Source organism: Poecilia reticulata, chromosome 21, assembly GCF_904066995.2.
Source record: "Poecilia reticulata chromosome 21, P_reticulata-male-v2, whole genome shotgun sequence".
NCBI lineage: Eukaryota > Metazoa > Chordata > Actinopteri > Cyprinodontiformes > Poeciliidae > Poecilia > Poecilia reticulata.
This window is the reverse complement of record NC_088850.1, coordinates 23,552,236-23,696,414: the sequence shown is the minus strand read 5'-3', so window position 1 is coordinate 23,696,414 and position 144,179 is coordinate 23,552,236. Positions and strand designations below refer to the sequence as shown.

Below are 144,179 nucleotides of genomic sequence, written 5' to 3'. Positions count from 1 at the left end.
TTTCCTGTCTGACCTCTGATAAATAAAGTTCACTAGAGATGGAGAAAACCTTAAAACAATTTGTATGTCTTAGAGAAGAGTAACTTATAACTGCCATTTTTGTACAGTCACACCACAGAACAAAGCATTGATAAAGGTTGGTAATGTTAAGAATACGCATGTTATTCTGACATTTTTATTTGGAAATACAGCTTGTGGAACATTGGTATAACTAACTCCTGCTACCAGTGTGTGACCGAGCTTCTCTATGAACCTCCTTCTCTTACTTTGATGACACAACTGTGAAAGTCTGGATTTATTACTATAAATATAAGACATGCTAAGAAGATTTTAGAAAATGAAAAATGCTGTTTGTTCTAAGTGTGGTGGGATGGTGTTCCACTCTGCCCCACTCTGTGCACCGGGCACCGTTGATTGGTGGGCGGGGCGAATGGCTTTATAGTTGGGCGGACCGCTGCAGGGTGCCTGCGGCTTTGTTTCTCTCACTGTTGCTACGGTCGGCGGCTACATGTCGGCTTGTGGGTTTGGTCGACTCGTCTGCGATAGTAAGTGGCAGTTTTGCTATCCGTGGCTAAGATCATGGTTGGTTTTTGGGTGCTACACCTGTCGTGCGTTTCTGCAGTGTTGCTCTGATGGCGTTGCCTGCTGTGGCGGGCGGCTTCCGTCCTGTCCTCACCTGCTGACCCGCTTCCTCCCGGGTTAGGCTGTGTTTCCACCCCTGGGTAAGCTACCTGCTATTTAGCTTTTGATTTCTTTTATCTGGATCCACCGTTAATGGGGTTTCTGTTTCAGGCACCTGATTGTGTTTGGAGCTGCAGCGCTTTGGACGCTCTGCTGTCTTGTCTTGTCTTACTGTTTGTTTGGCCCGCTCTCAACTAAACCTGTTGCTGTGTGGGCGGGGCGTTACTCCTCTGGCCCCATAGAAGGGCATTTGGAAGCGGATGACAACGATTTGTTCCATTGTTTGAAGTGTTTTCTTAATTTTTTTGCATTGCATGGTTTCTTTTTGTTTTACTAATTTATTTTGCATGTTTGTTCATTTCGTTTGGAATAATTGAACTTGTCTGTTCTTTTCCTCATGTGTTCCAGGGGACCGAGTAGTAACTGAAGCCTCATTTTTAAAAAGGATCGTTTTAAGAAATTGTTAAATAAAATATTGTGCACTGCTAAGTCTGTGTTTGGGTGCATCTTGTCACTTTTAAAAAAGATCTACACCTGCTGGTCACATAAGAATAAATTTGTACTGTTTGGTTAGTCGCATTCTGTTTTTAATGTCAAAGTATTTATCAATGAAACCAAAGGCAGATGTAAAGGGTGATCAGTATGTTGGTTTCCACAAGGAAACGAATGGAAAGAATTTAATCCGGCAATCTATAGAATGGGTTAGTTAACGCTGTAGCAGACCTACAAATTAGTCAGGTGGCTTTTAAAAAAAAAAAAAAAATGTATTTTCTTCGGTCAATAGGGCAGTGCAAATAAAACTATTACCTTGGTCATAACGGAGCACTTGACAATGAACTATTCCGCCACATTCCATTTTCCCATTAACTGAGGAAACAAAGATGGAGGAATCCACTTGCACATATGTACATGAGTGGATCTAATGAATCTGGGTTGTCCATAACTCTACGAGAAATTAAAGCATTACAGCAGTGTCATGGTTTTAGGTAGCTGCCTGGGCCACATACAGACACCCTCAGGAGACCACAGAGTGTTAAGATGCTTATTTACAATGTTGTAAATAAATGGATGATTGGTCTGGGGTGGTGCAGGAGGCACGGGAAGTTGGGAACACTGGAAGACGAGCAAGAACAGGTGAGACTCGTACTGACTTTAGAGATGAAGAATATGGATCTTACAAAGATCTGCCGAGGACAGACGAGTGGGAACCGAGACATTGGACTGGAGAAAGTGAAGCTGAGGAGCAATGAGTTGGTTGGAGGGCAGATAGGTTAGGTGGAGGAGGACCCACAACTGGCCTTGTGATGTAGAGGAAACCCAGAGTCTTCACGGAGAGTTTGGAGGTGACGGTGCGAAGCTGGTGAGTTGCAAAAATCTGATCCAGGATGTCGACCGTGGTAACGTTTAAAGAGTACACAAGGAGGGAAGTGATCAAGAGGTTAACACTTGGGGTCCAAATGACTGGCAACTGATTCCTCTTATCGTCCTCTTGAGAGTTGAACACCTGCTAAGCTTCATAAAGAACAGTGGAGACGTTGGACAGTAGTGTAACATTGCATTGTCACAAACCGCAGAGCAGGAGAGGGGCCTGGTCCTTTACAAGCCTTCTTACCACATTGTGTGTTTCATAAGCCATACATGATTTACAGTATTTTCTGCAAAACTGCCAATATGTGTTAATTTCATAAAATATGTAAAGAAATGGTTAAACAAACACATTGTGCCATCAGGGCCTCTCCACACCGTGGGAGAGGCCTGTGCCTGCAATCTGACAGACACTTCTCACCTGAGGAAACAAAAGACTAAGGAACACAAATCAGCATGAGGCTTGAGTGTGGTATGAGAGTAAGTTCAAGATGGGAAGCAGGGGTGGGGGGTCGGCTGCATCTTGTGCAGCAGAATCTCTTCCATTTCCCAGAGTTTCCAAACAGCACCAAGACATGTACAACATATATCTGTTAACTGTCAATGTTGTGGCCAATCAAATCATTTTGAGAGAAAAAGACACAATTCTAAAAACTCAACTACAAAATATTAGATCCACCACCTGTTGTCAATGTGTTCCCCACAGCTTTCTCTCAGGAACTTTTGCAGCATCTGATTTTATTCAAATAATAATCTCATCCTTTTTATCAGGTGTTTTCCCACAGGCCTCAAGCTACCAAACCACTGTTCAGTGGTTTGACAACTGCAGTTAAAAACCTTAACAATGACCAGCATGTCTGTCTATTGTTTTTTTGTTTAAAGGAAGGACTTGTTTTTCTGCAGACACTCATGAAAAGGACTTTTTGCATGAGGCTTTCCTTAGATCACATTTGACATTTTGTCATCTAATATTGATGTCACCATTACAAACTGTTGATTAGGAAATGTTGTCATCCAGTGAAGATTTTTATTTTCCATCATATTTAGGTGATTATTGTTATCAGACATGATAAAGATACACGTTAAAATAAAAGGAATGTTATTGGTCATGTAACTGACAGTTGTAGGATCACACTGTATTCAACTTTTGGATAGTAATCTACCAAGACAATGTGAAAGGTCAACTAGAAACACACAAATCTTGAATCCTTAAAAGCACAAAAATAAGTCTTGCACTGCTTTGTAAATGCAGTTGATTCCTGCTGTTCTGAGAAACAACAGATAAGTAGAAGACAGATACATCAGAAAACATTGAATCATTCCCGAACAACGGCTTTTAGTATAAGAAGTAAACATTTCAGTTGTCTCATAACTGAGTGCAAAATATTCAGTAATGGTTGGTACTCTCCAGCCTCAGTTTATCAAACAGACTTAATTACTACTGTCTGTCTGTTTTACTAAGCCTTGAAAAAGGATCTCTCATTTTACACAGAAGTCATGACCACCTACAGAGTTTTCTCAGTCTTTCTGAGCTCCATCTATAAACTGGCTGTGCAGCCAGAGAATCTGTATCACAGATGTGAATAACAGTATGATACCCCTTGGGCCACTAATGCAGTGTGTATTATACCTAGATGACAATGAGTAGATGTATAAATATGTCCTGTCTGGCAGTTTAGTGTGACACTATGAACTGTTCTTCCATTTCAGGTTTCTGCTGTTAGGACGTCACACAGGTATGTGTTTCAGATACCCGGTTTGGCCAGGTCTGTCTTATTGAGATCATTAGAGCTGAGTAACTGTGGGCGAAGCTCACAGCCCAGAAAGATGCTGTTTATTGTCTTAATCATTAATGCTTTTTGACTGGCTAAAATCACTTTGTTCCTTCTTTATGGTGAGTTCTTCTAGCATTTGGTCTTCCTCAGACCTTCACTTCCTCTTACAGTGTAAGTTGTGAACTTTTGATCATTTGCAAACCATATGAAACTGAAATGATCATTTGGGTTTCCCCCACTCTTATCATAAAGAAGAATAATCATAAAGAAGAATATGTCAAGTACATGCCATTAAGTATACTCAAGTATAGAGAAAAAGTATATTTCCCAACGTTTCTAGCAAAATACTAGCAAATGTACTTTTTTGTGACTAAATTGACCCACTTGAAGTTCATAAAAGTATACTTTAAAGTGTACTTCCATGTAACTGTAAGCTTACTTTCCCTCTTAGAAAATACAGTTTCAAGTATTCTGATAGTAATCTTCTAAGTATACTGTTAATTTTCTAAAAGTAAACTTCTAGTGCTCTCTTTAGTTAAAAAAAGTACATAGAAAATGACCTTTTATGTTTGCTATAAATTTACTAATAATGCACTTAAATGAAATGACGTCAGACCTATTTAGGAGATGCAGGAGAGTCAGAGATGCTTTACAATGAAATCACTCATTTCCATTCATGGACACATTGCCATGCTGTTGATGGTGAAGACACTGGACTGTAGTCACATGTCCAAGGACACCACAACAAAGACAAGCAGGGTGAGAATCAATCTGGCAACCAACTGATAGAAGCAACCACATCATTTTATGTCTACTCCACCTTTAATACTTGGCAAAAAAAAAAGGCAAGATTTGTGATTTGGAGTAACCACAGGTGAAGGTGTTGATAGTGGTGGTGATGTCTCTGTCTCTGCAGCTCTGACTCATTCTTGACTGTTCTATTGCTCTGAGTTATTGAGGCAGAAAACATGGACCTAAGCAACAAATAGGTTGTTTCCAGGAGTCGAAGCACCACAGGGAGTTGCTATGGTAACTTGCACATATCTCTTGTTTTTTTTCTTCTTCTTCTTGCTTTTTTACATTTGATATGATGAGTCTATAATTCAGATCTGATTGTGACCAAATTTTCAAAGTTGGCCCTGCGTTGTGTTTTTGTTTAGTTTTCTGCATTTTGCATTCAATTTTCATTCAGTGGATATTCAAAATTGTTTAACTTTTTCCAACTGTAGCATTGAAGAAATATAATTGATAATTTGTCAACTATAACATTATTTGTGGTTTCAGATTTTTCAGGAGTTCAGCAGAGTAGTGCAGTCTCAGAGACGGCCTCTGAAATGCCGTTGATCATTTCTCACCCAGTTTGATGATAAAGAATGTTGGCCTCACTAGCCAGCGTTTTGCAGCACTTTTATTTCAGACAAAGGTAATAGTTGTAAACATCAGATAGCCTGAATCTTCATAGAAAGTGTCAAAAATTCTACTTTTCATTCTTGTTTTTTCTTCTTTTCTCAGAAGAATTTGGGACAGAATTTTCCAAGTTTATGAAAAACCTTTTCTTCTTGTCCAGCAGGTGATTGTCATCCTGGATTAAAATTCATGCTGGAAAGTCAGCTCTCTGACTGAAAAGGGGTCCCAGGTTACTTGAATAAGGGCTTAACCAGATAAAGAAGACCACATACTGTTAGTTCTACAGAGTCAAGATGTAGCTATGAAGTTTCTTTTCTGCAATGTTACTATACAACACTGGATATTAGAACATCCTGTCATGACTAGTGCACATACCAACATTTTAGAGATTTTTTTGTTATTATTAATGTTCCAATATCCTGTCTAGTATTCTATCCTGTCTGGTTTACACATTGAAAGTATGAATAATTTCACCAAAATGTAGAATTTTGATCAGTGGGTATTGAAATGTTTTGTACTGTCAAAAACAGGAAACAACTTGACCTATTCAGTCTATCTGGTACAAACATCAAAATGTGTGTATTCATAAAGAAATGTAGATTTAGAATTTTTTAAAAAATTTTATAGTTCTCATTTTATTCACACTTATTGGCTACTGTGTTGCATGTATGAGTTAATGGAAAATTTTAAACCATTTCTTCATCTGACGTCCATGTTCAGCAGACCTAGTGGTTGTCTGAGTCATTTGAACCTGAATGTCAGAGGTAGACATTATGTAGGTCACCAGACAAGTGGTAAGATCATTTGCAATGGTGGTGGAGGAAATCTAAAAAGGCAAGTAAAATATAAATGTACAACTAAAAGATATATCAACTTAGGATACAGAATACTGTAATTTATATTTCAAGTATGTTACTTATGCAGAAAAGCTGATATTGTGAAAGATTTTGCTTTAAATCAACATTGAAATAATTACACTGGACTTAAAATATTAATTATATTAGATTTCCAATGAAATTGTCATTGCAAAAGATTTTAAGTTGACTCAACTTGTAATGGAGTGAGTTGTACTTATAGTTATTATTCTTTATTACTTACCGTACATCTTTTAAGATGAGCAGATCACCAGTTTTTTAAAATTAATCTCAACTTGTCTTTAGAGTGTAGAACAGTGGAGGCACTGTTCTGCTTCACAAGATGTGAGATTAAAATATTAGTAATAGTTACTAATAGTACTAATACTTCAATCTAATTTATCATTGAGAGCAAAGTTTTGCTAATTGTGGAAAACCTTTAATATGCAAGGTCTTTAAAACTAACAGCAATCTAAATGTAAGTTTTGGGAGGATGTTTTCACTCTTGTTTAGGTCACAAATCCCAGTGAACCAAAACTGAACTAGTGCTTCAGTTTTGCACATTGTCAGAGCATTTTGAGGCACAGTCAAAGGAAATTTTGTTTCTCCTATTCTGTGAATTCAAAGAAGAACAGTGTTTCCTGACATGTTATTGTGCCAAAGTTAGAATTAATTTATTGGTTAAAGGTACAAAGTAGCCTGGTAAAAACCAGACCCCAATTTTAGGCTGCGGTGTTTTCCTTCTTTAGAGGATCTGGGCTCCTGGAGTCATGGACTGTGTTGTTCTTAAATGTTACCCAATGTTTGACCGTGACGTATGTAATGTGCCAGTTTGACGCCAGGAAGCTTACCGGATATAGACTGCGCTGTAAGCAGCCGTACTCCACTGCAAAGAAAGAAGTGCTGATGTTGTTAATGTTAATTTGATATTTAAAAGTGTGATTGACACGAACTGAACGGATTAATTCACTTCCTGCAATTGCTAAAACTACAGGCAGACAATTCTAAAATAGCACAGAAAACCAATGTCCTCCTCCTGTTTGCTGATTGGCCCGGTAGAAAATCGATCGGAGACAATCCGAGTCGATTGACTGTGCTGTAAGAAAAATTTACTTTGAGCAGAGTTGCACAGGAAGGCAGTGGCTAGGGTAGGGGGGGGTCACTGTTTGCAGTTGTAAGTGGTGAGGGAGACAGATGGACCCAGGTTGTAGTAAGAAAAATTATAATTTAAAGATGACAAAAGTTACAGAAAGTCCAGGCAGCAGAGGTGAGCATAAAGGCTAGGAAACTCGTAGCACTGGTTGACAGCAACACAACGACAGACAGCTTAACAGTGTAGACAATGACACGACACAACAAGGAGCAGGGTGCACAGGTGGGATTAAATACACAAGGGGTAATCAGGGAACATGACACACAGCTGGGAGCAGTCAAGGGTAGACAGACAACACAGGAACTAAATAGACACAGAAAAACCAAATCCTCACAAGACGCCCAGTTTGTATGACTGAATATCTAACATTTAAGACATAATACAATAATTGTCATCATGAAGAGTTGCTGTGCATATCAAGTGCATAACATTTCTCTACAAAACAAGCAAACAAAAAAAACCCAAAACCAAAACAAAAAGTAAGCAAATAGTAAGTGCATGTTGTTTATTAAACACCTTTCTCACACAGTTGTCACAAAATGCTTCACAGTATAAATAGTAAAAAAAAAAAAAAGTAAATGCAAAGAAAGCAACATTTAGAAAATACATCATAATGTATTTTGTAAACACATTATGATGTATTTACATAATAGATCATGTTTGCATGGCAGTGGCACAAACATAAAGCCCACAACCCATAGGGGGAGCCGTCGGTCACGGGTTCGAATCCCATCCCATTGATCTTTTCCACATGTCTTCCCCTCTCTTGTAACCCACTTTCCTGTCAATTCTCTGGCAATAAAGCCACTAGAGCCGCAAAAATCTCCCAAAATGAAAAAAGAAAATAAATTAACCCTCTATGGCATGACTTTGTTTTTTTGGGCAAAAAATATTTTCATGCATTCTTTGGGAGCTTGTTGGCCCTTAATTACATATCAATCATAAAATTGGACCCTGACACCCTGGCAACATTGCGCTACAAGAGGTCTAAAACGCCAAGTGTGCTACAGTGATTATAAGAAGTGAAATACAAATAAAAAAAACAACTATATTCTTAAAAAAACTTTTTTTGACAAAAATAAATCAGACATGGCTCCAACTCACCAAATATAAAATAAACAACTAACTTTCATTAATGAGTTGTACATTTGAGCAAATTACTAAAACAAGCATTTGTGTGTTTGTACATGTGTAATGTTTAACAGAGTTAGAATCACTGAGGATGTTGAAATCAGTCTTTTTCCCTATTATATGTTAAACATCAGGAAGGAATTGCTTGCTGATGTGAAAAAGAGTGTATATCACATTTTTGGCCCTTGATTATTGGCATACCTGAGACTCACCATCTGTTTACCTGATTATCTCTGGGTTATAGCGACCAGATTCACATCAGTGACAGGAGTTAGGGCTGCAGGTTCTTTTTATAAGAGTTTGTAGTTTTTATTCTTTGTTAGAATTTGAGCCAAGCAAAGGATAACATTTCCCCCAGCTCCCATATCTGGTAGATTTGGTAGTTGCACGGCTCGCCCTGTATAGGTTGAAAGGAACACCATCTACACCAGTCACACAAAGTTCCCTGCAGACCCATATTTTTGGGTTTGGCAGGTATTGCTTCAGTCTTTGCCTGCCTTGGAATAAGAACATTAGTTCATTGATGACCAACTTAACACTCTTTGGGACTGAAGTCAGTTTTGAGGATAAACAAACAATGAAATAATGGTTGTACAGTGGATCCTCATGTTTTCATCAGAAATGACCCCAACTTATGAACCATGCACATTTTGTCCATGAAATGACCTTGCATCCATCTCCTGTTGCTGTTAGTCAATAATAAAGTAAAAATATTGGCTGTGATAATTATTTTGTAATCAATTGCATATCGTCGCATTAGAATAATATTGTCTGAGCAGAAGGGCCCAATGCGCAATGTTGCCCTGAGGCAACTAACAAAAAAACACAGTTTTAGCATATAAATAAAAAAGAAAATTCTCTTGAAATGATCTACAATGATTCTCTACATACTCACAGAAAGGAAAATATTTTTAGTTAGAGTGACCCAAATTTAAACATGAAGAAAAGTGATGTATAACTTACAAGTAGGAGACAAGGTGTAGATGCACCTCTGCTTTGTAAAAAGGACTGCTCCTCTTCTACGTAAAAGGTCACATGAGCCTCAATACGTCTTTTATTTGGACAAAAATATGTCTGGAAGTATTTTAAATCATCAACCCCCAAAAATAAAATAAAGGAGCAACGTGAGGTACAGAAATGTGGTTTGTTGCCTCAGGGCAACGACATGCCATAGAGGGTTAAGAAATACATCATGACAACATAAAATTGTCAAGGCAGCCCAGGTACCAGTCATGCTTGTTTAAAAAAGGATATGTTAAGTCACTTTTTAAAAGCATTAATGGAGTAAAATGATCACAAGTAATTTGGGTGATTATTCCACAGTCTTGGTCCAACAGTTTGGAAGGATCCGTCTGTTCTAGTGCTGTAATGAGTGTGAGGGACCATCAGCAGGATGTCAAACTATGAGCTGAAGAGGCTGAATCAGGTCACAGATATAGAGACGGATGGATATATATATATATAAAAAACCCAAGGGTGTTTTGACCTGAGCAATTAATATAAATTAGTGTCAGCAATTAATGTAAATTAAATTCATATAAATTAATGTCAGACATGCACACGTGTGCAGTCCAATCACCCGTTCTGTGTGCTGGCCAGAGCTGGGCTGTAAAGCCTGCACGTGATGATTTGCACATCCACAGGTCTCTTTTAGTTTTGTGCCCAAGTCAGACTGTCTTGCTGCTTGTTTATCTTTATCTTGCAGTCAGCAGTGACACAGTGTAATCAGCTCTGTAGTGTATCATCTCCTAACTCAAAGGTAGTCATTTCCTCAGTACCTCAATCTCATCACAAACATGAAACCTTCTTTTAGTGTCAGCCTTGGATGCTGAGATCATCGTAAATGATGATTATCTCATTTTATATCGTTTCTTGCTTATGCTGTGGCTCAATGTCTTATTCTTCAGTCAGGGGGGATTCTTGCATCATTGAGATAATTACTATAATCTCATGCAGGCTTTAAACTGTATTTAAAAGTCAGGTCTTCTAGATGTAACTTGAGTTGCTGTGTTTTGTGTAGGCCTGGGTTGGGTGGAGTGCTTCTGGTCATGGGCTCCGTTGGAGATATTTGTTGTTGGGTAACTTTCTATGCTGTTTATGACAGCACTCGTGATATGTTTCCCAATTCAAAACAAATAAATAATGCAGCACAAAACAAATTTTTTTAAAATAAATGTGACTGGCCACAGCAAAAGTAGGAACAGGTCTACTGAGGGGCATTTAGAGTGTCTGACTTAATATTTTAAAATGATGGCAGACAGACAAAAAGCATTTCAAAGACTTTAATCAAAAAATGAAATCAAATAAATTACATTTTCCTTTTTCCAAATATTTTTTCAATGTAACACATAAGTGTTACAAGCTAATAAAGAAAGTATGTAATTTAGAGCAGAGTAAAATACCTCCATTGACAATAGATAGTGTTTACTGTGTGTAACACTATTGGTTACAAGCAGAATTTTTACACATACCAAGCTCCTCAACAGAATTTCTTTTATGACTTTGTGGCAGTTCTAGACTAAATTTGATGATCAACCCACTCCAGGTTCCCTGCTGTCTGACTGGGACATTTTCCGTGCTCCTCCTGAACGCCATGTGTAAGGGTTACAGTAAAACCATGAAGGGATGGATTCTAGAATTGCCCATGGTCCCTGCAGCCTAAAATTGGGTTCTTGTATTGTAACTTATACAGTATAAATGTGGGATGGGTGGTGGCCACGGGCGGGGACCTCGGCAATCTGATCCTCAGCAGCAGAAGCTGGCTCTCGAGACGTAGAATGTCACCTGGGGGAAGAGAAAAAGATTGAGCTGATGTGTGAGATTGAGAGGTTCCGGCTAGAAACAGTCGTTCTCAACTCAATAATTGGCTCTGGAACCAGTCTCCTTGAGAGGGGTTGGACACTTCTTTCACTCTGGAGTTACCCCTGTTGAGGGGGGCTGTGCAGGAACCCCCCATCTTGGTGCCTGTACATTGAGGTTTATCCTGGTAGTCTCCCTCCACCTATGAGTAGAGGGACGGGATCTGACTGTTGTTCCCAGTTCAGATTACCCTTCCTTTTTGGAGTTGTTGGAGGGGGTACTGGAGAGTGCCCCTCCCTTGTTCGGCTGATAAGCTTATTTATTAAGCTTATTTGAAGCTTACTATGATATTTGCACTAGAAATGAGACCAAAAATACTTGTTAAGATTTTGTGTTTTTGCAAAACTGCAAAACAGCTGAAACACTGAGTGCCTTTAAATCTAGACTAAAACCCACTTTTGTGTTTTTGGAGTGTGGAAGTTTGTTCCAGATTTGTGATGCATAGAAGCTGAATGCTGCTTCTCTATGTTTGGTTCTGGTTCTGGGGATGCAGAGGAGAACCAGAACCAGAAGAACAGAGAGGTCTGGAAGGTTGATACAACAACAGCAGATCTTTAATTTGCTCTGTCCAGACTTCCATCTATTTGATTTTTCTCTTGCTTGAAGCCTGTAATCTTCTTCATCCCCGACTAAACATCTCCAACGTTCCTTTGCTCTTCAGCTTGTTCCTGTACGCCTCCTTGCTGTCTCAAATCTCAACAGTGAGTTGCTTCTGTATATTCCTCAATAACACCCTCTCTGAAGGCTCATTTTTTCCTGTTTGTTTTTTCTCGTGTGTTGTCCACACAGAAATTTATATAGTGGTATTATGTACAGTATATATAGGAATATTAGGTAATGTCAATCAAGCTTTTGCTCGCTCTACTATACTACAGCTCCTTCATCACAATGAAGCCTGCTATGATGCTATGAATGCTCAGTTTGTCTGTAATCCATCAGGATGGCCACTAAATGTGGCGGATAAAAAATTTCCCTGGAATGGCAAGTTCTTTCTCCGACATTAGCACATTTAGCAGCACATACATGGGCATCATTGACAGAGCCAAGAGCTTCCTCCTGGCTCTAATTGGTTGCTTTGTGACTGATTTGCAGATATCAATAAAAGCACTAAAAACTGAATAGTTGAACCGGATTAGTTGAAATGAAATAACATTGCTGTCTGCGTGCATTTCTGCGTAAAGCACAGCAATAAACTTCTGAACAATCAGACACTTCACACAGAGCGCTGCTGAAGTAGTTTGACCCAGACCTGGTGAGTTTGGCAGGCGGATAGCTCTGCAAAGAGAGACATCCGAAATAGACCTACCCTTCTAGTCTGCTCTGCATTCCCAGAACCAGAAGACACAAGAGGTCTGGATGGTTGATAGCAACAGGTCTTTATTCTTGTACCTTCCTGATGAAGCCCCTGACCTGCCAGAATAAAAAATGCAGTTAACAAAACACCAACTAAAAATACATCACACAGAACCAGGAACCTCCCACATAACGTCTTACAAAATGTATTCTACATGTTGTGAACAGAGGGAATGCTATCTGCCTTGTTTAGCTACTGATGTTACTAGTCATTTTAACCGGCATAATAACCGATTGCAAAGGGTTAATTTAACCCAGTATCAACCAGTATCGTATACTATACGATACTGATAATCTGTGAAAAATTGACCAGAAATACACTGTTCAGTGAGAAGCAACCTATCATTTCTGCACTGTCAATCACTCATGTGCACATGCTGCTCACTCTTTCCCCATTGCTCTCTGCTACATAAGCTGAGAGGAGGCGGAGGAGCTTCACTCTTTACAGATTATCTGTCTCATGCCATACTGTAATGGCATGGTGTCCGTTTTAACAAATTTGGAAAAAAAACATCTTTTTTTGGTAATAGTTACATGTAGCTTTAAAACCTTTGTATGTGAAGAGAATCTTAAATTGTATTCAGGATTAAACAGGGAGCTAAAACAGAATAAATATGATCTCTTGTCATCAGAACGCAGAACTTCTGTTTTTGAATCAGCTGCAGTTTTAATGAGTTGAACTTCTTTTAACTACATTTTATGGACCTTCTGATATTATGCAATTACAGTAGTCCAGTCTTGAAGTAACAAATGCATAGAATAGTTTTTCACTGTCACTCCTGGACAGGATATTTCTATTTTTGTCAATATTCCAGAGATTTAAAAAGGAAATCCTAGAAACCTGTTTAATATGGGATTTAACGGACATATTCTGGTCAAAAATATAACCAGGGTTCTTTACCTTACCGTTGCAGGTCATTGTATCCAGATCAAGTGATGAATGCTTTTTCAGAGTTTCAGATCCAAACACAAAACCTTCTGTCTTGTCAGATTTTAAAAGAAGAAAGTTTAATGTCATGCAGGTTTTTATGTCTTTAAGACATCCCTGTAGTCTGAATGTCCTGGATTCATCAGGTCGTATGGATGGATACAGCTGAGTATTATCACAGCAAATCCAGGAGGCCCAGATTAACTCTGTCAGATTTGATTCCAACACTTTTAAAGTGTCTATATGGGTCCACACCAGAAAGTGTTAATTTAACTCTTTTTGGAGAGTTAGTACCTTAACTCTTATAAAGTGTCAGATATCAAATCTGCTGGAGTTAATCATTTAACACTTACTAACACTAATTCAGTGTTAGATCTTCATATTAACTCTCACAGAGTACTTCTTTAACTTAACTCTTAAGAGTTATTTGTAATTAATATTAAATAGGTACTTTGTTTTGAACTTTTAAAAATTCTTTGGAAAATAAACATTTAATAAAGAGGCAATGATTTTCTCAAATGCCTTTATTTCAAAACATGCACCATAATTACAAAACATTACAATGTGGAATAATGTGCATGTTTCGCTTTCATTCACATATTGGTTATCAAATGTTCTGACATATCAGCTGTGCAATACAAACTGCAGTATGCTTAATTCATTTTTATTCAATACCATATGCATGAAATTGTTCAAAGTACAAGGTGGATAAAGTAAAGCAACACTTTTCTTTTAACAGATTGCCAGATATGTACATTACATAACAAACCAACCTGATATTCAGATCCATCTTTTCTTATCCAGTTTATGTTTCCGTTGATAAGAGTCAGTTCCTCTCTGACTCCACCAGAGATGTCCACTCACTAACAGATTGTCTTCAGGTTGTTGGGCTGATTGTGACGTTTGGCCGGAGACACCAACATTCTCCTCTACTGCATCAGACAGTCTTCAGTCTCTGAGTAGGACAGTCAGTGTCGGTCTCTGGATCATAAACAAAAACATAACAATGAGGAATGGAGCGAAGGAATACATTTTTACTACAACAAGTCTCAATTACAGAAATGTAGAGTTTCAGAGATATTAACACTTACATAATCATTTTTGGAGCTTGAATCTTCGAAGAATCCATGGAGGGATCAGGAGGGAGAGGTTAGGCTGACGACTGGAGATTCATCCTCAATCAGACTGGATCTAATATACAAAGGCAATAAAAGGATTAAAACATGCTGCAAAACGTATATAAGAAGACACAACAGCGGGAATAATGCTCTCATCGTGAAAACGCCTTTTACATTTTTTCAAAGGAAAAAAATCGATCAGAAAGGTTGATAAATCTGACCAATATGCATGTAAACGTTCAACGTCAAGAAAAAACACACTCCAGATTATTACGAATCTGTTCAAGTTAGCCAATAATTTGATTGAATGTTCACCGGCTTGATATTTTTCAACACTTATACTGAGCTAACATTCGGCATGCTAAGCTAAATGACTTACATAGTAAACACCTCAGACAGGTGGACAGTAAATAGTCCAGAAATAACTTGGCTTCTGTCGCTTCGCTTCGGTGGGAATCTGTGATTCTGGGGCGGAGTCAGTGAATTAACTCCTTCAGTGTTAGAGCCGCTGGTGGAGTTCAGAGTTAAGAAGTCAAGAGTTATTGATTCAATTTTTAAACCTCTAGATTTGATACGGAAACACTCTGTTTTAACACTGGATTTTAACTACTAATAATATACACCCCAGAGTTACATAAACAGAATGTGACTGTTTATGTAACAGTCAGGTTATGTGTAAAGTGTAAAATTAACTCTGCTTTTGCACAAAGTCTACTAACACCAAAACATTTAACACTTTTGAATTTGCTGTGATCAGCACAACAGGAACTGAGCCCTGTGGTACTCCACGAGTAACTTGAGTATGAAGAAGATTTATCATTCACACTAGCAAACTTGAATTTGTTGGACAGATAGGATTTAAATCAACCTAGTGCCGTTCCTTGGTTACCTACAACATGATTGTATGTTGTGATCAAAAGCAGCTATGAGGTCTAACAATACAAAAACAGGCACAAGTCCATCATCTGAGGTCAAAACAATATCATTTGAAACTTTCCCAAGTTTTCTTCAGGTTTATGGTGAGCTCTGAAACCCGACTAAACTCTTCAGTAGTATTTAGACTCTCACACACTTCACTAGCAACTATTTTCTCAAGGATTTTAGATTAGAAAGGAAAATTAGTTATAGGTCTGTAATTTATTAAGTCGTCTTGATTGAGAAAAGGCTTCTCAAATAAAGGTTTAATTACCCAACAGTATTTCCTGCATTACTGCTTCCTACATTTGGGTTCTCAGTAAAGACCATCTTATGAACTTCAAAAAGCTTAACATAAAAGCACAAAGAACAATAAAGGCTTTGCTGTGAGAGGCAACAAAGTGTTAGAGGAATCAAAAGCTGGTGAGATGTAAGACGTTTAACAAGAATAGATGATTCAATTCTCTTTTTACCACAAGTTGCAGCGATCAGAGGGTTTTCTGCAGACAAAAAAAAAAACTAGGCTTTTCTTAGCTCTTTCATATAAGTTGAACTAGTAATGCTCTGTTTGAATCCCAGATAACAGCATCCATTCACTCAGGCTAATCAGTTTACTGCTTAAGAAACTCACTGACTCAGTCTTGTTAGGAGAAGTCAAGCAAGGCCATGAACAGAAAGGGCTTCAACTTTCTCATGTAAAACCACTGGATACTGCTGAGGGTGTGTGTGTGCGTGTGTGTGTGTGTGTGCGAGTGTGTCTGTTGAGCATATGGCAAAGCATTTTCTGCCGAGTCAGTGCTGTTCTCAAACATGCAATTGATTGTGCTGCGGTTTTACCAGCCAAGAGCAGTTAAAAATACTCCACCTAACCAAATGAGGTGCAATTTGTTTGTTTCTCTTTAAGGCTCTAAAGTGGAACCATGTGAGGCAAAGACTTTTATTTCCTGAAGGCTTTTCTTTCTTAGCTTCTTTGAAAATAATTAGAAATCTCAATATTATTGCTACCACATTTCAAACGTAATTAAAAGCTGTGGGAATTGTTCTCTTTTCTGATGTGGTCTGATGGATTTTTTTCCCTATAGCTTAGAAAAGCTAAACAAGCATGATGTTTCAAAATGAGCCTTTCAAAAAAAGTGCTGTAGGCCAGGAAATGTTGAACCATCTCCAGATGCGGAGGTTGAATAGCTATTACCAAAAATAAAGAGGCAACAAATTTATATCTACGTGTGGTGATCATGTCATTGTATACTAAACACATGTTTTTTGCCTACCAGAACTGTTAATGAAACAATGTGAGAACAGATCCAGAACCTCCAAATCTCCCAGCCACAGTGTGATGCGGAGGTTGAAGAAGATTGGAACCTGTAATTCCAGACAAACATTTTAAGCATATTGTGTGTTTCTTTCTTCCAATTTTCCAGCAGTTACATTAAGGTTGCTGTTACCAAACACATGAGAGGACATGAGCCTTTTCTGGCTCCAAAACATGTTTTTGATATTTGAGGTTTACAGCTGTGGTCAGAATTGTTGGACTCCCTATTGAAATCAGACAACACTGTTAATGTGTCCATGGAAATGACCTTAGTAAAACTGTTCATACTTGTAAGGCTTCCAAAAGAACAAAAACAAAATCTTCACAAAGTTTGAACTGTATGTTTTTTTCCCCTAACAATTTGGGACATCAATAAAAGTGAAACATTTTGTGTTCTCTGCTTCCAAGATAAATCTGGTCATTCAATTAGTTTTAAAACCACACCTGAACTCTATTTGCTTTCACATTTCTCCTGAGTAATCAAAAGTTAACCTTAAGGAACTCTGGCTAGCAGGACTGTGGCACTTGAACTGTGGAACTACTCTCATTCATCTCATCAAGCACATTCATCGACAATATAAAGAACAAATAAATAGTCTGAACCTCAGAAAGACGATGGTAGACGCACACTTATTGTGAGGGTGAAGGTTACAATGTCATTTCCAAATGTTTCATGGTGTGTAACACAGCTGTATGATGCATCATTGCAAGGCATCAGGAGACAAATTCTGTTGGAAACAACCCTGGGCGTGGCTATGTGTGCAAGATTTAAAAAAACTTTGAGGGCAAAAAAAAAAAAGAAAAAAGAAAGAAAAGAAAAAGTAAATATCAACAAGGACCTTGGATTTCTCTCAAGAAGGTTGTTGCTCAGCTTGACTCTACTGGAGATGATGTGTTGTCCACTGTGGAGGACTCTGAGGTCAGAGTAGGAAAAACTCCTTTGCTGAAACAATGGCACATCAATAAAGTTCACTCAAACATTTGAAACATGGTGATGTGTTTTGGACGTTTGTTCCAAGTTTGATCTGACGAGGCTGAACTGGAGCTCTTTGGCCAGAGAGATGTTGCTTTTGCATGGAGAAGGAAGGAAACCATCAAAACACAGACCTGTGTTCCACATGGTGGTATGAACAGGGGTGAAAGTAAAGGGGTACGGCAGGGTACTGCATACCCCTAAAAGATTTAGAGGGGGTACGCAGTACCTGCAAGAAAGAGGAGCAGCTGTCTGCTGTAAAAAATCAGTGTGTTCACTAATTAGCCGTGACTGATTCGTTTTTCAAGAACAATCTAAAACAGACTTAATCAGTTAATAAATAACTTTTTTCCCATTTCATATTGTTTCTGAACTGTTTGTGCTTTGCTAGAGCAGCGGAGCAATATGTCGATCGCGAAAGGTTTTGAGTCGATCTCGACATTAGGTGACAAACTGAACGCAGCCAGGACGCTGAGACCAGCACGTCCTCCTCTGACTCCTTATCAAAACGTTCATAACTTTATTAAAGAACAACAAAAAAATCAACAAAACGTGTTCAAATTAATGACCCAACAACAATAATAATCTCAGTGATTATTGTTTCAACAAGGTGTTGCGCAATTCTGTGCGTTTCGGTTCCATTACCAAAATAACGAGCAGAGCAGGAGTTTAAAATGAACTAATCAACCACAGCTGTGTTCATGAGGCTTATTAATGATCGCAAAATAAATATCAAGCCTGAAAACCTGATATCGTAACGGACTGAATGTTATGTTTTTAATGTAATCTCTGGTCGGCTTGTGGAGCGCAGGAGGTTGCCATGGCAACGGGTGTGCTTAAATGACAGAGAGACGGAGAGTAAAAATGTGCGAGTGGTTTAGAGTTGATCACCTGTTCGGGTTGTTTTACCTTTGTATTGGTGCATCTCAGCCGCTGTAGTTTCTGAACATTCAATAAACGACAAACTTGGACTAATTACCTCGTTCTTTGTGAGTATACGTCATTTACAACAAACATCAAACACGGTAAATATGTTTCATTAAGTATTTAACAAACAAATGGCTTCTACCACAATAATTATGTGAAATTAAATTGTCTAATATAAAAAGTAGTTTGGTGCTGTTGGGCACAGAGTCTGAGAGGCTTTTCTTTTATCAAACAATTATTTTTTTGCCTCTTATTTAGTGGAAATAATGATGTTGATGAGACTTTCTCCAAAATAAGAACCTTTTTCAACCTTTATAGCTCCACTGTTGAAAATGAGAAGCTAACATTCACAAATAACATTGAAATAAAATCCAGTCCAACATCTCGTTTGAGGTGATTCCTCTGGAACCTGTTGGAGGAAAAATATCCCAACTTCAGAAGATGAGCTTTTAACTTAACAGAGCTCTGTGTCTCCTCCTATCAGTATGAGAGTCAGGGTGAGGAGGCGCCATGTTAGGAAGAGAAGTGGAAGCTGCAGGATCTTCAGAACAAACAGGTCATGATTCTAGACTACTGATTATCCCTCTGTCTGGACACAGGATCAATATAACCTGTTTAAAAGCTAAAACAAATGGTTATATGGCAAACATGGAAAACTGGGATGCACTCCATGCCATGATGTTCAGGATTTAGGTCTCATGGCATCTCACAGTGTTAACAATGCAGCCAGAGGGCTGAAGGAAATACAACTTTACCATATATATATATATATATATATATATATATATATATATATATATATATATATATATATATATATATATATATATCTCCCCTGGGTATAAGCATCATATGCTGACTCAGGCTCTAGGAACCTTCATGTTCACAGAATGTTTACTAGAAAAGCATACCTGAAATTTGGTCTCAAACCTTAAATTAATATCATATATATGTGTGTGCGTGTGGGCATGTAAGTGTACATGCGTGTGTAAATTAATGTGTATTAACTATTAAACTGTATTAATAATGCAGCCACATTTTTAAAAGTGGGGATTTTAAATTTGTCAGGGAGAACATCTGGCATGAAACATTTGCCAAATCTAACATGCGGGTCAAGAACATCTCCAGTGCACTGGATCGGTCAAGGCCTGGGTTGACAATGACCGCCATTAGAGCTGGTGATCAACAGCACTCAAGGTACGCACTGTGTGAAGCAAAGGGAAAAAAATATATGTTATTGGATTTTTTAGTATCTAACCTTTACCATTAACAAAATTGCCAGAAAAAAATCGTTTTGTATTGGAACATCCTGTATGTGGCCCACATGAGTGTATTGGGGTGACCTGAATAGAAATTTCATACCACAAACATACAAATGTGAGTTGGTATGACAATAAAAACCTTGAAAATATTCATCTCCTTGGCAACTATGGGGATGTAGTGAGGTAACTGCACTGTTAACGAGCCTCACAGCACGTTATTCAGGCACCCAACTGTGGAGTTATTCGTCAAACTCTGGCCATCTTCCTTTCAGCCCACATTTAGCCTTCCTCATGGCTTCAAACAGTATCGCTTGAAGCCATGATTCAAAAGATTGGATTTAAAGGGTGTGTGCGAGTGAGGTGGCCTGACTCGGTTACCGTCATGATATGTGCTAGAGAGGATGGACTCAATAGCAGAACACAAAAAATAGAAGACCACAGAGCAACAAAACAAGGACAAGGTTGCATGAAGGTATTAAAGGATCCAGTAAGGAGCGAATGAGGGAGAGGTGGTTAAATACTCGGCCTTTGAATGCTGGAACAATGGGCCAGTGCTAATTAGAAAACAAGGTGCAGCTGTGAGGGGAGAGAAGAAACCAGGCTGGAGAGAGAGAGAGAGAGAGAGAGAGAGAGAGAGAGAGAGAGGTGGCACAGCAAGGAGAAGGAAACTCTTACAGGGGAGCTAGGAAAACATGAATATAACTGTTGCAAGATCAGCCAACACAACAAATAAATAAACATCATCTAACTAAACAAAATAAGAACAGACTGATCTAAAGTAAGACCAAAACCAGACTGATCTAATCAAAACAAGAATAACGAAGGCAAAACACAGATAACAAATAAAAAAACAGCCAAACCCAGAAAACTCCCAAAAACAACCCAAGATCCTAACAGTTCCACCAGATCTGCCTGGAGGAATGGGCCACAATACAGGCAAACTAATGTGAGATGCTAGTATGCAATGTTTACCAAAAATTATGCAGTTCAAAGGCAAACAAATTCTCAAGAAATGTTTGCAAACTTCTGATTCTGAAGACATTTCTCTTATTATTGTGGCATTTAGCCAATATGAATAATTTTGGTAATTCTAACTGAATGAGTTAAAACAGGATAGGTTTGGTCTGATTTAACTTCAGACCAAGTTAAATCAGAAGAGAACGTGTGCTTTTATTCAGTGTAGTTAAGGTTCAGGTTTAAAGGGATTGTGCCAATAGTTAGGTTTGTAGGGGAGCCTGAGGTAAGGAGTGCAGTGCAGAGGAATGACTGAAGTCACAGGTTAGTCTTAAACCTGTAGATTTATTGTTAACAGTTGCTACACTGTTCAAAACAAGAGTAAACAAGAGAAAGTCAACATGAAAATAAAATAAAATACAATAACAGTACCCGAGCTCAGATAAATGTTAGGCCAGGTGGCGAGAATAGTTAGGGTTCAAGTCAGGTCAACCCAAAGAGTCATAGTTTGTGAGTACTGCAGGTCGTCCTGCTGCACAGCTGAAGAGGTTCGTGATGGAAGAACACGCTGTTCTCCCAGGCCACTCAGAATGACTCTGAGTCTGTTCAGAGGGAAGGCTCTCCATCTTCTTCCTTAGCTGGAAGAAATCCAGGTCCAGAGATCCCACAAAATAAAACCTTAGCCTTTAAACAACAAGGCTATTACTCAGTAAGGTCACATTTCTATCTCATTACATGGCCATAAATAAATGAATGGAAATGCTTTAATTTATAAGATAGCACAACCTTTAAATCCAAATTTTTAATATTTTTACAGTACAGCTTAATCGTGGATTCCGTTTTTTAATCCCAAGCAGCTCATTTATTCATCAACAGTTTATATAGTCAAGAAATTCATGACACATGACTTTAATTCATGGCTTAAAGGCATGAATTAAAGTGTGAATAAAAACACACACATTTATATCTCCCATCTGAACTTAAGTCCGACCAAATTATTCTTGTTTTTGGTAAATTAGAAATTATACTGAAATTATTCAAATCTCCTAAATGCCAGCAAACTTAGTAATCAAATTTTTAGAGCTTTTATTTTTATTTTTTATAACTTTGCTCCAATTCAAAAGTTTACACATATTTGGTCATTATCAGAGATATTGACCAAATTTTACATGTTAAACTTGAGTTTAACATTTTGGGCTTCCTTCTACAAACTTCTGATAGGTTACCTGTCACATTGGAGTTAACTGGAGTCACACTTGTGGATGTGTTTTAAGGTCAACTGAAACACTCTTTTTCTTTGTTTGACATGACAGAAAAGTCAAAAGAAATCAACTATGATATCAGGAAGAGAATTGTGGAGCTGCATGTCTGGTTCATCCCTGGGAACAATTGACTGATGCTTGAAGTTGCCATCATCCACTCAAATTATTTTATTCAAGGATAGACATGATGGGGATGTTCAACCATCATGGTGCTCAAGAAGGAGACGGGTTCTTTTGCCAGAGATGAACGGGTTCTGGTCCAAAATGTGCAGATTAACCCCAGAGCTTGTGGAGATGCTGCTGAAGCTGGTCAGACAGAGTCAAACTGTCCATTACCACATGGGCTGAAAGCAACAAACACTCACTTCAAAAGAAACATAAAATGTCAGATTGCAGCTCGCAGATGTCCACTGGGACAAATATCTTCATTTTTGGAGACATGTCCTGTGTTCTGATGAAACTAAAGTTGAACTGTTTGGGCATAATGCCTAAATTAGGGGACAAAGTGGAGATGCTTGTCCCACCCTAACTGTTAAGTGTGAAGGTTGCAGCATCATGTCATGTTGATGTTTTGCTGCAGGAAGAACTGGTGCACTCCATAAAGTATGCACTCTTATCAGTATATGAGGAAAGAACATTATGTAGAAATATTGAAGCAATATTTGAAGATATCACCCAGGAAATAAAAGCTTGGGGACAGATTGGTCTTCCAAATGGACAACAACCCTCAGCATGCAGCCAAAGTGAAGACAAAGTGGCTTAAGTACAACAAAGTCAAGGTTTTAAAATGATCTAAATTGAGCTTTAAATTTATAAACTGCACACAGAGTACTACAATAATATCTAACACACATTGAACCAAAAATATAAAGTTTGATAAAGAAAAAATAGGTACATTCCAAAACCTTAACATATGAAAGACTATAAACTGCATCATTATAAAGGTGGTGTACTCTTTTTAGACCAGCCACTACAATTTTCACAAACAATAACGTTCTACCCAAGTAGAAGCAAAAAGCCTAAAAAACAGGGAAAACAAGAGTAATAGTTTGAAGGGACTGCATTTTAAACAAACATAGACACTATAATTACACCTTAGCATTCCTCACACATTTTCTCACGCAGCCTGTGAGATGTAAACCATCTTAAGATGAGCTTAAGCTCTTTAGTAAGAAACATGGCATTAGCTACAGCAGCAACCACAGTAATTATATCCTTGGGACCTGAGTGAGTAAAAAATATTTAAAACTATTATTCATGCGGATAGGGGTAACCTAGGTAAATAAAATCTTAATTCTGAATTTGAATAGAATTTGAAGCCACTAAGGTGAATTCACAGCAGCTCTGTTTAGTCTGTTTAGTCAAACTCTAGATTGTTTGGAGAGATGTGAATGTGTAATTGAACCAAAAAAGCAAACTCATTAACCTCAGTCTTAGTTTGGTTGAAGTGAACTCTGGTGTGTTTCGAATGCAGTGTGAATGCAAGCAGACTGGAAAAAATTCCAAAAGAAGGAAGCAAACAATAGCGTAGGGCATTCTGGGTAAATTCTACCAAAACAAACATGAGAGTCCAGCACCAGCAGAACTTTTGCTAAAGGACAAAAGAGAAATCCTACAACCACAAACGTTTGACGCCATTACATTTTTTTTTTTTTACATTTTGCAAAGTTAAGCTCACGTTTTCATCAGAGGTGTTTTCTTTCCTTCAGTGATTCAGAGATGAGAAGGTGAACAAGTTTGTCAAAGGGTTTGATTTGTGCATGAAATTGACCGGCACCAGCTGGAAGTGTATCAGATTTTGCTTCCCAATTGAACTGAGTCTGCTGGACTATCAGCTGAAAACACCCTAAAAGTTAATGTCGTCACTTTATGTAATTTAGCAGGACAGCTCAAGTTTGAAACCATGTATTTACAAATATTTTGTAAATTAGGTTGTGTACCATGAAAGGAAATCCTTGAGAAATTAATTATTATTATTATTATTTTAGGTTTTATATGTATCTCAAAGAGAAATGTGAATGTAAAACTACCCTCTACATGAGAAAATCAACAAGTGCAAACACATAGTTTTGGTGCCTTCAGAGTTTTAGATATAGAGATTTGTCATTCAACTGTGCACTTAAAGATATACATATTGAAAGAAATTTTCTTGCAAGGCTCCAATAATAATAAAATAAATAAGTAATAATAAAAGCATCAATATTTTATCATATAACATTTCCAGAAATTGTAGCAGGACAAACAGGAAAAAATATTTTATTGCGTGTTTACATAAGAATATAAAAGTTGAGAGGAAATATTTGTTGACAGTTTTTGAAGAGTTGACTTTTAAATTAACTATTTTCTGCATAGCAGAGCCCCACAAGCTCTGCTATGCAGAGCTGGTGACTTGACATCCTGGTCAAGTCACCAGGATGTTTGGTCATGTATTAATATTGACTACAGAATTTAACTTTATGTAACAAGATGTAGTTTAGGGAAGTATACAAGAAGAAAATTGATTTTGAGATGAACAATATGTTACAGAGTATAGGTGAAGTATAGTATATTTTGTGTTAATAATGATAGAAGAATGTAAACATGAAGTCATTTCAAAACCTAATTAAGTTCTGATCATTACATTTTAATTAATGTATATTTTTTATTTAAACACTGTCAAATGTGCCTTCATTTGAACACTTCTGCCTTGAATTACCTTGTTTTCATTTGATCACTTAATGACTAGAACTCATCGTGTTCATTATAATTTGTATTACATGCCTGGCGGTGTCTGTTTTCTTGACCCTCTACTTTCATTAAGTATGGAGGACAGAATGACAACTTCAGGAACTCCAGCTCTGACTCCCACTCTCTGCCTCCTCTCTCCTATATTATATCTCCTTGAAAAGAGTTTCTGGGGGACATAATGAATGAGGTAAGCTTGGGATACCCTGTATCTATATTTATTCTATTATAAATAATAAATAATTATGTTAAACCATTATGGTGTTTTTAGATTTGGGTTGGTTGTCTTTTAGTGCTTTCATCAGAGCTAAAGAAAGTCCAGGGTTTAGCCTGGATGGGCCGAAGTCAAAGAGTCAATGCGCTCACATGGTTACAAGAGATTCATTTTCACACACAAGCGTCACGTTCAACAGGATACCCTGAGCTGGACTACTGTGAAGCCCCTTCCGCTAAAGTATACATCTTGATGTTTTGTCATGTTTGTAGTTACAGTAAACACAACAATCATGGCAGAGAGGAATGACTATTATAAGTTCACAAGTTAGAAAGAAGAGGAAATCGTGACTGATGAACTGGAAAGCCTCATTTTATTTCCCATGTTATCAGAAGTCAAAATAAAAAAAAAAAGAAAAGAAAAACATTTGGCATCAGAGTTGCATCAGAGGGTCATTTAATGGTTCATTGAACCAGAAATGAGCAGGGGCAGTTCATCAGAGGAAGTCCAAGGCCATGTATTATACTTCCTCATGGCCTCGAACAATTGTTTCTCAAAAATATCCAACCTGCTCTCCAGAACTGTATTCTGGAAGCTGAGTAGTTGAGGCTGTTTTCTGCATAAACAAACACACCCACAAACGTCTGACCAATCACCAATTCTCTAGAGGAGTTGAGACAAGAATAACAAGGATGGCATGAGAACAAAATGATGCGATTTTCATTACTTTCATTACTTCACTGTGGCAATAAGAACCAATTTTCCATTTCTGTTTTGTTTTACTCCTTTACTTTATTTGTCACATTGTTTTGGTCCCTTTTTTCCATATTTTGTAGAGTAAAATATATCTATTGAATTGAATTAATTCAACTCAGTAACTCTGGTGTGTGCAACAAAAATTTATCATTGACATGTAACTAAAATCTCAACATGGAGTGACGTGCTTGATTTCTGGGACAGTCCCAGTTTTATCCGTGCCAATCATTTCACTGCATGGTCAGCTACTACTAACATTTTGATCCCAACTATTTTGCTATTGCCAGAACACTCTTTGATATGCTTTCTAGTGGAAAAACAGAAACAGAAACTAAAGATAACCACCAAGCAAAAACTCCAGTTCCGCAAACGGACTCCAGCTGATTGGACAGATGAAAATCTTTTAGCATTCATGGAGCTTAAAGCAGTTTTGGTTGATCCAGTAGTCCAGGCCCACCAAGACTTTGACTGCTTATTTGTCCTCTCTATTGATGCTTCACTGGACAGTTTGGGTGCAGTCGTTTTGCAAGTTCAGGAGGGTAAGAGTGTGATTTGCCGGTAGCATTTGCCAGCAACTTTCTCACACCTGCTCAAAAGAAACACCCAACCCTTCATCTTCAGTTTTTGGCACTCAGACGGTCTGTGTGTGTCAAATTTAACCAATGGTTGAAAGGACATATATTTACAGTGTGGACAGACATCAACCCACTTAGCCACATTCTCACAAAGCCATGTCTGGACGACTGTGAACAGCAATGACAAAGCAAAGCTGGCTTCTTTTGTTTTTGATATAAGATACATCTCTGGTTCAAAGAATGTGTTTGTGACTTCATTATAGTTGCACCTGGTTTTGCTTTTGAAGAAAGCAACACGCCTGGTTTACACAATGCAACAGTTGGTTCACCACAACACTGCCTGCCACTATTGCTAAGGCAAGTTAGCATGATGGCAAATAAACAATTTTCCTGGAATGGTAAGTTGTTTCTCTGCCATTATCACAATGAGCAGCAATGCTAAGAAGCTCCTCCTGACGCTGATTGTGTTTTTTTTGGACCATTAACGGTGCATTTCTTCAGACGGCAACAGTAGTTCAGGGAAGATGTGGAGGAGCTCAATTTTTTTGACAGATTATCTGTCTCATATTACACTGTCACAGGGTGACAGTTTTAACAAATGTATTAATTTTTGTGAACTTTACTACGTACTGCAGTTTTAAGCCCTGTCTCGATCTTCAGCTCTCTTAAGTTCTGCCTCTCTTCAGTGTCTTCTGTTGCGTTCATTCAGTAGATTAGCATTCTCACAGATGTTTTTCAAGGAGCAACAATTTTTCTACTTCCACTATGTGTGCTGGCACAGATGTAATATGAAACATAGACAAAAAAAATATTTTTATGCAATTATTAATTTTTCCTTTCAATTTACTTTGCTATTAAATTAATTGAGGTGTTTTTCAGTACCTTTCAAATATCAAAATACTTTGCCTTTCTCATTTGGACTCTATAACATAATCATAATAAAAACATAAAAATGTATGTTTTCAACATTTTTAAAACATACATTTACGTCTTAAAATGTATGTTTTGAAAATGTATAGTAGATATTTGTAGAGCAAGCACACATGCACTGCACTTTTTTCTCCGACATTAATTTTTTATCTTGGTCTATAAGGAGCTTAGTACCATATAATGTTTGAAAATACAAATTGTAGGCTGCAGTCAAATACGGGAATCAGAGTGTCCCTTACAGGACACTTCAGTTTGGCTTAAAATACAAGACGTCCCGGTTAATAAGGAACAGTTGGCAACCCTAGTTTATGCCATTCTACACAGATTGAATAATTGAGTTTACAGACAGAGTTGCAGTTTTTAAGAGTGCACTTGTAAGACAACACACTAAAGTGCTTTATTTCAGTTTTTGTTCAGTTTATTTCAGATTCTGTGGAATAAAGTAATGCAAGTAAGCTCTTTACTGTCTGTCTAGCAAGATACACATGCAGTCAGCTTCACAGAATACTAAGATTATACTGGAATGAACCCAACTTATAAATTATATATATTTTTCAGCATCCCAGAATTTCTTGGTTTAAAGAAAGCGGAGGGTTGCCAAGCCTCATCCACCCACTGTTCACAAACTGCCCCAACTACATAATCAGAGTTAGAGTCACATGAGGTGCTGGAGATGGATTTAACAAAAATACAGCATTAGACAAGGCTTTTTTGGCATCATTGGATGGCCATACCCTCTTGGGGGTTCACTCTATATGTTTGTCCCCTTTTTTGCTTCTAAGTGCTTTTTACAAAGGGTGCATATTGACCTGCATAAATATATGTTTTAATAAGAAATAAAAGCATAAACATATTTTTAGTTTTTAATTTTCCTTACACATGAGTTTCCGTCAAGTAAAGTATATATTTTCTTTCTCATATCCCCTTACACAAGTTTTCTTCAAGTACTGTATTTATTTTCTTTTTTATTTCCCCTAAACATGCGTTTTGTCAAGAAAAATAAATATTTTGCTTTGTCTTTTGTTTTTGCTTCTCCCATTTCTGCTTGCAGTATTTCTGCTGCATTGTTATGTTAATGAGGAGCTGCCTTCTATGTCTCCTATTGGCCAATAGAGCTTTGGAACCAATGTCACTGCGTCAGACGTTGTGGGGCGTTTAGGTGCAGTCACTCGGTGCCATCTTTGCAGGCCACAGACCAAAACAAACTTCATCCTGGTGGTTTTGCTTTGTTACTGACTGCAGTGAAGTTAGTTTCGAGTTGGAATTGGATTTTTCAATATCCGCTGAACAAGCGGCGTTTAGCTCAAGGTTGATCCGATTTATGAACGCTAATTTTGGCCAGCTGTTCTCCAGCTCCCTCCTCAAGAAACGCAAGCTTTGTGGGCATTATCAGAAATCAGGAAGCCATGGAGGTCTACAAGCCAGGCTCAGTAAACATTCTCACAAGCAACCACTCCCCAGCCTACTCCTCACAAACACATAAGCCATGTCCAGCAAGCTTGATGAAGTGGAACATCTTATTTCCACAAACAAATACGCCCAAGACTGTTGTGTTTTCATTGTCACAGAGTGTGCCCAAATGTCCCAGACAACCCTGTACATCTTCCAAATAGATCCTTATGACAGAAACGCAAACTCTGGAAAGAGCAGAGGAGGAGGAGGTATGTGTGTCTACATTTAGAAAAACTGAAGCACAGATAAGATTATAGACACCAACTAGACACCAACAGATCTAGATCTGATGTCAGTTAAGTGTAGGCCATTCCATCTGCCAGGAGAGCTAGTAGTAGTCATTATTAATGCTGTTTACATTCCGCCTAATGCCAATAACAGCACAGCTCTCACACAGATACTTGCTTCTTCCACCAGTAGGGGGCAGAGATGCGCAGTTCCCTCATCTGTTTGCTAATTGATGCTAGCTAGTCCAATGGAGCTGAGTGGTGGAGCCACAGGAGATGGGCGAAACTGCAGCTCTGAGGAGGAGCTGCACCTAGAAGGAAGCACTTGGTCCACCCAGACGCTTTGCACAGCTGAATGGTTGCCACTGGAGATAAAAGGCAACACTTCAGGAATGGTTTTGATGAGGGAATAACATTCTAACATGCAGTGGTGAATCTAGAAAAATATCTATTTGGTGCCAAGTGAGAAGCAAGGATTTTTCAGGGGTGGCAGCATTTTGCCAGAATTTTATATCATTGTATTTTTCCATTATGAAGCAAACATAGTTATTGCTAAATATTTATTTGAAACAAAACAATATCTCTTGTGCAGTCTGTATTAAATTAGAAATACAGTTTATTGTCCCGTAGAGAGAAGCTGGAGAAAAAAGTCTAGCAAAATTGCCCATTGATTACTGGAGTGGACGTCACCTATTAGTCACTTTGGTTGTGACATTCTCCTGCACCCGTCATTAGAATGCATTGAGTCATGTCCACAAAACCTGTTTCAATGAGGGATGGAATTGTTCACCAAAATATTTCTATTTGTTTAGCATATTAAGCCATATGCAATTTCTATTGCATATGGCTTAAATTAAAGCTGAGAAAAATTCTGTATTTTAATGGGTACAATGTATAATCCCCCCTTGTGTGCATGCGTCTTTTTACTTTAAAATTTTGTTAGACTTTTTTGAATGTTACAATAAGTTAATTTTTCAACAATGTTGGTTAAGAGAGTCTTGACCTATTTTTTCGCGAGATTTTTACTTTGCCAGGCACAACAACTTGGCCGCATTGTTTACAGCAGGGATCAGCTGATTGCGTTTAAGCCCACCTGCATAGTGTCCAGACCCACAGGAATCCCTTAAGAGATCTGGAGAAGAACACAAAGGGGATGCAGAGGAGGAAACAAACAGCTGAGGAGAGAAAAAAGGCAGAAACAACAGAGGTTTATGGAGAAGAAGAGATAGAAACCGTTTCTCCCCTCTGTTTCTGTGGGCAACGTAAGATTGCTGGCTAACAAGATGAAGGAATTAACAGCGCTGGCCAGGAGCCAGAGGGAGAATGTAGCTTAATGTGTTTTACGGAGACATAGCTGGACCGGGACATTCCTGATGCCAATGTCTCCATCAAGGACTACCGTCTGGTAGTTTGGGCCGACAGGGATTTAACCGAGAGTGTTCAGTGGAACAGAGGGGGGCTTATTGTTCTACTAAAAACAATCATTGGTGCAGTCTTGCTCGTATCACGGTCAAGGATCATATCACGAATATGTTTCCCGGACGTTGAAAGGTTTTACTTGCCCTGTGAATATTTCCATGTTATCATGGTGACTGTTTATGTTGCTGCTAATGCTGAGCCTGGTTCTGGTGCAAGTCATCTGTTAAAATACAGTTGTGACTTTCTTAGTGAGCCCTACCCACTTACATGCATTAGCAGAAAGCATGGATTTGAGATCTTCTTTCTTTTAAGGTTTTATTGGCTCTAGAGGCCTTTATTTGAAAGTGGTTAGTCAGAAAAGTGGGTAATAAGACAGGAGGAAGACATGCAGCAAATGTCACCAGGCTGGGAGTTGAACCTGTGACAGCTGCATTGAGGACGAAGGCCTCCATACATGGGTTGTGCTTTAACCCTGTACCCCCAAGATTTGATGTCTTGTTTTAAGATAAGACAAATGTAATGCATTTTTTGTTAGCATCTTCGAATACAACACTTTCTATGTAATGTAATCTAAAATAAACAAAGCGTGTGCTTATGTGCAGGGAAAGTGTGTGACTGTGTGCATGCTCTGTGGCAAAAGACACAATCAGCAGCCAAAAACACTTAGCTATAATTGGGGGTAATTTCTTTGTTTCTACTTCGTGCTGACAGCACTGCCTGGAAACTCGAAAGAATTTCAGAACGTCTTTAAGATCAAGCAACGTGATTACTACAAAACCATTCTCTTTTGAAATTTCTTAGTCATTTCAAAGTAGGCACATTTTCTTTTATACAGTTTTATCAGAATCATTGTACCACATATCTTTATTTCACAACAAATTATTTCACTCCACTATTACATTTGCCAGTATTTCTTTGTATTGTGGTGAAAGAAAAAGGAACAAAGCAGCAGAAGAACTAAAAAAAATGCTTTGCCAGAATTAGAAGTATTTCTAGGATGTATAAGTTCCATCCTTTAAGAACGAACATTTAGTCATATAGGACAAGATTCCATCTACTTGTTTTTGAGAATTGACATTTATGAATTTAGATGAGGTAAGGCAATTTTATTTATATAGCACATTTTCAGCAACAAGGCAATTCAAAGTGCTTTACATGAATTAAAAGGAAATACAAAAAGAACTAACCAGAGGAAAGAAGAAGAAGAAAAACAAGCAAAAGAAGAAAAATAATCTAATGTTGATCTAAAGTATGTAAACTAGATGCTCCTGTTCAGGGTTACTAAGTATCCTCTGATCTAATTCCATTTCTGGGTTGGGAGAACAGGAGTCTGAAAAATAGTCTGACAATGTTGATCCACAAGTTTCCTCTGGGCTTCTGGTCTCTTCATATAAATAGTGAGTTCTCTACAGTTTCTGGTAAAATAAGCTAAAGAGTGACTGATCTAATTCCTTTTCTGGGTTAAAAGTGAGTACTCCACAGTTTCTCAATAATAATTATGCAGTATTGGTTTAAATTCTAAGTTTGTTCTAAATCCTTTTCTGGGTTAAAAGTAAATAGTCACAGTTTCTAAAAAGTAGTAATATAAAAGTATTACTTTTATTACTATTAAAAGTAAACTCTTCCTGTTAAGTTTACTGGATTCTAAGTTATTCTAATTCTAATTCTGATTCCATTTCTGGGCTGTATAATATTGATCTAAATAGTGCAAATTCCACAATTTCTAATATTACTAATAAACTAAAAATAATCCTGGGTTCTGGGTTAAATTCTGGGTTAAATAGGGAGTACTCCATAGTTTCAAACAAAATAAAACAAAAAAGATTAAAGGACACAAATGGCAACATTCAGACTAAACAAAGGGCAAAACAAAGACATGAGTGAAGGCGGTGACGTCACAGGGCCATGAAACCAAGTTGCTCAGCCTCCCGGCAGAAGTCCGAACAAGGTGTTGTTATCAAGGCATGTCCTTGGGAGCGCTCAGCTCCACAGCTGCATTGATAGCAGAAGGTGGTGAGGTGGGAAGGAGCGTTATGTTTACATATCTTCAAGGAGATTGGAAATATGCAGCCCTTCCTAGGTGACACAGGGAAAGCCAATTCAGGAACAGAATGTCTTAGGTCAAGAAGATTATAAATGTCAATCTTCCCTAAAGTCTCTCCGATACATCTCAGTTCCCAACTATCCAAATTAGTTTGCTCGTTCCACTGAACCGAAACTAGCAACTTCTCCATGATCGATTTCATCCCGTTACTGAGTTATAGAGTCCTCAGCTGGGCTGCGAGTCTCAGCAAGACTCACATCCAACCTGCGTGTCTGTCCACACCAACAGTCTGAGTGTTCGCTAGTTCGGCCAAGTCCGTCACAAATTTGTTGATAAGTCAGGTATCCGCAAGCTCCAAACATCAGAAATCCTGTTATCATGAATAAATCCAGGGTGAATCCTGCCAGGTGTGTCCCCGCAGGACAAGAGGGCTCTCCTGTGCCCAGTCTTCTCGTTGAAAATTTGATCAATTGGATTGAGAGATCAGTTGACCAGATCCATAATTTGTAGATTTGGATGATGTGCAAAGAAAGGCTCCAAAAAGATAGAAAAAGACAGGACAAAAACAGAGCAAGCAGGGCAGGCATGGGCAGGGAGGGAGCAGAGGAAAAAAACGTCCGCCTTCATCGAGAGCAAGAGAAAGATCCTTAGTGTTATCAGTTTTAACTTCAAGCAGTCAGAACAAAGTGACAACATTGACATTGCATTAATGTTTGAAATAATATATCATGCTTGTTATGTCTTGTTAATTCCCCAAATCATGTTGCAGATATTTAGCTCTTTTTTATAAAAGGGGTTGGTTAGTTCTTTTGGGATTTTCTAAATATTTGCATGTAGGATCCATGATGTTCTCGTCCTGTTGCCTGATTGTCCATTATGGTCACACTAATGAAGCTGGCCTGTTAATTATGTATATAAAAGAAAAAAAGAAATTCTGAAACACTGATATGTCCTTCCATAAAGTCTCACATGTAGATGCACCATTGATACTTATGCTGGCTTCTCAAGCTCTCAAGCTTCTTTCTACAAATGCACAATAATTATCAGCCTGATAATTATTATTGGACTAATAATTTATTGCTATTGGTCCAATAACAAGAAATTATGACATCATTCATGTCAGTCTGATATAAAAACAACTAGCATGTAACATGTTCGATGGTGCAGGTGTTTTGTGTATTTTAATCAAGCGCTCCCACTCCCACATGAGAAAGGCATTGGTATAATTGGAGAAAACAACTTTTTGACTGAAAATAAATCATTTTAAAATTATCTCCTGTGTGCGGACATTGGTGCAGGGGTAAGGGATGACCCATGCCCTCGACACCACTGTCACGGGTACAAGTCCTGGCTCAATGACCTTTGCTGCATCTTCCCCTTCTCTCACAACCCATTTCCTGTCTTTCATATCTCTGCATCCCTAATAATTACTTTTTTGTGGTTTAGAAAATTAATCTGTAACAAAAATGACTCATTTTTGAGTCGACCTGGACAAAAATTACACAAAAATCTGAACACCCACTGTGCACTTTTCCGCCATTTTCTCTGAATCAGCCACCAGGCAGACGCTCTGCAGTATTCCAGGCATCGTTCCAGTCAATTTAAAGATGCTTATTGGTTCTCCGAAAAACTTTGATAACCCAGACATATCCAGGGAAAAGAGGACGTTTGGTGCTAATAGCACTTAGTGTTTGTCAACAACTCACTGGCAGAAGTGAGAGAGCAGCGCAACACAAATAATTATCTGGCCAGCATACATGGCACTAAATAGTAAAACATAATGAAGCTTAGAGGCAGATAATTTGAATATTCAAGGTGCTTGAATCATTCATTGAATAGTTACAGCCCTACTTGTGTTTAACTGTGGTTTTTAAATTATAATATTTTTAATATTTAGTAAAATAAAGTTGTTTAATACAGATGACAAGCTCATTCACATAGTGAAACTCCTACCCTTGCTGCTGGATTTGAAAGTAGGTTAATGCAGTGCATTTTGGGATGAATAGTTCTTATACCAACCTCCTCTAGTTCAGTTCTTCATGGCTGGAAACCCAACAACAGAAAAACCAAAGGGGGTAATCAGGGAAAAATGAAAGCAACTAAGGGGAAACGCAAGCAGAGGAAAGATGAGAAAACAGAAAACAGCTGGGAAGAGGAGAGGGCTGGCAGGCTGAGGGAAGAGGAAGGATGGATAGGAGGGGAAACAAAAGACAGAACCTAAGACTAACATAAATACTAAACAGATAGATAGCAGGGATGATAAGAAAGGAACTACCAAAAATAATAAACTAAAATGGTTTTTGCAGATAAACAAATCAAAAGCATAAATGAAAACACATAACTAAAGCAGAGTTCACACAACCAAGTGATCAAGAAAATACAAAACATTAGTGAAACCAGAAACATCCCCAAATCGTTATAACAGTGGGCATCTCCAAGACAACAGGTCCCCAGTTATTCTCAGGAATTATATTTGGAAGGGGAAATGAGTCGTACAGACTGATACTTAGAGAGCAAAACCCTAGACCAAACTACGGCCCGCGGGCCGGATCCGGCCCACCTCCACATTTGGTCCGGCCCCCTGAACAATACCATAGAGCATTCAGATTTTTTTTCATATACCGTATTTTCCGGACTATAAGCCGTTTATATGTGGATTTTTCTTCAACCACCAGGGGGCTCTTTAGCAGGCAGTGAATCATTGGAAGTCAAAATTAGAAATATAAGAAGAAAGCACCCATTAAAACGGAATTAGGTTTTAATAGGGAATTGAAATTTGAGAATGTTGTTGATCAGTTAAATAGCATTGAGGGGAAAAAGAAGATTTTTCGTTTTTTTTAAATACTACTGGGATCATTATGAGAATTTGAGGTATAGATATTAGGATTCAGTAGATGGCAGTAGTGCAACAATAATGGATGCAAGCTGCTGTTGAAATCTAAAGAAGAAGAAGAAGAAAACGCCCATTTTCATTTAGCACATGCTAGTAGCAAACACGAAGGATCAGCACTTTTACTGTTACAGTTACCGTTCAGAAACTACCGTAATCAGTTCAGTTAAATCTAACCTTGGCAACTTTTTCTTTTTCAACCATAAAAAATGTGATATTCAATTGACCTTTTATTACTCAAATTTTGGGTGACCGCCCCCCTCTGCTGCTGCATCATTGTGGGAAACCTGGAGCGGCAGAGATATCTGTGGCTTATAGCCCGGTGCCGCTTATATGTGTATGTTTACTGGTTTTTTAAAAAAAGCTTTGGGGGTTCGGCTTATATTCCAGAAAATACGATATTTATTTAATAAATAGTGTTATTTCCTGGATTTTTTCTGTGAAGATCCCAGAGAAGGTTATTTGATTGTGCTTTCTGGAAAACAATACATTTTTACATTTAGGCACTCCTACAATCGTCACACTTTTTCTGTTACAAACTGACTCCGGCCCCCACCAGAGAAGAGAAAAGTTATGTGGCCCTCACAGGAAAAGGTTTGGGGACCCCTGCCCTAGACTTTGCCTGCTCCCTAAGGTCCACTGCTTCCAAATGCCAAGAGTGACACCACTGCTGCTGCCCCTCCAGGGCCTCTCTTTTGCTACAAGTCCTCTACTGTTGCTCCCCCCTCCCTGCTGGTTCTCTTTTAGCCCATTCTGCAGACTCTCCTCTGGTTCTGATCCTGGCCCTCTGTACATGACCTGCTGCTGCTACTTTTCTCCTGGTCTCTCCCCCTTTTTCAGAAGAAGGAATCCTCTCCTTGGTTTCTTGCAGTCCTAGGTGTAGATCACAACCACAGTAAATTAACAAAAAAAACCCACTGCAACATAATAACATCATGCTAAATAAACACCTTGCTAAAATTCTGAAAAAGCATGCATTAAAGAGTGTTCACCCCCTGACATTTAACAGCTCCAACCTGATTTGCAGTTTAAGGATGCCTGTTGCCTGAATAGCGGTTCAGTTGGTAGCACTGTTGCTTTGCAGCAAGAAGATAAGAAGGTCCTAGGCTCGGCTCATAGCTCGGGATCTTTCTGCATGTTCTCCCTGTGCATGCATGGTTTCTCTCCAGGCACTCTGGCTTCCTCCCACCATTCAAAAACATGACTGTCAGGTTGATTGGTCTCTAAATTCTCCTAAGATTTGTGTGTGTGCATGAATTCCTCTGTATTTCTCTGTGTTGCCCATGGACTGGCCATCTTTCATATCTTCTTAGGCTTCTTTCTGAGAAGAAAGATATATGTGAAAATTATTGTCATGCTGTGACAGTATAAGACAGATCATCTGAAAAATAAAAATAAAAATAAATAAATAAATAAATAAATAAATAAATAAATAAATAAATAAATAAATAAATAAATAAATAAATAAATAAATAAATAAATAAATATGACATACTTCTGCCAGCACTACCAGTATTAACTGCAGCGATATATGAAACACCCAATCACATCCTTCCCCTTGCTCTCTGCTACGCTACAGCTGCTTCACCACAACTTAGCGTTTCACGAATCCTAATTCTAGTTATAATGGACACTGAATGCAGAGGATAAACCGTTTTCCTGTAATGGACACCTTCACCTCACCCTGGCAAATGCAGCACATGGTGCAGTCTCAAACGTCATCTTCTCCCTGGACAGTATAGAGGAAATGTTTTTAGGAACAGTGCTGGAGCTCCGCCCACGCACACAAAGCACAACGCTTTAAAGCACTTTAGCTTTAATAACATAAAGCTGCATAATTTTTAAAGTTTAATCAGTAATACTATTTAAACAAATTTATGTCAGGTCATGATTTCTTGGTTAATGTCAAGTTGTCATAACAAAGACATTTTGAATAATGTCAACTTTGTATTAAAAATGTCATGATTTACCGAATGACGCTTTATGACAACAGTCATAAATATTCATGAAGGCTTATTCATGTTCATGACATGAGTTATGTCATGTTTATGACGGTGTCATGACAGTCTTATTCACAACACGTCAAATAAAGTGTTACCCCCTTTAATACCTTTATTTATTCATCAATATTTCCAACAGCTCACACGTTGCAAAGAAGTTTCAAAGTGTTAAATTTTACTCTGTTAAATTTAACAGAATAAATGTAACTAGATAATACCCATGTGTATTTGGTTAGATCTCTTTATGAAGTGAAACCAATTTGGTGATTTTAGGGGTTAGCATCAAGCAAGTCAAAACAAGTCTTATTCTAACAAACCTATTGTGTATACACATTTATAGGATGAGTCCTAGTTCTTTACACTTCACATTGTTACATTTAATTAATTTTTGTGATTTATTTTACTTATCCACATTGTCATTGTGACCCTTTCCATACCAGATTTTGAGAAATGCACTGAAAAACACTGAATCATTCCCATTCAGGGAGAGCTCTACAAAGCATCTGTGCTTAAGGCACCCAGATGGCTAGCAACTGACTTGATTAGAAACACTGTTTCTTATTGGGAAATCTATCATTCTTTAAACTTCTTTCCTGCAGGAGCTGAAATGAGCTGGCTATAGGCCAGTCTACAAAGGAGTGTTCGTGTTCCAAACGCAGTCTCAGAAGACTACTGGTAAACAGAGGTCGAGAACTACTGTGCTCAAGTTTTATTGTTCAATGATGTTACAGAGATTCTGCTGACGTCTATTCACATTGCAGTGCATTCTGGGGTTCAGAGTTTTTTTGTTCACCATATAGTTAATTTCTTTTTTTTAAACAGCAATCAGTGAAGTACAAACAAGACCTTTTCATCTTGAAGGAGGCGTTGGGAGGGGTGACCCCTGTAGTTATCAAACCACTGGCATCGTTCTGATGCTTACTCTTACTTCCTTCTGTTGTTTTAGACATCTGTGCTCTTTTTTCATTAAGCACATTTTGCAATTTCCAACTGCTTGGGTCTTGAGAAGTTTTTATTTATATATATATTTATATTTTTTTTTACCTATTCAGCCTTTTAGCAGACAAAAAATATTAAATTTATTTTCTCTCTGATTTTAACTTTTGTAAAATGCTTTGTGTTATGCTGAAAAGTGTTCTCCAAATATAGCCTGATTAATCTTTTTTCTAAAAAGTATGTAGGGTGACTTTGGCAGTCCTGTGTTTGTCAGGCATGCAGAAATGCAATATTTAGAAGGTGAATGTGATAGGAGGTTAACTTAACAGTGAGATAAACAGTCCCCCATTCATTCTCTGAGCTGCAATATTTGCTAATACTTCATCTATAATCACTAAGAAACAGTGTGATGCAACAAGAACACAGACTTTAGAATAATGTACCAAACTGGAGTTTGACATCATGTATAAATGTAACTACAATTTTTAGTTTTATGGGTTTGAAGTCTTTGTATTAAACCATAAGAGATAATGTAAATACAACCACAATTTTCTTTTTCCTGTTGCATCTGCCTCTGCTGTTGTATCCTTGGGCAAGGCACTTCACCTGCATTGCCTGCTGGCGGTGGTCAGAGGGCCATGGTGCCGGTGCATGACAGCCTTGCATCTGACAGCATGGACGTGTGCTATCAAGTAGCTTGACACCATGAATGTGTGAATGTGTGTGTGACTGGCTTCATGTATTATGAAGTGCTTTGGGAGCTATATGTGTACGTGTTTTATCATTTAAAACAAGATGTGTTGTCTGATTTACTTCTAGACAGTGAGAAAAGGAATGTAAACTTCTGCTTTGATGGACTGACAACCTGTCCAAGGTCTATCCTTTCTCTTGCCCAATGAATGCTGGAGCTCTAGTCGCCCTGTAACCTTGCAAGAATAAGCGGGTTTAGATCATTGTTGGACATACTTACACAAAAATTCCTGTAAAAACATCAAATTTTTATATTTTGCATAGAAGTTGTCTGTGCTGTTTGAGAATGTCTGTGTGCACATATTTAGGAAGAAACTCAATTAATTGAAAGCAGTCCATATAGTATAGTTTATTTTATTCACTGAGTAGGTCATGAAAACATTTTGCACATATACTTGTTGGACAGAACTGTATGGTATATGATAATGCAATCAAACTGGAATGCTCAAATAATCATATCAGTGCATGTTGTAAAATAAATAATATGTTGATGTAGGTATAATCTTACAATTCACTACAAGTACAAAGTAAAGTAGCATATGTGCCTTTGTTGGACACTTCAGATTTGTTTCTTATTTGATAAAAGTTAATTATTCAAATAACCAGGCAGGTACCAAAATGGCTGTGTTACGGGTTAAGGCATTTTTTGACCCACAGAAATCGGTAATGGCAAGTGGCAGCTGGCATGTGTGGAATGTTGGCTGAAAGCTGTGGCCAGTGGAGACGTCAAACAAGGATGGAAATAGTTGAGCTCAGCAGACCGTCCAATAGGATTTTTTAAGGTAAAATTTACCATTTACCATTTTTTTTTACCATAATTATTTAGTAAGATAACCATATACCTACATTGGTTACATGAGTAGACTGCACAGTGGCGCAGTTGGTAGTACTGTTGCAAGAAGGTCCTGGTTCGATTCCCAGCCCGGCGTCTTTCTGCTTGGAGTTTGCATGTTCTCCCTGTGGATGTGTGGGTTTTTTCCGAGTGCTTCGGCTTTCTCCCACTGTCTAAAATCATGACTGTCAGATTATGTATATGTGTATTTTGTATATATGGATATTTTTATATTTGTGTTTTATGGTACTTTTTCTACAATGTATTGTATTTTTATTCTGGTTTTTTTTTCATTACTGTACTCTTGATCTGTCAAGACAGCTTCAATTTCCTTCTCGTGGGACTAACAAAGTATTATCTTACACTGCACTTTTACTTATACCTGCAGTCAATTTAGATTGACTAGGGTGCAATTATTTTGGATAGTGTGAATGTTCTCTCTGGAGTTGCCAGGGAAATGCCTCATACCAGGAACATACTTTCTGTGTAACAAAGCTTCTATAATGCAGCCCACCCAAGTATTAAAGTAAAAAAAAAATCCCTTTTTTACTTTGTTCTCATGTGTTAGATAATTTTTTCTAACTCTGCTGAATATGTGACAAGGCACAGGCAAATGTCTCAAAAGGTTGTTAATTATTATCACACATGGAACTGAAATTAAAGTACTACATTAAAAGTGAGTGCTAATAAAAGCTATCCACATTGTAGATGTTACCGTAGAAACTAGACAAATACACAATTCTCAGGTATTCCTAATATTTCTATCAAAGACACAACTTGAAATGACACTCATCAAATTACATTTGTTGTGAATAAGTAAAATTACTAAGCTAAAAGGTAAGCATGCTCTGAAAAAGGGACAGCATAGAACTCATCCATCCATCCATCCATCCATCCATCCATCCATCCATCCATCCATCCATCCATCCATCCATCCATCCATCCATCCATCCATCCATCCGCTTATCCGGAGTTGGGTCATGGGGGTAGAAGCTTAAGTAGGGAGACCCACACGTCCCTCTCAGCCACTTGGGCCAGATGCTCTGGGGGATCCCAGGGAATTTCCAGGGAAACATCGTCTTTCCAGCGTGTCCTGGGTCTTCCCTGGGGCCTCCTCCTGGGGTGGAGAGGAAGGCGTCCAGGAGGAAACCTAACCAGATGCCCGAGTCACCTCAACTGACTTCTCTCGACGTGAAGGAGCAGCGGCTCTACTCTGAGTTCCTCCCAGATGACTGAGCTTCTCACCCTGGCTCTAAGGGAGAGCCCAGCCACCCTACGGAGAAAACTCGTTTTGGCTGCTTGTATCCGTGACCTCGTTCTTTTGGACATGACCCAAAGAGAAATGAGCTAAAATTATTAAAATAAAAAAATGATTTTATTATAATCAAATGCATATTATAGTGGGACAAACAAGCATTTCTGATGGAAACTAAAAACTCTTTGATGACTGATGGCCACAAAGTCCAAACAATGATTTCAACCCTGATAAGCATCTCATAAAAAAAGCAGTTCAACCAAAGATGAGAACTGAGAACATTTATTGGTTAAGATAGCATTTCACAGGTGCAGTTAATAAGAAGAATTTTTTACTACCAGTTTTACTTTGTACAATAGCAGATCCCCTGGGTAAACATGTCTAATGCTTGCTTCTGTTCAGTCAGAGTGGAAGACATATCTCGCAAATCAATTAACTAAAAATGGTCAGTTGTCTGTTATATTGAATAGAATTGAGCTTTGTGTTGTAAAATAAATTAGTAACATTTATCAGAAAACTCTTCACATACAATTTGCATCAAGTTACATCTTTTAACAGCAAGATCTCAGTGCAAATGCCTTTGTAAATGAAAAGATCCTTGTCAGTACCGACAAAATTATTGACATAAAGTTGCAAAAAACTCCCCAAATAAAGTTTCATCTAGTTTTGACAGTTGTGGAACTAAAATGATTTGGATTTAAGGTAAGAGAAGACTAAATATTAGTCCAGATCCATGACCAGCCTTCCAAACACTTCACATTTTTATTGTGACACAGTTAGCTTGATATACAGTACTAAATATCTATTTCTCAAGCAGCAATGAGTTAAACAAGGAAAAAAAAACATTCACTCAAGTATCTAAAACACATTTTTAAATACTACTGACAAAGAAATGAAAAAAAAAGAAGAACAATGGTCATTAAATAAATGATGTTAATAAAATCTAATAAAGTCTTTCTTTAAGGAACCCACAAACAAGCAGTGATATGTCTGTTTGCAATTCCTGCCACTTTCATGTGTACCTCGAAAAGAAGAGACTACAAAATGAAATGTATAACACCAAAATTATTCAAAGTTTATCAGGAGTTACCACTTCTGGTGAATGAGAATGTTGGAATTTAACACAAAAAAAGAAAGAAAAAAATAGTTTTTACTCTCAATAAATCTGCCTATTTGGAGTTGATGGAGTATTGTTTTGAGATGATACACAGCAGTAGCGTGTTGAAAGGTGCTTTCCTTTCCAGGTTCCCCTTTCCTCATGAACACCGCAGCATGTCTACTGACACAACATAGTCATAAAACCATCCAACTGAAGTTTTCCATGTGAGAAGGAGACAATGACTGGAACAAATGTTCAGCCCTGAATGTGGACAAAATCAGTTTGGCAATACAGGGTAAGCATGGCTATTAATTATATTGAATGATCTCGGTAAAAGGCAAAGTATAAGAACAAATCTGCGTTGGTAAGTAAAAACCCCATATTTCTACCACAGCATTCCAAACCATCATCCTACCGGTTCATTCATGATCATGTTCCAATCACTTAATGGCATGCAAATGTAATGCATCAAAGTATAGGAGCGTTCTTACCTGAAAATGAACAGCAATGACCAAACAAATCCAGAAAACCAGTGTCACCTGTCCGCTTCTTTGTCTTCAAACTAATCAGTGACAGTTTAAAAGAAAAAAACCCTGCATAATACTATGCTACGAGTCATCCGATTGTTCCCTTGTGTACACTACCTGACCTTTTAGTGCACATCCTATATTCAATGTGTTAAAGGTACAGTGTTTTAACAATGCTGTGCTATCTGAAAACATCCAAGAAGTACTGTGTCAGTATTCCTGCCTCCAAGCACATCACTTCTATTCCCTGTGTTTGTTGTGGCTGCAATTTTTTTCCTTTTCTTCTCATGTGATTGTTGCAGCCATTTTCCCTCACAGGCCATAGCGGCTTGGTGACCCCTCCCTACATGCTCCTTCTTCATTAACTACTTAGAATTATCTGACACACCAGGTATTTGGTTAGTGCCTGGGACCTGTCAGTGAGTCTAATAAAGCACAAGCATGAAATAATCACACATTGCTATTGGTGACAAACCATTTTTGCCCCCACTCTGTGGCTTTTGTCAGTAGTGTTTAAAATTTGCTATGGGCTTTAAAATTAGGCTTTGATCTGTTTAATGTGAGCGTGGTTTAGACTCCTAAAACTTCCTATGGCTGTTTCATATCATGAAAAGTTACAGAAATACTCCAAAATAAAATGGATGAAACTCCTTTAAAAGGTCTTACAAAAATTTTAATTTCAATTAGATTTGCTATTTCTCTGAAGGAGTGTCTAAACTAAGCACTGCGACTGTGTTAGTCCCAGCTATGAAATGAATATGCACTCAATCGTTGCCTGATTTTCTGCTTGCAGAGTGTAAATCTTGTCAGTTGGACAGACATGGAAATAGGCAAAACCTTGCTTTACACGTCCAGGTCATCTGGCCTTGCTCTGCTCATCCTGCTACTGGCACGGCTACAAGGCCTGGCATCAATTAAAGCCAAAGGTTGGAGATCATGTCCTACTGATGACGGAAGTTTCTTTTGCTCATGTGTATCGTCAGGAAAGTCAAAGGCTTGCACATGGGAGTTTGAAATAGTGCTTCCAGCACCATTTTGGCCAAGCCGGTTCTGCTCTGTAGAGTAATTCGCCCAGTTCTGCTCATTGGCCTGTTTATTATAATTTCGGCATGAACTGGTTCCCCGCTCCCCAGTGGCCAGCTTGTAGCCTGGGGGGGACAGAGGTGATAGGGGAGCAGTTGGGGAGGAACAGCCATTATAGTAAGCATACTTTGTGGTGGACAGTTCTTTAGGGGTGGGACTCAAAGTGCCTCCACTGGCATAGAGTGCGGGCTGTTGTTTCCCCTTTACACGATCTTTAATTCTCTTAAAAAAAACATAGAAAAGCTCAATGATATTAAGCAACAGAGAAACTAGAGAGACAACCAGCATGAAGATGATGAAAACGGTCTTCTCCGTTGGACGGGACAGAAAACAGTCCACCCTGTGTGGGCATGGAGACCGTTCACATGTGTAGACCGCAGACAACGTGAAGCCATACATATACCACTGGATCACCAAGAAGCCCACCTCAAACAGAGATTTAAAAAAAATGCTGACTATGTAGGTTCTAAGTAGGGCACCCTTCATCTTCACTTTGCCGTGCTCTTCAATCCCATACTTCATTTTTTTCATCTCAATTTTCTTCAGTGGTATGTCAACATCGCCTCCATCATTTTGTACGGCTTTAAGTTCTTCTTCCTTTCTGTTGAGTTTCTGCTCTTTCCTGTGCAGATAGAAAACATGAGCCAGATACAGGAGCGTCGGTGTTGACACAAAGATGATCTGAAGGACCCAGAAACGAACATGGGAGATGGGGAAAGATTTGTCGTAGCAGACATTTTCACAACCAGGTTGCTGGGTGTTGCATTTGAAAGCAGACTGTTCATCTCCCCAGGCTGATTCCACCGCAGTACCCAGCACCAGGATCCTGAAGATGAAGAGAACCGACAGCCAGACCTTTCCTCCAGCGGTAGAGTAGGCCTGAACCTTGTCCAGAAGACGACCCAATGCACTCCAATCACCCATTCTTCGGGAGAGTGAGCTGGAACAAAAGCAGTTGTGAATGTGTTACTGTAAAGATAATGATATATGTGTCTGCAACAAATGATTGGATTAATCATACTGAATCATGATTGATCCGATCGTGATTCATCGTGAACTCTACCCAGAATTCTTCAAATGTCAGTTTTATTATTACCTGTTAAAAAAATTACTAAGCATCTTTTGCAATCAAATTTGTAACCGGTCAATTAAAAAATAGTCAATACATCAGCCCTACACTGATGTATTGATGTTAAGTCAAGATGAAAGGGCTTAGAGTTTCACATTTTGACATTAGAAATATTGCATCCTTTGTTACACATAATCAAATACACACTAAAGGAATACTATTTTATTGCATTTTAGGCAGTAAAATGTTTATTTTAGTTTATTTATTTATTTATTGGCTATTGGCCTTTTTATTTGACAGTGGTCATACAGGAAAGTGGGCTATGAGAGGGGGGACATGCAGCAAAGGTCAACAGGACTTTGTGACGGCCGCGTAACGGACCGAGGCCTATGTAGGTCACGCAGCACTGCAGCAACTCATGTGTTTTTAATATTTTGTAAAATAAGTTTAATCTTGTTTTTTTGTTATTATTTTAACTGATCACTTGATTACTAAAAGAATTGTTAGCTGCAGCCCTAATGGTACATGAACAGTACGATGCAAGAGAATTCTGTGGTTAAACAATTTTGACAGCTTACAGGGAAAACCTTATACCTAGTTTATTTTTTTACCTAATTTGTATTTTATGTTTTTCTTCTTTTCTGTGGAGCAAAACATACATGTTTGATGCAATGCACAAAATAATTCAATTGCTTAGAGAAGGAGCAAGAAGCACTTCTGTCCTTCTCTGCAACACTTTACATGTACAGGCAGGGTGCTAAAATCCTTGAAACTTCTAAACTCCTTAAATCTTTTTTCTAAACCCCAAAAATCTAAATGTTTGCAGTATTAGTAAGAATCTTCTCAGACAGAATACTACGCTAAATAACATTCCTGAGATTTGAAAAACTTAAACTTACTATGGGGAGTTTTTTTTTTCCCCAAGCTTTTCAAACCCGTCATGTGAGCGGTTTAGACTTGCTTTAGTATGTGTGCCAAAGTTTAACTCCCTGTCCTTAGATGCATTGGGCAAGAAGGTCTCCACTTCAGATGCCAAAGCAAAAACTCGGCAAACCCAAGAGCCATTAAGGTTCAACAGTTTTTCCTTATGGGAAGGGAGGTTAAATGGACAAAAATGACAAAGCTGGAAACACAAATAAATAGCATCAAAGAGCAAAAGAAAAGCTTATTTATACCATTTTATTAGACAAGTTCTACAGGATGATTAAATCTAAAAAAAGAAATGGTGATGTGTGCCCAAAGCAGGCAGGGCAGGGCAGTTAAATTGCTCACAGTGTGAAAGCAGTAAATCAACTTCCTGCTTACACAGAACTTTTGCATACATGTTTTTCCTTTGGAAAAAAATACCAGACTTTATTCTATAATTATGCTTTTGTCTCTCTGAAATAAAAAAAACGGTTTGAAATTAATTATTGTGTCTTAAACACTTGATTTTAATCCTAAGTGAGCTTCTCACTAAGTCCTGAAAAGATAGCAGGTTTTCACATCTGTTGGACTTTAAGAAAAATTACATATATTTTCTTTTACTCTTAACCCCTTGAAAGAGAAAATCTATCCACCCTGCAATAACACCTAAAAGACAATCCTGTTTTTAAAATAACTATGTAATAAATGTTACAGTTTATTACAGGTTTTTCCATTACACTTTTATCAACTGAAACCATGTTTGTCCACTCCACAGCCTGGAGTAAAAAGAACAAATCCAATTCCTTAATTAGAAAATGACCTGTAGTCTAATCCTCATGCAGCAAGATGAAATGCATGTGCTCTCACTTACTGCACATTAAGCCACATGAAGTTTCCCCCAGTGCTCTAAAAACTGGCATTTCAGCTTCAAACAAGTCAAAAAGTAATGAGGAGCTGAGGACAATAACGTCTATGTGATAATTATCCCGCCACTTTCTACATGGCTGAGTCTGTCATGCAGAAATAAGCAGAACAATAGGCTGCAGTCCACAGAACAGTACTGGAAAAACTGAACCTCTTTGCTGCTCCTCTGCAGCCTTTCTACTGCGGCTGGAGTCCCAAATGGTCAAGTCCTGGGCAAAGCCCTCCATCTCATTTGGTAACTGATAAACCTCTTTAATAAACGAGGAGAGAGCCCTTTTAAATGTCCAACAGACACTTCTTTACATGGGGGTTCAGTTCTATTTCAAGACGTATTCTAGGGTTAAACATAAATACTAAAGAAATACAAGCCTTTCTGTGAAATGATTTTGTTTAAGTCGGAAAGTTTTAACAGGAACCTGGAAAAAATTGTCCATCTATTTCTAACGCCTGCTCTCATAGTTTTCTGTTTGTTTTTCCAAACCAGCGGCTTTGGTTCCACTTGAGCTTACCTGCAGGGTTACAGAAGGCGGCCCAGCGGGACTTTCTTCGCCTATGGAAAAACTTCCTTTTCACGATCGGAATCCGGAGTAAAAAGTGAGCCGAACTCCTCAAACTTCCCTTATAAGAGTCAGTCAGAAAAGTTCTAGTCACCTGATCTCTACGTCAAAACGCGAAGTCCCTGGAAGCTGGAAGTGGAGGGGCCAAAACTCCCCCCCCAAAATTTCAGGGCAGCTCCTCTCTGTCTTCACGGATCCCACTGCACCAACATCCCTTCCAAAGCCCCGTTTAATTTGCTGTCACAAATAAGCCGCATGCTGTAAGAACAACTCTCTCTAAAAATGACATTTTATCAGAGTGAACAATAAAGAATAAATGTGGACAGTAACAAAATGAGTGAAAATCTTCACTCAAAATGAGTGAAAATCTGTCTCTACTGTTTGGAAACAAATCTATCTTTTTCTCAGTGTTGCACAATTTAGAGTTAACTAAAGTTATGAGCCTTATTCGTAGAACAGTTTTACTCGAACATCCTTTGAAAAAGTACAACTACAGGCGGTGAACTGTGCACTTTAGTAGTGCACATCGCCACCTTGTGATGGTCCTTCAATATAGAAATCGCATTAAACGGTGTTTTTTGAGCAGTTTTTTAAACACTAGGTTAACTAGTAGCTAACTAGCTATAGGTTAACAGACTTTTGTATTGACAAAAATACAAACTTTTGTAGATCAAATTCAATTCAAAAATACTTCTTAATACTTATAAAAAAAATAATGAAATAAAAAAAGGCAAAATTTCCCACTCTTAAGAATCAAACATTTTGTTGATCTTTCCTTGGCCTCAAATATGAAATTTTGAGGCCAATATTCCTCTTGTATAGAGGAATATTGATTCCTCTATACAAGAGGGAATCAATATTGATTCCTTAACTTTGTCTTGATGTCATACCCACACATTGTCTTAAGAAAGTCCTGCCTGTCATTGCATCTGATGTGGTTCCCGTGGTAAACTGATCCCTCTCATCAGATGTTTTCCTCCTGGCTTTGAAAACAGCAGTTGTCAAACCACTGATAAAGAACAATCTGAAGAAATCACTACTGCAGAATTATAGGCCAACCTTCCATTCATCAGCAAAATTATTCAAAAGTCTGTTTAAAAAGTTAAATAGCTTTCTAACTATAACCAACTGTTTTGATGTCTTTCAGGCTGATTTTTGTGTTCACTGCAAAACAGAGACTATTCACCACAGAACAGAGACTGTTCACCACAGAACAGAGACTGGCCTGGTCAAAGGGTTCAGTGACATCCACATAAATACAAACTGTAGGAGAGCCACAGTGAAGGTTCTGTTGGACCTCAGTGCAGCTTTTGACACTGTTGACCATGACATATTACTGAAATAACTGGAAAGCTGGTAAGATTATCTGGTTCAGAACTCAACTGGTTCAATCTTACATAAAGAACAGAGATTTCTTTGTTTCAATAGGTAACTTCTCATCGAAGCGGATAGAAGTCACATACGGGGTACCCCTAGGATCAGTGTTAGGATTGCTCTTATTCAATATATATATGCTCCCGATAGCTACTAGATTATAACAGTACGTAAGATTAGCTATCATAACTATGTGGACGATGCCACCAGGTGACTCTGAACCCATCCAATCACTGAACAGATGCTTAGAACAGATACATGTGTGGACGTGCCAAAATGTTTTCCAGATGAACAGAAACAAAACTGAAGTTATTATCTTTGGATCTAAAGATGAAAAATCTAGAGATAACACACAGCTTCGGTTATTACAGCTAGAAACTAGAAATCAGGACTGAAATCTAAGAATAGTGATGGACTCTGACCTGAACCTTCAGAGTCACATAAAGACAGTAAAAAGTTGTCCTTCTATCACCTGAAGAACATTTGCAGAATTAGAGGCCTAATGTCTCAACAAGATCTAGAGAAGCTCATCAATTTATGTTTAGTCGCATTGATTACTGCAACAACGTCTTCACAGGTCTGTCTAAAAAACCCTCCAGCTGCAGCTGATCCAGAACACTGCTGCTGGTGTTCTGACTAAAACCAGGACATCTTCCAGGCTAGAATCCTTACACTGGCTCAGAGAATAGACTGTAAAATACTGTTGTTAGTTTATAAATCAACGAACGGCTTAACACCACAGTGCATTAAAAATCTGCTGTTGTTGTATCAACTTTCCAGACCTTTCAGGTCTTCTGGTTCTGCTCTGCATCCCCAGAACCAAACAACCAGCATTCAGCTTCCAAGCACCACAAATCTGGAACAAACTTCCAGAAAACTGCAAAATAGCAGTGTTTCTGCTATTTACATCTGGATTAGAAACCCAGATTTGCTTTTGAAACATAATCAATGAAACATTAATCAGCATTTTGATGTGCAATGATGGCACTTGACAAAATGTTCTGTTTCAGTTGTTGACTGTGTTTTATGACTTTTATGAGTTTTTTACCAATGAGTTTCTGCTGATAGGTCTACATCATAACACACCATTAAAAGTTTCTTCACCATTCTGTTGGCACATGATGGGCATTATGTCTTTAAAAATTATCTTACATTACCATATTTCCAAAAATGTGTGCGCACAAACTTAAAAATGACAACATGGCGTTATATTACATTTTATTTAGGAAAACAGGGATAGATCTGTAAACACAATTGACAAATTTTTAAAAGTCTATTGTCCATGGAAAAACAGTATCCATGAGGTTAAGCCTCATACCGTGTGAACAGGGAAACAGCATGAGTTGGGGTAACCCAAGTTTGATTCTAGTTGGCATCACTTTGGTTCCTTGATGCCTTCCTCTTGATCTGGTACTTAACAAAGCCACTTCTTGACAGTTTTGCTGCAGTCTTTGTTAGTCATCTTTGGTCAAACTCCTGAGGAGAAGCTGAAAAACACAAAAATGAAACACATTGAAATATTAAGTAATTTACTGTTATAGATTTGAGAACAAACACAGACACCATATGGTTCCCTTTGTACATTCACAATTAAATTAATAAGGATGGACCAATGGATATTGGCGTGTCCTAATTATATGTCAACTAACATTTAACTTAATGTTAGATGACATAAATAATCACACATTAACCTATCAAGCTGCTGCATAGGCAGAAAACAGTGCAGTTATTTTTCAATAAACAGTTAAATTAAAAGTAATATCGCCAAACTAACTGTAAAAATGTTCAGAGTAGAATTAAATTCGGAAGCTGGTTGCAAACAAGCCAGCAGCAAAGTGGCTGTTTGGGAAATACCAATAGTGTAAAAAAGGGGAGGTGAACCGCTCCATTGCTTATAGTGATTTGAGATATTTTTGTGTGAACACATTATGCAGTCAGTATTTACAATATTTACAAGTAAGAAAAATAAGTAAGAAAATGTACAGAAATGCTATTGAGTACAAATCACTGTCCTCAACATGTAGCGCTTAATTTAAAGCTTGACAAACCCCCAATTAATAATAAAATGCTCCCACCCAGAGATTGAAAAGGGGGGTGAGAGCTCCCTCTCCTCCCACAAACAAGGGTGGGACAAACCGTTTAGATTGATGCCAACATTGTTGGCATGTGAGTTATTAGAATTCAACCACAAAACAACATTGATTCAATGACATATTTTCAACATGAGTTAACTGGCTAGAATTGGATGATTGTTTGGTTTATTCACCATAAATTGTCGACCTTAACCAAAAATCAACCTTTTTGACCATAATTCAACATTTAATTAATCTGGGTTGACTTCCTCCTTTCATATAATCCGGACATTGTTTTCTTTCCAAAAGTAACTTAAGTTTTTCTTTTGAGTGACCCGGGTTTAAGCCACCTATCCATTATAATTTTTAAACACAATCTCTGATAAGCTAACTATATGTCGCACTTTGAGCTCACATCACGGCAAATAAACAATCGTTTACATGCAGTACCTTGCGGACCACTCGGGGGCGCCTGTGGACCACTGGAGGTCTGGAGACCACAGTTTGAAAGACTGATGTCGACCAAACTTTGCCTTCCACAAAGAACTGTGCCTTTTCTTTTCGTCACTAAAACAGAAAGAAATAAACAAAAAAGAGACCGTTGTGAATCTTTTCAAGATGACACATGACCTTAAACTAATGGAAAACCCTTTACACTGCTTTTATGAGAACTGCACTGAACTATTAACTTAATTTTATTTATGTGTGTTATTTTTCCTTAATCCTTCAATCATCTTATTCCTTTCTTTAAGCTTATAGTTGTTCTGTTTTCAACGACAAATAAAGTTCTGAAAAAAGGATCTCTGTGTTGTCTACATGTTGCAGCTCAATAAAGATTGATTTAAAAAAAATAAGTCCGAAGTAGTCGATTTATTATCGTCAGTTTAATGTGGGACTTCCTGGTTACGCGGTATATTTCTCATTCCGGTTTCTTATAAATACATAGTAGTACGAGGTGTACTCCAGACGTTAAAAGGATTTTTAATTAACTTTTTTTTTTTAATCTTCAGCCCCATCAGGGTTTCCTGAGACTGCTGATCAAAGTTAGCTGCTGAGCTAACTTGTCCGACAGACTGACCATGTCCGCCTCAACGGGCAGCTCTCCGCCGGGCCACAGCTCAGGCCTTGGCCCGAGTATGTCTATGTTCCGATGGCTGGAGGTGCTGGAGAAGGAATTTGACAAAGCATTTGTGGACGTAGATCTATTGCTCGGAGAAATAGACCCCGATCAAGTGGATATAACTTACGAAGGAAGACAGAAAATGACGAGTCTGAGCTCTTGTTTTGCTCAGCTCTGCCACAAAACCCAGACGGTTTTCCAGCTCAACCACAAATTAGAGGTTAGTTGACATGTCTTAGCATGTTTTTTTTAATAAGTGAATATTAAATTGTGTTTACAGCTGAGCGAGAGCAGTTCTCCTGAAGGCAGAGCACGTCTGACTGGCTTGTTCCTGTTCCTGATTTCTTGGACTTAATGGTCGGTGGTTGGCACAGTGAAGAACCTAAAGCTTTTCCAAGCCTGAAGCTTCCGATCCCGGGCCAGTTCAGTGGACTCAAGTCTCCAGCCGAGGCATAGTCATCTGGACGTAAGATAGATGGTGTTTCCGGAGGCTGCTGCTTTCACAGACAACAAAACAGATCTTCTTGCACCAAGTTCCGCCTCTTTTCAGAGCCAGGAGCAAATTAATCTAAACCCTGTTTAAAATTTGGATTGATAGGACAACTTTGTGAAAGTATAAGAGAATATTCAGAAAATGGACTGAAATAAACCAATAATGACTTGATTTCCCATCTGACCGGTCTTAGATAATCTTGTTATCATAGTGGCTGTTTCCTCTATTCTTTGTTTAAGGTTTAAGGAGTAAAGTTGTACCACTGTTGTCCTTCAGTAATTGTTAATATCTTTTTTTGAGTGTTAGTCCGTTAGCTGATAGATTGCATTTTAGAATTTGAACTCCAGCATTCTTTTTAATTTGGAAGTGCAAAAAAAATGGACAGATTAGACATTTCTACTCTTAAACACACATTGGAATTATTTAGTTTTTTTCCAAATCACAGTTGACCAGACTGGAATTTATCTGTGCATTTATCATGTACCTCAATGTGCTGCTATTGGTGGAGAAACAACAAATTCTTGACATGTGGGGAACCAGGTGTAGTATAGCAGAGAGTGAGGTGAGCAGCGTATGCATAAAAGTGATTGTCAGCGCTGGCTCTGATTGTTTCTGACCGGGAGTGTTATATTTCTGCAGATGGCTGTAGGAACACAGGGGGATGCAGAGGACCATATCAAAATACATATTTTTTATATAAAAGTTGCCTTTAACAAAATCTTTTTCAGATTATTTATTTTTTTTGCCCCAATCCAGTTTTTGATCTGACTTGTCTTCATTTTGTACCTTTCCTCCACTCTTCCTCTCTTCTACATATCTACTCCTTCATTCATACTTTGTCTGATGTAGGCCCAGCTAGTTGACCTGCGCTCTGAGCTGACTGAAGCTAAGTCTGAGCGGGCAGTTGTGGAAAAGGAGGTCCACGATCTGCTGCTGCAGCTCCATTCTCTGCAGCTCCAGCTCAGTGCCAAGCAGGGCCAAGTGGAGGACTCTGACATCATCAAAGACAGGCTGGTAGGTAGGATAAAAAATGAGTAGCATTGGTTCGTCTGCCAGAGATGCAGCAAGAGTCTGTCAGGAAAAGACTGACTTTCATGTGTTATTGGTGAAGGACTGTTGCTTTCATTAAAAAAATAAGGATTACTGATGTGTATTGGTTATGTATTCTAATGTGGTTCAGCAGAGAGAGAGCTTCCATACTGCTGGCCGCCCTGTAAGCTCACATGTCACACCTTCCTATTAGCTGAGGTTTGTTTGTCAGGGAGACGGCAACAGCAAAATACTGGGAATCAGGTTTAATTCAGTGGTCATGTGAGCGTCAGTGTTTCTTTTCTTTGGAAACCAAAGTTTCTGTGCACACTTGACTTTCCACTCCTCGTATGATGGACTTGCTGGTACACAGCATGTGTCTCCTCTTTCCCATCTACGCTGCTGTTTCCACTGTTACCAACTCCTGAGAAAGAAAAGTACTGGCTGTCCTTAAAGTCGCTAGATAATGTCATCACCTAATTTGCATATTTGTTCAGATCCAGACTCTAGTGGGAAAGAGAAATATCAAAAAGTATAAAACCATTCTAAATATGTTTAGAACTACAAGTGAACTTTCTGAAGTAATTTCGTATCTCTAATTCTCTATATAGCAACAGAGTTGCTGAGTTTTCAACTGTGACTGTTTCTCCACCTTTACTGCTGTTGCTAACACAGTTCTGTGTGTTACCCCTCATGTTGCAGACTATTCTCTAACCTCCACCTTCTTTCTTTTCTTCTTCTTTCTTTGCTCTAAAGCTTGCAACATCCTTGGAAGAGATGGTGAGTTTTTATTGGCACATGCTTTTGCAAAGGTAAAATCTTTGAGATGTTTGAAGTGATTGTTGTTGTTAGACTAGTTACTGATCGCTGTTCACAACGTTTCGTCCTGACATGGGTCTGCCTGGAGGTTTGTTGTTTTGGTTTTCTTAGTTAATGGATCTGGGTCTGTCAGGTATGGAACATATTGTGTGCATGTATTTATAGTCATTTTATAGAAATTGTAGACTGGTCTGAGGTGGAAATTATGCTTCTTTCTATAATAAGCTATCAGACATCACTTGACAATTAGACAAACAGCAGAAAGTCTATCTTTCTTTTAGAAGGCCTCTTGAATCTTTTGTGCATCATCTTCATTGATTTCATTTTTAAACACTCCTATGATACAATAAGTATTGAATTTTGAGAAATCTTCACTTTCATGCCACTTTCTGTTGTCAAAGCAAAAAGATGGAGAAAAAGAAGATTAATGGTGCTTTTTTCCTCAGATGAAACTCTGGCCTATAAGTTATTCAAACATAAATTGGCACCTAATGCTTTTAAAAAATTTAAAACATAATGTTAGAATCTATCTTTGGACAAAACAAGGGGATTCCTGAACACCGTGAGCTAAAATTTGCTGACAAATTTATAGTTGGACTGGGAGAAAGTTGTCATCACAATGTTATTTTCCACAATTTTAGTTTTTATCTTTAACTTTGTTTACCTTGTTTTTGGTGTGTGTACAGTAATGAAAAATTACTAACTTCAATCTTAGCAAGTCCAGTTTTTATGGGATTTTATTTTCATGTGGAGAGAATATCAGCCAAAGTTCCTGAAAGAAATATAAAAAAGGTATTTTTATGCCAGTGGGCAGAAAGAAAATTCCTACAACTCAAATCACATAACCAATCTAGGGACAAGCATGACAGGTGTTTTGAATAAAAAAAAAGAAAGGTACAATGTATACAAGATGAGCACACAAAGTTTTAAGAGTCTTGTTCTTTGTTCAAATTCTTTACTTATGCAAACAAACCTGTTTCAAAAGAAGCAACATGGAGCACTTTTAAAAACTCCACATCCAAAATTCAATAAGTTATTCACCTGGTAAGAAACACCAGAAAGAGAAACTCCACACAGCAGCAGTTTTATCAACGGAATAATACTGTGAAACTGTTAAAGTCCACCTGAACAGAAGCAACTTTTAAAATGGCCTGTATTTTTTTAAGGTTTTATTGGGTCTGGATCTTGTGACATCTGTATGAAGAACTCAGGCCTGTGCCACCGCAGCTCCTCAAAAACAACATGGGTTTTGACATGTTAAGGTCTCCAAAAATCCACACCAAATGTGGTGGAATAATAAGAAAAAGAAGAAATCTTCTGACTACAGCAGACCTTTGCTACGCTTTTGCTGCTGAGGCCCAATATCTGCCCTGGGGATATCTGATCACTCCCAAAACTCCAAGCAACAACCAAAAGTTATCCAACTCTTGAATAGCATTCAGGCACACAGAGTTAGTTAAAGTTTTGTAGGAGGTGATGGATGAGCTTGACTGCAGTCTGATGTGAATGGACATAAGGATATTTAATATTTTATTGAAAAGCCCTTCCATGTGGATGTATCCTCCCTTACAGCGCCCATTGCACAACTCTGTCCTGTGAGGGGCCAGGTTTGAAAGTCAAATTAAGCTACACTCAAATTACATCTTATGATAATTTATTTGTCTCTTATGGGAGAAATTAGTTTTAGAAGAAGGGATAAGACTGCAGTGCAACAAACAATAGACTTCCGGTTATGACCGCAAGCTAGATGGTTCCACTGAAATCCTGAGAAAAAGCTGAGATTTCCAATGTGTGTGATCCGCAACTGGTGGAGAGCAAAGATGTGAAATCATGGTAAAGCAAATGAAGATAAAGGAAGATTGCTGACGCAAGTAAAGTTAACACATGTTGCAACTTAGAGAATGGAAGACAGCGCTAGCATGGAGGCCTGTATTAGCTTTGATGCTAGCGCTAGCAGTGCAGCCCTAGATAACGAGAACAGGACTGTTGGTGCTAAAGAAATATTAGTGGAAATAAACAATCTAGAATCAGAGTTGGCTGGATGGTATTTTGAATGTTTTTGAGGAGACAAAGAAAACAATAACTGATAAAGCTAATTACCTGTCTTGATAATTTTGTTATCAATTGCCTTTGGTATTTATTAGTAATTCATAGCTAAACCAAACATATTGTTGCCAAGACCATCAGCAAGACGGTTTGTGAGAGGATGGCAGCTATTGGTGAGATTATTTAGAAAGGGAAGAAAAAGGAAATGAAAATTAGTCACGAGGATAATTAGGAGAAAGAAAAGTGACAGACCACAACTATACAGGAAGATATTTTTAATGTTCTGGAGAGCATTAGAACCATAGTCACAGAAACACCAGGGGTAGAACACAAATGACTGAAATGTGAAGGTTCCTACAGGCTCCTCTTCTGGTCTCCAGTGGGAGAAAAATGCTACGGTCTCTAGACCACCTGTCCCACATTCAAACATGGAGGTGAATTATGTTTAGGGAATGTTTTCCTGCTAAGATTATTAAACTGAGAGACCAGTGGATCAGACCATGTAATGTGAAATCTTGGAATATCCTCTCTGAGCCAAAACACTGAAGACGGGTTACTGACTGGTCTTCCAGAATGGCAGTCAAATCCATTTGTTGTTTTATTCTGAAATGTTAGTTGATGCTGTTTCTTCCCCATTAAACTAAAACTACATTTAAAATGAGAACCTGGCAGATTGACTGTTCCTGTTGTTTTTATGCTACTTATTCATGGTCTGTGTTCATTCTAGGAGCAGGAACTTGAAGCTAGCAAGAAGGAGAAATTAACTGAGGCAAGGCTGGACGCAGAAGTCCGACTTTTTAAGAAAGAAAACGAGGCTCTTCGCAGACACATTGCAGTTCTGCAGGCTGAGGTGTACGGAGCCAGACTAGCAGCTAAATACTTGGACAAGGAACTGGCTGGCAGGTAAGATTGTGCTCACCATACTGAATTCTATTAGGACCCATGGTAACGGATATTTCCAGAGGTGATGTTGGTTGGACAGACAACAGTTTTCTGACTGAAGAATGGGACATCATTTGTTGCTGCTCTTCTTCCTTACAAATGTTCAGGCTGGTAGTTTTTTTCATAAATGTTTTTCTGCTGAAGCATGGCACACACAGGTAAATACAGAAAAAGGTCCTTCCAGTTTGGAATTGGTGTTAAATTTTAAGCAGCCCTTAGACTTTAATGTCGACACAGTCAGGAAACATGTCGGAGGATCTTTTAAAGTTTGGAATCTAGGTACCAAATAATGAGGCTGCAGTCATTAGGGCTGTTGAGGTTCCTCACACAGAACATATCTGGTTTTGGTTCTGTTTAGTCCAACCTAAACCAAGCTCATCCTCTGTTTTACATGGACTGTTGTTTTGTCCTGCAGCATACTTCACACATCCTGGGAGGAGCTACAGTTCCATTCTGATACCTGGTTTCAAAAAGCACCAGTGTGAGACTCTCCAGTCACTGGTGTCGCGTAAACTGGATTGCAACAAAAACGTTTCAACTTAACTGAAGAGCAGTTCCTTAATGCTCAGGCTTTAGATGGCCTCCAGCATTAAGAACCTCTTCTTGCTGTTACACTGCTGCAGAAGTCTGAGAGCAGCTGACCAGCCTTATGGTCAGATCATTCAGAAACAAAGAGCGGTGAGGAGCACATCATAAGATTTTCCATTACGTTCCCTTCTTTTGATTACCAAAACCATTGTTTACATTAAACACACAAAAAATAACAATTTTGTTGATACATAAAAAAAGCCAATAAACAATCAGATGTACCACAAAGCAGAGTCGGAAATACCAAGCCATATTTGTAGGTTGAGAATCAGTCATCATAATATGTGAGCATGGAATAAAGAAAATACAAATAGACAGGTAATTGTTTGTTTTTTTGGGTAGGGCTCAGGAAAGCAGCTGACAAGTTTTTTCCATTCTCAGAAATGTGAGCGTCTCTGTTTTATGTGTTTTAAGTGGAGCATGTCACTGGCAGCAGCAACCTCCACCCTCATGGAAGGAGGATGATGCTGAAGCATGTGCAGGCCTTGCACATGGGCTCCTGCACAAAACTCATTTTATCTGAAGTTTGTCCTGGGAAAAAGTTCAGCCATTTGCAAAGAGCAGTAAGAAGCCAGAGGATCAGAGTCTGGAATGTCATGGGGAGCAAAACCAAAATCAACCTGTTTATTTAATTTAATGCTATTTTATTTTATTGCAGTACCATTGTCACACTGGGCAGAAACATCCTCAAACTAAACAACATGTGTTTGTGGGTGGTGAGTTGGTGTCCTCTGAAGCCCCTGCTTCATTAAATTCTTTAAATATGTCATTATCATTTTAAAAATTGACAAGTAAAAATAGATGGACAGGGATTATTTTGACTGCATGAGTCAAAATGGCAGAAGACAAAAAAAAGTTGTGTGATCTCTGATTTCCACACTATATAACTCTAAACAGTGAACAGAGGTGGGTAGACTGGTGAACTGGACTGGGTGTCAGAGCTGGAGGAGGAATGTCAAAGATGGTGGACTCTGTTAATCCTACACCACAGATCTGGAGGGGTTGTTATGTTTTTGGAGGGCCCAGCAGAAAACATTTGTGTAATCCTGCTGTAGATGTTGGAAAGCGAGTGCTCTGCAGTAAACTCGGGTGAAAAAGAGAGACATCAGATGTCTTAACATTTCTGTCTCACATTTTTGAGCGCTGCAGTTTTTTTTTTTGCTACAGTCAATAATTTATCACAATAAAACTTCAGCCTGCATATTGATCATATAACACAAAGACAAATAATTTTTTGTTGTTGTAATGTTACTGTACCTCAGATCTGTCCATCAGGATAAACTCCAGGTTGATTTCAAAGGGTGAGAGTCAGATTCACCCCGTTAGAGAGGTGGGGGTCCCTGCTCGTAGCAGTGTTGTATAAAGTTATTTTATTTCTCTTTTATGTTAAAATCCAACTTAAACAAAACTATTTGTGTTTGATGAATATAACATAAAATGTGACTTTTTAGACAGGAGCCCCTCCTACTTTAATTAATCTTACTTTGCCTTTTTGCTGACCATACAGTATAATATTAAATTTCATTCATCCTGGGTTTTATTCTTCTTTAGTAAAAACTCTGACTTCTGTTTTTCCCGATTGGTTCCTGCAGCTTTGGGTCTGGTGACATTTTGTATGGTTAGTGAATCTGCTGGATACTTTCACTGACTTTCACAAAAGAAAAGACAATAAAAGCATCAGAGCCAGGAACCTAAAAAGGCTCAAGAACCTGATGAAGAAGGCTGGTTCTGGTTCTGGTTCTGGCTCTGGTTCTGCTCTGGTTCTGTCCGGGGGACGTCTGTGGAACCTCTAGACATGAGGATGTACAGAAGGATTCTTCATTAAAACAACCAGACCGTCCTCTTCATCACTGTCTTGGGAAAATAGCATCTTCAGTCAGAGGCTTCTTCAGATGTACTTTAACACAGACTGCAACTTCCTGCCTACAGCCATCACCATCCACAACAACTCTTTGATGTTACAACATTTTATTGTATTAATTTTAGTATTTTTGAGTTTAATTAGAATATGAATGTGGTTTGTTAGCAGCCAGGTGAAACCAGCTCATCAGGGTGAGAATCAGCAGGTTTTTTAACAATCTGAATTCTGTACAACAGGCTGTGAAACAACAGTCAGTTGGTAACAGTGAAGTGTTTAAGCCTATTAAATGTTACACCCCAGCAGTCCGTTGTGCAAACTGAAATTTGTACGATGACTGAGATTTGATGCATCTCTGTTCATAGATCACCAAGTTAATCTGAACTCGCACCAATTAATCACAGCTGAGAGAAGCATATCTTAACAGATGACAGTAAATGATGATGTGATCACACTTTCAGGGTGCAGCAGATCCAGTTACTTGGTCGTGACATGAAAGGACCGGCCCATGACAAGCTGTGGAACCAGCTGGAGGCAGAGATTCACCTCCACCGCCATAAAACAGTCATCCGTGCATGTCGAGGCCGCAGCGACCCAAAGAAGTCTCTTCCCTCTCCTGTGGGACACGTATGTTTAAACTCACACAGAGACTGAAAGCACTTGCACTTGTCCTTTCTAAAAACATTTGAATGTTCATGTTTTTTTGTATAACAGGACCCTGACTCGCTGAAGAAAACCCAGGGAGTGGGTCCCATCAGAAAGGTGGCGCTCCTGAAGGAGGATCATGAAGGCCTAGGAATCTCCATCACAGTAAATAGAACTTTTTCTGCCTTGAGGAGGAACAAACTCCAATTTTGCCCTATTTTACAAACTTTATCACTTGGGTAAAATAAAAAAAACTTCAACACAGTTCACGCCTCCAGCAAGCAATCGTGTCTCAACATCTGAAGGTCCATCAGCATGAAGCAACGTGTAGAACAAGAAGCTGGTTTTCACCAGGCTGGGATTCCAACCGACGACTGTGGCTAGTTAAAAAAAAATAAAAAAACAACTTTATTTATATTATAATACACATACCTGTATTCAAATTAACATGACTTAAGACAAAGGGATACTTTAACCCCAATCTCCTCTGACAGCCCTCAGAAAAAAGTCAGCATGACAATAAGTACAAAACTGAGAAAGAAACATACTAACTGTTTGGAACAAGAGGCGTGTCTGGATAAAGTTGCTTGTCAACAGAGGAATCTGAAGTGACTCAATTTATGCCAAAATAAATACCTTATTGTTTGGTGAGGACTTGATGTCATGTGTCTGTTCTTCAGGGTGGGAAGGAGCATGGCGTTCCCATTCTGATTTCAGAGATCCATCCTAACCAGCCTGCAGACAGATGTGGAGGTCTGCATGTTGGAGACGCCATCCTTGCTGTCAACAGCATCAACCTGCGAGACGCAAAACACAAGGAAGCCGTCACCATTCTCTCTCAGCAGGTAGCACCTCTGTTAGTCTGGATTTCTCTAACTGTATTTATTCTGCTTTAAAGAAGACCAGGAGGCATAAAGGGTTAAAGAGTTACTTCTTTATGAGCAGCTTATTTGTTTTAATATGCTCACTGTGGATGTTTGTGGCAGCGAGGACAAATTGAGTTCGAGGTGGTATACGTGGCCCCAGAAGTGGACAGTGATGATGAGAATGTGGAGTATGAGGATGACAGTGGCCACCGGTACCGACTCTACTTGGATGAACTGGAGGACAGCAGCACAACAGCGCCACCAGGCAGCAGCTCAGCATCACTTCAGGGTGAAAGAAATCTCTTTTTTTAAATACACTGTGAAGGAAAAGTGAGGAAAGTCAGGAAAGTGTCTCCCCAAGTCTGATGCGTGTGAAAGAGTGAGACATTGTATAATTCACACAAGTAAATCACATATGAAACCTGCAAATCCGTTCATGGAGCAGTGACAAGTCCTGCCTAGTTTTCAATGTTTTCCTGCTAGATGTGAGAACAGAAACGGATTAAATCAACCGAATACTAATGTCCAATATGACTGATTGTGAAAATAGAGCTAAGATATTCAGATAGCTGTTAAAGTATCCAAATTTAAATAGTTAAGGCAACTTTCATTTCCTTAAATGTACTAGTAATCTTAGGCTTAATTTGGTATAATACTTTCTTTACTTTTGAAAACAGACGTGCAGAAAGTCAAAAATGATCCATGGGTATTTTATTCATCCTTATATGAATAAATACCCATGGATCATCATATCTGATCCATTAGATTAAAAAAATTGAGGAACATGATTATCTGAACCAGCTGAATTAACAAAGTGCATTACATGAAACCTTAAGGAAGAAAAGGTCAACACGTTATATGAATCAGTATTCATGTTGAAAAATACTAAATGAACATTAATCTTTAGTCAAATAATGTAATGTAACATTACCTCTAATTTCCAAAGAAATTAGAGGTAATTTCAACAAGAAATTCTTCATTTCTTGTTGAAGCAGGTGTGAGCGTTCTGTTTCTTTCTGTAAAGCTGGTTTCATTCACATGTTGAGTGACATTAGATAGCTTTACCTGCCAGTTCCTTGACAGGTTTTCTGTGAAGAGAGGCCGTCTGTAGGAGAAACAGCAGCATGTTTGTCAGAAAGTATTTAATTATTTTTGAATTATAAGGAGGAATCATTTTTAATTCAGTCAGACTAAGAGTTTTTTGTTCTTTATGAATCTTTTGTCTCCATTCTGCAGCTCTGGAGAAGATGACACTGAACAATGGACCGGAGAACGGAAACCCTGGAATCCCCTCTCAGAAAAATCCGCAGGAAACTCCGTCAAAGCCATCAGACACGGACTACGCTTCATAAAATGCCAAACTGACCTCTGGGATTTTTGGACAAGAACTGAAACAATTCAGTGACAATCTGAGAAACTTGGGGAAACCGACTTTTACTGTCCATTTTCCCATTTTTCTCTTTTGGTCTAGATGAAGTGCAGTTTGTGGCTTGTGGCGCTTGATCTCAGTGATTTTTATGTGAAAGTTTGATGCCATGTTAATGTTACTGGGGAAATTTGAGAATGTTTTTAGCAATGGGAGCTGATAGGAATACACTATAGGAGAGAAATATGCACGCTGACATGGAAGTGGAATAATTTCATCTCTTCATTGATAAAATGCTTCAGAGCTTCTGTCTGGGGAGACGGAGTGTTTTGGTTCATTATCTGGTCTTTTAAATATGGAAGCCTTTTCAGGAAAAGATTCTGAAAGAAAAATAAGTGAGTTAGAAACGTAGAACACCTTTCACAATGAACTCATTTAGGCGTCAAATATTTTAGACAGGGTCTGTGTGTGTTTTCTTTTTTTAACAGTGACTATAGTTATGTTTTAATGTGTAAACTCCTATTTGTGTAATCAGAAGATTAAGATGCAATGTGCTGTTTGGTGAGCCACCTCGTCTTTCCGTAGCTCTTAGGCTAACAACTGACCCTTTTCAGTTTGCTGATGTTACTTTTGATTTTTTTTTATTATTATTTGTTCTTGTGAACTTCTTGGCTTTTCTTGAGTTTTTTTTTGACTAAATAATTTCAAAAACAGCATGATGAATTGTTTTAATCACTACTATCCCTGAAATTTCATAAAAATGAATGAATCCTTGTCTCCACATATTTAGTTGGTAGTTCAACAGGATCGTAGGTCAGTGTTGTCATTGGCAACAGTATCACACGTCCTAAATCTGTTTAGAGGAGACTACTGTACCCATCTCTGTTATGAATAGACAATCCTGTTTATTTACTGATATTTGGTATGTGTGCTCTTTAAATTGCTGCATTTCCTTGTTCTTTAAAAACTGTTGGTTCAGTGGGAACGCCTCGCAGTATAACTGTAGAGAAAGTTTGACTACACCGGTTTTTCCAGGCTTCCACCTCTGCATTCCATGTATTCAGCTGAATCGTTTATTATCCACCTGCTTGTTTTTGAACTTGAATAAACCATTTATTTGTCATAACTCATAAATTTCTTAAACCTCACTATGTTTTTGTCAGTTTAACTTTTTTGGACTTTGTTTATAAATTCTTCAAGATGCTCTTTAATCATTTGAGGAACTTTTAAATGATTAAATGCTCTTTAATTATTTAAGTATTCAAGTTATTGAATGGCCGTTAATAAATATTGAAGTGCTACACATGCAAACAAGTTGATAACTCTTAATGTTCAGAAAGACCACAGGGGTCACTGAAATGACGTGAAACTGACTAAAGTAACAAATAGAAATGCGCTTAAAATTAACCGATGACTATTAGACCATACTTTTAAACTGCAGTTCAACTGAATTATTAAAAAAAATCTAATTACATTTGTCAAATTTAAAAATTCTAATGATTTAATGTTGGTGTAGAATGGTGCAGAACACTGATAAATACTGCATGTGTTTTTGGAAAACAACATGAATGTCTTTCAGTATTTTAATGTAACTTATTCTCTGAATACTGTCGGACTCTCCTCTGTGATGTTTTTAAACTTCTGACAGCCAGCACTGAGTTATTAAATGCAGTAGAACCAGACTGCTACACAGCTGTCTAAAGCTGCACAAGGTTTAAGAGCCATCAGTTGATCATGAAGTTATTTTATATCTGTTGTCTATTTTGTTTTCCTGCATGCCTTTAGCTTTAGTCACATCGATAGATCAGTCTGAAACGTCAGCTGTTCTGGAACGGTCCTGCTCATGTTTTCACCAAATCCAGGAAACTGAAGCTCATCATCCAGTTCTGAAGGCCTCACAGAATAATGATAAGATACTCGTTAGTTTTAGCTTCAAGATGCACCAAAATATAATTAAGATCTGCTTTATCAACCTTCCAGACCTCTCAGGTCTTCTGACTCAAGTCCTCTCATTCAGTTTCTACGCTCCTCTCATCTAGAACAAATGTCCAGAAGACAAAATAGCTGAAACACCAAGTTTCAGCTATTTCCTTTAACTTCTAGTCTAGATTACTACTTTTTATTACTTCTGTTTTCAGTGTAATGTTTTTGATGAGATGTGCTATATAAATAAACGACTTATTTCTGTTTTATTAATATTTGGGCTTTTCTTTTTTGATTGTTATTTTTTAATTCTATTTCATAGAAAAGCATTTTGAAGTTGGGGGAAAAAAAAGACAAACGGAAGCTAAAAACCCCTGAAAAAGGCACACACACAAAATTTCAGTAAATATTTTAATGTAAATTAAGATGTTTGATGGTTTATTTTATAAAAAACAGCTTAGTGAAGTGGGCCGTGTGGTGAGCAGCACCAAGACCGAGTCTGAGCCCAGATCGACCCACTGCTGTTACTAACCTGCAGCAGATCTTCCACAGTGAGCCATGCTCTGCAGCAGGAAGGACAGCACATCGCAAACTAAGTGTGGTTACAACATTACTGTCCATAGTATCAACAGGCACAAAGTTCTGCTTGAACTTTGAATTTATTCTGATATGACCTTATGTAATATCCTAATTTCCAAGCAAAGTTAGTGTCACCATCCTCAACATTTTATTATCAGCATAAAATCCTATTTGTCAGAGGAGTAGAGTGATGGACGGTGCTGCTCTGCTCGCATCCAGTGCTGAAGTGGATTAGAGGCAACAGTTGTTACAAAACTTCAAACATGTTCAAACCTTTCAGAGCTGTGACAGATAGGATTCATTTTCCAAACATCCTCGTTGTATAGTGTTAGAGATTCGATAAATGAAATGTTTAAGAATTCACTGCGTGGCACAGCCTGGAGCCACATACTGAGGACAGTATTCTGCTACAGTTCTCCTCAGATCATCTATTCCTCTCTTCAGCAGGCCGACTTGGAGCAGCTTAGAGCTCGGTTCCTCTTCTCCTTCAGCCAGCTGGTGCTCCTGTTCCTCTGCTGAGACGCTGAATGCTGGACGGACACAACAGAGTAGCAGAGGACATTTGGTCACCATCTCAGTAACACATCCATACCCTCTACATTCAGAGAAATAGAAAATACTGTTTGTTCATTTTACATGAATGAAATATGATTCAAACATGTCAACCATGTACTTCACTCTTCAACATTTCTTCCTTCCTTTCTACATAAACTGTCAAAAGCTCTGCTCACTGCTGTTCCTGCTCTCCTGCTGTATTTCTCTGGCATATATTAAGCTCTTACTCTGATTAACCATATGAAGATGTGACGTTGAAGTGTTTGTGTTTAGCGCATTACATTTCATTCCCAGAAGCAGAGAGAGGTTGGGCTCTTTTCCCTGCGCTCTTTGGGCCAGGATGCTGCAGAAACCTCGCAGGTCAAGCAGACACAAAGACATCTCTTTCAAAAGCTCGTCCACTTCTGACATGCTTCCTGCAGATGACAGATGCACCAACTTGTCTTTGTCCTGGTTAACAGAGAGAATAAAATGTTAATGTTTCAATGTGAGCATAACCGGGTCAATGACAACAGAGAACATGTTTGGCAGACTGCCACCCCCTGTACAGCAAAATAAATAAATACATAAAATCTGATTTATGAAACCATGACTACGCACAACAGAAATTTTCCTTGATAAATAACAGCTGAACCTAAAGGTTTGTGCAGAAGGTCCCACCTTAGATTTTGCCCAATCACATCCAACCACAAATGGTCGTTGCAAAGCATCTCATGAATGTCGGTGTTTAATGAGCCAGATGATAATCATATGACTTCATGATAACCACGCTGAAAAGAGGGAACTAAAAGCGACTTCCCCAGTGGAGAGTTCTCCTCTGCACTCTGGTGGTTTGCATAAAGAGTATTGGGAGCCACTGCCCCCTTCAGGTTACAGTGGAGTACTGCGCCTACCATCACCCACAGCGCCGGCCTGCAGGTTCTACCCTGACCTGCTTTGTGACTATAAAAAAGTCCAGGCTTGAGCCAGCAGGTCACTAAATTTATCACATGGCTTATACATAAATAGAATGTAAATGCTTTCTATTTACATACACAGCTTCATTGTCCATAGCAATATGGGTGCAGACAACTGCACTGATCACATTTGAAAAGAAAAACGGACATGGCTGCAAACTACCTTGTAATGTTGACCTGTTTACTTCCAGCAGCCAACTCTGACCTGATAACAGAACATCTGAGCTGAACAATAGAACTCAAGTAGTAATCAACAGCTCAGCCATTTTTTATAAAATAGATTGTTTATGAACAAAACAAAACAAAATCAGATAAGAGGAAATATAATTTAAAAAAAAAAAGAAAAATGATCTGATTTTATTTGTTTTAGTAAACTGCCCTTTACGGTGTAATCTGCCTCTCACCCAATGATCACTGAAACAGCAACTCTACAAGAAAAATGTTTAATGCAGAGTTTAATTACTTAAGGTTCAATTGTCCTAAATAAAAAAATACATATTTTCCCAATTATGAAACTATCAGGTTGTGCCACATTCCTGTTTCCTATTTTGCTGCATTAACTGTTTATCCATGGTGTATCATCAAATCAGTTATCCTGATCCACTGTTTGTTGGATATATTTGTGCTAATTTCTACTTTATAGAATAAGCACATCAGTTATCAGTTTAGTCTACACTGTACTGCATTCAGTCCCAGTGGATTCATTTGTAAAAGAATGATTCACCTTTTGACTTTGTCAGTTAGAAGGAGGAACCCCTCACTCTTAAGTATACCCATACTGAAGATCACGTTTCGATTCTGTCCTCCCTGAGCAGTAGACCAACAGTGGACAGTTGGTTTACCGTTCTCCCCGTCATTTATGGGAACTTAGGCAAGCGTGTGACTTTTTAGTCTTGGTTCTGAGTCTTTAGAAAAAATTAAGCTATTTTGTCTCAACAAACCCAGAATGCTGGCGGTGACCATGTGCATGTCCTGAGTGTGTAAACATGTCTTGGGAATCCACTTGAAAAAGGATTGAACAGTGTAGACTAGAGTATAGAGTTACAGCCTGAGCCAGACTCAGAACTCAGGCCGGGTCATGGCCCGGTCGGACTTGGGCTACTGTGGCATATTTTCAATAATATAACCAGCAGAGGTTAGTTGGCTCTGCCTCAGACACAATGTCTATGGGTTGGACTGGGTCAGGTTGGAATTTCTAGACTCTTTCTAAACTAAGTCAAGCAGCTTTGAAATGATTTTGAACATAAAACTTGTCTCTGTGGTTTGGCTTGTTTGACTACAAGCTAAGCTAAGCTAAAGTTTCTTACACTGACCAATACCCAAACGCAAAGAGTTTGACATTCCAGAGAGTGATACCTGTGAGAATGTTCCAAGCATGCTGACCAAGTTCTCCTCCTTTTGCAGAGAACAAGCCACTGGTGGATGAGCAGCATCTCTTTTTTTTAGCAGTCTTCCACTAGTGGCCTATCAAAAAAGAAAATACAAACAAATGAGAACTTTTGGGACAAATAAGCTGGATGTTCTGTTTCATACAGGAAGATCACCAAACCAACTAATTCTGCTGGTCTTTTGTAGTTGAAACGGTTATAAAATAGCATTCACATGAGCCCTTACAACATCTTAGAAACTCTATTTTAACGTAGAAATTCACTAATTCTGAACTGGGTTCACAGGACACACTATAAACCACAACCTCACTTCATAACATTCAAACTAAGACCTTGCTGGCTTGGCATCAGATTCCCCAGCAGACTTCTGAGGTTGAGAGAAATCCCAAACTTATCAGGTTTAGGGAAAAAGGGAGAGCTGTGGTATATCATAAAAACAGTCAGAATGTTATGAGTAATAGTAATAAATGAATCTAACATGCATATTTTAAATATCCCTACCATTAGTTGTGAAGTTAGTCTCTCAATTTCATCCTTCTGTATCCTTAATACCTGGGGAAGGTGGTGGATTAATATATTTTTGAATTTAGCGAAAGCGTTTCTATTCAGTTGTATGTGATGCTACCATGTTGCTGTTATCTTGCTGCTGCAGGAGCTGAGAATTTTCTCCCAAAAGGTTTTTTAGATCTTGCACCGGCAGCCTGGCCCCGTCATCCAGACACTGCTGCACTTTCTTACGCAACCTGTCCAATAAGAAAAAACAAACAAAAAACAACAATAAACAAAGTGAGACAGCAAGATAAGCAAATACAAAATAAAACAGGAACTATGATCTCACACCATACCTTTGTACAGATGTCATCATCTCATCCTCTGTCTTGGCCTGCATCTCAATCATGACATCTTTCTTCTTAATCAATGCACATCCATCCTCTATGCTCTTCTGTAACTGGAACACTGTATTCTCAAGATGCCTGTTTTTTTCCTCTAACTTCTCCTGCTGAGCATATAAACAGAGGTTAGTTACCTAAGGTTTATGTACTGGGAGTATGTGGATAGGAACCAATGTGTTGGTGCATGTCCACAGGGACTCATGAGCTTGGTGCACCATTATATACATGTACATGCTAAGAGGCAGCGTCAGTAAAGCTAGATATAAAGATCTACAAGAGTCTCTTTAAGTCTAAACATCTATATTTAGACATATTAAATATAGATGTTCTGGTAGGCAGCTGTGTGTTGTGGTTGCCATCTGACCTCAATAAATTCATTTATTGAGGTCAGATGAAGTCAAATTAGTTAGGTTTGATTGAGGTCAAACCTAACTAATTGACATTAGTTGTGCCAATTTACAACTAATGTCTCAAAGCACTTCTCTTATGAAGTAGCTCCAGATTGGCTGTGTGTGTGTGTGTGTGTGTGTGTGTGTGGGGGGGTGCGTGTGTGTGAACCAAGTTTTTATATCCTTAAGGGAACCCATTTCTGTGTGTGTTGTGGGGTTGTGGGGACCACCACTTCTTATGTGGACAAATTCTCATCCCCATGAGGGGAAATGCTGTTTGTGTGTGTGTGTGTGTGTGTATGTTTATACCTGTTTGGACTGGACTTGAACTTCATTTAATGTGGGGAGATCAGAGAGGTATTTTTCCAGTATCTCAATGCGTTGCTGTTTGTCTTGGTTCTGCTCACTCTCTCTCTGGTATTTCTTCTTCAGACTGGTAATGTAACGATCCCTTGTCTTCATCTGTTCACAAATTACATTGATAGATCAGTCAGGTTGCAGAGACAAACACAAGTCAAACTGAAAGTAAAAAAAAAGACATAAATTGTGAATCATACCTTCTCTTCCAGTTTTCTGATCTCCTCTGTATATTTTAGAGTGACCTGCTTAAAAAACAGGTTCAGATGGAGCACTTCAAGCTCGGCGGCTGCTAATTTCTTACTAAGTTCTTCATCACAACATTGCCTATCAGACTGCAGCTTGCAGGATGTTGTCATTGCTGACTCCTAAATAACAAGAATTGTTTGTGAGTTTTGTAATCACGTATCTAACTTTGAATTCTTCACCGTATCTCACCTCAGTATTTGGGATTATGGAGGTATGAAACTGTCCTCTCTGGCTGCCCAGGACCTGCTGGGCTCTGTGCTCGTTCTCTCTGATCCACACATGCAGCTGCATGATTTGTTGCTTTTGGCTGAAACACAAAATCATTTTGTTTCAGCAACAGATTATCATCAATGGTTCTGTTTTAATTGTAAAGTTTTAGATTACAATTTTTTGACAACATCATAACAATAATATAATAATAATAGTTATGCTTCACCAAGTTGGGGGAACAGGCCTGTTATAGACAGTACTGCAAGGAAATGTTAAAACTGAGCACTGAATGTACTGAAACAACACATAAGGTTTGTCAGTATTTATATATATATATATATATATATATATATATATATATATATATATATATATATATATATATATATATATATATATATATATATATATATAGGTAAAAATAAGGTGAAGTGCGTTAGATGAAAGCTGTGTGCCAGAGGAGACTTCAGTGGGTTCTGCATTACCTTTGTATCTCCAGTTCTCTTTCCCTCAGCAGTTTCTCCTTAACCTTCAGCAGAGTGTTAGCAGGAATGGAAGTTTCCATTAGCGTCTGTTAGCACACAAACATATGAAACATGTTGGTAGAGCGGTCAGCTACATTGTATCATGCTCAGAAAATTAACAAACACTATAAATAAAAAGATAACTTAATAAGAAAAAGCAGAAAAAAAGGATACATTAGAGGATTTTAGAGTTAGACATGTGGGAAAAAACACGGCATAATGCTCAATGTGTGTTGGGTCATATTTTTCCTTTATTCCAGTAGAGAATAATGTAGAAATTTTAACTGATGATTCTCAGTTAAAATTCAACATTTCCATTAACACAAATATAAATCACCAATAGAAGTCATCTAATTCTTTCAAATGCATTTTTGTAAAATATTCTGTTCTTAACCAACCAGTAAATGATTTTGCAGCAGAACGGTTCTTTTGACCAATAAACTTTCAGATTCCTGATTAACAGTTTCGCAACACCTGCTCGAAAGCCTACAGTGATGTCAGATGTTTTCAGTCCACTGATTGGATGGTCAGAGTGAATCTCTCACCCGGAAACTTTTGCTAGCAAAGCAATCTGCTATGGTCATACTAATATGTATTTTTATTTTATACAGAACGGATGATGAAGACAACTGATCTGGTCTCAGGGATAATAATAATAAAAAATCTATTTTCATGGTGGACTTTTTCTGAACAACTAGACATCATAATTACTCTAATTCAGCCATGAGGGCTACACTTACAGCCTCTTGGAGCACTGGAGTGCAAGGAGTATCAAGAATACAACAAAGAACAGGCCACAGAGAAGGACTTGATACAACAGAATATACAGCCATGTGTCAGTGAAATACAGGACTTGAAGTTCATCCAACTTGTTAGCTAATGATCTCATGTTGAAAGAAATGGTTTGAACGTCCTCCCTCTCTTTCTTCTTGGTTTCTGCTCTGCATTCACAAGACCTCCTTTTCAACTCCCCTGGGATTTCAAATTTCAGTTGTGCAGCTTTTCCAAACCACCCTGTTCTATGGCTACCCATCATAACAAAATAGCAAAGTATGAAAAGTACTGCCAAAAATCAATCCAACTACACACCATCTAAAACAAGAAGGAACTGTTGTCCAAAAAAGCGATTTCCCCCCTGAAAGGCATAAATGAAAGTTTGACAAAGGAAAGACCTCGATGAAAGTAACAGTAAATGAAAGTAACTACAACATGCAGCCACTTTGAGCAGCACAAACAATTAAATTTCCAAGGTCTTACTGAAGATCCAAGAGAATGTCCATTTGCATTCTCCCCAAAGACTAGAGAGCAGAGCAACCTTTGGATTCTTCACCTGAAAAAACACAGGACAGTCTGCACCGAGATCTACTACAGAGTCACATTTCACACATTATTAATGTCAAAGGGTAGAGAAATATAACATCACCACAATAGTTCAATAGAGCTGTGATTACATGCTACTTTTATGTTTCAGCATTGAAGCTGAACAGTCATAGAGAGGGAAAAAGTTGAGGAGAAGGCTCCAATTTAGCCTGCTTTGCTGGAGGGCCTAAAGATAAAGAAAAGTATGCTGGACATAACAGAGTGGTCAAACAGAAAGGCTTGCAAAAACTTGCAACAAATTAACAGAAACATATCACATCATTGTGACTTCCCAGGAGAGTCCATTTCTTACCATTTCTTTTATTACAGCAGTAACATAACTCTCCTCTTACCTGGTTAAGTCCCGATTCCTGATGAGACAACGTGAGGCCGTTTACGCCATAGTCTTCTGTCCCTGGTGAACTGGCCTGGCCAGGTTCATTTCCACTCTCCAGTTTGGGTCGGTACTCCATCTGCTCAGTCAGCCACATCTGGGTTCGAACAGCTGGCCGAATGGGCATGCCTCTGTCAGGGTTTTCAGCCACCGGCCAGTCACCCCAGCTGGATGAATGAAGACCACATATTTGCTGACCTTTCCCAGAATCTTTCGTCTCATGAAAACTGGAGCAGCTTAAGCTGTATTTAACTGGAGAAGAATGAGACGAGGAAGGGGACAGGTCTGTTTTCAAGTCAGTAGATCTATTACTGTGTTTGTAGCGATAGCTGGGCTCGGCACCAGGAGACCTCAGCAGAAAATTGCTGCAGTTCATAGTAGAAGACAATGGTAGGTAAAGGTTGATATTTGAATCCCGTCTTTTCTTTCTATAACCATGAAGTACACCTCTATCCAGCGAGCCCTCAGCACCTGGGCTGTAACAGTAACTGGATGTCTTTGTCGAACTCTTATCAACCCCTGATGACAGCTTGGTAAAAGAGGATGACCTTCTGATGGGCTGATGCACTTTCATGTCCAAACTGCTTGGTGCTTCTACAGAAGATGTGGCTTGCTTACTAATGTGGCGAGACATATTCCAGCAGCCGGGGCTGTGGGAAGGAGAAGCCATTTTTAAAAGGATTCTTGGTGAGGACGAGGCAGATGACATGGCAAGAGCTGAAGGGACGCCATCCTCTTCCTGGTTTAAGTTATGCTGTGACAGAAGAAGGGAAGACAGAGGAGTTGCACTGGAACAGGAGTCATCTGTAGACACAAAAAAACATAACGTTTTTTTTTTTACCAAAAAAACTTGAATTAGATGACAAGTTGAAGAACGTTAATATAAATGTGTAGTGAGCATGACGATATAAAAAACCTTGAGCTGTTAACAATGTGCATTGCAAGCTCTGATATTGAGTTAGGTCGAGGAAAAGATTACCCTCTGACAGATTAGGTTTTTAAAACTGCATTTGTGATCCTGCTGTTACAAACATGAAGAAGAATTTGCATGAAAAAAGTTATACTCCTATGTTCAAACCCTAAGGTATTAGCTTAAAGTCTCTTACTGCTTTTACATCTGTGAAAATCCTACCTTCCAAACTGTCAGAGCAGTAGGTACCGATTCCTGTGTCACCGCTGTCAGACACAGAGCTTTGTCGTCGTCCATCACAGATCCTGCCTCCAGAGTAAGGCAGATTGCTGTGCCAGTTTGATTCATGTCCTGGAAACCATCCAGAGCCACAACTAGGCCCTGAAAATTCAAACCAAAAAGGTCAGAGATTCACACACATATAATGGTGGGCTAACTTAAAATGGGCTATACATTATGTGATGTCCAGACTGTACAAATAATAGTTTGTTAAATACAACTTGCATTTATGCTGTCATAAAAATATGTCTCTGCCATGGGTTGACATGCTTATTCAACCCATAAAAATGGGTTGAATAAGCATTATAAGCAATTATTGTTATTTCGTTAAATAAGAAGATTTTCTGTAGAGTTGCATGGTGGAATGTTGAGTTCTTCTGGTGAATACAGAGGTTTTCCCTGGGTTCTCCAGCTTCATTCAGAAACAACATTAAAAGCTAACTGGTCACTGTGCATTAGTGGAAAGAGACCAAAGTTTCAAGTTCCTGGAAGTACAGATCACTGAATACCTGACCTTGAAGTAACACATTAGACCCTTAAACACTACAAGATCCTCAGGAAGCTACTGAATAGTTTCTACTGGTGCAGTACTGAAAGCTTTCTTACTGTTGTACTGTGTGGTACTATCTCTGACTGCACTGCTGCAGAAAACAAGGACACCAAACATGCTGGTAGTAGACCTGACATAACAAATTTTGCTGGATGATAAATTGTCCCAGAAGTTATTGTGATAAACAATAATATTGCTATTTTGAGACCATTTTCAAGTTTATGGTAATAATGCAAGAACATATTCTCAGAGATCATCCATCCATTTTCTTACACCCTTGTCCCTAGTGGGGCCGGGAGGGTTGCTGGTGCCTCTCCAGCTAATGTTCCGTGCGAGAGGTGGGTTCACCCTGGACAGGTCACCAGTCTGTCGTAGGGCAACAGAGACACACAGCCATGCACACACACTCACACCTAGGGGCAATTTGGAGAGGCCAATTAACCTGACAGTCATGTTTTTGGACTGTGGGAGGAAACCAGAGTACCCAGAGAAAACCCACCATGCACAGGGAGAACATGCAAACTCCATGCAGAAAGACCGGGGCCAGGAATCGAACCCAGAACCTTCTTGCTGCAAGGCAACAGCTCTACCAACTGCGCCACTGTGCAGCCCTCTCAGAGATCAATAGACATTTTAAATATCCAAAATAAATAAAACAAGAGAAACAACAAATAAAATGAATCATGAAGTCTCTGTAAAAAAAATAAAAATAGATGTCCCTGCAAAAAAGGGCTACTTGAGGCTAATGCACCAGACTGAAGATGTTTGTCATCCAGTTATTGGTAGAAAGAGTTTACTTAACATGTTAGATTAGATGATTTTTATAATAATAGGCTATTAAGTAGACCAGTTAAAAATAAATCCCACTTCGGCCCTGGTGCTGCATCAACTGGAAGAGTTGCTAGAAAAAACATATTGATGTACTTATGGGACAAGTTTATCTTTAAGGATGAGAAAGGAAAACAGCTTTAGCTGCAGAGTAAACATAGTTTGGTTTATGTTCAACACTATGACCATGTAAACATTATGAATAATGTTTTAGCAACAAAAGCAAATAATAGTTTTATGGGGTATTATTTACTCGATAGAACTGGTGATGATGCCAGTTTTATCTGGCTGAAACTGAAAACAGAGGGTCAGGAGCTTAGTTCAGAGAGAGTAACCTCCTTAAAATAACTGATCATGTAGGAGGGCCAGCAGGTTTGTTGGACAGAGGATGGATAAAGATTAAAACCAGTGGAGGTTTCTGATATAGGCGACATGGACAACAACCCAGGGCGGCATTTTGTGTGTGTGTGGGTTTCTTCCTATCACTGTCACTCATTCTGTGCCAATGACTAGCCTGGCATTTCTGTTTCAAATATATTTTATTGAGATAAAAGATTCAGAAATGACAATTTTTTTTTTACATTATTTTACAAATACATCTAAAAAAAGTGTTTTTAGATGCATCTGTAGAGCAGAATTCAAACTTTGAGTGCCTAAGGCGGATATCATCATGTTTTATAGAATCCACACATAATGTAAAATAAGTCTGTTCAGGAGATGAAGTTCGCCTCATGTCAGAGAGCCAGAGCTCACCCCTTCATCATTTCATGAAAACAACACAGGTTTCACAAATCAAAACAAATATTTTTGTAATCGTTTAATGATATAAAACAAACCACTTCAAATCTGACCATCCCAAGTGTTTTAGATTTCGCATTTAAACGGATTAAAGGTCCTAAACAAATGCAGCGGAATAGCTCTTCAGTCAAGGGCCGAATCGGAAGCAGTAAGTCGGATGCTAACTTCATCGTCGTCCTTAAATCCCAGCAACAGGTGTTATGCCCAGAAAAGCCCCCCTGCCCAAATTTGCATCCCCTGTCGCGGGAGCGCGCATCGCTCTAAGCTCTCGCATATTGACGAGGAAACGGATAAAAATATGACCGAAGTTGACCCCTGTGCCAACTTTGAGAAATAAAGAGATAAAAGTAAAATAACTATTTCTACATAATGAGAGTAGCTCCAAGAACTGCTGTTATAAGTTTTAAATCAATTGGATAATATTTGAGGGGAATAGATATGGGATGCATATTTTGGCAGGCTGGAAATCCATATTGTCCAAAAATGCATCCCTGTGCTAATTTAAAGAATTCAAGAGTTAATAGTGAAATATTTTTTTCTACATAATCTGAGTAGTTCCAAGAACTGCTGGTACATGTTTTATATCGATAGGATAATATTTGTGGGGAATAAAGAAGGGATGCATATTGTGGCAGGCTCAAAATCTATATTGCCAAAACATGCATCCCTGTGCTAATTGGGGGAAATAAAGAGTTGAAATGATTTAATCTCTTCTACGTAATTACACTTGTTCTCTGAGCTAATGCTATAAGTTTCATATCAACAAGACGGATGCCAATATTTTCAGGCTCATAAATTAAGTTGCATTTCCTCCTACATTAACAGACTAGAAGTGAAGCATGATATAAAATGTTCTACATAATGGGTCTCTGTTGTAATGCTTTTGAGCTATTATGATATCAAAAGACAAAGCAGAGAATTTCAAACCATTTGCGGAGAACGTTTACAACAGACACGGACTGAAAAAAAGTTCGACTCATATGTGTCAATAAAAGTGTAAAAACCGTATTTATTTCAAATAATTTGCGAAATAAAACCCACCGTATTAGGGATTACATGGTTAGGAAACGTGATAATGTTACAAATATCTTAAAAATTTCCTCTTCGGTCATATTTTTATCCGTTTCCTCGTCAATATGCGAGAGCTTAGAGCGATGCGCGCTCCCGCGACGGGATGCAAATTTGGGCAGGGGGCTTTTCTGGGCATAACACCGGGCTCTTCTGTTGGTAGCATGCATCAATACAGTACATGCTTACAAGCCTCTCACCTGCTTTATTAGCTTCAAATCCGGCTTTAAAGTCGCTTCTGTCCCACATTGTGTTTGATGTCGGGCAGCATGAAACCCGAAATCCGATCAGAAGACAAAAGAGAAATTACAGCTTCCGGAAAAAAACATGAATACCGACTCAAACATGACTTCTTGTAGAACAAATAAAACCATCGTCTGGATTGTTCTTTAAGAAGTAATATATCAAAAAAACAACCTCCTGTTTTTGTGTTGGTCTGCAGCTTTTTAGCTGAACGTCCTCTACAAACCGTAGGCATGAAACTCCTCCTTCTCCTCGGCAGCTAGCACCAGCCTCTGCACGGAACACCTTCCCCCAATTAACTCCTAAGGGTTGTTTCACAAAAATTGCATTACAAATCCCAAGATAAAAGACAAAGCCAGGTTTGGCATAACGCTGTCTGTCATCATCCTGGCTGTATCCAGACCAAACCAGGTTCAGAAGGGCTCACTACAGCCAGGCTTTCATCCAGGTGAATGCGCGTCCACAGATTTCTCCAGCAGACCATGAGATCGATCACAGATTCCCTGATGCTACGCTACATATATGGCGTACGTCATATCTCACACCAAACTAACAACGTCTTTTTATTGAGGATCAGTGGCGGTTTCCGACATGGGCAATGGCTCAGGGCAGCATTCTGAGGGGGCGGCAGAATGCTTTGGGGGGATCCCTCGCCCTCAGAAAAACGGGCTTAAATCTAACATGTTCTTCCAGAAATGTTGCAGTCCTCCGCCACAACTCGCACCTTGGTGACTGAAGCTGGTCTCGCCCAGGTTAAGTCAGAATTCTGACAAAAACGTCAGGATTACTTTCTTCAGTGGCCTAATCCTCTTAATTATTATACAGTTTTTAAAAGACAAAAAACTAAAGTTGCACTTGTGATAACTGGGAAGGATGAAATAATAGATTATGTTACATTAGAATGTCAAAAATATTAAGAAAAGAGCATAGATTTTTAAAGACAACTAAACTGTTTAATATAATTTGATTTTATACACACACACACACACACACACACACACACACACACACACACACACACACACACACACACACACACACACACACACACACACACCTCTCTCTCTCTCTCTCTCTCTCTCTATATATATATATATATATATATATATATATAGTTTGTGCATTGACAAACACAATCATCACGAACCACACTCCCTACCAGTGGGTGGCTGTAATGCACACCCTCGGTTTTCTTGTCAACCGCCAAAAACACAGGACAAAGAAGAAGAAGAAGAAGAAGAAGAAGAAGAGGAAGAAATCGACAACAAACCCCGGGATGTTAACCTGCTGATGCTCAGTGGCTGTCTGTGAAACTGGTAAGTCTCCAGCAGTATGATTCTAAAAGCAGGGTTGAGCCTCTTACTCTGTGATGCGAACAATTTTCAATAAACCACATGCTATCCACTTAGGTCTACAAGACCTGTCTCACTGCATCCATGAACTAAACGGGGCAAGAAAAAATAGTTTTGACAGGTTATAAAAGGTGCATAACCGCGTAGTACGGCTGTTTTTATGGAGTTAATTTTCCTCAACGTACTACCAGTAAGTACGCATCATGTCGAACCAGGTGTCGTACTCAGGTACTGAGTACTGAGGTACCTCAGAATCCACGACCTAATTTCGTGCCTCGCGAGCGCGCACGGAGTAGGAAGGTTCAGAATGTTGTAGTCACAGAACATTTGACAATGTGAAACAATGAGAGCAAATAGTATTTTAATCGTTGAAACGAACTCAAAGCAGTTTGCTTGTTGATTGCGGCATATTGAATGTTGGTCTTTATATGCATCAAGTTTACACCCACGTGATCATCCTCTTATGAAGCAAACGTTCTCATGCAGGGGAGCTCAAGTCCAGTCACTGAGGGCTGCCATCCTGCACCTGCTCCAACACACCTGAATCAAATGAATGGCTCGTTAGCAGGTCTGTTCAGAGCTGATCCCGGTCTGTTGGAGTAAAGATGCATCTAAAAGTTGCAGGACGGTAGCTCTCGAGGACTGGACTTAAGTGAAGGATAAAGTAACAAAACTCACGTTTCTCAAAGTTAAAACATCACAAGAGTAGATAGACTATAAGATACCTTATAACCTTAATAATACATAATATACCTTATTAATCAGAATTCTAGCTACTGATTGCTTAATGCAGAGGTTCCCAAACTGTGGTGCGCGCCCCCTAGGGGGGCGCCGTGCCATTGCAGGGGGGGGGCGCGGGAAGCCGTCTGGATGAAAAAAAAAAAAACATGAACGCTGTATGCGCTGGGTTTTTACCTTAGAATTGCCAACTCTGTTATTCCTATGTCAATTTGATACAGTGGGGGCTTTCACACTTCCCATATCTGTGTCCTCTGTCACTTTTATCAGCAGTTAAAACTGTTTAATCCATTGTTAACATGTGGTAACCTGTTTTTCCGAGCCGCCTTTAAAGGCAACATGAACGCTACGACTTTCGCGCTGGGTTTACACCTGTGCGGCAGTGAAGGAGACCAGCTGCTGCTGCGCAGAGCTTCGGAGGTGTGTGTTAGAATCATGGCAGCAAACCAGCAAAACGCAAAGAACTTTTCACAGTTTTCCCCCCAAACTAACCGACTGAGTTGAGTAAAGTTGCTGGATGCAGGTAAAGTTAGCTAAAAGATGACTAGCTAATATCAATACAGCACCTTAAGCTTAACAAGTAGCCTGTAGGCTACCGATGTTGTTGTCTATGTCCAGCTACGTACATTCATTTTGCTCCCAAAAAAGTTGTCCCCCCAACCCCCTCCAGGGGCAGGGACAGGGAGTCTCCAAGAATCCTCTCTCCCCCCTCACACACCCTCCCACACGTCGTTCAACCAGATAGCCATTTGTAATCCATAGGGGAGGCCTACAAAATATTTGGAAACCACTGGGGGGGCGCAGGAGAAAAAGTTTGGGAACCACATGGCAAACGGACATCTGCTTGACTTTCAGAACTCAGCCAACACTATGTTTATAAGCCCTGAGGAGGAGGCCCTGATTGGCCGAGTGTTTGAAAACTACCTGACCGAGCATCATCATGGTGACATTCTTCAGCTCAGTACTGATGTAAATGAAGATACTCATCGCTCTGTTGTGGTTAACGCCATGACACTTTTTGAAGCCAACATGGAGGTACTGTTGACATGATTTACTGTTTTTTGATTAAAGCAGAGGTAATGGCCTTTAGATGTTGGATATGAGTTTTGTTCGTAACAGAAGGACACGTTGAGTGACCAGTTTTGTCCAACGCGAATGTAATGCAGTTGACTCTTATGATCCGCTGTGATTTTTGGGATGATCTGATGCATTGGTCTTAGCCACTTTCTGTCACCTGTTGATAGCTACTACTTATGCTTATGTTTGATTTTTCTGCACAGAAAGAACAGAAGTTTGTGATTAAAAGAAATCTCAAAATGTTACAATGTTCTGTTTTCAGTAGCTTTTGAGTAAATTAACTAAAGCTACTGAAGAGACCTGTCTACACTGCAAAAACGGCACCAGTATTAGTCTGAGAAACACCTTCCTGAGTCTGTAATGTTGAATTGGGTTAACATTCTTGTGATGTTTGTGGTATCCATGGAAACTGCACCTGAAATCTTAGTCCATCCTTCAGTGTCAGGACTGATTTTGGTTTCAAAAAGAGACCAAGTACAAGCTGTGTGTCACATAGCTGACTAGTGCAAACAAGTACATCTGTCTTACCACGCTGCACTGCACTAATGTTAATCTGCCTTTTTTTTAGGTTGGGGATTATTTCAATGCATATCCAAAAGATGTCTTGGCTGTATTTGATAAAGTATTACAGAAAAAAGCCTTGGAGTTAACGGATGAGGCTTCTCTCAAAGACAAAGGACAGGGAGCAGGTCAGAGAGGCCTGAGGCAGATATATCACACCCGCATCACAGGTAAGACATCCAGCTGCCCACCGAGCTCTGTTTGTTTTATGCTGTTTTGTTTTACACTATTGTATGCATTTTTTTTTATCATTTTGATCAGTTGTGACAACATAAATGCTATTCATTAATTTTCTTATTGTTGGATTTATATTTCTGCATATTCAAGGGTAGATTTCTAACGCACTAGAAGTAGTGTAATGGAGAAGTTTAGGATTAAATATTACTGATTCTTATTTATGACAGTTTATAAAAACATGTAGTGTATTTGTCCCAAATGCACTCATGAAAATTAGGATGTTCTTTGTTCTATTATGGTTTTCTTGTCTTTTTGAATCCGTTTAATCCCAGGTCTGCCAGTGTGTCCAGAACTAACCAGACATACCATTCCAAGGTCCAGAGATGTGGGTCACTTTCTATCTGTTACTGGTACGGTCATACGTACCAGTGTGGCTAAGGTAAGAAATCACATGTTAACTGTTAAGACATACAGTCCATCTAATGATCCTCTGTTCTGGAATCAGGATATCTGGTTTCTGTTTATGATTTAGTTCAGTAAACTGAGCTGCTGGTGCAAAAATTCATGAGCTGTCATTTCGTCTCCTAATCCAATCCAAAGTGGTCTTGATTTTGGTAACCGGTTGAATCAGGCCTGGACAGAAATACCAACAGTTTTGTCCATGTGTGTGAAACGATTCTTATAAGTAACGCATCCAGGACTGAAAGTATACCAATCAGTGTTAAATGTCAATAAACAAAAAATGCAGAAATAAGCTGAGCTTTGTCCTGCAATAATAGGAAAAAGTCGTTGTTGTTCATAGACGAATCATCTCTCTTTGTCATCTCCTGATTGAAGCAATGTCTGACATATCTCCAACTCTAAAACATTTGCAGGATTTACAAATATAGTAAGCAGAGTCATAGATAAATGCTGGGATGTTCTTTTTGTGTTTCTGCTGTTCTGTATTTATTAGGTTCTGGAGTATGAGCGTGATTACATGTGCACAAAGTGCCGACATGTTTTCAAGGCGCAGGCTGATTTTGACCAGTTCTACACCTTCGTCCAGCCGGTGGGCTGCCCAAATCCTGCTGCCTGCAATTCCTTTAAATTCAGCTGCCTGTCTGGAGGGTCGGAGCCTGCTGCCTGCAGGGACTACCAGGAAATTAAGATACAAGAGCAAGTGTGGAACATTTTCATATAACTCCTTCTCTTTATTTCTATAAAATGAAGTTTAAAGTTTGTTAAAATAATAAGTTCGAAGTTTCTTTTAAATCTCCATTAGAAAATGAAATGACCCTCCCTTATAACAGGTTCAGAGGCTGTCAGTGGGCAGTATTCCTCGTTCCTTAGTGGTAGTGCTGGAGGATGACCTGGTTGACAGCTGTAAATCAGGTATGAATCAGCAGCCAAAGTATTTGTAAAATACATGTAATAAAAAACTGACATTTTCTCCTAACGGCTTTTGAAATTCTCAGATTCAGTGCAAGAAACTGTTGAAATCTGCAGTGTAGCTACATTACTTAGTGCTTTTGACCCTTTAATAAACCAAGAAAAATATCTCTTCATTACTTTTTGTTTAATCTAGCGTTGGGTTCTTGGAGTAGCAGCCTTAAGAGAGGCTCAGATTCTCTTTCTGGCCCCAGCCGGTTGGTCCTGCTCCTCCAGGGGAATCCCAAATCATTCTCAAGCCAGCTGAGAAACAGTCCCTCCAGTGTGTCCTGGGTCTTCCTCTGACTTTCCTTCCTTTGGGATGTTGTCCCAGACACCTGACCAGGAAGGCTCCCAACTGGCATCCTAACCAGTGTCTGAGCCACCTCAGCTGGCTCCTTTTAGTGTGGAGGAGCAGCGGCTCTACTCTGAGCCCCTCCTGCATAGTTCACTAGTGTTATCTGAGCAGTAGTAGCACACACTCCCCTTCACTGGTGCTGACTGTGTGATGACAGTCAGATGTAAGCCAGTTGCCCAAACCCCCAATGCTGTTATGAGGATACCCAGACATCTGAACCTCTCTGTCTTCTGCACTACAGGTGGTTCAAATGCATGTCAACTTTGCAACCAAAATAACCCAATAAATGTATGGATTATTAAATTCAAGAAGAGAGTGAAGCATTTTTTTCATAAAAATAAAATATGTTTTCAGGTGATGACGTAACGATTTATGGTGTAATGTATCTCCGCTGGAAGCCCCTTTATGATGGTTCCCCCTGTGATGTGGAGTTGGTCCTCAGAGCTAACAACATAGAAGCAAATAATCAGCAGGCTGCTGCTGCTATGATGGTAAAAGATGTTCAGAAAGAATTTGAAGAGTTCTGGGACAGCTACAAGCAGAATCCACTGGCTGGTTAGTGTTTTTGCCCTTTGACAAAATATCTTTGCATTTCTTGTGTTAACTTGCATTTTGTAATTTGATTTTCTCATCTCTTTCTGTAGGTAGGAATGAGATCTTGTTGAGCCTGTGTCCACAGGTTTTTGGCATGTATGTAATTAAGCTGGCTGTGGCGATGGTGCTGGCGGGTGGAGTCCAGAGAATAGACTCTTCTGGGACCAAAGTTAGAGGTATTTGTCTCCTTTGTTTGTCATAATCAGCATGTGAGTGTGAATCGGAATGATTGATTTCATTGTAAAATGTCTGAGTTTCCCTATAAAGCTATATTTAAGTATGATTTCACTTGATTTCTATTGAAAACAATTTAAACTAAAAATCAATCAAGTTTATTTGTATGTCACATTTCAGTGACAATGCAGTTCAAAGCGCTTTACATCATAAAAACACAAAAATAGCTAAATGTGATCTTGTGATGTCTCTTGTAATTTGTAGGAGAATGCCATTTGTTGTTGGTTGGTGATCCTGGTACAGGAAAATCTCAGTTTCTGAAATATGCAGCCAAGGTAATATCTCGATCCGTACTTACTGCTGGAATTGGATCAACCAGTGCTGGTGAGTATTTTTCCAATCATAACCAGTGTTTTCTATCAGCAGTGTTTTCTATCAGCAGTGTTTTCTATCAGCAGTGTTTTCTATAAGTAGTGTTTTCTATAAGTAGTGTTTTCTATGAGCAGTGTTTTCTATAGGAGCTTTAGGAAGGTTGGAGCACCTGAGGATTATTCAACACCAGCACTGAAACAAGTCTTTTTTTTTTCTGCTGTAGTGCCATGATGATGGTGGTGGTTGTAAGAGTTTGTCCCGCAATGTTTGGGCTGCTGGTTCAGTTCCCGCTTTATCTGCCTCTGTCGTTGTGTCTTTGGGCAAGACACTTCACCTGCCTTCCTGCTGCTGGTCAGATGCCCTGGTGGTGCCGGTGTGTGGCAGTCTGGCCTGATTTGAGTTCATATTTAGTTTCACTTTGGCATAAATAAAGTATTTCTGAATGCTGAAAATGATAAAGTCTTACCTAATGACAGAGCCTGGGTGATCACAGAAGGTCTGCAAATACCTGTGAGTATTTGTGAAGTTAAATGACACCTGCCAATTTCCACCCCTGATTATGACCCGTTGGATCTTGTAGAAGAAAATTGGGATTTCTCAAGATGTTTGTAGGAATTCCTCACAAAGTTTCATTGTTGAAATGAAGAGGCTATAATTTACCAATAACACAGTGGCTGACCAAGTAGAACTTATTCAACTTTGTGGCTTTTTGAAAGCAAGCTTGTTCCTTTTGGTTGTAGGGAACCATTTTCCATTCGTCAGTGGAAAATGAATGCTGACTTCCAGTCACAGTAGACTGTGAAGCATGGTGATTCATCTATTATTGCATGGGAATATTTCTCATACTTTTTATTACATGCTAGAGGTTATAGATCAGTTAGACTACATGACCAGCTAGATTTCAGGATGTTAATCCAACCATGAAGTTTCAGAGTTCCCACCATTCCCTGAAATCCTCCAAAGTTTGTACATTTTAAAAATAAAGGTTAGAGGTGATGAAAAGTTGCCTGGCCTTTGTCAGCTGTGGCTACTATCCAGTAACAGGCCACCATCAGTGTATGAATGTGTGTGAGCTCACAATGCAATGGCATGTCTGAACATTAAGGTGGTTGTAAGGACTTTGACTTTTTTTAAACATACTTTTGAACACTGCTGTTTCTCAGAGCTTTTATTTTTCTAATGGAACATTTTCTACTTTGCCAATCTAAAAATCTCCTGACGTCTTCCTGTTCTCTGTCTTATTGAAGGCCTGACGGTTGCTGCAGTAAAAGATGGAGGTGACTGGCACCTGGAAGCTGGAGCACTGGTCCTGTCTGATGGTGGTTTGTGCTGCATTGATGAATTCAGCAGCATCAAAGAACATGATCGAATCAGCATTCATGAAGCCATGGAGCAGCAGTCAATCAGTGTAGCCAAAGCTGGGTTTGTATATTTACACTCACTCACTCTGCCCTCCTCCCTGCATGAACATTTCCACTCTTCCTCACTGGGCTAACAGCAGCTACTCTGACCTCTTCCTCTCTCTGTCCCTGGTCACGTCTCTTATTATGTCCCATCAATGACGACAAATCCCCTGTAGTGCTAATTCTCCCTCCTTCTCTGCCCCTGAATCTGCTCTAGCGGTTGAAGTTTGTGTGGAACGCGTATCTGCTACACATTTTTCTGCAGCACAAGCCACCTGTTACAGTGTCTTTGTCAATTTCATACATTTACCCTCATTTGGTCAATGCCAGGTGCCAATTTCCACCTTCATTTTGTCCCGTTGGATCTTGCAGAAGAAAAAATTGGGATTTCTCAAAACTTTTGCAGGACCTTGAGAAGCTTTTTCAGAATCTAGCAAAAGTAAATCATGATTCATTTTTTTTCTTTTCTCCACGTGGGCCCCATACAATTAGGATAGCTGTATTAATTAAACTGGAGTATAAATTAAGGTTGAATACAAATGATGCTATCATAGGATATGTGTAGATAAAATCTATTTACATTTTTTGTTTTGATCTCTTGACTCTATACAGCATAGTGTGCAAGCTAAATACTCGAACCACCATATTGGCAGCTACCAACCCCAAAGGACAGTATGATCCCAGTCAGCCTCTCTCTGTGAACGTGGCTCTGGCCAGTCCTTTGCTCAGCCGGTTCGACCTGGTTCTGGTTCTGCTGGACACCAGAAACGTAGAGTGGGACTGTATCATCTCTTCTTTTATTCTTGAGGACCGAGGTAGGACTAAGGTTTTTTTTTTCCCCATCTAGTTTTGAATTCATTTTTAGTTATCATTGATGATGTTCATGCTACATTTCTCCTTCTACTCTGACACACTCTACGGGCAGCATCAGTACATGTCTCCCCATGATTTCTCAGGAACTCCAGCTGATGCCAGTGGGCTCTGGTCCATGGAGAAAATGAAAACTTATTTCAGGGTGATTAAACAGCTGCAGCCTCAGGTGTCCGAAGAAGCCAACTGCATCCTGACTCGTTATTACCAGCTGCAGCGTCAACAAGACGGCCACAGTGCCGCCCGCACAACTATCCGCATGCTGGAGAGTCTGAGCAGACTTGCTGAAGGTGAGAACAGACTGAAGTCCAAAACAATTTCACCTTACATTATAATGATCAAAAGTTCAAACTCAGTGGACTGAGTTTGCACCTTTAGCTACTGAAATATGTGACATAATTAAAGATGCTTGCTGTGCCTCAGAAATGTAGCTGAACATAAAAAAAAGGGAAATCTGAAAAAATCTTTAAAAATATGCATGTTTCCAGTCATCATAGTGCCAGTAAAAGGGAAAATGATTTGATAAACATCTGCACATATTGACAGAGACCTGCTCCTTTCTTAAACTTTGCACAGCACATGCCCGGCTCATGTACAGAGAGACTGTTACTATCGAAGATGCTGTTACGGCCGTGTCAGTCATGGAGTGCTCCATGCAGGTAAGGAGAAAACAGATTGACCCATTTTACTATGCAAGTGATGATCCTTTGGATGTTAATGTCTTTAATGTTCTTATCTTTAGATATATTTTGGTTTGCTCCAAAATCCTTAATCAGTGTTTTCCGTTACATGGCCGTAGCATCTTCAGTTTATATACTTTGCTGTCCACATGAGGCTGCGTGAAAAACTAAAACGCTACACTGTTATACCATACCAACTTTATTTATAAAGCACTTAAAAACAACCACAGCTGATACAAAGTAATGTACATTAAAACACAACATAACAATAAAACAAATATAAAAAAAAAATTAAAGCATCTCTTTGCATCTCTTCTTTGTTATATAGTTCATCTATAGATGCTTCTCAATTACTTCATGTCATAATGAAAGTGAGTTGTAGATATCAATGTGTGTATTTTTATTTATGTATTGGAGTTTGTTTTAGTTTTTGGACAGGTGTCTTTATACACATAAGTTCAAACAAGTGACTTTAAGACGAGTAGTAAGATGAGGGTTTAAAGAAAAACTAACAGGCCTGTGAGACCTGGAGTTCATATTGGTTCGTAGTTTATCAAATACTGATGTCATTCAATAAAATGCTAATTAATTACTTAAAAGTCATGTGATTTTATGGATTTCAGTTTCAGATTCCATCACTCACATTTGAAAAGTAGCTGATAAATATGACAGACCTGCTTTGCAAGTGGAAAACCTGAAAAATTGTCACAGTATCAAATACTTGTTCTCCCTACTGTAGAATACACTGCAGAAAACACACAGGACTTTTGTGCTTTACTTAGTCTATTTGTTGATTGTTTTTGTTTATTTATAGTTATACAATATTATGAGTATAAAGTTTTCACAGAAAAATGGGATGGGGGTTGGATCATATGACGTGGCTGAGTCTTGTTTTGACTCAAGAAATGAACATTTGTTTGGCTGGTTGAGCCACTTACATTTGAATTGATTTGACAATTTCAAACTCATTAAAACCTGAAAACTTTCTTCAACAAAGACGAAAGTTGTTCACAATTATTTGGATCATGCATCACCTGATGTTTGGGGAATCAGTGAAGGTGAGATTATATTCACACGTCTAAAATCCAAGTTTCAAGTAAGCTGAAAGGACTTGTCTTATTATAAAAGATGGCATGTTGCCTGCTAAGAAAGATTGGCCTGGTTCTGAGCAGTTATTAAATGGATTTGTTGCAGTGATGTCATGAGTTCATGCCAGACTGTGATGGCAGTAAAGTTGATAAATATTATAATTTGCAGTATATGCCTTTATTCCCCTCTCCTCATCTGTTCCTCCATCACTGTGACCTTTAGCAGTTTGGCCAGGGTCATTTATGTCTGGTGTGAGCATTTCCTGCAGTAACACTCTGTCCACTCTGGAATATATTAGCCAAAAACTACTGCTCCTTTGTGACATTGATATTGCAGAAACCAATGTTGCGATGACTGTGCTCCCATTGTCTTGTTTGATTTTTCAGTCCTGTGGCAGTCATTAACCATGTGGTGCATCCTTCCTTTAGGGTGGTGCTTTGCTGGGAAATGTAAACGCTTTGCTAACAACGTTCCCCACTGACCCCCTTCAGCAGTATCAAACCCAGTGTCAGATGCTCTTGGAGGGACTGAACCTGCCTGAGCTTCTTCAAAGTGAGATGGAGCGACTGGCCAGGTGAGCAACTCTAGAATCTCAACACTTATTTTATTCATGTGCCCATTTTTGTGCTTAAGATTTGCTGCTGACATGATGGTTTAGTTACACAAAGTTAAGAGGCACCCAATAGGAGCCTGACTGAATGATGACAGGAGCTGCCATAGCCACCAACCAACCAGAGGATGAGGGAGGTGCAGGAACAAACAAAACAGTAGTACACAACCGAGGGAGCTGAGCAAAGCATTATTATTAAATGTAGTACTTAATATTCTTTAATATGCAGGTAAATTAGCAGATAATTTTTCATGTTAAGTTTTAAATTACGTTTACGTTAGTTCCATTAGTTTTTAGTGAATAGTAAATTGTGAAAGTTACCTTTTAAATTCTGGGTGCTTAACTTTGTAAGTTTATTTAAAAATGGCTGAACGTTCAAAGAACCTGTGATTATGCTAGATAAATCAGATAATATACCTGTTCATGTTACAGTATTAAACTGTATATTTTTAACACTTCACTTATGCAGTGGACAGTGCAATTAGCAAACCCAGACTTGCATATCATATTAAAATGCATTTTTGTGGATGTCGTGTCTTTGCTAGGCTAAGGAGCAACACCCCAGAGGCCAGTGTGTGCGACGTGTCTCTTTCTACAGACCATCAACTACATGGTTCAGACTCTGAAACCTCCAGTGATCTAAAGAGTTGTGTAACAGTCAAGAGTTGTTTGGACCAGCTTCCTGCCACGAGTCCCTCACTGTCCCCAGATGATGTCATCCTACCCATCATTACATCAACCCAAGAAAACATAAATATTGCGCCAAACAATAGCTGGTCAGTATCATCAGCACTAAGAGCAGAGCAAAGCAGAGTTGAGGAAAAAGAACAGAGACGCCTGCCTGAGAAGAAGAAGAAGAAGAAGAATGTTTTGCTAAGTGAAAAGATGGCGGCCGAAGATGCAAAATTGACAGACCTGCACACAAAACTGTCAGCTTTTATTTTCAAACCCAGAGATAGGAAACAACCTGACCACAGTGGTAATGAAGCAGAAACATTGAGAGAAAATGGAATAAATATGCAGACGTCAGCTAGTCACGATGACTTGACTAGCCAAATGCCACAAGCAAAGAAAAAGAAACAAATGGAAAAACTAAATAATGGAGATTCACAACACTGTACAACCAAACCTACAGCAGCTCAGACTCATTTGGAAAGAGTTCCTCATGAAACAAAAACTTCTAAGTGCGAACTAAAGAAGTCAGATCTTAGTCATGTTCCAAACCAACATGCAAAACCTGTAAGCAACAGTGAGGTGAACATGAGGAAAAGGAAGTGCTTTAATCTGAGCCCACCACTAAATAATGATGGATCTAAGCCGTTCCTTTCAGGTTTTTCTTTCTCTGGTCTTACTGACTTTTCTAGTGATGTCCTTGACACTGACTGGGACCAAGAAGTTTCAAAGACCACCAAAGACTGTCCGCATAAATAGTAAAGTGAGGCACTGAATTAATTTATTTGTCTTAAAAAACTTCTTGGTTCAAAAATTCTTAAAAGTGAAAAAGAGGAATTGTACATGTTTTGTTTTTGTATTTCAAATTTTGAGCAGAGGCTAATTAATCACCTTCATATGAGAAAGTGTCTGTAAAAAATAATGGAAAAAGAAAAAAACTGTTTTTCTAGTGAACTTTCTTCTTAGATTTCTGCTTTTGACCTGATGAAATGTTGCTTGACAAGGTTGCTTTAATCAAATATAAAAATTGGGATAAAATGTGGTTTGGACAACCTGGTTTGATTTTAATTTAGACATTTAAATTTTTCATAACACCAACAAGGATGTAAAAGTCATGTCTGCCTTCTCGGCTTCATATCTGAGAAGGCATGAATGATCTTTAAATCCCAGTTTCTGATTTTGTCCTTGTCCCACTAAAGTGATGTAAAGATGCCATCTGCAGAGATGTCAGCTTTGCAGTGAAACGGAAAGTAGAAAAACATGAAAGAATAAATGAGTGATGGGTTAATTAGGAGCATTATTTCTATGTTCAGTTTCCTTTTTATAATTTTCACAATGGTTGAGCATCTTTAGTGAGTCTCTTTCAGTGGTTTATTTCTTATGATATTGAGCGACTGTTCAGCTTTGAGACTATTAGGTACAACATCTCAACAACATTAAAAATGACAGGGAACAAACAACAAATGTAGATGTTTATATAACAACAAATATATTTGTTTTATAAACAACAAATATAGTTTTTTTCTGGGTCGACTAACAAAGCAGTCTACTGGTGCTTGTCACGGATATCTGAGATGTGAAATCTTAACAGGAATAAACAGGAAGCCGTAGAGGTAATGGTGGCCTACAACAAGCGACATGAGAGCAACATGTTGAACATCAACTGGACCATACAGCTAGCCAATAAGTGAGTTTCTCTTTGTCGCATGAATCTAAATACTTTGATGTTTTTGTCAGATCACTTCAGGTTTCGTGCTGCAGCTGTTTTCCAGTTTTACTTTCTTTGCGGATGAACACCATCCATTTGTTAAATAGATGATGTTCTTCCAAACTTCATTGTGTCATGAGTTATTGATCTTGCCAAAGATTTTCATGGAAAATGTTAAGATTTTCGTGCTATACTTAAATATGTCCCTTCTTTTTGTAAAACATGCACAATCAGGCAAATCTGAATAGAGTTGTGTGGTAGTAAAGTAAATGACAAGACAATAAGATCTGTTGAAAACTTGCTTCTTGGTGCAAATGATTATGAAACAAAACAGATGAGACATACATGTCAATACTACATGCAAATTGCTGGGCATTTTTCAGGTCTTAAATGGCCATTATCTGAAATAGGTCCAGCAGGCTGTAAACTTGACCAGCAGGCCAGTAGATGAAGCTAAAAACACACTCTGACAACCTGACTCTGATTAACCTGATGAGATTAAAGTCTTAGACATAAATGCCCTGGTGTGTGTGCGTGCATGTGTGTGTGTGTATGTCCGTACGTACCTGGATGCTAATGCACTTACTGTGACCATCTGTGCAACCAGCACCCACCTGCACAATCTGACTTATCTTCTGCACTTCTTTGTAAACACATCTAGTCGTCTTTACAGTACAGTTTGCAACTGGACTTTGAGAGGAAACCATAAAACGGATACAAGAGACTTTCTGTAAGACTGGAATCAAAAATTGATACTGGATAAAATCTTTTTCTTCATTGCAGAGAGCTTCCTTCCTTCTCCTGCGTAACACTTTTGCTTTTGAACATGGGCTGTTCACCATCAAAAGGAAAGTTATTTTCAAAACCACATCAATTTGATGTTCAGAATGCCCTGGTCACTGAAGAATTACAGGAGGTTGTGGATGGTGGACCTGCACTGGATGAAGACACCTGCTTACAACCTCAAAACAAGGAAGAGGAACTGCCACTACTTACTGATGAATACTGCACAAAAGAAACTTCAGTGACTCATCTGGACCCTGATCCAATACTTCCTGAAAATGAAATGGATTCTGAGGTAACAAAGGTAAAGGAAATGCCTCAGGAAATAATTAGAAATGTCATGGAAATGCCTATGAATCAGAAGGTGGAGACCCGAAAGAAAAACATAAGGAAGAGATCCACAGAAAGGCAGAGAAAGTCTTCTGTAGTGCAAACAAAGGCAGGTTTGCCACCACATATGGTGAGAGCTCACCAGGCTGCTTACAATTTCCTGAACCAAAATATCTCCAAATATGAAATTCTTCTGGGGCTTCTAGACCAGGCTACCCAGACACAGCTGTCCCTCCAAACACCAATGTCTGCTTTGGCGTTGTACTTTGAGGAAATCAACCAGGCGCTAGAGGAGATGGCTGAAGAGGGGGAGCTGATGCTCAAGGAGCATGGGGACAGCATGACTTTACCTTCTGGGATGTTTGGTCAAGCTGTATGCTCGGCTAAACCTATGGATAATTTTGATCCATCACCAGATCTTTTACATCAACTACTTCCAGATTCATCAGAAAAAATCAGGCAAGTTAAAAGCTCAGTGAAGACTCGGAGTGATACTACACTTGAGGAGGGAATAGAGTATTTCTCTTCCCTCTCTAAACTGTATACTGAGAAGCTTCAGGCTAAACAGGCTGCAGAGTTTAGGTTGGCTCAAGTACTTGCAAGGGTTGAGACAGTGGCTAATAGGAAGTCTAACCCAGAAGATTCTGCACTGCACAGTGAGGACAGTGGTATTGGTGGAGAGAGTGAGAGTTTGACAGGATCTGAAAGGAACCATTGCCACCGTGGGAGCGCTGGATCAGGAAGTTGTATGTCTGAAGTCAACATTCGGGGTATATGTCAAAATTATTCAGCTGGTTTTATTAGTAATACTAGAGATAGCGAAGAGGAGGAGGAAGAGGATGAAGAGCGGCGTGCAGAAAAATATCAAGAAGATGATGAAATTGACCAGTTTGAGAGGAAGAGGTCAAACTCTTCTCCACCTGATCCCTGTCACGCTCTTCGTTACATGTATGAAAACTCCATGAAAGATCAGCAGCCTGCCTTCAAACTTTTCAATGCTGAACACTCTCTAATAACAGAGCAACAAAAGAGTCAGATGGAATTAGATGAAAAAATGTATATAATTTCTGAAATGCAAGGACTAAATGACTTTGTAAAGCTGCAGTGCAATTTGCATCAAGCTGGACATCGGCGATATTCGTTGGATGGATCAGCTGGTGAACACAAAAGCCAAGACAGAGCCAATCGGCTACCTGGTTCTTTATCTTCACCATCAAATAAACCACGAACGTGCTATTCAGTCAGAAGGCTCATAAATACATTTAGCCAAGGGGCTGATGGGAGACCTGGACAGAGTCTTTTACATACGGCACCTCACATCATGAGGCCCAATAAAAGTTGTATTCTTCTAGAGTCTAGAACAGTTAATAAGACAGGAGGTGACATCGTCTCTGGCAACAACAGCAGCAGCTCTCCAGATGGCAGGGATGACCTAGATATGGATAATCTACCACCGCCACCCCTGGAAGTTCTAATGGACAATTCCTTTCGACGCAATGAAGACCAACTACGAAATGAAAAACTACATGAAGATCCGGTTCTGACTCTTCCGTTAATACACCAGACCACTGGGATGTCCCAGCGAAGGAAGATAGTTATGCAGAATGTAGAAGTTCTGCCGAACAAAGCAAATGTAAAAATTAGATCAATGGCTGCATCACCCGCCCCTCCTGTTAGGCATGAGGGTGTTGCTGAGGTGCAACATCAAAAGTTGAAACTGGAAACAGATCTGTCTGAACAAACTGAGAAAACGAAAAGAATCTACAAACAAGCAAGAAAGATTATCCATTTGCGCAATGCAGGAGAATCCACCGACATGAAAAATGTTCAGATTCCAGTCTCAGGAGATTTAACATCCTTCCAAGCTACAAGATGTGAAGGCAATGAGATACCGTCCTGCAGTCTGCCCGTCATAGCACCACCTGTTTCACGAGTACGCTTACCACCATCATGTCCTTCTGTGCACCACACCGTTCCACATCCCCCTGTCTTCAGACAGCATCCCAACTCTGGATCCTCTTCTCGTCCAAATTCTCCAAGAAAAGTTACACGTGCAAATGATAACAGCACAGAACAGATCATTCCTCATATGTCCTTTCATGATGCCCGCTCAGTCTTCTGTCAAAACGAGTTGAAAAATTCCCAGGCCTGCCTGCCCTTTGGAAGTTCTGTTCTCCCCAGAAAATGGGGGGAAGTCTCTCGAGGCAGGTCGTCCACAAGAGGAAGAGAGAATTCAACCCGTCGCACACAGTCAGAGCAGAGGTCTGGAATGACTTCCTATTCAGACCTGGAAGCAGATGCCCCTTTGGTGTCCCAGCAAAGCAAGGAGGATGAACCTGTTGCAGAAAAATTCAGGTAAATTGAACCCTTAAGATAGGTTTATACTTAACACAGTGAACTGGGCGCACTGTGGTGGAATTAGCAGACCTTTGTCACAGGACCTCAAGGCCCTGGTGGAGGTGTAGGGATGCAAACGTTCAGAGATGTAGATTGGTGTCTGTCCATGCAGAGCTCACCAAGTTAATAGTGATATCTTAATATCCACTTGATAATGAGGCAGGAGCCACTGAAGTTACATTAGAGGTAGAAGTACATGACAAAATATCTATTTGTTTAAAATAAAACTAAAATAGCACATTTTTCATGTACAGCTCATATTTACTTACACTGAATAAAAAACATGTACACATTTTTTTCTCACTGTCTCAAGCTTATTGGAATTAACACAATAATTTCCATTTGCTATATCCCAGTGAGAACAATATTAGATATTTTTTTGTATCTATCTTCAAATTCAGAAGTTTACATTTGGTCAGTATCAGGGATAACTATCTTTTAAAATGTATAAATTGGGTTATTCCTTTTGGGTTTCCTTCTGATACACAAAGCAAAAACTGATACATTTGAGTTAATTGGAGTGACACCTGTGGATGTGTTTTAAGGCCACGCCTGAAACACCGTTTCTTTGTTTGACATGACACAAAAGTTACAAGAAATCAACTATGATAGCAGGAAGAGAATTGTGGAGCTGCATGTCTGGTTCATCCCTGGGAACAATTGACTGATGCTTGAAGTTGCCATCATCCACTCAAATTATTTTATTCAAGGATAGACATGATGGGGATGTTCAACCATCATGGTGCTCAAGAAGGAGACGGGTTCTTTTGCCAGAGATGAACGGGTTCTGGTCCAAAATGTGCAGATTAACCCCAGAGCTTGTGGAGATGCTGCTGAAGCTGGTCAGACAGAGTCAAACTGTCCATTACCACATGGGCTGAAAGCAGCAAACACTCACTTCAAAAGAAACATAAAATGTCAGATTGCAGCTCGCAGATGTCCACTGGGACAAATATCTTTGTTTTTGGAGACATGTCCTGTGTTCTGATGAAACTAAAGTTGAACTGTTTGGGCATAATGACCATTGTTATATTTGGAGGGAAAACAGACATGGTTCTACCATCCAAACTGTGAAGTGTGGAGATGACAGCATTGTGGGGCTGTTTTGCTGTAGGAGGAACTGGTGCATGTCATAAAATTGATGTCATCATGAGGAAAGAACATTATGTAGAAATATTGAAGCAATATTTGAAGATATCACCCAGGAAGTAAAAGCTTGGGGACAGATTGGTCTTCCAAATGGACAACAACCCTCAGCATGCAGCCAAAGTGAAGACAAGGGGGTTAAAGGACAACAAAGTCACAGGTTTGGTGAGGCCATCACAAAGCCTTGATGTTAGTGGAGAAGATGTGGGAAGATCTGAAAAGGCGTGTGAGAGTGAGACGGCCTACAAACCTGGCTCAGTTCCACCAGTTCTGTCAGGAGGACGGAGCAAAAATGCCACCAAATACTGTGAGAAACTTGTGGAAAGAAACTCAAATGGTTTGACGCAATGATACAGGCTAAAAAAGTTATCCCTGATCCTGACCAAATGCATGTAAACATTTGAATTCAAGTACAGTTACATAAAAGATCTCTGATTGGTCTGATTTAACTGCCAACTGTGAGAAAAAATTGCACAGGTGTCTTTATTCAGTTTATAAGTTCTTTACGTTATCAAGCCATTTAATTTATGCTAAGTTAATAAATAAATAGACTACTGAGTCCAATCATTTACTTTCAATATTTGAGATTACAGTGAAGAATGGGATTATTTCCATGGAATAAAACCCTCTGTGGTTTTAAGTGATCTACAAAAAAACCCAAAACTTGGCCTCTGAAGTGCCATCGTCAGCAATGCTAAGAATTAGAGAGCGAACTAAACAACATTTCTAAAAACAAGTGAAATATTCCTAAGGTTAAATGTGGCTTGTACTTAAAATTATTTTTAAGTGTATTTATTCTCATATTCTTAGATGATGTTGAAGCAGTTTGGATAATAATGTTTTCATATTTATTAAGTTATCAACTCATTTTATCATTTCCGTGTTTTAAAAAAGAAATCAGTTATAATTTTTATATTTGGAACAAAAGCACACTGCCTACAATAATACTGCTAAATCACCTCCAGCCTGTGCAACACTGGGCTTAATCCAGATTGGATTAGATTTGTAGCTCCACTCCACAGTTAATGTCAGTTTCTAAACCTGTTGCCCTTCATGACCTGATGCAGTAAAACTCACCTCCCCTCTCTGTCGCTCCCTGTAGTCTAGACAACTCTCTGAAGACAGAAGAAAAGTCCCAGGTGGATCCAGCTGCTGGAAACTGATTTTGGTTAGGTTTGAACAAATCCTCAGAGGAAGATGGACAATATTTATTATAAACACCTGAAATGTTTCTGTTGTTTGTTTTAATTGTGAATTATTTTCTTGCAGCCCTGATCTTAGATCAGAGAGCATATCTTATAATTCAAGTAAGTTTTTATGTCCTCATATTTTTAAAGAACTTTACATTATAATTAATTTTAGTTTGCATACATACTTAAGCATTTTGCTAAATGCAACATCAATTCTAAAATTTTAAATATGTTCCTAGTGTATAGTTAAAAACTGAGGAGGCCTAAAACATTGTAAATTATTATCCATGTTTCTTGTTTTTAACTTGTCGTTTTTTCTGATTTTGTGAAGCACTTTGGTTGAAATATTGATTGTGTAAATCACTCTAGAAATAAATAATTTATTGATACAAGTTTGTTAAAAGATTGTAGATGGTAATATGGTTATGGGCAGGAAGGGTCTCCTGTGGTGGTCTGTCAGCATTTCTGAGAGTCTCTGACTGAAGATGTTCTGTGTTTGTATTTTTTGCACTGAACAGCCTAATCTTCATCAACAAATATGTTCTAGTCCATTTTTCTATATAACTTCACTGTTGCGTCTCCAGGTCAGTCGGTTGTCCAGCTGAAGATCAAGATATCTAATCTCATCCGACACCTTCAGCTCTCCTGACATGGAAATGCTGTTTGACAATTTCTTGTTTCTGTTGGAATTTACAATCATCTTTTATCTGTTCAAATTTGATGTACTGTCCATGGATATGATAAAAACTATATCAGAGATAATGTGTTAATATTAATAAATGATCTAATTACTTGCAGTCTTTGTTTCCTGTATGCGTTAAAATTCGTTGTCCGTGCCATTCTGCTCTGCTTGTCTAGATGAAATAGACCTACAAAATGAACCAAAGGTACATGACAATATGGTTAGAAATATTTTTCTATTTTTTTAAGATGCAGCTGTTAGTTCAAGTTATGGTGTAATCAAACTAAATTACCTGCAGACAACACGTGTGAGAGAGAAACTCTGTGTCATAGAACCTGAAGGTAACGTCACGGGGAAGATATTTTGTTAGAACACCATTTAATAATCTAAGACTAAACAAAATAAAACTGAACTTCTGTTGAGACCAAACACTGAGGTGTCAGTTTTGTGCATATCTCAGAGAGAAAGCTAGTCTCCCAGTAGACCCTGCTACTGGGAGATGCTTTTTTTTCTTTCTCAAAAAATAAAAATAAAAAATAAAAATAAAAGCATTTTAAGATGCTTTCTTCAGCATTTCAGAATACTAAAAACAAAGTAAGGTTTTAGATTTTTTTGCACTAGAACATGTCAAATCATTGTTACAGCAAAGTGGAGAAAAATTCTAAGTGGACGAAGAAGAAATGTAGAGTTTTAAGAAACTTACGTCTGAATTATATGTTCAAGTTATTTAATATTTAAGCACCTCAGTGCTGAGAAATGTTTTAAACAAGAACACGTATAATTGTTGCAGTGAAAGTGTTTGGGAATACGGCAAACTCATTCAGGTTTGCTTAATAAATGATCTGTATAAATATTTGTTAGTACTGTTATAACAAGCTTTAGAGTGAAGGCTGTGAAACGTATTTTTTACTCATTTTATTCAACTAAATGAACTATTTTTCTGTGGCTATGGAACTGCACTGATGTAATATCCCATTTTAGCCACACGGTGGTGCCAGCGCTCCGTCTTGAGCCTCTCCTTTGATTTCCCTTTGATCTTTTGAGTAAATATAGTGTTAATACGCATGTTTGTCCAAGGTCATTTTGGGTAAATTACCGAAAATTGTACTCAAGTAAGAATGGTGCTACTTCAAAGTATTTTTTACTCAAGTAGGTTAGAGTAAAAAAAGAAAAGTAAAGTAAAGAGTACCTGTATGAAATTACTCAGATAAGAGTAAAAAAGCATTTGGTAAAAAGTCTTATGGAGTAACTGATCAATTAGTCATGCTATGTTTAAAAATTCTCTCAGCAGATGGCCGGAAATATAATGGGGATTTTTTATTTTAATTTTTTTTTATAGACAAAATTTAAAATAATTCACATAACATAATAAAGTCAGACAACTTAAACATTTTTAAAATCAATTTCTTTCACTTACATTAGGCAATGTGTTTATATGTTAAAATAGTCTAACGAACGTCCAATAACAACATTCACAGTAATCTCCTGACTCTGTGACCTAAAGGGCTCAGCAGACAGAAAACAACAACAGAAAAACAAAGCTTGTGTACAAACAGGATGTCTCACTTTAACAAAAGCTCCAGGTTTGTACCTGTACCGGTCCAGTTTTGGTTAAACTTGTTTTTCATTTAGTAAAGTAAAAGTAGTGATATTTCACAAGTAAAAGAGAGTAGGACTAGGACTAAAAGTCCAATCGTTCCAAGACATTGCTTAAGCAAATGTAACTGAGTGAATGTAGATATCATTTTTAAAAATACATTTTATATCTTTATTAACTAATATTTAGCACCTTGGATGGAGCAGCTTGTCAACAAATAAGCAATTTATTTTTGGGGCTCAATAAAGCTGTTCTATTCTATTCTATTCTATTCTATTCTATTCTATTCTATTCTATTCTATTCTATTCTATTCTATTCCTGACAGAAATGGACCGGAGTTCTATTCACTTTAACTGTTCTATAAACAGATCCTGAATTGTTCAGTTTATGTCTGTCACATAAACTGTGACTGGACTTTGATCATATGGTCATATGATCAAAGTCCAGTCCAAGTTTTGTGTTTATCACTGAATCTGATTTCAGTTTCAGACAAGTACATCTTAGCTGCTTGTCTTATTATTTCTAACATGTTGCATATCTTACTAACCATAGGCTGGAGTTGGGTGGAGAAATAAAGCATCTCCTTTTGGGTCAAGGCTTCTCCATTTACGAACTTGTAAAGAACCAAACCGGATCCTCATCTCAGTTCCTCTGGAAGATGGCAGATGATGGAAATGATTTCCTGGGAAGGGATTCAGCTGTGAGATCTTTTATGATTTAAACAGAACTTGTCCACAGGAACATGTCCTGTATTGAGAAAACCTGAATACAATCTGCAACCAAAGAACTAAAGACCAGAAAGATCAGAAAGAAACCAAACTGCATTCCATAGATCTTAACCATACGACACGTTCTGTCAGGTGATGACCTCAGGTGATGGTATGACATCATGGACCCAGAAGGTTCCCAGTGCTGGGTCACTGGTTTCAATGGTGACTAAACACTGAGGCATTGTTCTTGATGTATGTCAAAGAGCTGCATCTGATTGGTTTGTATAAAGTTAAATATACTACTGAATCAGAGTTTCACATTAATTCCCTCAACTCTGTCCACCATAAAGTGATGTTCAAGCAAAAATGTTGCCAGTTCAGAAATGTGCACTCATATCATGCTATGTTTGAAAATCATGAGCACATGTGTAACTTAGGGTTTCCTTTCTAGATCCAGGAGATTTCAAAATAGGTTTTTCCTCGTAGTTATTTTAAAACACGCTCATTTTTCAGCGTTAACGGGGTTCAATCAAAAACATCACATGAAAGTGTTCAAAAAACAGTCAGTGTCAGATTGATGCATTGGGTCATCAGTTAATGTTCATCTTTGGTTCTTAATGTATGAAGTAGAACATTACTTCAACTGACGGATGAATGGACGGACATCTATGTCATTTTTATTGCACATCAGAGATGTGACAAAGCATATTTGAAATCTGAAAAAAGCAAACTGTGTGCAGAAAGAGCCCAGTCCAAGGCAGCAGTGACCAACTGGACTTCCATAGTGAGCCACCTGTTCAGTGAGCCACCTGGAACTCACTGACATGAGAAGCAGAGTGGTGGAGATTTCTTATAGAACAAAGCAAGACAACAAGAAGAAAGTAGAAATACAATTTACTTTATTCAACACATCGGAATCAGAATCAGCCTTGTGGGAAACTAGTGAAACTAGGAAGTTCAGAATACTTAAATATGATCCAGTTTATTAAAATTACACTTTTTTAGAAAGGGAATAGTTTTAATAATCAGACATGACGTCAAGGTTTAATAAGGCCACAGACAAAACGACTTCAAATAAATGGTTGGTTGCCAGTTGTATTTTTAGCAGGCTGCATGTTGTTGAGCCTCCTGTGTTTTCCTCAGTGACGTGCTGGGGCCGTGACGTCAGCGTGACAGCGGCCACTCCTCATTCCTCAGCAGGTGGAGGTGATTTCATCCACCTGAACCCAGAAGCAGCTCAGCAACCAGGAAGCTTCACAGCTTCAGCCGCTCCACTCAGACCTGTTTGTTCCGCTGCGGTCAAAGGTCGCCGCTGTCTCGCAGTGGCATTATTAATATCGTTGTGTTTTATGGCATAATGAGGGCAGCAGGAGAGCTTTAACAAAGTGTAAGGCTGTGATTGAAATCGTCATGGGGACCCAGGAGAAGACCTCTTCGCTCTGGGACAGAGTTGCTTCGTGCTGCGGTTGCTGCTGTAAAGCCTGCAAGGGGCAGGAGGAGATACGTGACCAGAACAAAACAATCACGGTTTTGATGAACCCTATGACCGGGGGTCCCGAAGGTCCCCCTGAAAACAGACCTCTACCTTCACCGCCAAAGTCGGAGCGCTACATCGCCCTGTTTGATTACTCCGCTCGTACCGAGAACGACCTGACCTTTAACACCGGGGATATCCTGGAGGTCCTGGACACCAGCGCCGGGGAGTGGTGGATCGCCAGAGCCGTGAACGGGATCTCAATCGACAAAAGGGGATACATCCCGGCCAACTACGTGGCCCCTGTGGAGAGCATTGATGCTGAACCGTGAGTTTTTCTGTCCAGTAAGGAGTCATGTTTCCTCAGTGGTTACTTCTGAGTTTCTGAACTGGTGACGGGATTTAACGAACCTCCTGAGGTCAGGGCTTCTACTAAATTCTCTGATTATGATGATCTATTGTAACACTAGAGGGCGCTGTTAGGAAGCGGCCCTGAAAACACACATGGTCACATATTTTAATCTGTATTTTATAATTTATCAAAACATGTTATACATTTTTATTTTTAATCACTTAGCTTCTCACCTATTACAAAATAATACACATATCACAATATCAATAAAAGTTAAGGAAGCACAGTAACCATAGAACACTAAATATAGACTGGACAGACTGACGGCCACTTATCTATATGTATATAGACTCTATCTATCTTTCTATATATATAAGAAATTTGATATCTCCTACTAACTCATATTTAACACCTGGATGACTAGCTTGTCAACCAATAAGCTATTTCCCCTTGGGAATAAATATTCTATTCTATAACCAAAGAAACCAGCTGGTGTATTAAAAAAAGAGTGAGAAGAAGCTTAGCTTGTTGTCCCTCACCTCTAAAACCTGGAACTTCAAAGCTAATATAAACTAGGTTATTATATTAGTTTACATATACAGCAGAAAAACAGCAAAGTCACTTTCTTGTTTCTATAGTTCGTGCTTCATATAATATATTGAACCTGTATAGTTCAATAAACTGTATGGGTTTATTGAACTGAGATTCTAACCATGTTCTTTCATCTCCAATAAATGTTTTTATTTTATTGTAGAGTCACAGCAACTACCAGAATATGTAACAATCTGTATTTCAACCCAGATTCTTAGGTACGTGGAAGGAGATAATATTTCCTGGAATATCAAAGCACCTTGTGTTTTTCACGGCTTCCTGAAAGTTGTACTAGGCCCTGAACTAAACTTTATTTAGGAGCCCACTTCCTGTGGCTCCCATTCTGATTATTACAAATTTGGATGAATAGATGGAGGGTTCCAGTACATCTCAGAATTTTAAAATGTATATTATTATTATTGAATATTTCAAAGACTGATAGTGACACCTATAAACTGTAGATGAATTATAGGATGTGATTAGGTTATTTTGGTGAAGTTTACTAAATGAAAAACTGAAAAAACATATGAGCAAAGTGTTAAACCATTAGACTGGCTTTAGTCATTTTATTTCAGTTTGGATCATGTGCCAGAGCCAACGGCGAGACATTAAAAAAATAAAATAAAAAAAAATAAAAATAAAAATTATTGCAGAGTCCGTAATTAATCACGATCAGCTTTTATCACAAAGCTGATCGTGATAAAAGCGATCAGCTTTTATCATTGCTTTTTGAATTGCTTTTTGAATTGCAAAAAGCAATTCAAAAATGCTTTTTGCAGATGAATTATTTGATAAGCAGACATGCACGCAACAACAAAGACATGTTATTTAAAAGAACCGTAATATCGGTGCAAAGTGCTTTTCTATCCATTCAGCTTTAAGTGTTTCAGGAACCTCCAGTTGGCTCCTTACATCATGTTGTTGCTTGGGGATCAGATTTATGGTCGTACCAGAGACAAAAAGGGAATTAATTGCGTTAAAATTTCTAGTGCATTTAGAATCTATGCAATTATTTATTCAAAATTAACTTGTTAAAGTCCCGACCCACATAAATAACTAGAAAGTTATGATTGAAAATGTAGTGTTATCATGGACTTGGTGTCAAAATAAAAAGCATAATCTTAATAGGATGAGACTTTTTACTTCGTGCTCATAAAAAAACAATCAGTAGGCTCCCAGATCAGAGCTGCATGGCTCTAATGGTTCATTAGCTGGTTCAGTTGTGACAAGCACATTGCCTGTTGATTCATAAGGCCATGGTAAATATTAAACTCTTTCATTAAGTTGTTTTCAGACTTATGGCGGCCCAGAAGGGTCAACAAATGCAAAAGCTTCAGCGCAATAGAAAAAAAAAGGGAAAACACAGGGCAATACTGCATCATTTAATACATTAGATGAGCCTCAGAGTCAGAGAGATGAGATGCTTGTGGCTCCGGAGCTGCAGAGCCCTGATCTAACTTTGATCCTGCCTCAGCTAAACTCAGGGGTGAAAGTAAGGGGGTACGGCGGGGTACCGCGTACCCCTAAAAGATTTAGCGGGGGGTACACAGTACCGTCAAGAGGGGAGCGGCTGTCTGCTGTAAAACATTCAATGGATTCACTGTGCAGCCGTGAGTTCACCCACTAATCAGCCGTGACTGATTAGTTTTTCAAGAACAATCTAAAACATGACTCAATCAGTTGATAAATAGCTTTTTTTTCTCATTTCATATTGTTTCTGAACTGTTCGTGCTTCGATCTCGACATTAGATGACAAACTGAACGCAGCCAGTACGTTGAGACCTGCACGTCCTCCTCTGACTCCTTATCAAAACGTTCGTAACTTTATTAAAGAACAACAAAAAAATCAACAAAACGTGTTCAAATTAATGACCCAACCGCAATAATAATCTCAGTGATTATTGTTTCAACAAGGTGTTGCGCAATTCTGTGCAATTCGGTTCCATTACCAAAAATAACGAGCAGAGCAGGAGTTTAAAATGAACTAATCAACCACAGCTGTGTTCAGGGAGCACTTATTAATGATCGCAAAATAAATATCAAGCCTGCAAACCTGATATCGTAACAGACTGAATGTTATGTTTTTAACTTAATCTCGGGTCGGCTTGTGGAGCGCAGGAGGTTGCCATAGCAACGGGTGTGCTTAAATGACAGAGAGATGGAGAGTAGAAAGTTGCGAGTGGTTTAGAGTTGATCACCTGTTCAGGTTGTTTTACCTTTTTTTACTTTTGCATTGGCTCATCACAGCCGCTGTAGTTTCTGAACGTTCAATAAACGACAAACTTGGACTAATTACCTCGTTCTTTGTGACTATACGTCATTTACAACAAACATCAAACACGGTAAATATGTTTCATTAAGTATTTAACAAACAAATGGCTTCTACCGCAATAATTATGTGAAATGAAATTGTATGATATAAAAAAATAGTTTGGTGCTTTGAGCTCAGAGTCTGAGAGGCTTTTCCTTTATCAAACAAATTTGTTTTGCCTCTTATTTAGTGGAAATATTGATGTTGATGAGATTTTCTCCAAAATGGTAACCTTTTTCAACATTTATTGTTCCACTTTTGAAAATGAGAAGCTAACATTCACAAATGACATTGAAGTAAAATCCAGTCCAACATCTGAGGTGATTCCTCTGGAACCTGTTGGAGGAAAAATATACCATCTTTAGAAAATGAGCTTTAACATAACATGGCGCCTAACAAGAGGCGCCATGTTAGGAAGAGAAGCGGAAGCTGCAGGATCTTCAGAACAAACAGGTCATGATGCTGGGCTACTGATTATCCCTCTGTCTGGACACAGGATCAATAGAACCAGTTTAAAATTTAAAATGAATGGTTATATGCCAGACATGGGAAAACTGGGATGCCATGATGTTCAGGATTTAGTTCTCATGGCATCTCAAGGTGTCGACATTACAGCCAGTGGGCTGAAGGAAATACAGCTTTATTTTGTAGCAATTCAAGAGCTACCCAGCTTTTATCGCTTTGCAAAAAAATTCATCAGCACAGAAACTCCAAAGCACACAAAGATAAATATTGTCATAGTACCCCCAAGAATTTAAAACTACTTTCACCCCTGGCTAAACTGAGGCTAAAAGAGAAACACCTTAATTATCAGTTCACTGTTGAAGTAAATATGTAAAGGTAAAAAATGAAAGTGGTCTAAGGAACCAGTTACAGTTTCTGTGTCAGCACACATCACATAAGAAACATATGTTGGTGTTTTCTCTTCAGAGCAGGATCAGGCCTACAGTTCTGCTCTGTAGATCTGGTTCTGTTCTACAGATCAGAACCAGCTCTAGTCTAGAACCGCCCATGAGCCACTCTATAGACTTCCTTCTAACTAGTAAAATATATAGCAAAAAGGTCTGGGTTTAGATTGTTGTTTTTAAGGTATTGTCTAACGTCACTGTTAACCAGAAGTCATAAAGTAATTTATTAAAATGACTCAGGAATTATGGTGACATTCACACAAAGTTAGACTTTGTGTGTAAACTGTTAACTAAGGACAGGATACAGAAAGTAGGAGGTTATTTTAAAGTGGTAAAAATTCAAAAATACTAATTCTCTCAATGTGTTAAGTGGAAATCAGTGACTTTTATTTATGCCATATATTGAGAATTATGGAAAATGACTGTAAATTTTATTTCTGTCATGCTACACCAGTATAAGCCTATAAAAATGTGATTGTGGGCCATATATCTCTTGTGGGCAGATGTTTGACTCAGGTTTGCCTTGAACAGAGTTGATCATTATCCCAGACCAGGAAGTTTTGATTTCCCAGTTATCTGTTCACACCAAACATGCAAGAACAACAACACATTAAAGCCACTTTCCTGATAGTTCCTGGACATTGCACTCTTCAGTTACACAGTTCACAACTTGGCTTGAGAACAACTGTAATTTACTGTAGATGGTGTTCAATTCAGGTTTCAGTTCAAAGGCTATTTGTGTTGAGCTGTGTGATAAGAATCTGACTGCAAAGTGGGAAATCTGCAGTCAGAAAGATGACTGGAAGTCCAACAAAGATGAGGGTTACACTGACCAGCAGGTTGGTCCAGCTCATTTGTTACCCAGCTGTCAGCTGGTTTATCCTGACGTCTTTACAAGAATAAAATCAGTTTCTTTATTCAGTGCAGGCCTTAGCTTTGCTCAGCACCAAACCGGATTTACAGGCTGGAAAAAAATGTTCCATGACTAAGAGACACTGAGGTATGCAACATTGTGCTGTTTATCACTGACTCATGGAATGCTAATGACTAGTCAGCCTTTCTGCTTTTCAGTCAGGCAGAAAGTTATGCCTTACCTACTGTGGTGATGAAACCTCCACTGATACTCTGATCAGGTCATTTTGTTCCTGGGAGGCTTGTGCTAATTTATCAGGTTAAAGTTTTGGACATGCAGCTGTAGGAGCAGCGGGCCGGCTGCTGCAGCCTGGGTGTTCAGTGGGATCCAGTGAATGCATCATCACACATGTACAGTAGCATTCACCTGAAGAGAGGAGGTTCATGTTGCAAGTTTTTATTTGAAGTTGGACATTCGCCATCATCTAAATAAGCTGAGATTAGTTTGCCAACCAAAACATCATAGTGACACCTTTAGTCATTACAATGCACGTTGCTCCTCTTAGCAGTGTGAACAGCTGTCAATGCCTCATGGACAATAAAGTTTAATTTAGTTCTAAAATATTTTATTCATCCCAAAGAAATGAAATGTTCTCATCAGTACTTTAAAAGAGTCGTTGTGGATGGTGACGATGTGGGCAGGATCCAGCCTGTAGCAGTCAGTCTGAAAGGCTGCTGTGTATGTCAGTCTCATGACTCATGATTTGCTAACGGCTCATGTATTTTTTGAGATGCTAATGAGCAACTCAAAAATGCTGATTAGTCAGTTACTTTTGGACAGCATCACTACTGTCCAAACTTAAAAGCTACAACAAAAGTCAGAGGGAATAAGCGTCCAAACACAGAGGAGCTCAACCCTCAGGTCAGTCTGATGGGTGGATCTGCTCTGAACTCCTGAACAGACTTTGTTTTTACATTCCTCTGAAGGCAGCAGTTACCTTTCTTGATTTTACATGTTTTTATTTCACCCTTTTTTCTTCCACTCAATCTTCCATTAAAATGTTCCGATACAAAATCTATGAAGCGCCAGCTTCTTTAGCAATCATCTGTAGCTGCTTCACCTGAAGGGCTGTCTGTCTGCCAGGCAGTTGGTCTGTCTGCCAGCCACAAGTTTCCCCACTTAACCTCCAACATGACCATCACTCAGGATTTACGTATTAAAAATATTTTACTGACTTAAAAGAAAATAGATTTTTGTTTGTCAGCTGTAAACCATAATCACCATCACTTTATGATCTCACAATGTGATTCATGTCACGTTGTCATAAATCTTGAGTTTCACTTTTTGAATATAAAATAATCAAGTAGAACTTTTTTTCAATGATTTCAAATTCTCTGAAACTCACCTCTATATGAAGGATTGAAGAAAATATTTTGACCAGCATGTTTGCAGCAAAGTTCTCACTGTCACTAAAGCAAAGAACATCAGATTATCACCAGAGTACAAGTTTCAGATGTTTGATCAGAACCTAATGGATGTTCTTGCTTTATGCTATGATTATTTTTTTGTTAGTTTTGTTTTCTGCACGTTCACTGACATGAAATGGTTTTCAGTCTTAGTTTTCCACTGATGAACAAAACATGGTGTGTAACCCTCCTGTTATGTTGCGGGTCAAATTGACCCGTTTTAAAGTTTAAAAATATTTTTAAAATAGTTGCAAGTATTTTTATTGCATGAAACTTTTTCTATTTGTCTTAATAGGCGAACTCTACATATAAATTGAAAATGTATTCATTTTACACATTTGCAGCCCCCCCTGCATGTACTTGTTACATCGATACTGTTCAATACTGTACAATTTGACCCGGCAGTCAAGTTAAAGTGCAAAAAAAGATTAAAAATGTCCAATTCTGTTTGTTTCCTTACAGCTATGAACCTTATTTCACCACACACACACACACACATGCACACGCAGACACACACAAACCCACTTTCTCCCTACTCTCTTTACTTCACAATGAACTGCGAGAAAGCAGGTGTTCATACAACTTTTGACGGGAACCTATTCTGTTCCCGTGGGTAAACTCCACCCACACTGAGTGGACACTCAGTAGAAGTGGAGGGGAACATAAATACTCTCTGCATGACTCATTTATCTTGATTTTAATTGGCGGGTCAATTTGACCCGGAACAGTATGTGTGTCTCAAGTTCAATTATAAAGATCACCCTTTGAAAAAAAAAAAATTAAATGTAATATAAAAAAAATTACCAAAGATCACTTTCAAGGAAATTGTTTTTTTGTATCTAGGTTTTTTTCAGTGGACATAAAAAATGTAAATCCCATTTTTTATGTCCAAATGAGTAATTGAGTAAGTTGTCGTCATTAATCCTTAATTTCTGATAAATAAAAAAACATAATTGCACAAATTATTGAGATGGTTAGTATTGGAGTTAATAATCAGATAAAAAAATATTTTGGAGGAATTTTTTGGTTTCTGACACTATTACATGATAAAACACTCCCCGGGTCAAATTGACCCACGAACATTATTGCTGTACCTCAGAAACGAACATAATAGGAGGGGTAATCTGTGGCGGTTCTGGAGAAACAAAAATGTTAGACGTGGTTAATATTCGTCAACATAGTTCATGTTTATAAAGTGAAAAGGCAATTTTAAAGAACACTTCACTGAAAAAGCTTGTTTTATCTAAACAACCTTAATTCCAACTTAAAGCTATCAAAGGAGATGTCTCCTTCCTGGTCCTTCCAGAAGATTCTTCCTATTATGAGTGTTATTTCTCTGTACTGTTGCCTCAGGCTTACTTGAGGGGAAAAAAGATCCCTCCATCTATTTTCAATACTTAATCCTCATAGGCTCTCTCTGCTGTCAGGTGGCATCCAGGCTGGAGACAGACACACAGGACAGATGTATTTTTATGCCTGAAGTGAACTCGGCTACTTCTTGGTTTCTAGAAGAAGGATCAAGGAATGGAGTCCCTTTAAAGAGTTTATGTGGGGTTGATGTCAGGAGGCTCGGCTGCCTTTGATTTGTTGCTGAAAGCTGCAACACATACACCAAGCTTAAAATACACCTTTTCCTGTTTGGGAGTTTCACCAGTCCAAAGCTTTATTTTTTTATCAGCTTCTGCTGGATTATTTCTCTGCTGCTGACTCAGTTTACAGGCAACTGGTCAAAGCCAGAAAGATAGGAGTCTTGAAATTGTTTCAAGAAGTATGTCATAACTGATTTTAAAAATGGTTTGATTCTTCCTGTAGCTCAGAGGTCTTATTCATCAGATGGGGAGGGAGGTGAATGTTGTTGCCTTTGTTGGATACTTTTTTTTTCAACTAGGTCTGTACAGTTTATGCAGAATGTTTGATTCAGGAATCCAGATCTACTGGTTGGTGACAAAGTAAGAATGTTGTCGCTTCATCCTGCTTAAGAAAGGGGGAAGCCAGTTTATTTACAGAGCCCTGTTTATGACCGGAGCTTTACAGGAAACACAAAAATGGAAATAAGGCACATTGAAAGGACAAAAATCTCATTAAAAAAAGGAAAATCATTGCATAAAATTATAAATATAGATGAATTAAAACATAAGATTGAAATATGTCTGAACTTTATGGATAAGCTGCAGTAAGAAGTCATGTTTGCAGTCCTGATTGGCTAACTGTTTAAGGACTGAACAGCTGAATGTTGTCTGCTTACTGGGTTAACTGGTCTCTAATGATCTGAGGCTCTATAGTTTACATCTGCAGCTCTGAACCAGGACCAGTGAGAGTTCATTAGACGATCATCACAACGTTACGCTGCAAACAGAACCAGGAAGCGGCAGAGAATGACTCACTTCAACAGCAACATAAATCAAACGTAAATGATTCTAAGCGAAGCTATTTATCTTCATTCTTAAGCTATCATTTATTAAAAAATATTTTTCACATAAGACCTCATCAGGGCGGTGGTGATCCGTTCTGAGATGGTTTATCTCAGAACAGAACAGACTTTCTGAACAAACTGAGTCTCATGGTAGAAAATGTTTTCAAAAATTATTGATCATATTTACTTTTCAAAATGTTTTAACAGATCGCTGTTGCAATGAAGATGTGACTTCAAATCACTTTTATTTGCAATAAATACTTGTATCAGATGACAGTTCAGTGATTCTTGAGAATAGGGACAAAATGGGTTTTAATTTTCCCATATTTTTTATTATTATTTCTCAACTTTATGTATGCAAATATGACAAATAATGTTTTGGAAATGTAAAGATGCTAAGGTGCAGGCTCCCAGTTGCAACATTGTTTAAAAACATACATTTTTAATCCACCTGACCCAGAACTTTATCACAATCTGACAAAAATAAATATAAAATGATTTTTAAAATACCCTATTAATGATATTTTCACTCATTTTACAGACAAATGCTTCTCAAGAAACAAAAAAAAAAAAAAAAAAAAAAAACACAACAAAAAGTCCATCTGACAGAGTTGACAGTGCATGATGGAGTTGACACAGAACTGAAGGTGATGACAAACTAGTGAGTAAAATGAAAAACTTGATACATGTGAAGTAATGCAATTTATGTAAAATACATTAAAATGAATAAATTGCACATTTAAGTGAGATTTGACAACAATTTCATTGAAAGTCTCAAAAACTCTGGAGTTGACATCTGACGGAGTTGACGAAATGCCAAACTACCTCAATTTACATGATGTTATTCTGAAGGAGGCCATATTGTAGCTCATCAGGTCCATGAAATCTTTACAGTATACCAAAATTAAGCTTTTATTTCACAAAATTTCATCAAAGTTTTGTAAATTGTCAGTTATGGTGTTGACACATCATGGTTGTGACAAACAACTTGGGAATAAAACTGAAGAAAAAAACTAAAGAATAACTTAAGCTAACCAGAGCTAACTAGTCCTCTTAGCAAAGGAAGAGAAGGGAAATGATCATGGGGTCCTCAGAAGTTCTGGTGCCCCCCAATAATGCCTAATTTTTTTTGACATTCTTTTCATTTCTGACGGTGTTGACAAAAACTAGGGACAAATTTCAAAATATATAAAAAATATTTTTAATTCAATTTATTGATACTTTTATAATTATTTATATGACTACTTATACTTAATTGTCATAATATATAATTTTAGTATTTATTTGTTTTAAACTATTATAATGTATTGAGTTCTGCTCCTGGACAAGGGCTTTTACAGGCATCATCCACTGAGTACAATGTTTAAAATAAAAAATATTCAGCAAATACCTGGAAAATATACATTGTTGTGCTCACATGACCCAGGTTAGTTTAGTCAGATATTTGAAAAAATAATATTTTGTGTATATTTTATTCAAATTTTGTGCTTTATCCATAGGACCTGTGTCATAATGATGCTCAATATTTGATACAAATCTTCATCACATGAGCACCTTGTCCTTTTTGTCAGACATGCATCTCCATGTAACTCAAAAGTTTCCACTAACAGACAATGCAGCATACTTAAAGGAAATAAAAGTATGCACATTTTATTTTGTGATATTTTGTAGTTCTCCATAATCTGAGCCAGTTGGATCATGTTGAATAACAGTGGCCTGAGAATGGAGCCTCCAGGAAGATGTGCTTTCTTTGCTCAGAATTATAACTACTAAATTCCATAAATCCCTGCCTTTAAGATCTGGGTGAAATAACATATTTAATAAAAATAAATAGAAGAATTTAAAATTAAGTTAAAATTGGAAAAAAAGTATCTAAAAATAACCATGTTTGTAATTGATTCTAGATGGTATTTCCCAGACACCAAGCGACTGGATGCAGAGAAGTTGCTGCAGGCTGAAGGGAACCAGGAAGGAGCATTCCTCGTTAGAAACTCTGAAAGTCTGAAAGGAGAGTACTCCCTCTCAGGTAAGGAAATAACATTTGCTTTTTTTTAAGCATTTGTTTATTTCTTTTATTTTTTGTCGTCACACATGCGCAGAACCATAGAAGAAGAGTCCAGCATTCAGGTCTCCCATGTTATCTAACCTGGTATCTTGTACTTCATACAGAACAATAACCAGAATGCTACACTGGCTGATTCCTCTCTGATGCTGATGCAGACAATTTATTTATTTTATTTTATTAATTTAGTTTATAACTATATAGGGCAGCATTAAGTGGTAAATGTCCATTTTAAATGGTAAATGTCCTGCCCTACATTCACACGCTGATGGTGGCAACCTACTGGATAACAGGTCAGCTGACAGAAGTGACCGCTGCCACCAGGCTTTCTGGACACGACGGAGACGTCTGAGCGTTGAAGCAGCAACCCACTAGTCACCACAATCATCACCAGTGTTGCTCACTGTATGAGCTACTGTCAGCACTGTGAATCAAGCAGCATTCTGACAGGATATTATGGTGCAGTATTGGTGCCAAAATTAAGACTACAGCTAACCAAGTGGTGACTACTTCCTTATTGCAGAGGGTTACATCCATTCAAAAGCCGACTACTGATCTGATTAATGATGGGCCAGCACTATTAACTGAGTGGCAGGCTCTGGCAAATATGTAGGAGTACTTGTACTTGTGTTTGTTTTGGAGAGGCTGGTGACTAGCATGTGTAGCTTGGCCACCAACTGGATTTCCTTCATCTTCTGCTGTCTACTAGCATGGATAGGCTAGTGTTAGGCTGGCAACTAGCAGGCTTAAAGCCCCGACGTACTTCAGCAGAAATGCTGAAATCGTCTGTCGTTGATGTAAACGTGATGAAAATTGCTTCCTTTGTGTTTTATGTGGACATGCTCAGATATGACATCAAGTATAAACATACTGCTGGTTGTGATATTTTGGCTTCCAATTGCAGCTTCCATTCAGGAAATAATGAAAAGGTGATTGCACTTTGAGCATTTTTAGTGTGCTCTACTTTAAAAAATTCAGTACTTATCAAATTTATACTACATTAAACCAGTATTTAAAACCTAGTTTGTGATTTGCAAAACTTTTAATTTGTGAAAGCACTAATATGACCCTTTATGCAACTTTCACTATTGTATTGCATGCTAAAAATGTTTCTTAAGAGGAAAAAGGCACAAGTCACCAACCTAGGCATGCTAGTTGTTAGCCTTTCCAAAGCTAACAACTTCTAGCTTTGGGAAGGCTAGAAGTTGTTAGCTTTGGAACAACTTTCAAAGCTAACAACCCCAGCCTACTGAGGTTAGCATTCCAGTTTGCTTCCCAACGACTCCAACCTAAAAAAGTGATGAGCTTATAAAATATCATTCCATTTGCCGCTTTTTGACTTGACCCTGTTCACAAAGAAAATGGCTTGGAAGAGCTTAAAACCATAATGTGACATGCAATAAGGACACAATGCAGTGAGCAAAGTATCACTGGAGTTGGTGACTTGTTTAATAATTAATCCTGTCAGAAACTCATATATTACACATACTAAAACACAACTCTTAGAGACAGACTATGGAATAACTGGTATTTCTACCACCTCAACTTTATTTTATTTGGAAATTATATGTTAGACCAATGTGAAGTATCACATGACTGTGAAGTGGAAGGAAAATGATGGCTGAGTTTTTAAGTTTTTAAATGATAAACATCTGGAAGGAATGCATTTTTATTATTCAGTATCGCTGAGTCAATACTTTGTAGAACCGCCTTTATAGAAACACAATGAGTCTTGTCAGATTAAAAGTACTTTAGAAAATAACATCCTTTAAGTAGTGTGGAATCTACATTTTGTTTATAGAATATTCTGATTTCAAATTCACGATTACCTGCAAGTGAAAAATCATAATTAATGGAGCTTTCAAACATTCATCTCTGTGTAATTAATTATTCACAGAGATGAATGGGTTTTGCGGTAATATTTAAATTTTGAGTGGTTCTGTGTTCTTTGCCTTTTTTTTTGTTTACCATAGGAACCATGATGGAACAACATTCAAGGGAAAATATTTGAGCTTTTCCAAATCAGTTCTGGCTGAGGCAGTATACTTTAACTGGACCATAAATGTGCTTTGCTTCCAAATTTGATTCACAGTTTTTGCGTTTGTTTTATAACATTGAGACGTTTTTGATTTGATTTAGTCTTTTGTTATTGCTCCATCACAACATGTTGTGGTGTGCTTTAGGTTCCAACAGGCAGTGTGGCTGGTAGGGGACTGATTTAGTATAACTTGGTTTCTCTTTTGGAGGTGATTAAAAGGATTTTGTATTCTTTTTTTTAGTTTTGCACCAAGGGAGAGCGAAACATTACAAGCTCCAGAAGCTGGATAATGGCCACTACTACGTGTCAAAAACCAAATCCTTCCCAACGCTGAAGGAGTTGGTGGAGTATTACTCTAGACAGAGTGATGGGCTGTGTGTGCTCCTGGGCGAGCCATGCAGGAAGGTAAACTACAACATGCAGGAGACATGTAGACACTGATCCCTGATGTTTAGTTTGTCATTACTAACTGTCCTGTCGGTGCAGATGGAGGCTCCTCAGACCTTTGGCCTGTCTTACAACACGGTGGATCAGTGGGAGATTCCTCGCAACTCTATCAAGCTGAAGGACAAGCTGGGTGCCGGACAGTTTGGAGAAGTCTATAAGGGGATGTGGAATGAAACCACAGAAGTCGCTGTGAAGACCCTCAAACCTGGTGATTTTTCTTCACTATTCTGTAATTGTACAAAGTAGAGACACATCCATAAGGAACATTTTGGCCAATTTCAGTATCCACATTTAATATTGATGTTGTGGCCAATAACCAATATTTACTGATATTAGATGTTATATTGCACATTGAGACCTTACTGCTGACATTGCTTCTCAACTTCTGTTAAAAGCTTCCGAGTCCTGTGCTGCATCACAGTCACATGACCAAACGAAAAGACCCAAAAACCTAGAACTTGTGTCTCTTAGGCACGATGGATCCTGAAGATTTCCTGGCAGAGGCTCAGCTCATGAAGAGACTGCGGCACCCCAAGCTGATCCAGCTCTATGCTGTGTGTACCATGGAGGAGCCCATCTACATCATCACTGAGCTGATGAAGCATGGCAGCCTGCTGGATTACCTTCGAAGTAAGTCAGCCACATTTTCCACTTCAATTATGAGGAGGAGTTGGCATCTCCAGGGCTTCAGGTTGTTATAAAATGCTGGGAATTCTTTTCTCAGCTGCTTCTCATGATCAGAGAACATTTGGTCAGTTCGGTTCGGTTTCATTTCAGTTATTCTCTTTCCTTTTTCTCTGAGAGCAGTGTCTGGTCCTGTTCAGACCTGCTATTAGCATCCTCCATGGCCCATTCTGTTACAGGAGGAGTACCTCAAGCATTGCTGTGGGATTAAACTCTATTCTGAATGATTTGAATAGATCATTCAGAACTACCTACTTCCCCAACAGTGAGCTGTTCATAGCTGCTTTTCCGTTACAAATTGTGGACAAAACTTTTATATTCCACTAATGTTGAAAAACCATAATTTCTCAATTGGAGTATTTTAATTAAATATCAAACACAATTTGATATTTAATTAAAAACATATTTAATTGAAAAACATTAAAAACAATGACACACCATCATCCTTCATGGTTTCCGGCAGTAGCAACATCCAGTAGTTGATCATGTGATCGTCGGCTGAAAAACCACATCACCAAAAATTTTCTCAAAAAACAAGTTTCTTTTAAAATTTTAAATGTTTTTATTAGGTAAATACATTTTTGATAAGTCAAAGTGCACAAATACATGGTCAGTGGAAATGCAGGAAATGACATGACCAATAGCTGCTCTACATGTTTAATAAATGAGTGGTATTGATAACATTCAGACTGGTTTTTAATACAATGTTGAAAGTTGCTCCCTTAAAATGGATAAATCATTCTTTTAAATCCTTTTCACATTTAAATCATTTAAGTGTCTGTGTAAGTGGAACTGCAACACTTCCAGTTCCACAGGCACATCCGACCTGTTCTGAAGGATCACTCAGAGCAACCGGTTGTGGTGCTGTCTCTTTAAATGCAAATCATCCCTCTATGTTCCACCCCGTCCACCTATTTTTGTAGTTTGATGGCAGATAAAGTTAGCGTTATGAACGCCACTGAATGCATTTGGATCATGTTTCCCTAAACAAAAAACAATCCTAAGCTGTTTCATGTTGTCATATTTTTCAGAACGCGCAGTATGGTTCTGTCCTCAGGGAGCTAACAGCTAGCACACATCACTAACATAAGCAGAGTGATGCTACTTGTAGAAAAGCAATGACCAGAACGTCATAACACTATAAAGACATGTTGTCATTTTTTGGCTATTTGAAGCTTACGACTTTGTTGTGTCTGACATTTCCAGACAGAAGAAACTGACAGTCTCAACTAGACAGTCTTATTGATATTGGCAGTTGTTAAGGTGTATGCATTTAAAAAGAAAAATCAAATTTAACCAGTCACTCCAAAGAGGTTCTGATGCTGAGGGGTGTTGGAGTGAATTGTTAGTCACTCTAAAATTTGCAATTTTGTCTTGTAACATCTATATCCTGGAACTTGGACTACTAAATTGCTGTGAGAAATAAAAATGGTAGATTTGTGATATTGGTTGGCTGGAAGTCAATGACCTTGTTTAGCAGTTCTGCAGCAAATACAGTGACCTAATAGCTTTTTTTAAAAAAACATAGTGGAGATGTAGAAAACACTGAACGGATTGAAAAAAAGAATCAAAACTAAATACAAAGTTGTCTACTCAGCACTGAGAGACCAAATTCAACTTTTCTGTAGTCCTAGATATGCAAGTTGCACAACAAAATGAACTTAAGGGGTTCAAATGTGGATTTAGCATTTTTATTTTTGATCAGATAAAATACAAACTGCTCAATACATTATTTATGTACAGTTTATCAGTGAAATATTATTGTTTCACAACAAGCAACACTGAAGCTATAAGAGGATAAAAGTTCCTTTAACTTTAATCTTCCAACCTACTTTGAAACAATGTTACTGTTGAGGCATGTGGGAGATTCCTGAGATGGAAGAGCAGGTTGAAGGCCTGAGTCAACTCTTTCCAAGTTCTCTCTGTAAAATGAAGACGAACCTGAACGGTTTCATCAGGTGGCTCTGAGAAATGACTCATCAGACATGTTGAAACACCTACTTAGTGCATTGAGGTTTATGTTCATTGTTTATATGTATATATATATATATATATATATATATATATATAAATGGGCTGATCCATAAAACAGTTTATTGTTACTGATTTTGTTCACTTATTTTTACCTTGACAACAGAGGATAAGGGGAACACTCTGCGTGTGCAGGACCAAATTGAAATGGCAGCCCAGATCGCAGCTGGCATGGCTTACCTGGAGCAGCAGAACTACATCCACAGAGACCTCGCTGCCAGGAACGTCCTGGTGGGAGAGAACAACATCTGCAAAGTGGCAGACTTCGGCCTGGCCAGAGTTTTTATGGTAGGTTTAAAGTCAGATGCTGTTGGAAACAGGTCTTGGTTTTCGTCCCAACTTCGCTGATGGGGGGAAAAAAACAAAACAACGTTCAATACTTCTGGCAAAAGAACAAATCTCAAGTGCTTTTTAAATGTTTGCTTTATTTTTTTGTGTTTGATTGTAGAAAGAAAGTGAGAGTGTGTATGAGGCCAGGGACGGGGGCAAGTTTCCTGTGAAGTGGACCGCTCCAGAGGCCATCCATAACAACAAGTTCTCCATCAAATCAGACGTTTGGTCCTTTGGGATCTTGCTGTATGAGATCATGACATTTGGCCAGATGCCTTACCCAAGTATGATCCAGACATCTTCTATAAAGACTTCAAATCATTCCACCAGCAGTAGTGTCTTGTTAGGCCAACACTTATGTTCCATTTTTGTTTTTAATTTGTTTTCTGCAGCCATGACAAACATGCAGGCGGTCCAGTGGATTTCTGGAGGCAACAGACTGGCCTGTCCCCCCAGGTGCCCGAAGCCAATGCACCTCCTCATGTTGGACTGTTGGAGCGAAAAGGAACTCAACCGGCCCACGTTTGAGACGCTGCAGTGGCAACTGGAGGATTACTTTGACATGGATTTGAACTCTTATGATGACAGCTACCACTATTAGAGCAAAACAAAAAACAAAAAAACAACCTTGTTTGACTTTTAACGAAGGATTAATAAAAAAACAAAAAACTAATTCATAATTACTAGATTCAGCAACTATTCTGTCAAATCCCTCCTAATCTGCTCAGTTGAAGGATTTGATTACCAAGCAGAGACGCTGTACTTTCAGGTGGCCTGTGTATCTGTTGATCTTGATTCACACCCGACTGGGAGAGGCGCCGTTTAGAGCGACTATCCATCCGTCTCGCTCATCCGGCCCTGCTGGTTTCATCCATTCCACACATTCTGTCGTCCTGCTGAACTGAAGCCGGAGGTCACCTGGGATGAGCATCTGAAAGCTCTTTGTTTTAAGTCTTTTCCATGATCTTTTCACATATGCTTTAACTTGAACCAAGACAATAATCTATATTTAATGTTTATGTCACCATGTTGCTTTCCTGAGAATCTGAGAATTGTTGATTATTTCCATCCCTGGCAGCATTGTTAAAGCTTTCACACCGTCTCCCTGCATCACAATGACTTGTCAGACACTCGGGAGTTTCAGACTGGACTCTTTTTGTCGTGTCGAGTCTCGCGCTGCTCTCAGACCTGTTGGAGGACGGGATTCCTGGTTCCTTCTCTGAACAAGTAGATCCTGTTTAACATCACTGCCTCATGCTTTTAATGTTCTAAACAAATTCTTGTTAATTGTATATTCTAACCACTAAAAAGTGTTTAGAGAATTTAGCTGATTTTAACTTATCCTTATGCCTAACATAATTAAAACAAATTTTATTTATGATGACGTGGTTGGCTTGTTGTGGATTTATCTGAAGTGATCTTTGAACAATAACATTTATCAGTCGCTGCATTGAAATGTCTCATAGAATTGGACCAATAATTTGTTCAGAAATTGATCAGAATCAATTTCCAGAAAGCTGGAGAAGATAACTAGGGCACAAAGGGAACTAAAAAATTAATAACTTTTTTTTAACTCATTTTCTCTCAAACTCTAATCTGTTCCATTTACATGGTCAAGATGTCAGTAGTTTCAGAACCACTGAATATTCTGGAGTGACCAGCTGAAGAATTTTTACTTTTGCTTCTTTTGCTTTTGAGACAGTTATCTTGGGTAACCATGGCAACAAGATATTGTTTTTACAAACGGGAACAGCTGATTAGGATCTTAAAAGCTCAAATAATACCTGAACTATTATCCCAAGCCTCAGAGGAGTTGAACAGGAAGCTTCCTGGATGCAAAGAGAGGCAGAAGTTCAAACCTTCTTATTCATCCATCATAACGGATGGATGGATGGATGGATGGATGGATGGATGGATGGATGGATGGATCACATCTGACTCCAACATCTTTCTAACTGGCCAGACAGATTTAAAGATTATCAGAGCTGCTAACAGCTCATGGTGTCATCCAGGACATGTTACTGTGGAATATCATTTCTGCTGCTGCTGTTACCATGACGGTCACAAGGCTGTAGTACAGCAACGATTTTCAGTCAGAGGCTTCTTCAGATTGGTTGTAATGCTGACTATTAGAAATCTTTGAAGATGATTGAATATGACTTATGACTACATTTTTAAGGTGAACTGAAGGATGAACCGGACCTATTTTTATTTGGTGTAAATTGGCTAACGTTTGATTTGCCCATGACGCTGGGTGTTTGAGGTGTTGCCTTCATCCACAGAGGTTCCACCCATCTATTCACACGTCGAGTCAAACTATCAGAAGCCATGACCTCATCATCTGGGCTTTCCCACATTCCTTTGTCATTAGTGTATGAAGCCAATGAAGCCAATATCACTAATGCTAATGAAGCATTGGCTTTATTAGTGATATACGCTTTTGATCTGGAACAAAGTTGTAATATCTGATTTCTTATTTTAGTATTTAGCAAATAAAAATGTTTATCAGAAGCAGTTCAGTCTGACTTCATATCCATGAAACATTTTGAATGCAGTGTATGTAAATATCTGGTTTACATTGTTGGACTCGTCTGTGACTAACGAGTTGTCAAAATGGACCATTATTCCATTTTTCAACATATTTCCAAATGCAGAACAAAAGGATCAACTGGAGATGATGGTGAACCTGTATTGATGTAATTTCCCCATGTGGCCACACGGTGGTGATATAACACGCCGACTTTCACACTTACCAATAAAAGGCATTGCACTGTATTGCTAAAGCAACAAAAACTCCAATATTTAAAATGTGTTCATCTCAAAGCCATATTTAACAGGGAGGAGAGATCAGGATCAACCCTAAATATATGCACATCCTTAAATCTGAAACGGCATCAAGGACCAGAATGTTTTATTTAGAACTGTTCACATTCCCACAAAGCAACGTCAGTGTCAACATATTAAAACGGCACTCTATTTGGGAGAAAGCAAGCTGAGATGGAACACTTGAGAGAAAACACTTTATCCAGAATGGGAAGTTTACAGGTTCAGCCTTTCCACGGTCAGAGCTGACCCAAGACCTCAGAGAGAGTTTAGAAAATATGTTACAACAGCCTTTAAAGCTTCTAACTGAAATCAACTCTGCTGAATGTGAGGTACACAGAATAACATTGCATGCAGGCAGTAAATGTTTAAAAGAATTTTAAGTTTTTTTGTTTTGTTGTATTAAAATCTGTAGACATGCCAGAGCTGAGTCTGTATTATTACTAGTGGTTATCTATGATCGCAGGGGCTGTAATTGGGTAACCACGTTTTAATTAAACTATTTGACAAAATATGCAATATTTTTAATTCTGAAACCATTTATTTCTGCTAATTATAAAATTATTGAATAAATAGACATATGAACTCAACAGCAAAGATATTTATTGGTGCTGTTCCATTATCATTCATGGCACTATTTTCATTAAAGTGGACAGTGGACTCTGACGTCAGCATTGGGGACGTCTGCAACATGTTTACCTTTGAGATGCGATTTTAGCCTGGAATAGCTTCACCAACAGGCTAACTCTACTTAGCAAAATGTTGAACACAACATTTACCTTTTCCAGCGTCTCATCAGATCGGTTTTTGAAGCAAAGATGAATTTCCCAGTGGGCCAAGAGAAACAGCTTTAACATATATCGTTTTGTTTGCAGATATAGCTTGTCTCAGATATACGCATGAAGCAGAAACACCTTACAAAGATCAGTGGCTCTGAATTCCTCCTGGATGACTGAACGTCTGAGTCAGGACATCTTCCCTGACCTGGAGAGGGCAGGTTTATGCCTCCATACCGTAGTCTCAGATTTGGAGCTGATGTCTTTCATCCTGGAGGCTTCAGCTGTGAACTGCTCCAGCAAAACCTGGAGATCACAATCTAACTACGTCACCTGAAAAAAGCATAGACCTGATCCTCAGACCTCCAAGACTGAACTTCCAGGCACAGACAAGCTGTGGAGGGAATCAGTCTGTGGAGCTTATGAACAGAACCTTCTCCACGTACACAAAAAACATGAAAATTGTCTCAGACAGACGATAAGCCACTCACTGTTGGTAGATCAGTAGATGGTATTAAATCTGTTCCAAACAGAGTTAGAATAAACTGCAACAACCTGTTAATAACGATGCTGTAAATATTACTAGGTTTCCATATTTAAGGTTTGGTCTTCAGAGAATTCAGAGTAGCAGAAGGACTGCCACAGCTAGGTGGACGTGTTGCCATACTTATTACCTTGATAATCAGTTTGTTAAAAAAGGAGAAAATCCAAAATGATTCTGGATTAGTATTTACTCAAAACCCTGAACATTCTCAAGTTTTATACAATTTCACAGTTAAACTACCTGTGGAATGATAATTTGGATAATAAATAAGCAGGAGTGCAAACTAATCCACCTTCCTTTTAGTGTTTCAGAAACATACGAGGCAGCAGATTCACCCGTCTCCTTCCATTAGAAAGCTCCTTTTTTCCTCATTTACTGTAGTGCCTCGCCATAAAAAGAGTGTTTTCTAATGGAACCAGCAGATTTGCTTGTGCTTAGAAATTACCTGCAGACTATGGCTGATTGCCCCTCAAAAGCAAAACAAGTGGATGAGACAGCTTCAGTGAGAATTATTTAAATGATTTGCTCTTGTCTGCAGAAAAGAAGCGGGGGGTTGAGCTCGACGCTAAATCCTTTGGCAGCCGACATATTTCTGAGCTCTCAGTTAATTCCCTCATTCATGGAGACATGTCAACATTGTGGATGTGGTCTGACTCATCTTCTTCATGTCTGCAAGCATTAATGATGATTGACTAAGAATAAAACTTGAAAAGTTTGTTTGGAATATCCGTTGATTCAAAGCGTCTGATTTACATGTGGCTCTCTGGGGTTATGAACACATTCATGTGAAAAAAAAAATCAGTAAACTCTATTCAGTTTTTTCACAAGTAACATTCACATAGACCTCTCCTCTTTTTATTTATTCCTGGAAAAAAGCATGATTTAGTTATAGTTAGAATATCAAACGTGCTTCACTTATTAAACCAAACAAACAAAAATGATTTTTCCAGCTGTGGAAAATGTTAGGACACCCTACTCTCTAACAGATAGTCTTGTCTCCATTGCTGGGTTGCAGACGCGTGATCTGGATGACGTGTGAAATTCAGATGGGGGTCAGGAAGTGGATTTCTCTGGTTCAAAGCAATATGGATCCCAGCGAGTAAGCTAATGCCCCAAATGGGTTGCAACAGACGAGGTATCTCGAAAAAATATGTGTATATTTAGGATTTGATCCATATTGTCTGGGTAAAATAATCCTGAGGATTTACCCAGCGTTGAGGGGATTAACATAACTAACTATCTGGTGCTGCAGACAATGAGCCAGATGAAAGCTTTCAAAATCCTGGAAGCTCACAATTATTTTGTCAACCATTTAGGATCAAATGAAGCATTAAATGGCTGTCAATTTGTTTCTGCAGTAGTGAATTGGGCTATTTTAAGTAACTGTAATTAGTCTATGATAACAATGCTATCGCTACACAAACAAAAAGCTAATCCATGTTATTTCTATGTGCTTGGATCTACTTGTAAATAATTTATTATTTCTGTAAATCCAAATTCATGATGGAGTTGTAAGTTAATGTTGAGTCATACTGCATTTCTACAATGTAGGTCAACCGTTGATTTACAGAAGCCACATTAAAAACATGGTTTGTGGCCAGAGAGAGTGGGGAAATAGTCACAGCCCAGGTTAACAGTAGGTCATGTAGTCTTAGCTACATGACCTGCTGCGCTTGGACAACCTACAAAATAGTAAAGTAAAATGTAAAATGCCAATGTCAGCACTAAGCTAGCTGCTAACAACATTAGCACTCAATTGTTTTTGGGGGACAGTCAAGCTAGGGGTGTAAAAATAAAATATTTTACCTTACAAATGAATGCCTGTCTTTCTAAGTGACTGTCCAATAAAATATCTGAAAATACAATTTAAACGATGTGATCCTCTTTACCTGTCAGAAAGTGGCTGCTGCAAACTCTGGCATTGTTAACAACTTCAGCACCTGTTTTTAGCCGTAGATTGTTGATCCACTTTTCTTGCCTTTTTTATTAAAGTTTTTTAAAATGAACTACCTTCGGAACACAACAATAACGTCTATCTTTCTCTCTATTAGAATGGTTGGAACAGCTATACACGTCAGAGACTTTAGGCATTTTGAAGCTGTATCAACAGAAATAAACAGGCTGCATTTACTTCCTGACCCCCAGGTGCGTTGCGTAACGTCACATCACACAATGCATGATGTACTACGTCTGCAACCCAGCAATAGATTGAAATAACATCAATAGCCATAGAATTGTGTGAATCGGAATTACAAAAATAAATTTGCTTAATAGAAACAAGACAATTTAAAAAAATCATGTTTTTTAAATAAAAGTTATGTTCGGATGAGGTGGATTTTTTCACAATAGATGTATTTGGCAAAACTGTAATGGACACACTTTTTTTTGCATCCAACAAGTGATCAGCAGCCGGATGTCACTACTGGTGAGAACAACAAAGACAATGCACTAAAAACTCATGAAATACTCTGAAATCTGACTCCATTCAAAGTTAACCCAATTAACCCATTAACCCAATGTTTTTCATGATTTTAATCTTTTATTCCTTAAACTTAAACAATGAAACTGAACCATATTTATCCTCATACAGGTAACAAACACACATACAAATATATAAATAAAATAAAATAAAAATAAAATGATGGTCTGTGCATCAAACGACGTGAAATGCATTTTATCTGTGGGACTCTCATTCTCACTGAAAAAGAAAACAGGTTTGGATCAGCAGATTAGCTCCAAACAGGTCAGATTTGATTATTTTTTAAGGTGATAAAAGTGTGTAGAGAACCTCACACTCACGCACACACACACACACACACACACACACACACACACACACACACACACACACACACACACACACACACACACACACACACACACACACACACACACACACATATATTTGTGTGGAAAGGTGTAATAGTGGAACGATGTCAGTTTGCCTCTGCTGGAAGACATGGCCAATGGACGGATTGAGAGGGAGCGTTTGTTCAGATATCACACTGATCTGCTGGGATATGTTGATGGTTTATTCGGCTTCAAATTGCTCAGAGTGATTATAGCCCTTATGTTTTTATTCCTCCTTGCACAAAACTTCATGTTAGTGCAACTTATACCCAATATGTGATAAAATTATAGACTATATTTACTTATCTGAATCAATAAAAGTAGAAAAACTTTCAAAATAAATCTGGTATCAGCATAGGGATGCCTGAGTGAAACTGTGGGTGTGGGACAAAAAAAATACAGCTACCACTGTTAAGCAGTTTTTTTTAGCTGGCTGTAGATAAATAAAAGGATCTCAGGCCACAGCATCTTGCCAGACACAACCTGTGGTTTGCTGGAAACTCCACAGGGGAGGAGATGAGGCTGTCCATAGGTCAGAGAGGAGGTGGAATCAGAGTGTAATTACATTTGTGGTGCAGGCCTGGGTGAATTTCAGGATGTCAGCTCCATGGGGTTGGAGCATGCTGCTGTTTGGGTGACATGATGGATGAACCTACTCTGTTACTGGTCACATTGATCCCACAACTCTAATGACCCAGGAGCGGGACAGGAGGGGGACATTGTCTCAGAGACCGACTAGCTTTGAGCTCTGAGTCTCTGCTGCTGAGGCCTCTCCTGTCACTTCCCCATCACTGGCGGTGGCCATGCTGCCCCGTGGTTACTGGCTGCACAAACCAGCAAGTCTCTGGTAAACCAGTAGAGTTTTTGGCCCGACATCAACACCTGTTTATCCAATGATCCTCTCTCTGGCTACAGTCCATTTGTTAAATGTAAAATTGACTTTGTGAGCTTTACATCATGTTATAATGTTTTTCACTCATCAAAAACATACATGCTTTGATTCGTTCATGCATTTCTATGAAATTCTTTAAAACCATTCATTCAGCTGTACAAAATGCCTGGGTGAACCTAGCTCCTCCTTCAAGGCACAACTCCTCCTCAGAGCTGCAGTCTCTAAGCTTCTGAGCTTCTGCCTCAAAGATCACCTCTCCCCTGTGAATAACTCACTCAGCTCCTTGGTGGAACTGCTGCTGGGCTCATCATACTCAGTGCAGTGCTGGTAAAAATGTTTTTAAAGGGTTAATAGAGGAGTGATGTTGTGATGACTTCCTGAAGAAAGAGCGGGAGTTTTTAAAGAGGCCCAATTGTAAGGTGTTAAATAATGAAGACAATTTTTAAAAGTCATATTCGATAAATACAGCATTTTTATTTAAAAAGACTTGCAGTTACTTGATTGTATTATAAAACGATACCATGAGGCTGGAAAACACATAATACTGCGACTGTAAAACTACATCAGAACTCAGAGTAGTGGAGGAACATTGTCTGGATATAGACAATATTGGGTAACTCTTCTGTTTAAACATAAAACATTCAAATTGGACATCAACATGTAAAACTTTGCATTTTTTTGTGGAGTGCTATTTTTTCACATATGTGATCAGATTCTTTTGCAAGAAACAGTTGAACAAAGACAAAACAGTCACATCCTGTAATTAATTTTTTGTATTTTTCCATTCCTACCAACTTTTGTCTCTTGGCCCAGTTTCACACATTCTGTGTTCACTTGTTTCTTCTCTTCCCGTCCACTGACCTGTTCTCTTTCGTCTGGCCCGGTTTCGATTCTCAGTCTAGTTTCTTGGCCTTTCCCTTGCTTCATTATGAACCTTGTCAGCTATTCATCCATCACTTTGTATATTTAATGAATCATCCTTAAATTACAAATTACTTGGTATTCTGGATCTAGGTTAGAATTTCTCTTTTGCTAGTTGTACCTTGTCTAGGCAAGCAAAAATCTATTTTAGTAGATGGTGGTGGTGAATCAGGCTAAATGACCCAGAATCCAACGGTGTGACCATATGTTTCACCCCTTTGTCAGAGGCTCATGTACAGTCTGCTGCAGACTGTTGGGGATCAAAGGCAAAAGTCCCAGAGACGTCCTGGACACAGGCAGAAATCCTGGGGTGTCAAGGAGCCAAGGAGCGAGGCTAAGGGGGGAGTCTAGAATTGTCCCCCCAAGAAATCATATAAAAAAACCTTTGTATTTAAACAATATCAATATGAAAAGGCAAAAGAAACAATAAGATAATAAAAGCAACAGCAGCGCTGCAGAGCGATACAGGCTCAGAGCAGGTGAAGTGAGCAGCTAGCTGTTAGCTGTGGCTCCCCAGTACACACAAAAAGCCCTCTAAAAATCCTTAAAGCAAAAGACATGTAACACGTTTTATTTACTTTCACTGCTCGATAGGAAGAAACACATTAACAATTAAAATCAGACTGCAGTTTGCTATTTCATTACTTTGGCTGAATCATTATAAACTGCCTCGTTATGCCTAGCAAATCTAAACTAGCAAAACTGCTACATTGCTTTTGGTCAATCGCTTATGGGATCATATCATGTGAAAACTGAGAAGGGGAAACAAAACAGTGAGGTAAATCTATCCCTTCATAAATATAACTGACATCTGTAAGAGAAGCAGCATCTGGCTGAAGATTGAAATATTATAAAATAATACTCATCATGGGTCTGTTCAGTAGATATGTTTGTATTGTTTTGTTTTTGTTAAAAATCAAAAGTTTGATTAAAATATTGTACAAAAATAAGAATGATTGCTTTTGTAACATAACAAATACATAAAGTTAAGGAAGTATAAGGCTTCTCATAGGAAACGTTGAATGTAAAATTACTTGTATAAATCTTTATTTGTCAAGATATGTTAATATATGGGTCTCCAGATGATAAACCGGCTGTTCTTTGGGAGCCGAGCCACAAGAAAAGTATCACTACTGAAAAACACATAATACTGCCTCTTTCAAGTTTTATGAAGACTGTTAGCAGGAGCTTGGTGGTCTGGCTTTACAGCACTTTTCAGCTTCTCCTGATTGAAAATTGTAGTTAACAGATGTGTTTCTCTCTGAAGGCATGAACAATGGCCAAAATTGTCCCTTACGACCTCTGAACAAGGAAGTCTCTTTCCTTGCCAGAGCCTCGTTGACAGAGGTCCAGATGTCCGAGTCTATCAAATGGTGTTCAGGAGATGCTGTGACCACTGCTGAAGCTGGCCAAGAAAGCACTCAGACAATTCTTGTGTGGCAGCCTTGGGTAGGCTTTCTTTAAAAATGTGAAACTATGATAGTTGAGGATGTTAAATCTATGATTGATGTGCAATGAGTGAAAGAAACCAACATCAGATGTAAAATTATACGTCAGAAAATCTAAATAGAAGAAAGATACGGATTCATTCTACTGGAATAAGAAAAGATGATTCAAATACATTCTACAGGATTTATTGGTGAGCGCAGCTGTTCAAAACACATAAAAACATGTCCTTTTTAAAAATGTGCAATATACTCAAACATAAAATAGTTAATTTACTGAATTTATTAACACAAATTCTAAACAAGATTTTGGTTGAACTTACAATATTAGGGGAGACTGAAGCTTACCAGTGGAGGAAGCTGTGAGGACAAAGGGGCAACATCCAGTGAAGAAACAGGATCAACGTAGACGCAACAAAACACAGCATGCAAGGAAAAAAGGTGCTCCAACAAAATAAACACAAGATGAAACACCGTCACCACACGGAGACTCAGTCCCAGAAAAAAAACAACAGAAACAGCCTCAATAAAACAGCGGTGTCACAATATTAAAGCAGATATACTAAGGGCTTACGCTGCTCAAATTTCCTATTGGTGGCAGTGTGAGGCTTCGTATGACTTAATTAGTACTTCATTTCTAGTTTATTATGATGCTTGCAAAGTAACTCTCACATTAGTTCACTGGTAATATTTACCCACCTGGAGGTTGTATCCTCTTTGCCCATTTGGAAGAATGAGATACTTCCCATCTTCTATGTGCCTGATGACCATTGGGACATGACACTAATTCTGCTAGGAATTTGGCAGTCTTTAGGGAACATTTGAGCTCTAGGAGCTGTGCTGGGTCCAAAACTCCATCTGGGCTTGCTCCAAACCAGGGATGGTCAGGACGTACAGCCACGCCTCTCTGCTTCACAGTGTGTCCTTGAAAGAACTGTATCACTTCTTTCTCATTTTCTTTTCCATACTTAGTGGCTGTATTTCCTGTGAAAATAGGATGTAAGTGTTCACTGAGAAACGTTTTTGAGTTTGTAGTGCTCCATTTGGATACTCGCAGTCAGTTGCAGCTTCCTTGCATCGCACCGTAGCTGTGATGCACTCTGCACCTCGGTGTCTTCAGTCAACTTCTCCATCTGAGCTGGGCTTAGCTGGACATATTTCACATAAGAAAACAAACACTTACTGCAGGTCAGTGTTGTGATGTGCTTTGTGTGCGGCAAATGTAGATCACACGGCTTGGAGAAGCCTTTGCACTTGCCCATTTGTCAAGAAAAACATCAAATGAAATAGACTGTAGGAGGGGAGGTGAAGAAATGTCACTGATTAACCAGGTGATGCAACTGAGTCAATGAAGTACCTCAATGTCCCAGTGCAGGTTATTTGCGGCAACTTTTTCACTTTTTCCTATCCCCTAACCTACCCCTTAATATCTGTAGGTAGCAGTAAAACAATATTGCTGCATCTGAGCAGCGACAGCTGGCATTCCCACATATTTAATAGATTAAAATCTCTGAGAAAAGCCAGGGAATGCCTTGCTAGCATGTAAACAAATGCCGGTACTGGTTTCCGGTGAAAATTGCTCCCATAATTCACGCAAAGCTTCATGGGGGCTAGGAATAAGGTAGATAAAAGTACACCTCGTCCTTCTGCCAGGTGGCGAGTCATGGTGCATTCACACAAAACACGTTTGTAAACCAGACACATCTGGTGTACATCCAAAGTCTATGTGGAGGTGCGTCGAGGGTGCCACGATTTGAAGCGTTTTGAGCATTTGATTTGTTCTGTTCCAACACTGGAGTTGAAAAAACTGACCTTTCACTGCTCGACGCTGAGCATCAACCAGCACGTAGTGGTCTCAGAAAAAAAAAGCTGTGGGAGATAAATTAATTGTCGGTGTTTGCCATTGTCCTATAATCTACAAACAATCAAGTTATGACAACGGAGACAGGAATAGATTTGCAATGTGGGCAGAGTGCAATGGACCTCCTCTGCTCTGACGATTGGTGAAGGTATGGTGTTTAATGGACAACTGTGTGAGACTGGCTGCAGTAATGAGGAAGCAGGTAAAGCCACAGACGGCTAATAGCTGCTCTCATTCAGAACAGACAGGCAGTAGCAGAGCGTTGTAAAAGTCTCTAATATCAAGAGTCCCTAGATTTATCACTAATTATGAAAAGAAAGTCAGTGTTTTTTTTTTTGTCCTGCTTACATCATCCTCATACTGTTTCTCTTGGCTTTGCCAACTTTGCTGGAATTTTCCAGCATTTCCCAGGATGGAGTTTTGCCTTCAGAGGGTTGTGAGTTACACTTTAACAGATCAGTCTACGTTAGCAGCTACTGTTAGGGCAAACTACAGCAATAAAACAGCCACACTTACCTGGTGACAGTCATCAGCAGCGGACAGATAGAGAAGTGTCGAAGTTGGCCGTGTTAAAGTGGCAGCATGCCATTTATGCTGCTACACTTGTTTCCAACTGAGTAAGGACTAGAGACATGTTTCAGAAAAGCTTCAAATTATTGCTTTATTAATACATTATAGCAATTGTTGAAGTTTTCCCCACCTAAAGCAGATTTGAATAAGATGCTTGGGTATGTATATTCTGTTTAATGGGTTTCTGTCTCATTTTGAAATCATTAGGTAAAAAACAAATCCATTTGATTTAAATACAGACTGTCTTTCTAACTCTTAGAAATGATGTCAGTCAATCATTCATCACACCAGAGAAAGTAGCTTCTTCCAATGACTGGAACATATGATTTCATCTCTTCCATTCAACATATATGCATACCCCCAATCAGCAGCATGGACTGAATTTGTGCTCTTCAATCTAAAGAAAAATAACTGGAACCTGAAAATTTCTCTCAACCTGTCCCAGATCTTCTAAATGCTATCAATCGTACTTCCTTACATTCCACTTTATTGTCTCTTTATTTCAGCACTTAAATGCATGAGAAAGTTTGATTGATTTTCCTTTCAAGGATGGGAGACAGAGAAGTTAGGGGGTAGGCAAAGTATTTGGGAGCATGTCATAAACTCTGACACAGACAAATGGATGGGACTGAATCAGATGATTCATTCAGCTATTGGAATATTGCAGTAGCTTCTTTCTTCCATTCACACCATGCATCATGCATTTTCTGTTGCTTGATAACACTGTTCTCTGGCCAGTATTTGGCACAAAAGATAAACAGAGAACTGAGCTGATTTTTAAATGGGTAGGATGGAAAACTTTTAGACATTGCCTTATTTTTGATAACACATTGAAATAAAAGGATACATTGCCCCGTAATTAGGTTGAATAACCTAATTACCTAATTGGTTCTTGTCAACTTTCATGACTTCATGGACATTTGTCATTGTTCTTTTTCTCCAAGTTTACCTAAAATCAGGAGAAATTCTTTGCATAGCTGTCAAAAGCTTGTGATTATCCATAGCCATGCAAGTACACAGATAAAACCAAGCAAAGGTTTTATCTGTGAGTAGATCAAGCAACATCTACTCATTAGGTACCCTGCATGTAACCATATAGAGATGGGCAGTAACTAGTCACAACTACTCATATTTACTTGAGTAACTTTTTGGAAGAAAAAGTACTGTTTGGAGTATTTTAACTAAGCTGTACTTTTTTACTTATACTTGAGTCATTTTATTACTACCAACAGCATGTAGACAGAGACCTGGTAAAAATAATCAGCTGTCCAGTAAACAGCTGCTTAAAGAGGTTCAGCCCGCTGCTCAATCATAAATACAAATTAAGACTCCAGCAACAAAACTCACCTTGTCAAATGATTATAATTACACATTTTCTGATAGTAGCTAGCATGTTGTTTGCTTCTCTTGTTTCTTCAAGATGTTTAACCTCTCAAGCAAAAGGCTTCTTCAGCTCTTAACATGATTATATGAAACAGGCTTATAAATTCTAGTCAGAACAACACCAGTAGTGCCAACTATAAATAAAATATAGTAAATAATAAATAATTTATGAATGAAGTCGATAGGACACATACGTGACTGATTCTACCTTCTATTTAACTCTATTGTTGCTTGTTGATCCAAACATGCCTCTAATGTGAGATGGTTTGGTTTTGATCTTTTATGTTGAACATAGATGACTTATTTCAATTCTTTCTCTCTCAAACCTTCCCTGTCCAAAATGTGCAAGTTGCCATCCTCAAACAACTTTTGTTTTTGCAGTTATTTTTTCTCTAAATATTACAATCTGCATAATTGTACTATTTTGGAAATGTTTAATTTCATAACTATACGTTTTTTGATATATTTGTCATAAGTGTTGTTGGTTGCTTATAAACCCAAATGCAGAACAATAGAGAGGTGGCGTCGATGAAAAAGGAATTTAATGAAAATGATGAACAGCAACAAACTTACAAATTCACAGGAAGCCAGCAGAAACACAAATCAAAAATCCAAGTAAAAGAAACCAGCAGAGCAGGGAGACACGACAGAGACACAGGGTAGCACGGGGAAGTGATGAGAAGATTCAGCAAGAAGTGACTGAGAATGAGAGGTTTAAATACTGGGGAAGTTGAAATGCTGAACAAAAGACCTGGACTGATGAGCTAACTGGTTGCAGAGGTGAGTGGAGGGAGCAGGAGGCAGACTGAGGAGAGGAAGAGGGAAAGTGGCATGGGGCGAGGGAGAATACACAGGAGAAAAGAAATAAATCTATCTAAAAATATGCTAAACTGAAAAGAAAATGGAACTAGAGAAACAAAGAATAAACAAGAAATAAACAAAGAATTTAACTAAAAAAAAACAGGAATAAGACGGATCTAATCAAAGTAAAAAACTGACAAAAATAATAACAAAACTCGTTTCAAATCAAACTGCAAAACAACCTAACAAGCTGGGATGTTGCTAAAGTCATCAAAGAGATAATGGAAGATATGCTAAAAACACAACAGGTCTGTAAAAGGCAGTCTTTGTTGGAGTTGTAATTGTACATGTTTTATTTGCATATTTGTGAATAAAACAGGTAAAAATGTTTTATTATTTTTATGTTACATTATATAAGATAATGTAACATAAGGCAAATTACCATAAAACAGAATAATCACAAGTATCACATTGTGAAAAAGGAATGAGCATGCATTAGAGATGTGCCGATCAGGTTTTTTCCTGCCGATACCGATCACCCATGAGGGCCGATCACCGATACCGATCACATAATTATTATTATTATTATTATTTTTTTTTTAATCATAAACACTACCGGTTACATTATGTGGAAAAAGGAACCATCAATTCACCTTAATTTAGAAAACTTGTTTTTAATAACTTTTTCCATGAAGAAAACTAAACAAAACAGGCATTGTGCAAATTGTACTGCTATCAGTAATACTATCTTTAACAGACTGATAACATATGAAGGCTCTGAAGAGGCTAAATAATGCAAAGAGCCAAAATAAAACCTCTCAACATTGCCAAAAAAATTAAAGTATAAAACTTAACATTCAAAGCCAAATACAGGATCCATTACAATAAACAATCCAGAGTTACTGAATGAAAACGTCCTGATAGGGTGGCGGCTAGCTGATTACTGCTAGTTCTGAGTGGCTGTTTCTGACTGAGCGGAGTAATTATGCAGAACAGGTAGGAGATTAGAGATTATCTGTTTCATGTTAGGACAGCGAAAGTTTTAATACGTATGTAAAATTTTTTTTTTTTTTAAGTTAGATGCTGCAGCTTTAAGCAGAGGTTCGGTGTGAGAGTCACTACCAGGTGGAGCAGAAGCAGCGCTCCGACTGTGACCTGTAGCGCGTAGCAGCGTTTCAACAGCGAGAGCAGAACCAGCGTCTTACATCGCAGCTCGAAGACTTAAATAATTTTGCGGGTTATTTGTTTAGCTTTCTGACCGTCATGCTAATCCGGGTGAGTGTTTGTAGCTGTGCGCTGCTTTACCTGCTATCTGATCCTCCATATGTCTTTTTTACTGCAGTGAGCCTCGATGTAGCCAAACTCCGTCAAGTATGGCATTGTTTTTATGTCGTATTAGCTTCGTTGTGTTGATGCATTTTGACCTGCTTCAATTTTCCGCCGCAACACGCAAACTTCCCCATTCACTCAGTGCGTTATAGTTCCACATCGCTTAGGATTTGTTGCTGCGCGTTTGCGCAGTGTGAAGGAAAGAGGAGACCAGCTGCACAGGCAGGCTGCGAAATGAGATGCAGGTGATCGGTATCGGCAACAAGAGCCAATGATCACCAATCATGCACTTTTTCATGAAAATTGGCCGATTATGATCGGTGACCGATCGATCGGCACACCTCTAACATGCATCAATATATTATTGTTACTGTAGGTCAACTAATGTAACAGTGAAATCTGCCGGCTCTCCTTTATCTGAAGAAGTTAAAGGCCTGATTAACCTACTAATTCTCTACATCCCTCTCTGTTAATGTGGCTCCAGAAGTTCAGAACTGTGATGTGTTGTAAGGAATTTATATCTGTTATCAGGTTCACTGTAGTCAGACTGTTGATGGTAATGTTTCATCAGTGGTGAAATGAACACATGAAACTGACATGGTCTATTGGCGTCAGAAAATTAGGAAGCATGTCATGCCTGAATGGAGCTAAACCTGATGTATGTGTGTTATGACAAGGTGCTATTAGGAGGACTTGTGTGTGCGTGTGTGTGTGGGGGTGTGTGTGTGTGTGTGTGTGTGTGTGTGTGTGTGTGTGTGTGTGTGTGTGTGTGTGTGTGTGTGTGTGTGTGTGTGTGTGTGTGTGTGTGTGAGGCAGGGCCAAGAAGGAATTATTGGAGATGCAGTTGGTCCAATTCTTCCATAATTTTACTGCACAAATGTTAACTAATAGCTTTCTAAAGCCAGGTCCACACAGCAAAAATAATTACGCCAATTTTTGAGCCGATCTTCCCCTTCTGACAATCTTAAGGACAGGATGGGATTGAAGATGATCTTATGAGATAATCCTGCTGTGTATTGTGTGTTATAGGTGTAGTATGTAACTTTTATTAAAATTTTTTTTAAAACTGTCACCATGTTGTGACACTTTGTCATGAGACAGATAATCTGACAAAATCTCAGTCTCCTTCACCTCCTCCCTGAGGCCATCTGAAAAAATGCAACGCTTCCAACCAAAAACAACCAATCAGAGCCAGGAGGAGGGTCTAAGCGTTGTCAATCAATCTCATGTACTCACTTCTAAATGTGCTAATTGCAAAGAAACACCTTACCATTACGGGGAAACAGTTTATCTGCCATTGTTGGTGGTTATTCTAACTAGCCTTAAAATTCATGACAGGGTGCTAGCTGTAGCGTAGCAGAGAGCAAAGGGGGTGATGGAGAGGGGAGATGAGCAGCGCCTCACGACATTGTGATTGACAGCACTGAGTCTCCTCTTGGCTCTGATTGGCTGTTTCTAGATAATGCTGGTAGAAGGCAGATAATCTAGATTTTTTTCACCGATTATCTGTCTCATACCATACTGTCATAGTGACAGATATGTATAAAAAATATTATAATAATAACAATAATAATAAAAGTTACATACTGCAGCTTTAAGAGTAATCTGGTCTTTTTGGAAGGAAGTTGGAACCACTCCAACCCCAACATTCAAATGTTGTATTATCTTGGCCTGATGTCCCAGTGTGAGGTGTACCAGAGGGTAAATAAAGTAAACCACACACTTGTTATATTTATGATTTTTTTTCTTGCCATCATGTGTGTTGTCTGCCAGGTTTTGAAAATCAAATGAAAGTTCTGAAATCTTGCCTAGTGAATCAGGCATGAAGACAGATGTTGACAAAAGATTCTAAACATCCAAACCCTGGTGTGTGTGTAAGCGTGTGTGTGCGTGTGTGTGTGTGTGTGTGTGGGGGTGTGGGTGTGTGTGTGTGTGTGTGTTATGCCAAGGAAGACTCAAAATGAAGAAATTGAGGGAAAGTAAGATCCACTTAGCAACTGTAGTAGTTGTCTGTTTATGGGCTGTGCAGTGGCAGTGATGAACAGTATGTGCTGATTTGTCAGACAGTGCTGAGAGCTGCTCAGTGGGACAGAGACTTGGGGCCAATTAGCAGCATTGACACCATTTTGTGGGTTGATCCCAATCTGCAGGGGGTTTATAGGAATGGCCCACCAGTGCTGAGTTGCTCATCCTCTCCAATCTTTTCCAAGATTTACAGTGTTAATGAATTTCATTTACTTTTGTCCCAGCAGCTTCAGACATCTCAGCAGACTTTGTGTTGCTTAACTTGCTGCATGTTAAATAACTGATGAGCATAACATTCTGAGGCAGGAAACAAATACGTACATCACCCTGATGTTGGTGATGTATTGGTGTATTGCAAGAGTTTGTGTTGATAAAGTTACTCTGGTCATTATTTTTAGAATCATAATGATCTCTATTAGTTCAATCTGGGAATTGATAACTCAGCTGAGTTGTGTTGCTTCATCTCAACATCGCTGTCCATAAAAAGAAGAAAAATCATGTTCCAATGCCAACGCTCTATTGTAGTTTATATTCTATAGTTTTTGCAATAGAAACCAGATTTTTTCATTTTCTCACATTTTATAACAAGATATGGAGGTGCAGTCAACAATACTGGGAGAACAAAGAGACAGAAGACAAGAGTCAGAGACAGAAATGGAGGAAGACATTGAGCAACAAGTCAGAGGTAATACACGCATTTAATGAACCTTCAACACCCAACTAACCCAGTCCAGGTCCATTAGCTCAATATAAAATATGAGGCATTTACTGAAATGCGTGTAAACCAAATACCGGGTCAATCAGTGCTCTAATTTACAAAAAATGAAGAAGGGTAGTCCTTTCAGAAAAAAAAGTGTTATGAGGAAAACTCATGACTGAGTATTTACCCAGTTCTAATGATATGTTTATTTCAGCTGATATTTATTCAGCCGAGGTGTTGAGGGGATCTGTTTTAGTGGCCTTAGGATCACATCTCTGCTTTTTGCGGATGATGTGGTCCTGTTGGCTTCATCGGAACGTGATCTGCAGCTCTCACTGGAGCGGTTCGCAGGATGAGGCTCAGTGCCTCCAAATCCGAGGCCATGGTCTTGAGCCGGAAAAGGCCTTCTCCGGGTCAGGGGGGTCGTCCTGCCTCAAGTGGAGGAGTTTAAGTATCTGGGGATCTTGTTCACGAATGAGGGAAGAAGAGAGCGGGAGATCGACAGGCGGATTGGGGCAGCGTCTGCCATGAAGCGGGCGTGGTACCGGTCCGTCGTGGTGAAGAGAGAGCTGAGTCAAAAAGCGAAGCTCTCGATTTACCGGTCGATCTTCGTTCCCACCCTCATCTATGGTCATGAGCTTTGGGTCATGACCAAGGCTTAAAGTAAAAAAAAATCCTGAGCCTAAAACTTATAGTGATGATATAAATTAACTATGCCGTTGCTATTGCCACAGTTTTATAAAAAGTGTCTTTGAATAGTGCAAACAATTGCTTCTAACAATACAATTAACAAGCTAAAAACTCAAACTTAAATAAGACTTCAGTACATTTCAACTCAAAACAAAATGTAAAATGTCTGTGCCCTAAAGGTTTGCCTTACAGGCAAAAATCCCTCAACATTAATTTCAGTCAATGTTTTAGCAAGTAATTTAGAACATGTAACATAACCAACTAAATCTGTTTCTCAACCTTTTTTGGCCCAGCGCCCCCCCAGCCTTTAACCAGGTCCCTCACTGCCCACAACAAAGAATTTGTAGGCTACTTTGCACTGACTATTGTTTTATTATTATTAATATTACTATCACTATTGTAGATGTTTTGATTGTTATGCTTGTTTCTGTATTTATCATCAAAAATAATTTCCCAGAGAACAAAAAAGTCATGGGAATAGAAATTATTTTCACAGGTGTCTATGAAAAATGCAATGAACATTCAACTTAAAATTTGTAGGCCTGACAGCAGCCAATCAGAGTGGAAAAAAATTCTTATTCTTTGCCATTTTCTAGTTGTTAAATCTTCCACAAAATGAGCAGATAAAAGATGTTCAACATGCCAGTTTAAACTTTGAACTATTTGCAAAATGACTGAGCTCTGCAACATTAAAACATGGATAGAACTGTAACTACATTAATCATAGCTCTTCTTCTCTTCAGTATTTGTCAGTTTCTGGTGGTGCAGCTCTGTGCTGCCTTCAGGAGAATGGGACATCAGAGTATCATCCATAAAATTTCACTCACATGTCATTTACTGTGCAAACCAGAGCTTTCAGTGGAAAAACAAAAGTTCCAGATCATTTTAATGCCATAGAAATATGAGACAGAAACATGGATTATATCTTTATATAGACCTGTCTATTGATTATAGATTAATCAAACTATTGATTACGTCAATAGTTTTATTGGACAGAAATTACAAAGAACAAATCTGGTTCTTAAATCCTAATGGGTAAAATTGAAAGTGTCATGGAGTCATCAGCCTCATGACATTAACACTGCCATGAAAAATAATATTGAAGAAATAAATATATCAAATCTAATTAAAAACAAAAATAAGTGATCAGTTATTTACTGTTATGGTCTGTAAGATATATTTATTCTCAGTACTAAATATGGTCTCAACAAACCCATGGCACTTCAACAATATTATTTTACCTTTTATCTGGAAATAGTGTCTGTTTATTCTTGCCATACATTCCTCTGTATTAATTATTGCTCGAAAGGTCTTGCCATACCAGTTTATTCCTTTATTTACTTTAGTTTCTTAGTTTATTCTTGCATTTTGTTCTTTGTTCATTTCCATTTAGTTTCCTTTGATTAGTATTATCCTCTCTTGGTTTATTGCTATGTCCACTTTAGTTTCTGTCCTGTTACTACATTTATTTTATCGTTTATTGACGCTAATTTTCACTCATCACCTGCTGCGCCGCCTAATCATCATGAGTTTCACATCATGTGTTGATTTTTCACTGTTCGGCATCAGATTCTGTTTTTCTGCCATAATTCACATCTAGTTCGTTGCTCCGTTTTATGTCCTGCTTCTCCTAATTCAGAGTTTTGCGCAATGTGCGCCTCAGGTTTTTTGTTGTTGTTTTTTTTACCCCGTAGGGCAGTCAGGAAGCGTATCGATGGGGAAAAGGCAGACTGACATAAACCTTTTAAAACGACGGAAACAATTTCAGATTCTGATTATTGAAATGTAAAAGTGTTGTGTTACTGTTGTTCCATCACACCCGTTTCATGCCGGACCACTTACAGCTCAGGTGTTAACGCTATAAAATGAACGCTACGAAATACAGTTTTAGCAAGTTGCTCAAAGTCTAAACTGGTATTGTTGTGATTGTAAGGTGTAAAGTTTACCTTCGACCAAACGCCCCCCAAAGGAATCCCAGCGCCCCCTTTTGGAAAAATGTCCGCTAACTTTCCGTCTTGTCCTCTTTCCTTTGCCCAGCGCCACTTGTTTTTAATTCCTTTCTCAAGTAAATGTGTTTCATTACCGGGTCAGACAAACTCCATCTTTTTTCATATCGCATTTGATTTAACCGCCGAACCGAACGCATGCGCTTCTTTTCTACAAACCATTTTACAGTCATTGGTCAAGAACATGGGAGCTAGAATTCTGATTGGCAGACATCTTTGTAGATGGAGCTCTTTAAGCCTGGAGACTACAGTGTGGTTGAGGCTGACCGTTTGGTCAAAAGCCGGAAATCCGGCCCCTGGCTGAAGCTCTTTAAGCCCTGGTCATGACCGAAAGAACGAGATCATGGATACAAGCGGCCCAAATGGGTTTCCTCCGCAGGGTGGCTGGGCTCTCCCTTAGAGATAGGGTGAGAAGCTCGGACATCCGGGAGGGACTCAGAGTAGAGCCACTGCTCCTCCATGTTGAGAGGAGCCAGTTGAGGTGGCTCAGGCATCTGGTCAAGATGCCTCCTGGACGCCTCCCTGGTGAGGTGTTCCGGGCACATCCCACCGGGAGGGGGCCTCGGGGAACACCCAGGACACACTGGAGGGACTCTTGGCTGGCCTGGGAACGCCTTGGGATTCCCCTGGAGGAGCTGGAAGAAGTGACTGGGGAGAGGGAAGTCTGGGCCTCCCTTCTGAAGCTGCTGCCCCTGCGACCCGACCCCGGATAAGCAGAAGAAAATGGATGGATGGATGGATGGATGGATGGATGGATGGATGGATGGATGGATGGATGGATGGATGGATGGATGGATGGATGGATGGATGGATGGATGGATGGATGGATGGATGGATCTATTTTCCAATGAGAAAATGAACGGTAAATCCTGGGGGACAGTAGGGTTAAACAGGTGGAAAACAGCATTAAAGGAGATCAAAATGCGCAGGGCATCAGAGGCCCATATGTGTGCTATGGTGAAGTGGAACAGTTTTAAGGAAAAAAAAATCACTGGAAGAAGTTTTTCAAGTGGGTAACCTTCATCACAAGTTGCTAAAGAAGAATTGGTTCAAGATGTATTGAAGGAAAATGATCTAAAATATTTAACATAAGAGGGCCTTACGAGGGACTTTGGTCAAAGATTCTCACACACAAGTCCAAGGCTTTTTATGTACTTTGTCAGGTTATGTGACTTCATCCTGCTTTTAGTTGAAAGTGCCAAATCAAATGTTGTTTTTTTTCATATTTTTCAATTTGGTTGAAAAACTTTAAAGATTTGTAGGAAACCCATGAAAAGGTATACTGTATTCATTGAAGTTCAAAAAAGAATGAAAGACAGTTGAGATGCAAGTGCTGTCTCCCTGGACCTGTGGAAAGGCTTTCCTCAAATCTCTCAGGGAAGTTCTTCTAGTTGTCATGAAGTTCTTGAAGCATATGACCCAGTGAAGTGTCCCTCTGCTTATATTCTTAAAAGTGTCATTCTGTAAAAACAAAATATGTCTATAGCATCTATACTTCTCTATAACAAAAGGAGACCTGAAGGAGGAGATTTTGGTGGCAATAAAATAATTGATACTCATGCGTCTGTGGTGTCATAACTAGAAAATCTAGTTACGTACATGGAGCATGTACAGTATGCTCCATGTTTAGCTCAGCAGTTCGGTTTTACACTAGAACCTTAAGACATATTTACTCTGCTTAAACACAGAGTAAGCGTACCTTAAACCCTGCTGTTCATACTGGGCACCTTTCTGTAAAGTGGCTTAACCAAACAACTGCTCCAGCTATGAGACGCTGTCTAAGCCCTTGGTCTGCTTTTTGAAGTGAAGTGTGAAAGTGAACCAAACCAATAAAGGAATGGGATTTCTGGACATACCCTCCCTCGTCTGTCTGAAGAGACAGTGTTTTTCTATAACAGACTCATTAAGAGTCTACTCCAGCTAGTCCATAATTTTCTTGATTTTGTATAAAATTCCTTTTTGCTCCATCATCCTCCGAGGCTCCACGGTGACCCCAGAACAGAACCAGCCTCTTTCATGAGGTACTTTAGACTAGAAGTAGTTACAAGATTAGAAATAGTAGTGCCTCTGGCAGTTTCCCTTTTATTAAACTTAGATGTGTTTTTAAGATATATGCATATAGATTCTGTGAGAGATTTTTTCATTGTTATCCTGACCACTTCTGTTTGTATGATGGAAACCTTTTTCATCCAGTGTCCCCTCACTCTTACTGCAACAGCTACATTTTATTTCAGATTAATCAGATTCACTCTAATTTCTAGAAGTAGCTCAAATACACCAAATACTAGTAATTAAAGTTAAATATGAACTGAAATTCATATTTTACAATTTCTTTACATAAAAAACTGGTATGTTATGGGCACAGTAATATTTTAATAATTGTACATACTGTATATGAAAGTTATGAAATTCTTTGTAGATAGCTATGTATATATGTAAATAAAGTGCTATTCACCTGAAACTAAGAAGCTGCTGATTTTATGATTCACCAACATCTGTTGAAAGCATTCGAGCTTATTGCTCAGTATTCTCCAGCTTCAATGTAAGCCTGCAGCACAATGTAATATTTATGGAGCCTTATGCTCTTCCAGTCGGATGTTGCTTGAGCTCAGTGGGAAATGTTTTGATCTGTTGGAGAAGATAGTGAGAACTAATGATTTATAGAGCTGACGATAATTGCAGCTGAAATATTCAAATGCACGAGGGTCATCAGTTAACTGATGAGGTTTAATCATCACACAAAAACAAAAATATGTTGTTAGTGTGTGTTCAAACGGTGTCATGATCCATCTTTCTTCTTGAATTACCAAACTGTTGGCATTTCTATTAGACTGTATGTGGAAAGCTTATTAGAGGATTGTAATGGAGCATTACACTAAGTTAGATTAATTAATTTTCAGACAGTTTTTAGTAAATTTCCAGAATCCCCACTTCTACCACAGAAAGAAAAATAATCTTAAAGCTGATTAAAACTGAAGTAGAGTGGGAACGTTATCTGACTTCCTTTTGGTTCACATAAAGAATGTTGACTCAAAGCTAATAGAGGAGCTAATATATTTAATGATAGCTTAACAACTACTTTTTTGTGCTCACTAATTGAATGAAAGAGCACACTGTAGCTCTAATACCAACTACTACAGATTACAGAAAGCTGTTCCAATCAGATGGTAGTATGGCAAATCTGTGATTAGATTAATTACAAAATTACTCTGGAATTGTTTTTTTATTTAATTAATCTAATGTTAATCATCTAATATTGTAAAAACAGGTATGTACTTTCCACAGTTACAAACATGATGTGTCAACACCATAACTGACAATTTACAAAAACTTTGATGAAATTTTGTGAAATAAAAGCTTAATTTTGGTAAATTATAAAGATTTCATGGACCTGATGAGCTACAACATGGCCTCCTTCAGAATAACATCATATAAATTATGGTAGTTTGGCTTTTTGTCAACTCCGCCAGATGTCAACTCCATCAGAGTTTTTATGACTTTTTCAGTGAAATTGTTGTCAAATCTCACTTAAATGTGCAATTAATTCATTTTAATGTATTTTACATAAATTGCATTACTTCACATGTACCAAGCTTTCCATTTTACTCACTAGTTTGTCATCACCTTCAGTTCTGTGTCAACTCCGTCATGCAGTGTCAACTCCGTCAGATGGACTTTTTGTTGTTTTTTGTTTTAAATAATATTTATTTTGTTTCTTGAGAAGCATTTGTCTGTAAAATGAGTAAAAATATCACTATTATTAGTTTCTAAATTTACTTGGTGTTTTTCAATATTTTGGCTAATATTTATTGTTAAAAACAAACATCCAGTAATTAGTGTTGCATGTGAAAGATGCAGATGGAAGAAAGTATCCTAGACATTAAAAATATGTTTGTTTTTGCAAGGGACTTTATTTGTTTTGCTTGTGAAAAAGTGACTAAATATGATAAATGTTTTCATCCTGACAGTGAAGCCATCCAGTGTTGGCACTGCCATGATGGAGCCATACTGTATCTCTGTCGGTCTCTAAGGAGCGTAGAGGTAATGGAGCTTGATTAAGCGGGCCCTTTCCTATCATTTGGTTGACAGATGAATGTTGTAAATCAGGTTGGAGAAGGAGGGAAGCTCTTCAGCCATAAAGCAAGGTCGTCCTGACCATGTGACTGGCTCGTGTGCTGTTTTTGTTTCCTCTCTCACTGATTATGATGCCAATGGAAAAAACGAAGACGCCCTCATGGTAAAATACTATAAACTAGTGATGGGTCATGCATCTTAAGAGCTGACTCCCATCGAATGAGAGTCAGCTCCCTATAAACACAGTACATTTATATGTGTCTATTTAGTTTCCCACAATTTTTTCTCTTTCAGTTTAAAGATATAAAAAAAATATATAGTAGTACATTTGTATATTTGGCTGGTGGACTTAAGGCGGTTTTGTTGGACTGTTGGTGCTTCTAAATAGAAGTTAGAAAAGAATCACTTCGTGCCTCATCCTGGAGCGTCAGCTGTGAGCTGATGCAGCAGGTCTAGGATGTTTGATAGAAAATAAACTGCGGCATATTTGACTTGAATCTGATGATGTTGAATTTGTGTTCCCTCTGCACAGACTGGGTACACCATATGGAGACTGCCGGTCCATTCCAGGCACAAATAACTACTCACAGACATTTAAACTCACCAAAAGGACATTTTGTATGTGCCGCCATTCTTCCCATGTGTATGTGCACCTTGTAGTACTCCTTGGCTCTCCATTGTACTCTCACCTGTACTCTGACCTGTAGGCAGCATCACAAGTCAGAGGAGTGAGTGGACCTGGATGGTCATCCAGGATTTCTGACTAGGAAAAGTCAGGAT

At 38.6% G+C, this 144,179-nt stretch overlaps 5 protein-coding genes, 3 long non-coding RNA genes and 1 other non-coding gene across 12 annotated transcripts; 4 read left to right on the top strand and 5 right to left on the bottom strand.

The window, feature by feature from the left end:
- Positions 1–10,596: 10,596 nt before the first annotated feature.
- LOC145549775 (uncharacterized) lies at positions 10,597–15,456 on the bottom strand. Its single transcript, XR_014085624.1, has 4 exons — positions 14,598–15,456; positions 14,280–14,487; positions 12,532–12,635; positions 10,597–11,150 (listed from the first exon to the last, which is right to left on the bottom strand). It is a non-coding gene; the product is annotated as an uncharacterized LOC145549775 (long non-coding RNA).
- A 26,043-nt stretch (positions 15,457–41,499) lies between these two features.
- gja1b (gap junction protein alpha 1b) lies at positions 41,500–47,482 on the bottom strand. Its single transcript, XM_008398514.3, has 2 exons — positions 47,351–47,482; positions 41,500–44,882 (listed from the first exon to the last, which is right to left on the bottom strand). The coding sequence occupies exon 2, from the start codon at positions 44,864–44,866 to the stop codon at positions 43,703–43,705; it is 1,164 nt and encodes a 387-aa protein (XP_008396736.1). The 5' UTR covers positions 44,867–44,882; positions 47,351–47,482; the 3' UTR covers positions 41,500–43,702.
- A 2,501-nt stretch (positions 47,483–49,983) lies between these two features.
- Positions 49,984–52,450, bottom strand: LOC145549686 (uncharacterized). Its single transcript, XR_014085532.1, has 3 exons — positions 52,243–52,450; positions 51,295–51,411; positions 49,984–50,259 (listed from the first exon to the last, which is right to left on the bottom strand). It is a non-coding gene; the product is annotated as an uncharacterized LOC145549686 (long non-coding RNA).
- gopc (golgi-associated PDZ and coiled-coil motif containing) lies at positions 51,699–63,764 on the top strand. Of its 2 annotated transcripts, XM_008398515.3 has the most exons (9): positions 51,699–52,184; positions 53,307–53,471; positions 54,243–54,266; positions 57,079–57,254; positions 60,201–60,366; positions 60,454–60,549; positions 61,065–61,229; positions 61,371–61,539; positions 62,487–63,764. In XM_008398515.3, the coding sequence occupies exons 1-9, from the start codon at positions 51,924–51,926 to the stop codon at positions 62,600–62,602; spliced, it is 1,338 nt and encodes a 445-aa protein (XP_008396737.1). In that variant the 5' UTR covers positions 51,699–51,923; the 3' UTR covers positions 62,603–63,764. The 2 variants fall into 2 exon arrangements, with proteins under 2 accessions (XP_008396737.1, XP_008396738.1); XM_008398516.3 differs by lacking the exon at positions 54,243–54,266.
- Positions 59,958–61,123, bottom strand: LOC108165776 (uncharacterized). Its single transcript, XR_001776109.2, has 2 exons — positions 61,021–61,123; positions 59,958–60,764 (listed from the first exon to the last, which is right to left on the bottom strand). It is a non-coding gene; the product is annotated as an uncharacterized LOC108165776 (long non-coding RNA).
- A 628-nt stretch (positions 63,765–64,392) lies between the features above and the next one.
- On the bottom strand, positions 64,393–77,224 carry cep85l (centrosomal protein 85L). Of its 2 annotated transcripts, none has more exons than XM_081602272.1 (13): positions 77,026–77,224; positions 73,525–73,683; positions 72,352–73,196; positions 70,601–70,686; positions 70,095–70,212; positions 69,857–70,024; positions 69,609–69,761; positions 68,863–69,017; positions 68,643–68,760; positions 68,519–68,569; positions 67,986–68,093; positions 65,955–66,123; positions 64,393–65,648 (listed from the first exon to the last, which is right to left on the bottom strand). In XM_081602272.1, the coding sequence occupies exons 1-13, from the start codon at positions 77,072–77,074 to the stop codon at positions 65,479–65,481; spliced, it is 2,349 nt and encodes a 782-aa protein (XP_081458398.1). In that variant the 5' UTR covers positions 77,075–77,224; the 3' UTR covers positions 64,393–65,478. The 2 variants fall into 2 exon arrangements, with proteins under 2 accessions (XP_081458398.1, XP_081458399.1); XM_081602273.1 differs by having other exon boundaries at positions 68,863–69,014.
- A 1,021-nt stretch (positions 77,225–78,245) lies between these two features.
- mcm9 (minichromosome maintenance 9 homologous recombination repair factor) lies at positions 78,246–90,247 on the top strand. 2 transcript variants are annotated; one of them, XM_081602209.1, is made up of 15 exons: positions 78,255–78,384; positions 80,014–80,193; positions 80,804–80,966; positions 81,306–81,412; positions 81,929–82,135; positions 82,266–82,347; positions 83,096–83,296; positions 83,386–83,511; positions 83,774–83,893; positions 85,129–85,303; positions 85,897–86,099; positions 86,241–86,444; positions 86,731–86,813; positions 88,352–88,497; positions 89,079–90,247. In XM_081602209.1, the coding sequence occupies exons 2-15, from the start codon at positions 80,029–80,031 to the stop codon at positions 89,962–89,964; spliced, it is 2,868 nt and encodes a 955-aa protein (XP_081458335.1). In that variant the 5' UTR covers positions 78,255–78,384; positions 80,014–80,028; the 3' UTR covers positions 89,965–90,247. The 2 variants fall into 2 exon arrangements, with proteins under 2 accessions (XP_081458336.1, XP_081458335.1); XM_081602210.1 differs by lacking the exons at positions 85,897–86,099; positions 86,241–86,444; positions 86,731–86,813; positions 88,352–88,497; positions 89,079–90,247 and having other exon boundaries at positions 78,246–78,384; positions 83,774–83,995; positions 84,028–85,261.
- A 2,547-nt stretch (positions 90,248–92,794) lies between these two features.
- LOC103458000 (uncharacterized) lies at positions 92,795–97,556 on the top strand. Its single transcript, XR_014085516.1, has 2 exons — positions 92,795–94,381; positions 96,672–97,556. It is a non-coding gene; the product is annotated as an uncharacterized LOC103458000 (transcript).
- Positions 97,557–100,955: 3,399 nt separating this feature from the next.
- Positions 100,956–119,093, top strand: frk (fyn-related Src family tyrosine kinase). The gene is made up of 8 exons (XM_081602211.1): positions 100,956–101,551; positions 112,022–112,143; positions 114,459–114,622; positions 114,704–114,872; positions 115,136–115,294; positions 117,486–117,667; positions 117,828–117,993; positions 118,102–119,093. Exons 1-8 carry the CDS (start codon positions 101,160–101,162, stop codon positions 118,308–118,310), a joined length of 1,563 nt encoding a protein of 520 aa, XP_081458337.1. The 5' UTR covers positions 100,956–101,159; the 3' UTR covers positions 118,311–119,093.
- The last annotated feature ends 25,086 nt before the right edge of the window (positions 119,094–144,179 follow it).

Excerpts from the sequence above, each read along its gene's own strand:
- gja1b (XM_008398514.3), bottom strand. The coding sequence starts at position 44,866 with ATGGGTGATTGGAGTGCATTGGGTCGTCTTCTGGACAAGGTTCAGGCC.
- gopc (XM_008398515.3), top strand. The coding sequence starts at position 51,924 with ATGTCCGCCTCAACGGGCAGCTCTCCGCCGGGCCACAGCTCAGGCCTT. Across the intron at positions 60,367-60,453 it reads TTCCCTCTCCTGTGGGACAC|GACCCTGACTCGCTGAAGAA; the intron begins GTATGTTTAAAC and ends TTTGTATAACAG. Across the intron at positions 61,540-62,486 it reads CAGCTCAGCATCACTTCAGG|CTCTGGAGAAGATGACACTG; the intron begins GTGAAAGAAATC and ends TCCATTCTGCAG.
- cep85l (XM_081602272.1), bottom strand. The coding sequence starts at position 77,074 with ATGTGGGACAGAAGCGACTTTAAAGCCGGATTTGAAGCTAATAAAGCA. Across the intron at positions 70,687-72,351 it reads AGGAATCGGGACTTAACCAG|ACGCTAATGGAAACTTCCAT; the intron begins GTAAGAGGAGAG and ends GTGTGCTAACAG. Across the intron at positions 68,570-68,642 it reads AGCAAGATAACAGCAACATG|GTATTAAGGATACAGAAGGA; the intron begins GTAGCATCACAT and ends CACCTTCCCCAG.
- mcm9 (XM_081602209.1), top strand. The coding sequence starts at position 80,029 with ATGTTTATAAGCCCTGAGGAGGAGGCCCTGATTGGCCGAGTGTTTGAA. Across the intron at positions 85,304-85,896 it reads ATCAGTGTAGCCAAAGCTGG|CATAGTGTGCAAGCTAAATA; the intron begins GTTTGTATATTT and ends GACTCTATACAG. Across the intron at positions 86,445-86,730 it reads TCTGAGCAGACTTGCTGAAG|CACATGCCCGGCTCATGTAC; the intron begins GTGAGAACAGAC and ends AACTTTGCACAG.
- frk (XM_081602211.1), top strand. The coding sequence starts at position 101,160 with ATGGGGACCCAGGAGAAGACCTCTTCGCTCTGGGACAGAGTTGCTTCG. Across the intron at positions 112,144-114,458 it reads AGGAGAGTACTCCCTCTCAG|TTTTGCACCAAGGGAGAGCG; the intron begins GTAAGGAAATAA and ends TCTTTTTTTTAG. Across the intron at positions 115,295-117,485 it reads CCTGCTGGATTACCTTCGAA|AGGATAAGGGGAACACTCTG; the intron begins GTAAGTCAGCCA and ends CCTTGACAACAG.